At 32.9% G+C, this 129,949-nt stretch overlaps 13 protein-coding genes across 15 annotated transcripts; 7 read left to right on the forward strand and 6 right to left on the reverse strand.

Moving 5' to 3' along the window:
- Nucleotides 1–1,122: 1,122 nt before the first annotated feature.
- Nucleotides 1,123–16,073, forward strand: Kcmf1 (Potassium channel modulatory factor 1). 2 transcript variants are annotated; one of them, XM_089708194.1, is made up of 9 exons: nt 1,123–1,318; nt 1,481–1,648; nt 2,646–2,782; nt 5,617–5,735; nt 6,296–6,394; nt 7,982–8,153; nt 10,073–10,223; nt 13,406–13,680; nt 15,985–16,073. In XM_089708194.1, the coding sequence occupies exons 1-9, from the start codon at nt 1,303–1,305 to the stop codon at nt 16,036–16,038; spliced, it is 1,191 nt and encodes a 396-aa protein (XP_089564320.1). In that variant the 5' UTR covers nt 1,123–1,302; the 3' UTR covers nt 16,039–16,073. The 2 variants fall into 2 exon arrangements, with proteins under 2 accessions (XP_089564320.1, XP_089564321.1); XM_089708195.1 differs by having other exon boundaries at nt 6,296–6,391.
- A 5,816-nt stretch (nt 16,074–21,889) lies between these two features.
- On the forward strand, nt 21,890–22,995 carry LOC149479450 (SAP domain-containing ribonucleoprotein-like). Its single transcript, XM_089708199.1, has one exon. The coding sequence runs from the start codon at nt 22,015–22,017 to the stop codon at nt 22,822–22,824; it is 810 nt and encodes a 269-aa protein (XP_089564325.1). The 5' UTR covers nt 21,890–22,014; the 3' UTR covers nt 22,825–22,995.
- Nucleotides 22,996–26,074: 3,079 nt separating this feature from the next.
- Nucleotides 26,075–27,192, reverse strand: Samtor (S-adenosylmethionine sensor upstream of TORC1). Its single transcript, XM_089708198.1, has one exon. It carries the CDS (start codon nt 27,042–27,044, stop codon nt 26,094–26,096), a length of 951 nt encoding a protein of 316 aa, XP_089564324.1. The 5' UTR covers nt 27,045–27,192; the 3' UTR covers nt 26,075–26,093.
- A 582-nt stretch (nt 27,193–27,774) lies between these two features.
- On the forward strand, nt 27,775–30,391 carry LOC149479452 (uncharacterized). Its single transcript, XM_089707767.1, has 5 exons — nt 27,775–28,010; nt 28,081–28,266; nt 28,353–29,075; nt 29,341–29,572; nt 29,651–30,391. Exons 1-5 carry the CDS (start codon nt 27,900–27,902, stop codon nt 29,749–29,751), a joined length of 1,353 nt encoding a protein of 450 aa, XP_089563893.1. The 5' UTR covers nt 27,775–27,899; the 3' UTR covers nt 29,752–30,391.
- LOC149479453 (abasic site processing protein HMCES) lies at nt 30,375–32,496 on the reverse strand. The gene is made up of 5 exons (XM_089707768.1): nt 32,144–32,496; nt 31,522–31,762; nt 31,212–31,412; nt 30,738–30,950; nt 30,375–30,659 (listed from the first exon to the last, which is right to left on the reverse strand). Exons 1-5 carry the CDS (start codon nt 32,161–32,163, stop codon nt 30,405–30,407), a joined length of 930 nt encoding a protein of 309 aa, XP_089563894.1. The 5' UTR covers nt 32,164–32,496; the 3' UTR covers nt 30,375–30,404.
- Nucleotides 32,497–32,838: 342 nt separating this feature from the next.
- On the reverse strand, nt 32,839–34,431 carry LOC149479454 (uncharacterized). Its single transcript, XM_089708207.1, has 2 exons — nt 33,982–34,431; nt 32,839–33,572 (listed from the first exon to the last, which is right to left on the reverse strand). Exons 1-2 carry the CDS (start codon nt 34,321–34,323, stop codon nt 33,219–33,221), a joined length of 696 nt encoding a protein of 231 aa, XP_089564333.1. The 5' UTR covers nt 34,324–34,431; the 3' UTR covers nt 32,839–33,218.
- A 391-nt stretch (nt 34,432–34,822) lies between these two features.
- LOC149479455 (uncharacterized) lies at nt 34,823–37,640 on the forward strand. The gene is made up of 4 exons (XM_089707766.1): nt 34,823–35,292; nt 35,611–35,969; nt 36,314–36,404; nt 36,792–37,640. Exons 1-4 carry the CDS (start codon nt 35,038–35,040, stop codon nt 37,134–37,136), a joined length of 1,050 nt encoding a protein of 349 aa, XP_089563892.1. The 5' UTR covers nt 34,823–35,037; the 3' UTR covers nt 37,137–37,640.
- Nucleotides 37,641–40,991: 3,351 nt separating this feature from the next.
- On the reverse strand, nt 40,992–53,898 carry LOC149479456 (uncharacterized). Its single transcript, XM_089708181.1, has 18 exons — nt 53,647–53,898; nt 53,133–53,573; nt 52,773–52,800; nt 51,924–52,050; nt 51,392–51,429; nt 51,167–51,312; nt 50,806–50,923; nt 50,507–50,640; nt 50,167–50,289; nt 49,999–50,079; nt 49,295–49,455; nt 48,334–48,447; nt 47,771–47,888; nt 46,064–46,190; nt 45,153–45,240; nt 42,307–42,422; nt 41,913–42,072; nt 40,992–41,298 (listed from the first exon to the last, which is right to left on the reverse strand). The coding sequence occupies exons 1-17, from the start codon at nt 53,764–53,766 to the stop codon at nt 41,918–41,920; spliced, it is 2,235 nt and encodes a 744-aa protein (XP_089564307.1). The 5' UTR covers nt 53,767–53,898; the 3' UTR covers nt 40,992–41,298; nt 41,913–41,917.
- A 485-nt stretch (nt 53,899–54,383) lies between these two features.
- On the forward strand, nt 54,384–75,573 carry LOC149479457 (vacuolar ATPase assembly protein VMA22-like). 2 transcript variants are annotated; one of them, XR_016317249.1, is made up of 4 exons: nt 54,384–54,566; nt 54,646–55,118; nt 55,226–55,330; nt 74,983–75,573. XR_016317249.1 is itself a non-coding variant. In XM_089708156.1 (3 exons), exons 1-2 carry the CDS (start codon nt 54,557–54,559, stop codon nt 55,116–55,118), a joined length of 483 nt encoding a protein of 160 aa, XP_089564282.1. In that variant the 5' UTR covers nt 54,384–54,556; the 3' UTR covers nt 55,226–55,344. The 2 variants fall into 2 exon arrangements, 1 of the variants encoding a protein (XP_089564282.1); XM_089708156.1 differs by lacking the exon at nt 74,983–75,573 and having other exon boundaries at nt 55,226–55,344.
- LOC149479458 (core alpha-(1,3)-fucosyltransferase-like) lies at nt 56,458–74,984 on the reverse strand. The gene is made up of 8 exons (XM_089708155.1): nt 74,847–74,984; nt 65,175–65,403; nt 62,131–62,279; nt 61,575–61,815; nt 60,878–61,075; nt 58,978–59,210; nt 58,596–58,767; nt 56,458–58,346 (listed from the first exon to the last, which is right to left on the reverse strand). The coding sequence occupies exons 2-8, from the start codon at nt 65,337–65,339 to the stop codon at nt 58,170–58,172; spliced, it is 1,335 nt and encodes a 444-aa protein (XP_089564281.1). The 5' UTR covers nt 65,340–65,403; nt 74,847–74,984; the 3' UTR covers nt 56,458–58,169.
- A 2,068-nt stretch (nt 75,574–77,641) lies between the features above and the next one.
- Nucleotides 77,642–79,721, reverse strand: Pex3 (peroxisomal biogenesis factor 3). The gene is made up of 2 exons (XM_089708157.1): nt 79,515–79,721; nt 77,642–79,272 (listed from the first exon to the last, which is right to left on the reverse strand). The coding sequence occupies exon 2, from the start codon at nt 79,041–79,043 to the stop codon at nt 77,922–77,924; it is 1,122 nt and encodes a 373-aa protein (XP_089564283.1). The 5' UTR covers nt 79,044–79,272; nt 79,515–79,721; the 3' UTR covers nt 77,642–77,921.
- A 608-nt stretch (nt 79,722–80,329) lies between these two features.
- LOC149479460 (proteasome assembly chaperone 2) lies at nt 80,330–81,583 on the forward strand. Its single transcript, XM_089708176.1, has one exon. The coding sequence runs from the start codon at nt 80,460–80,462 to the stop codon at nt 81,216–81,218; it is 759 nt and encodes a 252-aa protein (XP_089564302.1). The 5' UTR covers nt 80,330–80,459; the 3' UTR covers nt 81,219–81,583.
- Nucleotides 81,584–90,048: 8,465 nt separating this feature from the next.
- Nucleotides 90,049–95,963, forward strand: LOC149479461 (uncharacterized). Its single transcript, XM_089707905.1, has 4 exons — nt 90,049–90,253; nt 90,418–90,581; nt 93,831–93,941; nt 94,265–95,963. Exons 2-4 carry the CDS (start codon nt 90,479–90,481, stop codon nt 94,873–94,875), a joined length of 825 nt encoding a protein of 274 aa, XP_089564031.1. The 5' UTR covers nt 90,049–90,253; nt 90,418–90,478; the 3' UTR covers nt 94,876–95,963.
- The last annotated feature ends 33,986 nt before the right edge of the window (nt 95,964–129,949 follow it).

A 129,949-nucleotide genomic window follows, 5' to 3' on the forward strand; every position in this document is an offset into this window, starting at 1 on the left:
GCAAGTTTTCTTGCAGATGGACAGGTGGCCTTAGAGATCTAGAGGATAATAGGAATCAATCATAACCAGTGGTCTATACTACTTTTTGGTAGTCGGTCTGAATTTGTAAATGTCTTTCTTTCCATGGTTCGTCCCATTTCCTACTCTCTATTCTAATTCAAGTTATATCTGGCCGTGGCGCCACCCTAAACTAACACAAGCACTATTTAAATCACCCTCACTATACCTATTTTAAGTATGTAGATCTATGTAGATACTATTTTTATTTAGACATACCAAAACATTTTAAATTGTTTGTCGTGGATATATAAGAATATTAAATTTTTTTTTTATAACAAGGTGCAAAGTATTCAGTACATTTCATACTCTAGAGCATCTCTAGAGTCTAGAAAAAGAATGAAGAAAACAGAAAAGCCATGAGAAAAGCTATAATAAATACAGTTTTCTACAGAGTATAGGTAGAGATAAACTACGATAACATGGCGCGCCCCTCCAAATTACTGTTTCAATGTGTGTAGTGACATCCTAACGAAGGAGTTTGTATGTAGTTGTACGTATTCGTCTTTAGTACTTTACGTCCAGATTTGTTGGTCAACTAATCATAAGTTGCCGAGCGCCCAAGACATCGCACGTGTCGTTTTCATAGAATGCGTCAGTGCAGCGCCATTACTAATATTAATGAGCGATTAGAGCGTGACTAGTCGAGCAACAAATCCGTGGATTTGTTTTTGTTTGACGGCCGTCTCATTACGCACACATGCGTTGTGAATCTTGGTGGTGCATTGTAAATACTTTCACAAATACTTTCAAACGTTTTGAATTTTGGAGGGGCGCGCCATGTTATCGTAGTTTATCTCTACTGTCTAAGTTATTAATGGCAATAAAAATTTATTCTGAATCATCATTATTGAAAAGATTTTATTATGTATTGGACGCGTGATTGGACGTAACATCATAGGTCGATCGTGGATCGAACCGTCGAAGGTACAAAAAAAATCAAATTTTAATACACAAACTTATAAACTAGTCTATGTAAAATTGAATATAATCTATAACTAATTAAATAGTCTGTGATAATGATGATGGAAATTTTAAAAGTTGGTAACACTTGTCATGGTCATTATGTGACGTCATTATGGCCTGGTTGGGTTAGGTTTGCTTGGAAATTTTTGTTTTAAATCTTGTATTTTAGTATAATAGATGTTGTGCTACTTATTTTAGATTAGTAATATAAATACCTCATATAGTAGCGATAATTCTAGTGCCAAGATTTGTTTGTCTCGGCGACGTTTTCTGGCGAAAATGAATCGCCATGAAGGTAGGTAATGATAATCAAAATTGTGCTATGCTTTTGTCACAATAAATTTCTTTGCGAAAAATTGTAAACAGAAGGAATTAACTACTTCGATAAAATGTATACATCATTTGGATTAATTTTATACTGTACTGATTCTTTTTTTATTTGATCTCGTAATTTTAGGAGTCAGCTGTGATTCTTGTTTGAAAAATAACTTTAGAGGACGACGATACAAATGTTTGATTTGCATCGATTATGACTTGTGTGCTGCCTGCTATGAGTCCGGCGCCACCACAAATCAACATACAACAGAACATCCAATGCAATGCATACTTTCTAGGAGCGATTTTGGTAAGAATTCATTTATTATTGATGAATAATGGACTTGGCCTACATTCGCCAAAAAGAAACGTTATATTTTATTACTACATATTTTTAGTAACAAGTTAAATTGATTTGGTATATATTTCATGCAAAATTCGCTTTTTTACATAATAAATATTTTTATAAATTGAGAAGCATGTCAAATTCTTGTTGAAATCTATTAGGATTTATATTTGTATAAATATGTACGAAGCAAAGCAGAATTATAATGAAATGGCATAAAAATTTATTAGAAATGTACCAATAATAGTGTACAACCTAATATTATATGATGCTTTTTTGTAGTTTTTAATCGATTCTTTAGATTGATCAAGTTTATTAATATATTTACAATTTAGGCATAGTCTGATACAATATGTAAATGCTATATAAGTGAAACCATAGGTTTTAAAGAAGGTATTATAATGTAGTCACATAATTGAATTACTTGACAGTTTAGAGTGGAAACAATAAAGTATAATAATCTAACTTTAACTTTATACCAATAAGAATTAATCTAAAATTTCCTTATTTTATCTGTAAAAAGATTACTCATAATAATAAAAATTATTATCTTGAACTGGTTCTAAGGTTTGTATAAATATGTATCAACGTCTGGTCATTTTCAATGAGAATATTAACAATTTATTTCTAAATATTACCCATCCTACTACTATTATAAAGGCGAAAGTTTGTAAGTATGGATGTATGGATGTTTGTTACTCTTTCAAGTAAAAACTACTGAACCGATTACAATTAAATTTAGCACACACATAGAGGGTAACTTGGATTAACACATAGGATAGGTTTTATCCCGGAAATCCCACGGGAATGGGAACTATGCGGGTTTTCCTTTGAAAACGCGGGCGAAGCGGCGGGCGGAAATCTAGTACTACTCTATATACCTGTATTCCACTAAACAACTTATAAGAATCTAATACATAAGGACACAATTAAACTGCATGTAAACATTGTTAAACTTCAGATCTCTACTATGGCGGAGAGACATTAGCATTGGAGCAACCTCAAGCTTACACATGTCCGTTTTGCAATCGTATGGGATTCACAGACACAGGGCTCATGGAACATGTCACCGCGGACCACTCAGACACAAGTTTGGCAGTATGTACATAAGATTAATGTGATAGTTTATCACAACTATTTTAGATTTAATTAATTGTGTGCTTTATTTAAAAATCTTAACTATAAAATGCAGTTCAATAAAAAAAAAAGTATAAATTATATATCACTAGCGACCCGCCCTGGCTTCGCACGGGTGCAATGCTGATACTAAATACACTACAGAAAAACTGTGAACGTTGTACATATATAAAAATATAGCGGCCTGCTCTGGCTTCGTACGGATATAAAATATATATCCAGACGGCCGGCCAGTATCGCCGCAAACGCTACGTCCCGCAATTTTTAAATCTGTAATATCTTCGAAAATATTCACTAAAAATCATACGGTGTAAAGGGCCATCTATATTAAATGAACAATGTATTCAAGGTATTTAATTGGTTAAGGATTAATGCTGTATTGGTTAAAATCGCTTCGAAAATAAGCCATTATTTGTTGTAAAAAGTAAATGACAAAAAAAAGTTATTGTGGGTTATCCATAAGAGATAGACATATACCACCGCGGACTTTTCTGTAGACCTTTTCAATGTGTATAATACTTAGTACATTATTTTGATAAAACTCGTAGGGTTCAGCCAGCGTTTGCAATGTAAGCGGAAACAATGTAATTTTTTACGACATCACATTAGAAACCTCAAAAATAAAGGTACTTCTCCACTATTTGATGGATGTTATCTATACTTATAATAAATCTGTAGAGAGGCCAATTCTGTACATGAAATATATTTAAAAAAAAACTATGAAGGGGTGATAAGGGATCGCTACTGATGCCAAAAATGCAATCAGTAAAATTTTTGTCTGTCTGTCTGTCTGTATATTCGTTATAGAAACAAAAACTACACGACGGATTTTAACGAAATTTGGCACAATTATTCTTCATACTCCTGGGCAGGTTATAGTAAAAGAATCATGTAAATCGGTGTAGAAACACCAAAGTTATACATGAAATACGCTTTAAGTCATCGCGCGTGAATTACAGAATCATGCCATAAGGATTATTTTTGTGTATCAGTTGCCGCGTTCGACGCGCTTCGCGGCGGGAGCTATAAAAAGGCGGCGGGTCCGCACCCGTTTCGCGTTGTCACGGCATCACGTGTGAACGGCTGAACCGATTTCGATAATTCTTTTCTATTATATTCCTTGAAGTACGAGGATGGTTCTTATGTAGAGAAAACGTAAATATGTACCACGGGCGAAGCCGGGGCGGACCGCTAGTTATACATATAAACCTTCCTCTTGAATCACTCTATCTATAAAAAAAAATCGCATCAAAATCCGTTGCGTAGTTTCAAAGATTTAAGCGTACAAAGGGACATAGGGAAATAGGAACAGAGAAAGCGACTTTGTTTTATACTATGTAGTGATAACCAGTGCTATATGACCTTTAAAGAAATATCAAAGCATAAAATACATTTAGTTTGAAATATCAAGTACAATATTTTTTTGAGATCTAGATTTTTATTTAGATAAGGGGGCGTCCATAAATTACGTGAGTTGTTTTAGGGGGGGAGGGGGTCGAGTAAAATCTCATCTAACCTTACGTTGGGGAGAGGGGGGGGTGTCGGCAAATATCACGCAATTTTTTTTTAATTGAAACAAAACAAATTATACTCTTTTGGTCCATTTAATCCATTTAAATATTCTATTGTTACCTTGTTATAACACTAAGGGCCGATTTTTCAATGCTTGAATAAAACTTATTCGTCGAATAATGTATAAAACTACCATTTTAAAAACGTATTCTAATTGCCCGTATTTGACAGCTTACGTGACATTTTAATATTATCGTGTAATACTTTATTGGACGGATAAGTTTTATCCAAGCATTGAAAAATCGGCCCTTATTATAACTTTCAGCAATATTAATTACTATTTTTAACTAGTCGTAAACAAAAGCACGAAGCGATTTTTTTTCTTTTTACAATGACAAATAAACATAAGAAACCCACATTTTGAAAAATCTCACGTGAGATGGGGGGATGGGGGAGGGGGTTCAATCAAATCTCATGATATCTCACCAGAGGGGGAGGGAGGGTCAAAAAATGGGCAAAAACACCTCACGTAATTTATGGATGCTCCCTAACTGATGCCGACTGAAATAGTTCATATAAATGTGTGTTTTATCTCTATAATATCTTATTGATATGTATTTGTTTGATGTAAAATATCCATCTGTCATTATGGAGAGATTTCATTATATATTGTATTTTGTGATGTTGATCTCTACTATAAAATATAAAAAATACACTTTTGTTGCAACATTTATTGAGCAAAACATTTAAATATCAATGATTCTCTTATTGAAGTGGCAAAAACAAAGATCATTTACAATAATATAAAAGGGACAAAACTTTCCAAAATGAGAAACTTTCTTTTCATCACCCAATTAGATTTTTTTTTAATTGCTGCTAAAGGCTGGCAAATTTTATTAATTTTGTACTAACTATACTGTTATATCTGTCCTTTTCCCTGCTGTGGGAACACAATGGACTGATGATGGTAATGACTGTAAATTGTAATTGTACAAAATGATTTTCCTTTATTAATAATTTAATTGAATGATGTAATAAATATAGAAAATTATTATAATTTTGTTTTCAACTAAAAAAATCGTGAGTAATTGCATATGTAGGGTTAGTTGAAAAATTAGTAAAATCCACTTCAGAGGATTTAATTTCTCTTCAAAAATTATAAGAATTGTTTGTAATATTATCAGCTTCATGTCAGCATTATTGAAATTCACCCATAATTATATCAGAGCACCTTATTTTTAAAATGAAAATTCCAAATAATAATTATTATTCGATATTTTTAGGTGGTGTGTCCAGTATGTGCGTCAATGCCAGGTGGAGAGCCCAACTTTGTAACAGATGACTTTGCAGGACATCTCACACTCGAGCATCGCAGTGGACCTAGGGATCTTATATCTTTTCTCATATCCTTTTTAAATAGAACATTAATTTCATGAATAATCTCATGCATACAATATTGTATAATATAATTTATATAAATTTATAAAGAAGACCCTCCTCATCAAAGGGTCACGAGTGGCTGAGTTGATCAGGCATCCGCCCCGGATTGGCGCGAAAGGATGGGGTTCGAATCCCGCCTCGTGATCGAATTTTTTCTATTCATTATAAATTTATATTTATAAAGCATTTGAATGCCATAAAACCAAAAATATCAAATTAATAAAATTTATAAATACAACTAAATTGTTGTAACTATTTAAAAGTAAATTAAAAAAGGTATTGTTTTTTCAGAGAGATATTTAGCTTTAAAATATTTATACATAGGGGATATACTTATGTATTTTACTAAGATTAAGAGGTGTGTACTTTTATTTTAGACAATATGTTGTGCAAAGTTTCATCCAAATCAGTCCAGCAATTTTTTAGGCCAATTCATTACAATCTTGTAAATCTTTGCTCTTTGTAATATTTGAATAGATTTAAGATAATCGATATGAAATAATACTCCTTAACGCATAAACACGACGAGCCGAGCGGCATCAGGCACGGTGGCGTGCGCCGCATACCGCCCTCGGGCCGCGGCGTGAGCCGTCCGCGACGCACCAACATGCAATTTAGGTAGTAAGTCACATGGGTTTTATTTACTATGTAGATAAATAAGTTGTTAGGTTTCATGCATTTCCGTCTTATTACAAAACTTAAATAAACATGATTTATACCCGTCTGGGTATATTGGTTATGGTATATATATATATCTATTGTCGTGGTTTAACTTCTATGATTTGACAATAAGACATGTTTTTGAAGAGAAAACTTCTTTAGCGGCGTTGAGCACTTTTTCTGTAATGGATATAAAATCTTAAACTCGCGTCAGGACACGTGACCTGATCGAAAAATCGTAAGACGGATACCATTCCAAAATATCAAACATGCTCAACGTTAATAATCAAGTTTTCACTTCTGCCGGCACTCCCGGAATGCAACCCGTCTTTTTTAATAAGACTTTTATTTAGACCATGGTTCTACCTCCCTTTAGACCTGGTTTGTAGTTAGTCTGTGTTTTGTAATAAGACGGTATGTGTAATAAGTTTTTCGTTTATGGTCTTTTTATGTATTGTAATTTTTGTGTGAATTGAATTTTTAAAGATGAAGGCTATTTTATTTACATTGGTTGTTGGTACTGTAGTCAGCTAATGAATATTTAGTTGAATAGATTATGTTTGTTGATCTTCATGTAAAATCTATCCAATAATTTTGTTTGAAATATCACACAAATATAAAAGTTCAGTTAGGTGACCTGCAATATCTGCATCTTTTTATGTCATGATGTCCTATTAAGATTGTAAAAACCGTTATTGTAATCTAATTATCGAAATTCCTAATGATCGAAAAATTGTGATCGTGACATTTGCTATTATTTTTCGCTGTGTTCGATGTGAAATTTATCGATGTTTACAATTTTACGGTAACAAATATCTCTTCTGTGTGTGTTTTCACAAAACCTAGTTTAATTTTTTTTTGTATTAATGTGGTTTGTAAATGGTTTAGATTAACAATACGAACGCGAGCGGAACCAAGAGGTCAAAGCTAGTACTTTAGTGTAAATCTCTGTGATTACAGTACATTGCCAATATAGCTTAAGACTAGCGTGGTTTCTATATTGGCTCTTGAGACACAGTATTTAACTAATTCAGGAGCCTATGGATTCATATATAAGCTGTACCTATTTCTTTATGTCAATAAAGTTATTATTATGTTTCTCGGTTCCATAATACTCGGGTACCACCAGAAGGACGGTACTCGGACCTTTGGAAGGCTTACGTGGGGACACGGATCCAACACGCAGAGGCCCTTTCGAGAATTTTACTGTGTTGTGATTATTATTATTATCATAGAGATCTAGAGAGATGCCAATCGCTTGCGCTGAGTACGAAACCGTGTCTCATTACAAATTTACGCACACAACTGCAGTAAACAAAATCAAAACAATACTTCGCGTTGTGTGCGTGTCATCACATAAAAATATGAGAGCGACTATTCGTTCGCACACTAGATTGTAAGTGACGTACGTATACAGCACCACTACAGCTTGTTCTTTTTTTGGGCATATTGCTGCGACACCGGCCCCGCCCCCTAACCATATCTCCCTTTAGCTTCTGTGATCTGTGATTATTATATAATGTTCTCACAAATAAGTGCACATTCCAGTAGCGGCGGCATATCGTCCCTGTCGCCGTCGTCGCGCGACGCGGTGGTGGACCCGATAGCGGAGCTGCTGTCGCAGCTGTCGGGCGTGCGGCGCGGCGCCGGCCAGCCCAACACGCCCAGCCAGCTGCAGCAGTTGCAGATGCAGCTGCAGCTCGAGCGCCAGCAGGCCACTGTGAGTGTATAGTACTATGCAATAAGGGTTGCCATATTTTTTTACAAGAAATAAAGTATATTCATGTCTATGAAGATTATTAAACAGTATTTTAGCAAAACAAACAGTATTTATTGTAGTGTGCGCCCTCTGACTAAATAAAAAAAAATTGTGAGCGTCTAAATGTAAAGGCTTTGTCAGATAGGACGCGTATTTTAGCGCTGCGTAGTAGCGCTACAGCGTCCTGTTTTAAGTCAAACAGAACGCTTTAGCGCGCGTTAGGACACAGCAATTGATATTATTAAAGCTGCATGTTGTTTACATAATTATTACTTACGAACAAACCAAGGTACAGCGATATTAACTCCGGAGTCGAAAGAATTTTTTACTTACCAGTTTTATTAATTTCTTCTCCGATTTGTGCCCACAATTTTGCCTTCATTGATCTATCTTTATAGTTTATATGAACTATCCTTCGTATTATATAAGCATGGATATTTTCTAACCAATTCTATCAAATTTTCGGTCATTATGCAGTATTTTATTATTATTTTACGCCTATTAACTCCGACGCTAAAATAAAATTTGTAAAAAAATACAACACCCGACGTTAAAGCGTCCTAACGCCGCGACAGAGCGTTGCGTACTGCTAGCGCCGGCGCTCTGTTTGACGGTATTCTACGATGGTAGTAGAACACATCTTAGCGTCATATCGCGGCGTCAACTTAACGCTCTGACGCGCGCTAAGTACGCGTCCTGTCTGACAAAGCCATAACACATAATAATGTGTCTGCACTTTGATGCTGAAAACAGTATATTGTATACTTTTTTTTTGTTAAACAGTAAAAAGTATATTTTAGTGAAAAACAGTAGAATACTGTTTAAAACAGTATAGTTGGCAACCCTTATGCGATACAAGAATAGGATCGATTCGGCGCCATGTTGTGACGTCATGGTTGTTAATTGAATGAATTTGTGATCTTGTTTGTATTTTAAATTTGATGCGTCAGGCAAGATAAAGTAGTGATTTATCAGTAAATTTAAACAGTATAAATGTCATTTGCATTCAAAAAAGTCATTTTTTTTTTCGTTTTCAAATACTCTTGTGTATATGACAAACTCAAACATTTATTTATTCAATTAGACTTCTTTTAGAAGTAGTTTCGAAGCACTTTCAACGAATAGTTTGTTTGGCCAGATACCGGATGTTCGGCCTGACCACAAGCCGAATGTTCGGTATCCGGCCGCCGAATATTCGGCCGGTGGCATTTTGAGTTTCGTAGGTGCGTGTCGCGCACCGGCACGCCGCCCGCGCCGTGCAGGTTTTGACTTGTTTCGTAGTGAACGTTCGCGCGGTCACAGTTCTTGGTAGAGACAGACACTTTTATCGTGTCAGTCAGCACGAAACAATTTCGTTAAAAATAATAAAAATAAAATCTACCAAGTTTACTATCCGGTATCCGGCCTGATAGTACATTACCATCCGGTATCCGGCCGGATAGTAAAAAGGAGCCGGATAAGCCGGATACCGGATAGGAATCTAATATTCGGTGCATCTCTCTTTCTCTATTTTTAACATTTACCACCGATTCGGAAAGCAGTATCTATGGAGAAGAACCAACCAGAAACTCCATAGTTGCTCTTTTAAAATCATATCAACATTACAATTCAATTTTACATAATATGTAACTTATATTTAACTAAATAATATTATATATATAGTGTCCTATGGTGGACTAAGTTTTTAGTTTTTTAGATGTAATTACTAACATATACAACAATTACTTACATACTAACAATACTTAGGTTTTTTTATTTTTTACTAACAAATGGATCTGCGATATCCGAATTTTTCTGCTAAAATAACTAAATAAATATCATACACAAACATGCATAGTTATATTCGCTTCCACATAACTAATGGCCGCATTCCCGTGCAGGCGGCCCGGCAGCAGCTCGAGCGGCTGCCGCGGCGGCCCACAGCCGCGTCGAGCGCGAGCAGCGCCGCGCCGCCCGCCGCGCAGCCCGCCGCAGCGCAGCCGCACGCAAACGACGCGACCGACTCGCAGTTCCTGCTCGCTGGCTTCCTTGGTATGTGTACTGAACTAGTGATACTTTTATAGTCGAACCTATCAATTTTATCTTTAAAGAGAGGAAAACTGCGTAGAAAAAAGACTTGTTTGCACTCCGGGAGTGCCGGCAGAAGTGAAAACTTGATTATTGACGTTGAGCATGTTTTGATATTTTGGAATGGTATCCGTCTTACGCTTTTTCGATCAGGTCACGTGACGCGAGTTTAAGATTTTATACCCATTACAGAAAAAGTGCTCAACGCCGCTAAAGAAGTTTTCACTTCAACATCGATTAAAGTGAATTAACCGATACGGACTTGAAACATTTGTCAATCGAACTTGAAACACATGTCAATTTTAAATTCATCAGGCGAATCCCTGTCCCAGTAATATACTTTCTTTCGTAAATTTAAGGAGCAAAATAAGACAAGTATAATACATAATTAAAAAAACACAACGCATTTATTAATTTATGTTAATTTTTATTCACAAGTTATCAATGCATTGTGACGTCAGTTGTTTAAATCAGAAATTGTTTATTATGTTTAGAATGGTTAACCAGTAAAATCAAATCAAATCTTAAAATAACTTGTATCGGTCATTATTATTATGTAATCGTAATTGAAATAAGTTAAGCAAATGTGCAGTTCTAACAAAACGAAATATCATGTTATTCTATGTCGTCGTTACTAGGTTATGTTGTTGAATTTTGTTGAACTGTCAAATGTTGCCTATTAAAATGACTCTACTATACACAGAACATTAAAAACAAATAGAAGTGCTATAATGTCATAATTACTATGAAAACCAGTGTCGCCAAACCCACACATTTAAACCGATAGTTATACTATCTATGCCTTTGATTGGACGGCTTAATTTGAGTAAAAACTGTCTTATACTCTGTCCATTATATTATTTGCTTTTTGACAGCTTCACGCCTATTGTATTGTCTATGTTAAAATGTCATACAAATAATTATCGTACTTCATGGACAGGTCCCGCCCACTTAGTGATGTCTACACAGAATTATTCAATGATGGGTCGATAGATTATAATAATCGATAGAAATACTCTGTAAAATATATCCAATACAGAAAAACTCTTCTATTATGTTATATAATTTTAACGTAAAGACAACCAAATTGTAACAGAGAAACCAATAAATAATAAAATATTAGTTTAGTTTAGTTTTAACATACAATGCATAGATATGTGGTCTTATTATTACATATCTTATTAGTACGTTTACGTTGTAATTATTATTCACGTACCTGATTCGATTTATGATAATATTTTGAATTTATAATTGAAATGGTATCACAATCGATGATCTTTTGAACATCACTTCTGGTATCACCCGTCGAGCTGTCAAAAAGCAATTCTTCTAGTGGACAGACTATAGGTTATAAATTCAGCATTTCAATATGTACCCTAACGCACCATGTTACGGTTTATTTTAGTATAACAACCCTAGGTATATTAGCTGTTTTGTTTCTCATTGCACAGAAATTCCAAATTCGAAAACATCCAGCTACTCCACAACAGAGGGCGTTAGTTTTCGATAGATATAACTTTGAACCTCAACACATAGAGATAAGGTTGAAATTTGTGTCACTCAACATTAATGACATTAACTTGATATTTATCTGATGCTATGCCCTGAGGGATGTCAGCCTTGTTATCGATAATTCACAAATAAATATTTTTTGTGTATTTTTTTTCTTTCTATTATATGAGTATAGTATAATGTGTCACATTTTGGAGTATGTTTTGGTACTAAGTACGTCTTTTTATATATTATTATTATTAAATAAAAAACGGAATAGAATAGTATTACTTAATCTATATTTACAAAATATAAACAGAAAATATGCATTATTTTAAATCTTGGAACTGCCGTAGGTTTGCTGTATCGGTGGCCTTTGTTAGACCGCTTTGTGCTGTTCGGCATCCAGTTAACTCGTTGTTAACGTTGCATTTATCCATTTTTCTTTTAAATTAGCCTCTTTGGGAAATCTATAAAAAAAATTGGACAAATGAAAGCTAAGGAAAAATAAAATAAAATTTTATATTTATAATGTTTGTCTTTTCTAAAGTATCGATACTGTCGATATGCGCCACAAGCAACACTAACGCTACATTCGTTTGTTTATTGCAATAATATTCCAGAAAGTCTTGTTTGCTGTTCAATCTATAATAGTACTAATTTCTTACGGATTAAGGTTCATTTTGACTAGATATTTGTATACAATTTTGACAAATTACAAGCGAAGTTACAACATAAAATAATATATGTAAAATAAATAAAAATAAGACTTACCGATGGTATGAAATGCCTCCATTGCTGATATTATTTCGTCTGCTATCATTTTTGCACTCTAATACCGAACAACACGTCCTAATTAATTAATAAATATGGATAAAAGGTTTGACAGCTGACAACCGACTCGAATATTTTTCTGCGCACAACTGAGAGCAAGTTAGGTGATCTTACCTTACAAGTGACACGTGGGCCACGCCCACATCACACTTCTATCTACTTTACTGTTCTGTGCTACTATAATATGCTGAAATTGTTTATTTGTGAATTATACTTTGATCGCGGTTGTCAGGTGGAGGATATTTATATTATGTGTTACGTAATAGAATTATTTTATTTTGGTTATAGCAAAGTGTTACATATATTGAAGTTCTAATTGGACAAAATAGAAGTAGATGTAATCCATATCAATGCTGCTATGTAAAGTTAGTGGTTATATGCACGTAGTGACACATCATCAAGATAACTCACAAGTTATCTTTCATCACGATATAATCAATTTATATTTTATACCATTAGATGAAATCATATAATCACACACATATAGTGTAGCCTGTTTATTTTTTTATTTATTTTTATTGCATACAGAAAACTTATAAATATTCTACAATTATATTTTGCTACTGTACTATTATACAGTATTTGCCAGAGTTTGATGTTATGGCAATAAAACAACGAAATATAATGTCTACATGACGACTCTATAATACCTGTATTTACAACATTGACTTATATACTATATTGTATGTGCATATTTAAATCTTAACTTATTTGTGTAATGTTTGCTAATTTATTACATGTTGATACTTGCAAATATGTATGTGTATGTGTATCACTACACAGTACAATGCTATAGTGCTATTCTATCCGAATGTGTGCAGGAGCGACGGAGGGCGCGGAGACGGCGGAGACGGAGTGCCGCGCGGCGCTGCTCCGCGGGCTGCTGCTCGCGTCGCTGGGCCGCGCGCCGCCCGCGCCGCTGCCCCCCGCGCCCGCGCCGCCGCCGCCCCACAGCGCGCCCGCCCCCGCGCCGCCGCGCCCGCACCCCGCGCAGCCGCACCCCGCGCAACCCGCCCCCGCGCAGCCGCAACCCGCGCAGCCCGCGCCCGCGCCCGCCCCGCCCCTGCCGCGCGCCAAGCCCGCGCCACGCACCAAGGTATAACTGTGGCGAAACGACAGAATACAAACAGTAGCCAAACCCACTACTCCTAATTGAATGACCGCATAGGAATCTCATTGTTGCGCAAGTATGCGTGGGTGTATCGTTTCGAATGTTTTGAAGAGGGTTTTGCTTCTGTTCGTATCTGTTGACCGTGCCTATTCAAATCCAAATCCAGCTTCGTGATCGAAGTTTTCTATTCTTTAAAAACTTTATAAGACTTAAAATTCAAAACAAAGTATTTTTTATTTTTTTTAACTAATATTTGGCACCTTTATGTTACGCTTGTTGAGCTAAAATGATGGATGGTTAATCCAATCACTATCATTATCGATCAAAATCAATATTGATTTACTAAAATAAAAACTAAATATAATTCATTGATTGTATTCTGTCCTGTATATCATCCATTCTAAGGATCATCCACACCAAGTCACCAAATATACATATAATACAAAAATTGGCTGTTATATATTAGTTTTAAATATTAATATACAAAAACAAATGGTCTTACCACAAAACAATTTAAACACAGTCTAACTTTAAACACTTTAATAGGTGTCTTTGTTAAATATGACAAAACCAGATTAAAGAGAACCCGCGTTTAAAATTTAATCCTGTTTAAAGTTTTTTGTGGTAAGACAAATAGTATTTAATATATTGATCATACTTATTTATAGATTATACATGCATTTGAATTATACAAATAAATAAGAATACATGAACATTATGTTCACGTCACTTATCACTGAATTATTAACCGACTTCCAAAAAAACGAGGAGGTTATCAATAGGCATGACGACAGTATCCATAAATGTTCGAATTAGTGTTTTTAAGGGAAAATGTATAATATATAAATTAAAAATAGTGACTTAGAAATATTAAAAACGTTAAGATTAATGAGATTATCAATAAAATAAAACATTAAAATTCTGCAGTCGGCCATTTTGACTGAAACACGCGTGACGTCACGTCTACGTAAACAACTCACAACAACTTCGCGGCAGGTGTATTTTGTTGTTATGAATATGCTGAGAATACGCATTTTTATTTATTTTCTATTTTTTCACGTATGCTTTATCGACTCAGAACAGAAATATAATTGCGAATTCACGAATATGTGGTTCGGGTTTCTCTGCGTCATACAATCATTTCATATTATTTTCTCACTTTAAACAATTACTAACACTTTTTTTGGGTATTATTTTTATGTAGATTCACATTGCAATACTGCACACCACTTATAAACTTTGAAATAAGATTCTTTAACACTTTATAATTAAATATTTGTTTAATTTTACTTCGCTATGCATACAGATAATTACGTATTTACGTAAGAGTGACGTCACGCCTACGCCATGACACCTGTGAGCTGTTTTAGCACAGTTAATAAATATTTTTTGAAAAATGGCTTTTATATTCGTTAAATTTAAGTATATTAGCGAAATATAGGGTTTTTCTTGTTTAATAAACGTATACACACATTATGGAAGAGGGTTTGAAAATCTTTCGTCATGCCTATTCGGCCGGTATAATTTTTTTTTGTATGTATGTACACCGATTACTCCTAGGTTTCTTAACCGATTTACGTGATTCTTTTTTTATTCGATGCGGGATGGTGTCGAATTGGTCCCATAAAAATTTTATTCGGATAAACCCAGTAGATTTTATTTTATGAGCATTTTTGTCTGTACTCGATGACTTCATTGAAATGTAGCAAGTAACTTTGATTCACTTCCCGGTAACCGATTGAGCTGAAATTTTGTATATGTACTTATGTAAATTGGATAGCGATGAAACATTATCATGACATAGAGCTGATTTGATGATGGAATCGGAAGGTGGCCTTAGGAACTCAGTAATATAGTGACTCAATTATATCGAGATTGGGCTCGTTTGATTCGTGTTGAAAAATACACTAAAAAGTACTAAATAAAAATAACTGCGTTAAAAACAACCGACTTCATAAACAGAAAAGTAAAAAATAAAAAAGATTTGATATTATTAATTACTACTTACATATTATTTAGATGTGCTATTTATTAAATAGGTTTGAAGTCGGTGCCAAACACTAAGCACTTAGTATGTATTAAGCCCGTACACCGACATCAAACCTTTTAGGTAAATAGCACATCTAAATAATATGTAAGTAGTAATTAATAATATGAAATCTTTTTTATTTTTCACCTTTCTGTTTGTGAAGTCGGTTGTTTTTAACGCAGTTATTTTTATTGTATAAAGCAGCATGTATATTTTTAACTGCAAGTTGTTGTGTAACTAATGAGTGCGGTGTGTGTCAGGAGGCAGCGGCGCGCGCGCACGGCGCGGCGCGGCAGATGCCCGAGGGCAGGTAGGAGCGCGAGCGGCCGCCGCGCGCCCCCAGCGCCGCCGCCCCGCCCCGCGCCCGCCCCGCGCCCGCCCCGCGCCCGCCGCGCCGAGCGGGCCGACCGCCGACAGTGTCCAATGTAAATATGGAGTCGCAACGAGTCACGGGTCAGACCGGTGACGCGTCTACCGGATTCTACTTCGTTGTTTTTCGCTAACACTTATTAGTGGACGCTTCGTTATGTTCGTTTTGTTGGCTTTCGAAATATCAGTGTGATTTCCTTTATCATAGAGTAAATAGTTATGGAATGTTTTAATCGATTTATAAATAAGATGACGAACGCTAGGTACGGTCACGATATTTATAACGAGCGGGAGGAGTCTTTTACACGATTATCGATTTACGGAACGCTTTTGTATATAACACCGTTGGAAACCGACTGCAGTATTTTTCTTTCTGTTATGGGTTATAAATATTATTCATATAATTGTAATTAGAAGTAATAATAGATGTATTTTTATAACAGCAAGGTTAAAGCATCGCTAATTTACACTGACTCCTCTCTTAATTAATATATTATAATTAAACAGAATGAGAACTACTTACACTCAAATTGTCACTAGCTACGAAAGTGCTTATTAGTTTGATCATTATACTCCAACATTACAAAATGTTTGTATGTACCCTAATTAAATTCTATAATATTATTAAATGTCTTTTTATTTCATCCTTGCCTTTTATTTCCACTAACATTATTTATTAAACAAAATAAAATTATCTATTTTAAAAAGATTTATTTATCTCTGTGATTTACACAGTCTGTAAAATTATCTTAGAGTATACTTATATTATATTATACTCTAACTAAGGTAATAACTATAATCCTTTTTTGCCCCAATGAACTATGGCCTATGCAATGACGACCACTAACATTCGCAATATAATACGTAAACCCACGAAATACTGCGGCATTTGCAAATGTCTTGAAGAACATTTTTATTAAAGTGAAACTTTTATTACATCGTCTCAAACTTTTTGGTCTGTGTAGCGCATGTCGCGTGACGGTCGGTTGTCGAGTAGGTATAAAGCAGTGTTCGGAAAGTTTCACTTTTACCCTATGATATATAAAAAGGTAGATACGTTACCCGCTCTCTATTTTGGCAAGAAAAAACTCAGCTAAGTGCCCGAGTTTCACTTAGTCACGCACCATTCAGCGTCGTGGCTGGACGTTCTTTTTTATATTTTAATCGGCAGTTGTTATTACGAAGTAACTACATGAGTGAGACATGTATTATGTCTCGTGCGTGAGAGTGAAAGAGAGAACAACTGTATTGGTGATAATGCGTTAGTAAGTAGGTATGTATTAATTACGCTGTTTTTTAGTGCAATGATGTTGGCGTATGCCGCGTCTACTAGTATAATAGAGTTATTGCTTTTACCGTGGTTTCATAAAACCACACAACATTTTTTTTATAATGAAGGGACAAAACAACATAATTCCAAAAGTTTCCTTAAATCATATATAATATAGTCGAAGTGATACTTTTGAACAAACAAATATCAAACTGGACACCCCAATAAAGCAAATTGTTGATTGCGAATGTATGATATAATCATGGACGTATAAATAAAGACGGACACCGTATTACGAACAAACAACGTGAAGCCACCATAGTAAGCTAGCGATCGTGTAAAGACAATAAACACGCACACACTCTCACCATAGTAAGCTAGTCGGCCGCCATTACGCCGTGAACCACCGACTGATTAACTGCGTCACTGTTTCACAAAAAATATTTAAAATGCCGTCTTGTGTGGTTAAATGGTGCCGCAACAGTACAATTTTAAATAACAAAACACAAGGGATTACATTCCACAGGGAAGCAAGTTATTTCTTTTATGTTTTAATGACAAAATTATTACGGCAAAATTTATAGAAAAAAAATACAGCCGCCATTGTCATCAGGACAGCTGTTGCCATGGCAACATGGCACACACACATGGATGTTTCGCCGCCATTACTAGGCTTCACTCAATGTTTAGGCGATATACCGTTCGTCTTTTTTTATACGTCCATGGATATAATATATCCTTCTATATATTATTTATGTTTGTAGTATTTAAGTAACGAAGTATTTACATAGCAATATCCTTAGATAACAAAATAAAAGACAGATGGAGCGTTGCCGAACTAAACCGAATAATTTATCGTCATTTCCATAAAGCTATGTGTGCTGTCATTTCGCCGTTGCACTGTACGTACACGATGCTTCTGTGTGGGTGTTATGTTACCAGATATTGAAAATTTTCCCAAAATTTTCCCCGACTACGGAAGAAAGAGGGTTATGTTTTTCGAGTGTAGGTATGTATGTATAATATTTCTTTGACACGCCCTGCAGTATAAACTGTAGGATCGATTTTGAGTTGTGACTTATGAGGTGTCATTGCAATCATCTGAATTATGAAGGTAGCTGTGGTGGTAGTGACGTAGGCTACATAAATTATTAGCAGTCATGTTTTAATTTTTATTTTAATATAAATTCGGGTTTTTGATATTATTTTATAATATTGTAAAAATTATTTTATCACCTATCTACTAAAGTTATACATGGACAAAATAATTTTATTCAATTTTTATTAAATAAATTACATTAAATTTATTAAATTAAATTACATTAAAAAAAGTTTTTATTTTTCAAAACATATGAATGCGAATAGCGGTAGTTTTTAGTCGAGAATGCGGGACATTTTATTTTCATCATATCCATCATGTGTTCACATGAATTAAATCGCAAGCAAAAACGACGCTTTTTATAAAAGTAACAAAAAAATGTATAATGCTTTTTAAAATAATCTAATAATGACCATGAACTTTTATTGCACTATACAAATAATCACATTCACGATCGAAAAATCCAACAGCACTACCCCGAATATCTTTTAACCATTTTACCCCTAAAAATGGCAAATTCATTTTCAAAATACTGGCAGCATACGTTGAAGTTTTGAATTCCTTCGTATTTGTAAAATTATTATATGTATACAAAATTAAATAAGCCAAATAATCTACAGAAAATCTGTAAAACGATGTTTTATCTTTTTGTTTGTTTTCGGGTACAAGTTTTACAGCGTTTTGATATCACAAGACAGCATTTTTTTACTAAAATATCAAACCCCTTTTGACGTATTGCATGACACTAGAATCGCTATAGCACTAGCGGGGAGGAACCACGTATTCGTTTTTGATTTCGTATTTTCTTTGACAAGGGCGATGAATGATTGACATGCTCCATCTGTATTTTATTTTGTAATCTAAGGCAATATCTGTTTATTTTATTTAATATAATCATAATATGTGCCTAATTATGTATAAATCTGTTATATCTATATATTATAATATATATTATTTGTAATTAATTATCAATAATAACAAGGTAAATGATTTTTGGAACTGTAAATAAAGTTTTTTGGTTGGTATTTGTATTTACTTATAGACTTAGTGAGCCTCGGAAATAAAAACTTACGGGCAGACTGAAAATCAGCGCTGTTTTCAGGTGTTAAAGGCCGACAGCATGGATGAGTCTCACCCTTAGGTCTCACCCGATTGCCATGTAAACTATTGTGTATTTTTTTTTGTAATATAAGTAGTTATGTGTGTGTAACATGTGGCAATAAATATTTTTTCTTTCTTTATTTCTCTTTCAAATAGTAGTGATACTTCGGTTACAGAACTTCCGGATATCCGTGGAAGAAGAAAGATCCGTATCTTCTATTTTTTAGTTACTTTTTTGACGGATCTTTAACCATACGTTAACTAAAAATCTATTAAATTCCATACCTTTAGATGTGATTTTTCCTTAAGCTAAATTTTGGTATGATATTGCAAATATTAATAAACTAAATATTATATAGAAAGTTGTAACATCCCTCTATGAAATAATGTTATATATAATATAGTCATATACAGGGTGTAATCGTTAAGTGTGCACAGGCGATTATTCCGTAACTATTACAGATATCAAAAATCTTTAAACTGATATCGAAAGTACTTAACCTAATGAGTAAAATGGCCATAATAAATTTTTAAAAATAATACGAGAAATATCTAAAAAATTAACTTTAAACCCTCCCATACATTTAGTATGAGATATGAATATCCCATGTACATGGGTTGATCCAAAAGTAATGATAATCAATATTAAACAAGGTCATTACAGTTAAAATAATTATGTATTTCTCTAGATAGTCTTCTAACTAGATAATATACTTCGATATTTTTTTTCCTTAACTTAGAAAAAAAAAACTTTGACTTCATCTACAAAAACCCCTCAAAATCGGCCATCACTTCGCTGTCGTCTTAAAATTTCTTGTATCGACGGTGTTTCTTGTGCCGAGGTAAGAGATAGAATTAACTAGGAGCTAGATCTTACAAACAGGGTGGGTGTTCAAGCATTTTCAATGCCGATTTTTGATTGGCAGCCATCGCAACTGACGCTTTGTGATCTGGTGCGTTGTCTTGGTGAACCAACATTCAAGACTGAAGTTTGCCATGTCTATTTTTCTTACTAACCTACCCGCAATCTTTTAATTTGGTCTGTGTAGTAAGAGCCCTGTGTAGTAGTGGCTACCTTCTTAAAATATTCCACATTTCTTCAGCGTCCCAAAAAACTACGGCTTTAATCTATCCCACTAATTTTCACTTTGAAAATCTTCACCGTCACTTTGGAAGCTCGCATCCAGGCCATTGATTGTTTCTTGGTTTCAGCATAAACATGGTGAACCCAGGTAACGCCCATGGTCACAAATCGTGACAAAAAATTATCCTGATCTCATTAAAAATTTAGAAATTCACCCTCTAAATGTCGAATCGTTGTTTCTTCTTTTCGTCGGGAAACATTCTGGCTCGCACTGTTCACATTAAAATTAATGTTAATACTTGGAAACGTGGCCTGTAGGTATAATTTTTTTGTGATAACTTAGTGATTACATGAGCAAGCATAAAACATTTATTTTATATTTTTATGTGCACAGGAAATACCCAATTATCATTACTTTTGGATCAACCTATACATTTAATATGAAAGATTTTAGCTTTTTTTTTGTTTTTTTTTGGTTTTCTGCTTTAATTACTTCGCAAATTTGGAGGGAAGTTCATTTAGAAACTGTAAATAGACCTCCTCATTGTATTGCACAATAAGGACGTCACTTCGAAAATCTACTATGAATACAAAATGTATGGGAAATAAATTGTATGGGAGCGTTTAATGTAACATTTTTGGTTATTTCTCGTTTTATTTTTAAAAATTTATTATGGCCATTTTACTCATTAGGTTAAGTACTTTCGATATCAGTTTAAAGTTTTTTGATATCTGCAATAGTTACGGAATAATCGCTTGTGCACACTTAACGATTACACCCTGTATAGTGATGGAAAGGAAAAAATGGAAGTAGATTAAATATGTATACTGATACTGTCAGTCGTTATGATGGTAAAATTTTCTATCACGGATTACGACCTGTCGTTCTTTGAAAACAAATACTTCTGCGTAGGATGAAAATGGTAATTAACGACGTCACAAGATCTAATAAGCCTAATAATATGTAAAACGATCTCGCCTGCATTCGTAGATAATTTCTGGACTCATTCGTTGTATAACAATCAATCTCTGATAAATAACTAATTCAGATACTAAATTAAGGACAGTGTCATCAGTTTCTAATTTTTAAAGTTACTTCCGAATTTAGTAACTTAATTAATTACTGACTAAATTCAGTGAAGCACATTACATTTTTAACTTATTTTTATACGTTGTCTGTGGCACAATCTACAATTTAACCTGTCATAATGACATAATATTATAGCTTGACATTTACGATTCTGGTTTTGCCGGGTTTTGCGTTTGTCGTTTTGTCATTTGTGTTGATTTGTTAGCTGTTTAACTGTTGTCCTTGAGTAAACTAAGTTGTAAAATTGAATCGAGTATAAAAATCATACTATACCGCAATGGCCGATTCAACGAATACGGAAATTTCCAAAATGAAGGTTGTGGATTTACGTAAAGAGTTGAAGGCACGTGGATTGTCATATACCGGCGACAAGAAAGAGCTTGTAGCAAGACTCCAAGCGGCAACTGTTCAAGAGGATCACGGTGATATCAATTTAGATTCTGACGAAATTGACTCTGACGGTGTACTGGATGACGATGACGATAAGACTCACGCGGATATTTTGGATGACACTGCTGCCGATACACTAAATGAAGATTTAGTGCTTGAAGAAAATTCACCAGAAAAACAAACCCCTGAGACTAAACCTCAGAGGATTCTTAAACGAAAAATTACCTCAGAGACACAAAAAGAACAGCCATCAACGGAGAGTAAAGATGTAGCCTCAAAGAAAATTGTTTTAAACAGAACAATTTCCATGTCATCTAATTCTTCTAAAACAACTGAGAAAAAAGATGAGGATGCAAGTAATGCTACAACAGAAACTTCATCTGATAGTAATTCTATTAAGATAACTTCAGATCTTGACTTGAAAACACGGTTAGAACTGAGAGCAAAGCGCTTTGGTCTTCCTGTTAAAATTTCTGACGAAGCAAGGAAGGAGGCAAGAAAACAAAGATTTGGGCAAAGTACAAACACTACAACTGAAACATCTAAAGTGACTATACCTGGAACACTATCAGACACTTTAGACAAACTTAAAAAACGATCTGAAAGATTTGGACAATCTGTCTCCACACTCATGATAGACATTGAGAATAAAGAGAAATTAGAAAAAAGAAAAGCTAAATTCGGTACTGTACAGTAAACATTATAATATTGTAAAATCATAGTTTAAGATTACTTAACTTTTCATTTTAATTTCTAACTTTATAATTTAGTGTTAATAAAGTATAATAAGGTTTTCAATAAAGTATATTGAAACTTATTCAATATTTAATTATAGTGTTTCCTAGAATGAAGGATAGTAATCAACTAAGGGTGCACTCACACACATCAGTCACCGTCACGGCACGTCACCGGACAGGATTAAAAAAAAATATGTATCAATAGTTCTGTGGTGTTTGGTATATACCTCGTAAGTGCAAAAATGGCCATTTTTTGTTTTTTGGCCATCTATACTGATAAAAACGTCCTCTTTCGTTTGGTCTATGTCACATAAGCCTATTGATAGTAGAAATACCTTAAATAGGTTGTATCAAAACCACTTAAGTACAAAAAAATATATTTTTATTTGATACAAATATATTAATATAACTTAACATAGACTTGTAAAACGAATACTCAATCAACGAACGGCCATTTACGATGTAAGAGCACTTAACATAATTAGACCAAACTTGAATAATTATTATCATCACTTAACTTATTTGTACCAAATCAAATAAAATTATTTGTTACTTAACTTACTTAACAGGTCTTCTCTGAGTTCTCCCTTACTTAAATATAACGTTATTTGGCACATAATTTAAATCTTCAGACATTAGGTCTCAAGCCTATTATCTATAAAGAAATATGCATGTGATGCAAGATCTCTTAGACTTAGTGTGTTCAGAAACGTTTACCAATCTTTAAATCGATTTAAAGATTGGTAAACGTTTAAAAAGCCAAATAACGATACCTACATGCACTAGGTTTGATTCTTTGTCTCTTCAAATTCATTCTTTCATGTCAGATTAGAATAGATTTTGAAAAATCGGAGCATAAGGCAACATTTCACTATGAAACTAAAAGATAAAAGCTGTTTGTTTACAGATTCCAAATTTAACTGCATCTGTAGCCTTTTATAAAAGAAACTTTGGACTTTTAATTTAAAAATCCGCAAAGTTACTACTAAACGAACATTCCATTATGTTATGTATGAAGGAATAGCTCAAAGAGGTGCGGATGAAATCGCATCACGCTTATGGCATTTTATTAACCGTTTGGCAGAAGAAGTACTTAGAGTAGCTTATTTTATATTCAGTGTTTTCCAGGTCAAAAACGGTATAATATCTTGCCTGTTAAGCAGATATTGAAAGATTCATTCAAAAAAGAAACAGCACCATCTCCGTACCCCGAGATAAATGAAAATGACCAGCAATCGCCATGATGTAAAATTAATTAATGAATCTGACTTCTTTTCATTTTCGAAACTATTGACTACCTACTCATTTTATTAAAAGAAATACTGCAACAGACAAAACTACATTTGGTTAGAACTGTATTTTCTGGTTGATGTATGAAAAGTCTAATGACGTAGATTTTAAATACTCTTTGAGTGAAAATGAAGAGTTTCCGTATTTCTGGTTTAAGAGAACTGAGAAAAGATTTGCCATTGGCCTCTAATGAGCCTATCAATATCGATGCTCTGAAATTCAAAGATATTTTAGATCTCCTGCCAATAAGTGATCCAATTTATGATGGTTATTTCAAATCATTGTCTCATGGTCCGACTAGAAACAATCTTATGACTTTCAGTGACAGTGATGACGATTGACGACTATGAATGAATGTTGTAGTGGTACGTTTTACAAGCAAATTTTATTTGACTGGATCCAGCTCGTAACTATTTGCAGGGTAAAGACATCTTCTCACAAGGAGAAGACATGAGCAGTAATCACCACGCTTGCGCACTGCTGGTTGGTGATTTCAGACCAAAATCCCGATTGCCATCACGATGTTTTCCTGTTATTAGAAATGATGTTTTCTTGTTATAGAAGATGTATCTCTGGTTATTAGAGAATCTACTTATGCATCCGAAAAAGACACATTGGTACATGTCGGTTGATGGGATCGATCCCGCAGCATCTAGCACGGCAGGCAAGCGAACTACCGTGACTTCTGAACCACACACACACACTACTTTTAGGATTTTACTTTGTAGAGAGAGTATCAGAGAATTGCATATTGCACGAAAATCACAATATTTCCTGGCTTTTTTATGAGTACTTATTTGTGGCAAATCACACTCCTATTCGTTTTTGTTTTTATATATGGTTAAATCTATTTGTATGGAAGACGTTTCCCCATAATATTTGTTTTTTAATGTCTGTTTATGTCTCCGTCGAAAAAAAAAAAGAAAATTCCTTTCCATTAATGTAAAAATAGGAATAAATACTAATTAAGAGTACAAATAAATATGCTCTAATCCACTTAAGTACACACGTTTTAGACATTTTCACATCATTTTCACATTTTTTCTTTTGGTACAAACATGTTAAGTAACAATTACTCTTGAACTAGAACATTTTTTTTATTTTTTTTATAAGTGTTCAAAACTTGAACATAATAGACATTTAAATATCATAAATTTGTTTTACTCAAGTGTTTATTCCGATCTGTAGCAACAGGGTAGCAACCGTGAAAACTTTCAAACGCTCATACCCAAAAATCACCATTTTGCACTTAAGTGGTACGTACCAAATACCACAGAGTTCTAGTATGACTCTGTTCCCACACGACAGTCGCCGGCACGAAATCTATCAGTGACGTCACCGGTCAGGCACGTCAAATAATCTTTCCATACATGTATCATACTTTTATCTCCACTCACCCGGTGCCGTCACGTCTCAGTTCAGTCAGCGTCGTGCTACCGTCAATAATTGCTACATGTTCTCTAGCGTGACACACGTCTAATCACTGACTAACCTGATGTATGTGTTCAATGATTCAGTCAAACCGGCGACGTGACTGACGGACAACATGACGGTGACTGGTGTTTGTGGATACGTACACAAACCGTCACCGATCAGTCATCGGTGCCGTGACGGTGACTGATGTGTGTGAGTGCACCCTAATAAAAAATAAATCTTATTGACTGATGGACAATTTTTTTATATAAAATAAAAACTTTTAACTTAATAAACCTGGTTATTTAGAATTATCATTAGACATTGACAGGGATAAAATGTCTTTATTATATAATTTCTATCTCTCTCATCTCATATGGGATCAGTAATCAATATGCATACAGGTATTAAAACTATGTACATAATAAAAATGCTTACATAGGCCAGATGGTAATAAAAATAAACTGGATAAGATATTGCATTATAAAATAAAACAAAAACAATTAAACTGTTCCATTTTTTATTGCTATAAATCTGAAAAAGGAAGCTCCTTAAAATCATCTGGAGATATATGTATGTTTGGGATTACATTATTTTGCTCTAATTTGGAAAAATCTTGGGGTATATGTATTGAATAATCCATGTATGGTTTTTTATGAATTGTTGCCCACCTTAAAGCCACATCTTTACAAAGTGCTTTTCTAAATCCTATACAATGCATATGTTTTAACTTTTCATACTTAATTCTTGTGTAACCTAAGCAAGCTAATGTATATTGCCAACATTTCATTAATTTACAATTTGCTCCAACATGTTTTGAATCAGGAGTTGAAATGATAAGCAAACCACCCGGCTTTAATAATTTATATGCATTTTCACATGCTGTTATTCTTAGATCAGAACTAGGTATATACTCCAAGAGAAAGCAGAATGTTATTATATCAAATGCTTCTTGTTTCAATTCTTTAACAATATTTTCTTGCACTATTGTTTCTTTTCCTATGTGTACATTTAGAAAATCACATTCTCTAACATACTGATTTGCAGGGCACAAATCAATGGCTAGAACATTGAATAAATTGTAACTTCTGAAGGGGTTGTAGCAGCTACCTACATCTAGTAATTCTAATGTTTCTTCAAATGACTCTTTATTAGAGAGCTGAATATTAAGTTTTTTGCTAATTTCCAACTCTTTTGCACTAAATTTAACATATTCTTTCTTTATAAAGTAGTCTTTGCATAATTCGACTGACCATTGAATACGAGACGTTGCTAAACTTTCTTCATTACCGTAATTTTCTTCCCAGAAAACAGTGGCTAACTTTTCCATATATTCAGCATAAGTCAATAATGTATCTTTATTTTTACAGTGCCTGGTCCATGCTTCTTTTGCTCCTAAAGTTACGGCATTCATACGAAGGTTGGAGTGAACATCTTTTAGATATTGGGCTAATTGCTTATGTTCGTCACTAGCCATGGTTTTCCTAAGATATACCTAATTTAGATTAGATTTCTAATAAGATTTCTGATGTATTGATAATGTGTATTGTTTACATATTTTTACGTATTAATTTTGACAGAATTTTGACCTGTGATTTTGACAGTTTAAAGTACATTCAGATACGGACACCATAGACTATATACTTACACAGAGCAAGTAATATTAAACTTATTACAGAGAACGGACTGGGACACTAGCACTACGGATGTGTCCAAGACACTTGGCGACACTGGTTTTCATACTAATTATGACATTATAGCACTTCTATTGTGTTCTTACTGTTCTGTGTGTCCAACAGTCCAAGACCAAAGAGGCAAGAAGTGTCACAGTCCAGTGTCCACAGAATGCCTACCTACCTTGTACCTAAAACGAAGAGAGTATATTATAATTAAAAAAATAAAACTTTTTTAAGATCATAATAACATTCTTCCTTGCTTCATTCGTCACAAAAAATATAAACAATCTCTATAAAAGAATACGGCAACAATACGATTTTAAATGTTGTCTGTAAAACTGTACTTTAGAGGGCGTCGAGTTGAGAGTCGTAATTTTTTTTGTAGTTAGCTATTGTCGTGGAACCTAAATCTGAAATTTCATTTTTTGTCAAATATCAAAGACGACCGACCGTTATTTGTTGTGCCCAAGTTGTGCCCACAGGCCACAGAGCCAGAACAGATAATTGCTCATAATATTTTGGCAGTTGGCAACAAATTGGATGACAGTTGACACTGGCAGAGGTGTGGGTTGATACAAAATTGTAATGTCTAAACTCTAAACAAAAACCAAAATAGTGGTATTATTATAATTTTGCGAAATTAATAATAACTTATCATGGATAATGCTGATCCCGATAAAATTATTGAACATTGGCTTCAAGACAATGATATTTCGGGAATGTCGCTTCCTGATATTGAATACGAACCACATCTTCTTATATCTAAAGTAAGTACCGGTACAAAATTATGTGAAGTTATTAATTGATGATTCTGTTTAACTAATAAACATTTCTTAGGTTCGGAAGCATTACATGGAAGAAATAATAAAATTACTATCATTGAATTACGAAAAGAATCAAAGATTGGTGAATAAAAATATATATCTACCTAGCGCAATTTGGCGGTGCGCGAAAATATTAGAAATGAGCGCAGCAAAAAATTCTATGTTGGTCGAATTGTACAGAAAAAACATTGTCACTGTGGTATGTTTAATCAATTAATGTTTTATCAATTTTATTCATGATGCATATTATACATTTTCTTATGATTAATTATCTCATTTATTCAGATTAAGGATTTAAAAAGTGATACAAATAATGGTAAACTGTACAAGAAATTATCAGAATGTCTTCATAAACCTCCAGAGAATGATAAAAAATTACAAACTTCCTTAACAATGCCCAAAGATTGTACTTGCACTTGTACATGTTACCAAAGAAAAAAAGTTCGCAAATTTTCTGAACCCTTTTCCATGGATCATAATAGAGGGATATTAATGGATCCAAACCAACAGAACATACATAATTTGTTGAAAGAATCAGAAATTACAAAGGGACCAGATACCAGTTTTCAGAATTGTGAGATAGGTGTCAAGTGTAATGCACCAATGCCCGAATCTAATGATGCAGAAGATGTAATGCAGCAGTTAGAAAAGCTATTTGAAGGTGGATCAAATGAGGAGGATATTTTTGATGGAATTCTATGCAATTCAATAGATTTTTCATTTAATGAGGGTACAAAAATGTCTCATAATTATGTGCAAGACGAATCTTGTAATACAGGCAGAGCCTCTCTAATTGAAGAACAAGCAGCCCAAATAAAATCTCTGGATGAAAGGCTGACAACCTTGACAGGCGTTTTGGAAAATGCAATAGACAATAGTAAAACTGAGGCTATCAAACATAAAAAGCCATCTTCAAATAAATGGATCTGTGAAGAATATTTTTTAAAAGTTAAACTTTTTGAACTGCTTGATCAACTCAGAGATTGTAATAGAGCAAAGCTTAATAGGGTAATATATATTGAAATTTTAAGTGTAGTTAGACACATTCTTTTCCCTGTTATAACATAATATTTTTAACTTGTGATATATTATGTAAGTATATGTTGAGAAAAAAAGTTATGAACTCATTTTAAAACATGCTTCAGTGTAGTCTATTATACTAGTGGTGCATCATATTATACTTGGCCCATGGTGCATAGATAAATAAATAAACTCTTCAGCTTTATATTTAGAAATAGATAGAAATGTCAGTTCATATCTTTTTTTGTTTTAGATAAAAGTACTATTAGCAGACCTCTTTGGAGAAGACAGTGATGATGAAGGTGTAGTCTCACCTCTTGATGAGACACCAGAATTTGTGGCAAGTTGCAAGGAACGCATAACTCCATGGGTTGTCAAGTTGCTAACACCATACTATGTAAAAGGAAGAATTAAGGGAAAGGCACTATTCAAAGCTTTGGCAAGGCATTTGATAAGATTAATTTACCAATGCAGTAGATATCCTGGTAAGATTTGATAATATTTAGATTTTAGATACTATTAACCGTTATATTTTTTATATTTATTGAGTTATTTTTTTACAGAGGAATATGAAGTACAAAACTTTATAAAAGACTTCTTACACAATCATAAAACAATTAGATGTGAAGCTGATTTTAAACAATTTCGCATTGAAAACATTTAAGGATTGCAATAACAATCCTATAGGTAAAGCAGAGTTTATGTTAAAGATGTAATTTCAAATCACCTGTTATAGTATTAATGAATGGATGAGGATCATCCATTATATGATGCCATATTTTAGAACCACAGAACAGTTCTCTGGCAAGATGGCATCCTTTACGATTGTAAATGTTTGTACATTGGTATGATTTAAAAAGAAAAAAAGAAACTACAGAGTTTCTATGTATATATAATTTCTGATGATTCCAAGGTGTTTCTAAATGAAATATTGATTATAGATGTTGGAGATTGAATAAAAAGTTCCTGTCAACAAAATTGCATTAGTGTTATAGTGCATCACCATTATCATTAAATATATTTTTAACTGCTGCCTTTGATCATTGTAAAGACTGCAAGTAAAAAATAACAATGCTATATAGAGCCAGTAAAAAGGCATTGAAAATAAATTTTAATGTGTTTTTATCAACTCTTCATATACATTGTCATAGTATAAAACTATGATATCTTTTAAAGGTGTACCACAGTTATACACACTATAGAATGAAGTGTGTGAGAGATGATTGATACAGTAGCACCTTTCTATACTTTTGATACATCAATGGTATAGAAAACTGATATAATTAAACAAGTTTCAGGTAAAATTTATCGTTTTATTTATACTTTGGGTTTCTTACAGTTTTGTGGGATTTCTTCTGTTGATTTTCTTTTAGTTGATTTAGAAAACCAAGCTGTTAATGATTTTTGTGTAGTTTTTGGTTTATCTTCTATAGAGATTTTCTTATTGCATTCTAAAGATTTATTCTTTGAATTATTAACCAGTGTTGATACAGGATGCCATTCTAGCATCTTAGTTTGTGTCAGATACTTCAAAGCCATGTTTACATTAACATTGTCTATATCAAGCCAGGCCTAAAATAAAAATAATAAAATTTAAAAGAAACTTTATGGACAAAATTTACAATCAGTATCAATTTTTTCAAGACTTACTTCAACTTGTTCATTATTATCTAAAATGGCTGGCATTCTGTGATGTAGCCAACTAAAGGTTTCATTAGATTCCATTGTTATTACAGAATAGGAGTAAATTATAACATCATTGTCTTGCCAGGCATGATACAATCCAGCCATGTACAAAAGTTTCATTTCTTTCCAACCTTCATCCTCATTAAATTCTTTCTTCCAGGATTTTGGATCATTGATCTTAAAATTAAAAAAAAATATAAGGATGTTTACCAATTAGTTACTATGAGTATTTTGCACAAGCAAATTTGTTTAATAAAAAGCAAGGTGGAAAAAATTGATACACAGGCAAAACCTTGTTTTCTTATTCAATAAACAAATATGTATTCCCCTTCTTTAAATTAAGGAACAATATAAAATTATATTATAGAAATAATGATAATATTTTGATATCTATTTTTGAAAAGTAAATAAGTAGGTACATCTTATCTGGTATCTTACATTAATATCTGATTCTTGTTTCATATAAATATAGTATGGTTGTTTAACTTTGTTTTTTAATGTAGTTTGCCATTCATAAAATCCTTCTGCTACAATAATGCATCTACCTCCATTATTTAATATTGGACTGTAAAGTTTTGAATGCAGTATATTTTCGAAACGGCAATTATTTGTACTTAGATTATGATTTTTATAGTCACCCTGTGAAAAAATATAAATTAATAATTTGATTTTCAATAATTATACACCTCATAAAATATTACTTCTGCTTTAGAAACATAATTTAAAGTTAAAAGATATTTTGTTTTACCTTGTGCCAAGGTGGTATTATTCCCCACATCATTGGTTTCAACACTCTATGTGTATTGGCAGCATTTTTAAATTTACTAGAAGAAATTAACACTGGTGTAACATCTGTAGGAGCTATGTTACTTGATGGTGTGTATTCTTTGCCATTGTTATGTTCCTGAAGATAATCTGGCTTAATAACGCTTTTGGAATGTTTATCCAAAAAACTGCAAGCACAGCGAAGTTGTTCCTTATCTAGTGCCCTATAAAAAATATGATTGATAGAAATATAATAATTATTACACATAGTGCCTTCACATTGCATTATATACCTACCACAGGTATATACTTCTCTTTGATAATAGTTTAACCATTCTTTATAAATGTATTATGTACTAGATTTCCGCCCCCGGCTTCGCCCGCGTTTTCAAAGGAAAACCCGCATAGTTCCCTTTCCCGTGGGATTTCCGGGATGAAACCTATCCTATGTGTTAATCCAAGTTACCCTCTATATGTGTGCTAAATTTCATTGTAATCGGTTCAGTAGTTTTTACGTGAAAGAGTAACAAACATCCATACATCCATACATCCTTACAAACTTTCGCCTTTATAATATATATTAGATTAAGAAAGATAGTACTTACAATCTAGTGCGGCCACACATTTTGGTTCGAATAAAAGTAAATGATAACTAATTAGGAAATGATTATAAATTTTATTAAATTACTACAAGGAAAAATCAAATTGTGAAAAGTGTAAGTAATTTTGTTTACAACGAGGGTAGGTCATTGCTTAATTCTTATTTGGGTGTTCGTTTCCAAAATTCTACGTAACGTAGAACAATACGGAAGTTCCTACTCCAGTGACGACTATTTTTAAAATAAACCAAATAATATTTAAAAAGTTGTGAAGTTGACAGAATGTTTAGTGTGACCACAGAAAAATATACTACGCAAGTGTGACCATATTAAAATTTCCAGTCCTGCCACTTGCACTGGTTCTTTAAAATTAATTATTGTAACATATATACATTATGTGATGGAAATGTAGTGGACTTCCCCCCTACTTCTTCCAAGTTTAGAAGGACCTAAAGCCCAAGTATCGTAGTTAAATTCGTAAGTTTTCAAACGATCAATTCAATCGATTTCATTAAATATTTGATGAAATTCTCCATTATAATACTTATTTAAATCGCTTGAATTATATAAAATAACGTAAAATATTGTTAACATTCTCTATTGTGACTGAAGTTAAAGTAATAAGCTATCGAGTCTAAAAGTGAAGTATACTTTATAGGTAAAAGCAAATAAAATAAATTTTCTTTTCCAACTTATATATTTTCGAAAATGAATCAATATAAATCATCATATTATTATATCCTATATATTTTTTTATTGCCCAATGATATGGTTGGGTACATATGTTGTATATGCAACTGTTTCATAAACATATATTAGAGTGTAAAGATTGTAGATTTAGGGTGGATATACACTTGTACCTTTTCTCAATCATTCATTTGATGAATGTTCATACAAATGCACTCTTCTCAACTAAATGCTTACATGGAGTGAGCATTTACCTGGAGGCTGTAACATTTCTTTGCATTAAATTTTCATTTGAATCCTTTGCAATAGAAGCATCATGTTGTCCGCCTTCATGCTTTGCTTGGTAAAATGTAACAGCAATACACACAATAAAGAACAAATGCTCAATGTTCTGTTATGAGTCCAGGCTTAACTGAGAGACCATTCTTAATTTGGATCTTGCTTTCATTTCATACTTGAAAATTAAGTTATGTATATCATGAGTTAACATGAGCCTGTCATCTTCATTCATTTTTTTTAATTTTTGCGACACAAGTTGGCCAAACAAATCATTTTCATCTGTCTGTTTTTCTAAATTTCTCTCTTCTATAAGAGAGAATGCTTCATCTATTTGCTTCTTTATTTGTGATAATTCCTCAGATTTCATAGTTTTTTTTCTTTTTTTGCACCGTTCATATTGTGTTGATTCATTTCCACTGCCTTCATCCGATTCTCTTGAGAGAGTTCTTTCATATTTTAATGTGTGTTCCTGAAACATTATTATCACATTAAAAATTGAAATTTTTCTATACCTAAATACATTTTTTTCAGCTACCGAGCACTGAAACTGATGAAACCCAATTCCTCATTGTTGTGGAACATTGGATAGCAAACATGTGGTGACAGAATCACCTATTCATACCTCTGACTACATTAATTACAAGAAAACATTCTTGCCTAACTGCCCTTAACAACATATCCTTCCTATTTGCTGATGGAATACCAAGGGAGATTGTGTTTAGCATTTTATGGAAAACAATTATGTATTAATAATAATACAACCAACATGACAAAGCTATACTATCTTCCAGGAAACATATGTATGTACCATACATTTGACCACAATTTATAGAATAGTCATTTACATTCTGATACAACTTAACTGCTGTGCTACTTACCTCAGTATATTTGGGGTTGTTGTATTCATACACTGACCACAAGAAACTGTGCATTGCTTCAAATGCAAACCATGTTGGCTGGTACACATCATCCGTACTTGAACAGGTGGTATAGGAGTCTTTAAGCTTTTTTAAGTGATCCCTATAAGCAGCCATTAGAGAATTCCTCTTCCTTTTTAATTCTTCAATAGAACATTGAAGCGAAAATGAATTTTTAATTCTTTCCCAAGCGTCAATAACGGCCGTTCTGTTTTTATTGGATTTCGTATTAGGATTCCATATGGTCGGTTCATTCTCCAGAAGTTCAATAAACTCTATCACCTTGGCATTGGTCCAATCCATAATAATATTTAAATTTTAATTATTATATTATTTATAATTTTCATTAATTTCCGTAAACTAATAATATTTAGATTTATGCCAAGAGAGGTGAGATGTCGATGTCAGTGTCAACTGTCACGATTCACGTACCACAGATAAACTATAAAGGTTAGACCGCACTAAGTGAAACTAGGCGACGCGACGTATCACGGGCCACGGCGCGACATGTTAAATTGCCGATTGATCAAATTTCCCCGTGACGCGGGCGCACGTAATTCTCATTGATTATAGGTACCTCATACAGTTTCATAATCTAAAGAATATAACTAAGCTGCGTCGCGTCACTTCGCTACAGCTGCCGTGTAGTTACGCCTATTGAAGTCGGACCTTTATAATATATTTAATGACACATGCCGTATCTCTATGGCCGCATCTCACTCAAAAATATGTCAAAATGACATTATTTTCTCACAAAAATATAATCTAAGACAAAAATAGTTTTTTGTAATCTGTGGCCCGTGGTTGACGGTTGTAACTTGTCATAATCATACGCCAAATTTACCAAAATAATTTATAATAATCGTCTCCACTCTCCACTATTCGTTAAGTGATTACACTGTCGGCCTCCGATTTTCCATTCATATATTTGTTTGATACCTCTCTCAAAATAGTTTTATGATGTATCCAAATAAAATGGCTAAACTTTAAACTGAATAGTTTTTACACGTTATCACAATGTGGAAATATGTAACGCGGCGACTGAGGGACTCATTAGAGAGGAGTGCTAATCATTTTGATAAACGCAGTTGTGGTGGTGTAGTCAATTCATCAAATGGATTATCTGACGACGTTAACAAGAGGTCCAATACTCCTTGTTGTTGGTTCACATCACGTAAACCCTGGAACTCGTATCAAAATGATAATGATACCAACAGTAAAAGATGGAATTTTGATAATTTGAATTGTACTTGGATCGGTGCCATTACATGGGTAAGCATTACGTTTTTATCAGTCCTCTCAAATTTAAGTCTACGACGATAGCACGATTTGTATTTATAATAATAAACATATTGATTTTGGGCGCAATATGTCACTTGCTATCCTTACTTTTACTTGTTGATAAACCTGATTTTTAATGGTCACTGATGGCGTTGGTCATTAATACCAAAATGTAAATTTGGAATTTAGCAATTCATAGTCTGATTTCAATTGTTCCTTTTTGTTAAAATTGTATCAATCTTAAGATAAAGAAATGGGTTATAAATTAAAATAAATTAATTTAAGAAAGCTTGTTTCACTCCTTTACAGAGTAGTGCATTAGTTTTTGGATGGTACTCCGGGCAACTTATCCACTGGAAGCTTAAGGATCATTTCAAACAGACTAAATGCACACCAACTAACACATTGCTAGAATCCTTTCAACCCATTAAAAACCGGAATATCAAGAGTTTAGAAGCAGGCTATGAGGTACATACTGCAAAAGCCTCTACTGTACATTTGATTTCAAATGATCACAGTGGAGATAAGCAAGAGAATGCAAGTGCCAGTAAGAATAGCTCGGAAAGTTCAGATGGTGACTTGGGAGAGGTGCTCAATTCAATTGAAAATAAATTGGGCTTAGCAGCAATTGAAAGTGGTCATCATCAGGATGGCTTGAACTTGTTGAGGTATGTTTTGTATTTTTATACAATGCTACATAATAATATATAGTAAATACTACTTAATTGAAGATATTAAAAGTGACTATGTATTCTTTAAACATTTAATTATATTAAATGAGTAATTCAAGAGTTATTATTATTGGGCCCTTGCTTTATCTAGATTATATTTCAAGTTTCATCTGAGATTTTAGATAATTGTAAACCAAATAAAGAGAGCATGTCACATTCAAATAGTACTAAATTTATAAGCTAAAAGACCATATCCTTGGTATTGTTTAAATGATAAAATAATACACATCATAGTGTTTCTTTGTGAATAAAATTTTAAATATAAAACAAATCTTCACCAGGTCAGCAGCCAATAGAAATCACCCTCCTGCCCTTTACAATTTGGGCCTTTGCTATGAATTGGGTCTTGGAGTAGAAGCAGATGAGAAAGCAGTAAGTATATTATAGTTTCTATCTTGTCACACAACCTCACCAACAGAAGTCGAAGGAAATGCCTATGTATTAAAATCATATCATAAAATCTCTCATTGCAACATGAACAAAGGACAAACAAACATATAAACACAAACAACTTGTTCAATATAGAGTTCAATGATCAACCCAACTACCCTCAATTTGTAAATAGACTTTATGATTGACTGCTTCTGTTGACTGTGAGGCAGTTGTATTCATTGAAAACTTAAATTATATTGTAGAATATAATATTTACCCCAACCCCCTTTTGATATCTAAAAATATAATACATACTGTATGATTGCTTACAGAAACATTGTTTTGCTTTTAATATAAAAAATAAATTTAAATTTTATAAATCTTCAGGCAATGGAGCTATATCGGTCAGCGGCAGCCTTGCAACACCCAGGGGCACTTTATAACCTCGGCATTTACTATGCACAAGCTCGAGGTGGTCTAAATAGGGACACCACAACCGCAACCCGCCTTCTACGACTAGCTGCTGTTCAGGGTCAGGAAGATGCTATTACAGCGTTGAAGAATCTTGACGTAGATATTAACGAACCAGCGCCGCAAAGAGATAACGATTTATGGTCGAAACAGTTCAGTCAATTTTCACATAATGAAAATATCATACCAACTCTTTCTTCATTGTTTATCGAAAATCTTAATAATAATCTTGGTTTCAATTACGAACCCGTAGTTTATTAAATTTTATACCCAAATAATATGGTGGTAGTGCGTTTGATTTTTATTCTTTCTTATACCTAGTTTTACCTGCATTTACATATTAGGCAAGTTTAATTGGTTGTAAAATAATATGTTATGTATCTTAACATATTAAAACTAAATGTTTTGACGAAAATATGTACGAAAGATCAATTCCTTAATTGCGTTTAAATTATATAGTGTGACGTAACGGTCGTAGGTATACTTAACCAAAATGCTTTGTGACATGCAAATCTTATTTTTATTCAAAGCCATATTGATCTAAGAACATAATATAGGTATACATTTAAAATGTCTAACGAAATTAAATTTCGTAGAAATTGTGAGACTTTTAAGTACATTAGATAGTAATATAATAATTTTAAAATAATCATGCTTATTAAAATGAATGAACCTTTGATTTTTGGTTGTTTTATCTAACTGCTAACATGTAATTGCTTCATTATACAATTTTTCCCATCTATAATAATATTGCTGATTTGAATAATGAATGAATGAATGAATGAAAAATACTTTATTGTACACCAGATATGATACATTTTATAAACTTAACAATAAATTGATCAATGTACAGTAGGCGGCCTTATCGCTGGCAGCGATCTCTACCAGGCAACCCAAAAAAGTCGAGGAAAATAGTTAACTTAATCATGGTGGTGCATAATAAATAAAAGTGCATGAATCAGAATAATATTTATATACTATAACTACATAGTAAATACATACATATATACCTGTATTATAAATATTATATACTTACACAGATAATATAATGTATATAATATATATATATATATATATATATATATATATATAAGGACACATACATATATAAATACATACATAAATATACATACATACATATAAGCATATACAATAAACAAGAGGGTTAACAATTGGCCTGCGACAGTTTACTATAATAGTTTTTAACTTTATTTTTGAAAGTAAAAATCGATTCAGCACGTCTTATTTCTTCGGGTAACGAATTCCAGAGGTTAATGACGGAGACAGTGAAGGAGGAGTGAAAGAAATTAAAACGGTGGGAAGGAATACTTAAGGTTAAAAGGTTAGAGGAACGGAGAGTTAAGGAATGTTCGTTGAGAAACTTGAAATTTTCTTTAAGATAGGAGGGGGTCTTAGGATCGAATAAGATACCGTATAATAAATGCAGCATATGAGTATACCGGCGAAAACGTATAGGAAGCCATTCAAGTTTTTTGCGGAAATTGGATACGTGATCGTATTTGCGGAGACCAAATACGAATCGGATGCACAGATTTTGAAGGCGCTCTAGATAATCGAGTTGTTTCTCGGTTAAATCGGGATAACAGGAGTCGGCGTAATCAAGGATGGGGAAGAGTAAGGACTCTGCAAGGGAAATCCTAGTTGGTATGGGCAGGAAATTGCGCAGCCTGCGTATTGAGCCTGCAGCGCCAAACAACTTTTTGCGAACGACTTCGAGGTGAACCTTCCAAGTCATATTTGCGTCAAAGTGAATGCCAAGGTTCTTAACAGAGTCACTGAAAGGTATTGACGTTCCATCCAAAGTTAAATTATTCGGAATAGTGTTCCAGTCAATCTTAGCAGTCAATTTAGAGCTCCCTATGATAATACATTGAATAATGTATCATGAGATCTGATTTTATTGAAAGCATGACTTGGGATGGTCATAACATGGTACATGATGAAACGAGAGGTCATCATACTTCCTACATCCGCCTTGACAACGTTCTATGACAAAAATATTTGCGAAACATTTGAAAAACTATGTTGTTAACAATAAACGATATATCAAATAAATTTGGTGTTTTATTTTGGTCTGTTTCCTATCCTAAACTGTATAATTTATTTTATTTGGAATGTGTGATTTATTAGAAATACTAGATTTTCACCCGCGTTTTCAAAGAAAACCCCGCATAGTTACCGCTGCTGTGGGCTTTCCGAGATAAATAGTACCTAGACTGTCTTGTTCTGGGTCTTCAGCTACCTACCAACATACCAAATTTCATTGTATTATCGGTTTCAGTAGTATTTACGTAAAAGAGTAAAACTTGATTACCAACTAAAACATCTATCCTCACAAACTTTTGCAGATAAAAAATGGGTAGTATTTAAACGAGTGACTGTAAATTAAAGTTTTAATTATCAAAAATAATTAATTGGGGTAACAGAATTACTAAGTGAGCGACTGACTGCGAGCGATGAAAAATTAATAGATCAGCAACTAACAAACATTAATTTGCGTTACATAAAATACAAAATGAGCAGCTTCATAATATTTGAGCGACCTAATATTAATTGTTTGAGTGACAAAATTACGTCTTGTATTATATTCATTATTTGGCATATGGTTTATTTATACTGAGTGGCATTTTATCTTAATCGAGGTAAGTATTTCGAATAGAAAAATCACTTTGAAAAATACTTTATACTATAATGGACAGAGTAGGTACTATCAGTTCAATTTGTTTTTGAAACTTTTATCAAATAACTATTTGAACAATTTATTCTAGTGTTTTTAGTCGCTCTAGATGAGCGTAATTTAGTCGCTCACTTAATAATCTATTCGCTCAACTAGTAATTTAGTCGCTCATATAGTAATATTATCACACAGTTAGAATTCTAATATATCAAATGGATTAATCACAATCCTCCTTTAGTACGCTCAATCTGTATTTTATTATCAACTAATATTCGTTGCTTGTTTAGTTTATTTGTCGATTAAGTTACTCAAATTCATACCGCTCAAGTTATTAAATCAGTACCTCATAATCAGTCGCTCACTTTATTTTCAGTCGCTCGTTTTATTATTCCCCATAAAAAATTAGTAGGATTTGTACCTATTCTAAATCAAAATTACCTATTTTGCATTTAAATTATACCCTTTTCAAAAAGGATTTACCTACCTAGTATTTTATTTGAAATATTTTATAATATGTAATTTCTAATTAGGTAGTTAGTGAAGATCTAGTTGAAACATATTATTAAAATGTTAACAACTCTAGTCGTTTATGCAGATTTAAACTATATCTGCCTGCCACAATATTTCCAACTGACGATGATTTGGCACAGATCTTTGTTCCGACAGACGAGGGTTTAAAACAAAAACAAAGTAAATCCAATTACAAGGTGTTTAATTACAAGAAATTTTTAAATTGACGCCCCCTGTTACTCAATGCAAGTGCGACATCACCGGAAAAAGTTGTCTTTCAAACGTCTGACCGCACTTTTATTTTTAATGGTTTCTTCTGCTACTCTCAATTTTCAGATTAATTCGTCCAAATTGTGGCATTCTCTCGTGAAGACGAGGACTTTGTAGGTCCTCTACCTCCCAGGTTCAGGCTGTTTTCCAATTACAGAGCATAATGCGACTCAGTGGCGCACAATGCCGAATTATGCTGATGCTTAATTGGAACGTGAAATGCACCAGCAGGTTGCGCTAAGTTCAGTGTTGAACAAAAAAATATTCATAGAGTTTGTACCTTCATCCATACTTATATTAATTTGGTTGGAACATTCAACGTTAAGCATTTTGCCGCATAATGCGCTCTAGTGCTGTAATTGGAAAACACGGATTGTATCACTACTTCTTGGGCCACCCTGTATATTATTGACCTCGAAAACTTTTTTATTTATAAGTACATACTGGTATGACGGGGAATTTTAATACATACATAGGTATTTTACTTTGAACAAATTTCGGCTGAATGGAAATTTTGGTCGTGGTCGTCGTCGTCGTTGGTAGTGATCGAATCCTTAAACGCTAAAATTAGTTTTATATAAATACAGGGTCAGACTAGACACTGTACCATTTATAATGGGAGATAAATAAAACAACTGTTAGTTTTATGCTTTCTTTTATTCACCCTTTTAAGTGCGCATAATCCAATATATTACAAGTTTTATCCTAATTTTACTGTCATAACAGTAGTCATAATAGTAATTATGAATTATAACAAATTAATGGTAAAGAATATTTATATCTTAACTAGATAATCACACACATTTTTGTATATCAAATTTTACTTATCAACAACTACACATTCCAAGTATAATTCTTGTTGTACTTTCAGGAATGCACCAAGATGAGTTTTGAAAAATGTCCAATGCGATCCCGTGTGTGGTGTGCCGGCTCTTGGAACTAATCCTATAAAATAAAAAATAGGTTAAAAATATGAAAATTGTTCTCGAAAAAATAATAGATGAAAAACAACAGTTAACTAGTCGACATTTTTTTTTAATTTCTTATCTAGGATATAATATATAGTACATTTCTAACAAAATAGCTCTGATCCAAAAAATACAAATTTTTCATTGAAATGAATGTAACCTATCTAATTGGTTTTTAAATCCATTTTAAGGCTCACCTACACTATAAAAGCATGGGCAAAATTTTGCGTATCCCATAGTAGGGTCGGGTCGTACATTGTCAGTCAGTCTATCAATAAAACAATTTCTGTTCCAATACATTTCATCGAATCATATACCTACATTTGTAGAACAACAATTCACCAACAATTTTGATATGTGGCGAGAAAGTTGCTGTATTTCTTTCAATTAATATAGGTAGTCTACGACGGCAGAGATGCAGACTACAGTACACAGGCGACGCGTACGGTAGGCGGGCGCGCGTCCGCGTTAAAATGTAGAAGCCCTTCTGGCTAACATTGAGAAACACCACAAAAAAAAAGAAAAAAGGTAAGCGGGCGGGTAGCGAGCTTCGTACGAGCCGTAGACACGGGGTACAGGGACCGTACTCACGTGCGCTAGTACTTGCGCGCGTAGTCCCTCGGCTGCGGGTAGCGGTCGGGGTAAGCGGCGCCGGGTGGTGGCGGCTGGTAGGCGGGCGGGTAGCGAGCTTCGTACGAGCCGTAGCGCGCCTCACCGCTGCCCGACCACGCCTGATCGCTGCTCGCACTCCCTGTTGACACGTGTGTTGGTTACATTGACATACAATTAACTAGGCTCACAATCACGCTTGTTACATATAGTAATGACTACTCTTTCCGACTCTGCGCTCCTGCTTTGGGAAGTGCTAACGAAAGATTTTTGCATACTTGATCTGTTCCCACAAACTCTAATATATATTATAAAAATAACACAATCTCGAACTAACATTAAACATGGCATGTAGTCTTGTTTATATTTTTTGTACCTTTAGCGGGCGCGGCCGCATCTGGATACCTGGTGGAGGCGTTCCAATTGCGTGCCTCCGGCTTGCTCGGCGGCGACGGTCGGTACTGGCGCGCGTCGCGAGACTCGTATGTGCGGCTGCAACATTAGCATTTAGATATTTGTTGATTGTAATAAAAAAAAGACGAGTTGCACTCCGGGAGTGCCGACAGAAGTGAAAACTTGATTATTAACGTTGAGCATGTTTGATATTTGGAATGGTATCCGTCTTACGCTTTTTCGATCAGGTCACGTGTCCTGACGCGAGTTTAAGATTTTATACCCATTACAGAAAAAGTGCTCAACGCCGCTAAAGAAGTTTTCACTTCAAAAAATTGGTTGTTTGTAAAGTACGTTCACGATCGAGATGTTTACGTGATAACGTCTTATTGGTGGCAGCGCTCGAGATGAGACGGGAGATCGGTCCGTCTCTCTCTCGTTATACCTGCGATCGCGCTCGTGAGGTTTTGGTGTGACACAAGTTTTTGAACATGTCACCCGACTAAAACGATTTTAAAAACGTTATCACGTCAAAATTTAAAAATTGGATAATTTTCGTGCAATACATAGATATGTTACGTTTGAAGCGAGAGGGACAATTTTTTAAATGTACCTGTAAAATTTTATAACTTTTGGAGTACTTTAATAAAGTTTTATAAAAAGATTTGTTACTGTGTTTCAATTACTCGTTCGATTATCGTATGAAAGCAAATTAAAACTAGAATCGAATCAAGGGCGGATCCAGCCTTAGTGCCAGGGGGGGGTCACATAGACGTGGGCAATTTTCAAAAGCTATATTTTGGTAATTTAATTGATACGTAGATTTAAAAAAAATTGGTCAAGTGCGAGTCGGATTCGCGAACCAAGAGTTCCGTACAAACATTTTTATATGTTTTAATATTAAATTTATGCTTTTTGCAATTTTTCTTTTATCTGTGCTATAAGACGTAAGTTTCTATTAAATAAAGATTAAATATCAAGATTCTGTGTTCACGGGAAGTACCCTGTAGGTTTTGATTCCTGGCAACTGTGCTGGCAACACTTGCGAATGTTGATAAGCATGAAATGTATGTTTTAGAAATTTTTCCTCCATCTGTGCTGACACAAGTAGCACAATACCTATAGATTTTGATTCCCTTGCGATAATGTCGAAATTTGCGAAATTTTTCGGCATTTACGGCTGTATCGTCTGATTCGTTGACATAGAAGTTTAATTATTTTATTATAGCGTAAAGGTATTATAGACTTGAGTTTTTGGTATGAATATCAAGTTAATACATATTGTCAGTTAATACAGCGTTCATGAGTAACAGGGTTGTACCTAAGTTAAAAAATTTTAAAAATATTTTTTTTATATTATAATCTAAGAAAAAATTGATGCTTTTCGCAATTAGTAAACAAAGTTGTTGTCTCTGTGCCTATGTCCCTATGTATGATTAAATCTTTAAAACTACGCAACGAATTTCGATGCAGTTTTTTTTAAAGATAGAGTGATTCAAGGGGAATAGTAATATTTATAAGGTTATAGAGAAAGCGGGCGAAGCCACGGGTGGTAAGCTAGTCTGCGTTATTATACGTTTGATTGTACTAAATTTTATGACTCTGTGTACTCGGGAACTACCCTGTAGGTTTTGATTTCTTAGGGAGTGTCGAATTTTGCGAAAAATTTCAGCATTTACAGCTGCATCTTTTGATTGCGTTGGCTAAAACGTTTGAATTTTTCACAGCATCAAGGGACCGTAGACCGTAGGATTTCGACATTAGCAAGGGAATCAATACCTGCAGGAAGCACCCTGTCCCGTAAACACAGTCTTGAAATTGAGTAAAAAGTATTGTGTTATAGCACAGATGTAGTAATAACTGCGAAAACCCTAATTATTTAATTAAATTAAATAAAAATATATTTTTTAAATCATTTTAAACTAACAATCCCATTACTCATGAACGTCTACATGTATTTAATTGATATTCACATCAGAACTCAGGTCTATAATAACTTAAATCTGTTATTTAATTCAAATTCTATGTCAACGCAATCTGAAGAAAAAGCAATTAGAGCCGCATATTCTGTAATTCGCAACTATAATTGCAAGGGAATCATCAATCAAAACCTACAAGGTTCTTCCCGTGAACACAGTTTTGAAATTTGGTTAAAAGCAACGACTTAAGCACTTACAAGCACAGATAAAGAAAAAAATCCTTTAAACAAAATTGTATTTGTAAGATACAAGTTACAACATAATGAAAAAATATGTTTGCTCGGAGTCCTCGGTGCGCGAGTCCGACGCGCATTTGGCCGATTTTTTGTTGTAATTTGACTGTATTTTCTATTGTTCATTTAAAAAAAAATTGCTATTTTATGTCTTATCCACGAACTGGGATATTTCGATATTTGAGGTTTTGTGTGAAAAGTGTAACAGCAAAAGTTGTAGAAAAAAAAAAAATTACATACAACTTTACCATTACACTTTATTCCGCAGTTATAGATTTTTTCAAAAATCGAAAAACCTGTTTTTTGGCCTTAAATTACGACCACAGGTCGACCCTAATAAACTTTTTCTATAATTTTTGTTATATTCTCTTCCGTTACCGTTTGTAATTGATTTCATTGTTCTGTATTACTTTTATGTCTCAAAATTCAATAAAAACATCATGTTGAACAGTATTAATTTGTTAATTTAAAAAAGTTAATATTAAATTAGTGGTCCACTTAGTTCGTAGACCTAGCCCAGGGGGGGGTCATGACCCCGTGACCCCCCCCCTGGATCCGCGCTTGAATCGAATATACAATAATGTAATTTTCTTAAGAAAGTTGATTTGTTTCCTTACCTTGGCTCTTTCGGCCTTGTGCCTGGTGGCATCGGTTGCCTTGTGTCGTCATTGGTTGTGCCATTGCTGGGGTATTTCATGTTACCAGCTAAAATTTATAACAAAAAAATTAATAACGTACTTAAAACTTGCGTAATAAATAATAATACATCTTAAATTTACTTCTTCAGTAGAATATAAGAATATTAATTGTCTTAATATCGTACATAATTTTGTCACTGTTAAATTATAATCTTTTGTGTGAAAAAAAAATCGAAATTAGCAAATACACTGTCAGTCAATTTTCAAATTATTGTAGGTTATAATTATAAATACTAACTTATATTCGACTACAGGCCCACGTTGAAAAAATTATGGGTCATTTGAACCACCAGGTGACCTATCTAGAACGATATAAGAGCATAAAATAATAAGATTCAGCACTATGCCGTCACTTGTAAGCTGTCCACCTGAGTGCAGATGAGAATTCGAAAGTACAGGTAGAGATTTTTTTCCCCTTGTCTCCATGAGTTTTGTACGGCGTTGCGGAACAATGGATTAAAAGCAGTATTGAAATAGTATGACACAGATGCCGTACAAAATTAAATGATGAAATTTACCCCGGCAATTGTCGGAAAATTAAAATAAATTCCGACTTTGTGGACCACTATTTTTGTACGCCATCTGTGCTCTTATATCGTTCTAGATAGGTCACCTGGTGGTTCAAATGACCCATAACTTTTTCAACATGGGCCTGTAGCCTATATGGTATAAGTATGTATTTATAACTACTTACATTAATAAAATATTAATCCATCAGTTAAAATTGGCTTGAGATTCATAGTTCAATAAATTAATACATTCATTATTTCATTATTTGGTATAACATGTAGTAAATGAGTAAGTAAATGTGTACATGTTCATTCACTCACAGGACACGTGTCTCGGATAGTCCCGCTTGTAGTCGCGGTCGCGGTCCCGCTTGTCGGCGCTGCGCTCGTAGCTCGCCATGTCGAAGCGCGGCGGTGGGGGCGCCTCGAACTGACTGCCGCGGGACGCCTATTACATTATTATTAGTCAAATTATAATTGAAAATTGAAACGAAAATATTTTATCAAATTTCAATTGTAAAATTTTTATAATTCAATATTTATTCAAATGAGCTTATGTTAATAATTAGCGATAGCAGTTTCTATTCCATAGCGTTATTCTATTCTCTGACATTTGTCTCGGCCTGCTGTGCAGTTTAACCCGTGACATGTTCTACGCACAATATTTGTGTCGTAACGCAAATTGTACTGTAGTGTACTGCGCACAAACTCTGTGCCTAACGCGGCCCGTGACATTGAAGGCCATCTGTAGTGAATTACAAGTGAATGTTTCCAGTATAAAAAATATTTCTCTATGCCTTAAACATTTATAATTCGAATCGACACGACTCCGAGACAGGCAATAGAGACCAAAACCACAAAATAAAAAAATAAAGTGAATCATTGATTGAGTTGCGTCATCGGCCATAGTTTGTGACATTTGTCTTGTTCAACGAATATTTGGATTGTGAATTATGCCGAGAGGAATAATTAGATGAGTGATAATTGAGACGTATATTACTGGAAATTTTACGTAGAATACGTTTATGATATTGGTTTTAGGGATATTTGAAGAATACTCAGTGAAAAAGTGTCTCAACTTTTCAGTGCGGAAGACGCAAAATGGCGCTTTTTTTCTTGTTTGTGAATAATGGAGATTTGTTATTATTCATAGTGAAATACGTTGTGTTAAATGTGTGAAAATATAAGTGAATGTATTTGGCAATCGTGTAGTGATATGAAAACGTGAATATGATCATTTGATGACTCAGCATTATCATGTAAGTGTTAGTATGTAAGCAATTAAAATTAAAACAAAAGAAAATCATTTTTTTATAATTTTATAGAAAAAATATATCGTCATGATTACATTTTTATGCTATAACTAGTTTCTTCCTCTTTCCAAAAATATATAATACATGGCATATAATTATAGAACAATAGGGTAAATAAAATTTTCAAACTCGGTAGTCATAAAAAAGCTAGATTTCGTGAACTCCCTTGACACTATCGGGATCGGTGCCGGCTGTGCGCCAGACGCGTGATAGGTTAATTGAACCGCGAACAGAAGCATATATTTCTAATGGTGCACATGTTGTGGCCATATCGTAGATTTGCTCATTTCATGAAATGATTGATCATTTCGTGATCCTACTATATTATTATAAGTATTTATTTTCTAAAAAGCGATTCGCTTCTGGCAGTCGCCGGCCGCTGCCGCGGCACGCTCGCTAATTATTTACAATTTACACTAAGAATTTGGCATAGGTTTTAGAATTATCATTCGCTTGTTTGATGTAAATGCACCGTAAACACAAACACATACACAGATGATAATCTGTTTGTCTGGCAGCCATTTTATCGATCCCTATTTATTTAGTTGATAAATTCCACATTAGTTTTTATCAACCAGTTATCACCCAGTACTATTTGTTGTTACTTACCTGGTAACAATTATGCGGTTTTCATAAAAAAATTATATTAAAAAAAAGAGACTGTGTGCCGAGCACACGTGTCTGAAGTGAAACTTAAAAACAAATAAAAACTGACCAATGGCGGCGGTGGAGCCCGTTTGTGTCGTGCGTCCCGCTCGTACGCGGGCTCGGGCGGGGAGCCCGCCTTGCGGTAGCTGCCTTCGTAGCCGCGCTTACGACGCTCTTCCTCTAACCTGACATATACAAACATTTAAATGTTATCATTTATCCATACTAATATTATAAATGCGAAAGTAACTCTGTCTGTCTGTCTGTTACTCAATCACGCCTTAAGTACTGAACCAATTTGCATGAAATTTGGTATAGAGATATTTTGATATCCGAGAAAGGACATAGGATAGGTTTTATCCCGGAAATCCTAGGGGAACGGGTTTTTCTTTGAAAACGCGGGCGAAGCCGCGGGCGGAAAGCTAGTTTAAATATGTTTTCATTATCTTTTAATGCTTTTCAAACCAATTACTTGAGCAATTTATTCTATACGAAGTCATTATGCAGACAGTGGAAACAGATACAGGCGTTAGAAATTTTTCTATAATATTAGAAATAAAAAAATCATTTTTTAATATTTTTAAGTAAATAAAATTTTCTCAAAAATAAATTTAATTAAACGCTACAAACCTTAATTGTTCCCTCTTGAGTTCCAATCTCTCCAGCTCCAATTTCTCCCTCTCAAGCCTGTGACGCTCCCGTTCTAGCCGCAACAATTCATTCTTCTCACGTTCAATTTTTTCCCTTAAACAAAAATAAATATATTATGTCAAATAGGATAAGCGAAACATAATTAAATAACATTTTTAATTGAATACTATATTATGTGAAGTTTGCAGATAAGTCTACAGCTGTTGCGTCGTTTACACTACAATTCTGACAAACTTAATACAATATCAAGTCTTTCTGTCGGACTATCCCTATGACTATACCTTTGAGCACGCGGTCGAACCTACAGGTAAATAATAACAAACCTAGCGCTGACATAGCACCAGCTCTTCCATATATAGATAATATATATCTTCTTATATAGATAATTAGCACCCAGACACAGAGCAAATATCTATGTTCATCACACAAATATTTGCCCTGGGTGGGAATCGAACCCACAACCTCTAAGCCAACCGGTCAGTCAGATATCTATACTACTATAAACTATTATATAGCTGAAGAGTTTGTTTGTTTGTTTTAACGCGATAATCTCAAAAAATACTATTTGAAAAATTATTGCGGTGTTGGATAGCCCATTTATTGAGGAAGGCTATAGGTTATATATCATCACGCTAAGACTAACAGGAGCGGAGCAACGCGGGTAAAACCGCGGGGCACAGCTAGTACATAATACATACTATTATAAAGGCGAAAGTTTGTAAGGATGTATGGATGTATGGATGTTTGTTACTCTTTCACGTAAAAACTACTGAACCGATTACAATGAAATTTAGCACACATACAGAGGGTAACTTGGATTAACACATAGGATAGGTTTTATCACGGAAATCCCAGGGTAACGGGAACTATGCGTGTTTTCCTTTGAAAACGCGGGCGAAGCCGCAGGTGGAAATCTAGTACATAATACGTAAGCCTGTACCTCTCAGCGCGCAGCTTCTCCCGCTCGATAGCGAGGCGGCGCTTCTCCTCGCGCTGCCGCCTCTCGCGCTCCCGCAGCGCGTCCTCCGCGGCGCGGCGCCGGCGCTCCTCCTCGCGCGCCGCACGCGACCGCTCGCGAGCGCGCGCCACGTCGCGCTCCTTCTGTTATCACCATTAACGTACCGTACACAACTGGACTCACAATCACGCTATAATATTGTGCTATTAAGGCCATTCTCCCATTGCGATACGTACAGGCGATTCAAGTATCCTGTAAGTCTCGGAGACTAGTCGCCGCGGAATATCTCACATACAGTGTACCGGTAGCGTAGTGTGCGAGCTTACATACAAATGTATGTGTGATACTCCGCGGCGACTAGTCTCCGAGACTTGCAGGATACTTGAATCGCCTGTGCGTATCGAAATGGGAGAATGGCCTCAAACTCTGCCACGCGTGTGTAATAGGCAATTTCTTAATGAGCAATGCAATAGAATGAAACATGTTGCCACAAAATAAAATGCTAATTTCCATGATATATAGTGCCGTTTAATATTGCGAGACTGTCGATACATACACAAGATATACTAATAATATTAGGCAAACTTTTGTGCATAAAGGTAATCCTATATTTACGTCATAAAGTAATTTTAAGCATCAAAGTTTATTAAAAGAAACATTCATTATGTTATTTTGTTTAAGCTTACCCATATTTTGGAAAACGACAGAACTTCTTTAGGCGAGCGTCTTCGTTCTCGACTTCTTGTACTGCGCCTAGCTTTTCCATCCTGAACAAAATGTTTAAATTGAAACACGTGTTACCAACTGTTAAAATTTGAAAAGAAAAAATTGCAAAGAAGTACTAGAAGTATTACCTTTTCGGACCGATGCGATTTTTCCCTAGTGCGTGATGTTGATCGTGTGCTCTCGGCGCCGGACACATCACCATCCTTCTTCTGTTTCGGTTCACCTGGTTTATCAACACTTTCTTGGTTTTCCTGCAAGTGCCAAATAAAAAAATTTTGAGTACTTTTTATAGAAAAATGCGATATGGCTGTCGTAACGTCTTAAAATAAACAACAATTTATTTTATTAAAGTACAGAAAAATAGTAAACAAACAAATTTCTCAATCTCAACAAACTGAATACATAATATGTATTATGACTAATGATATAAAGATGTATTATGGCAATGGTTCAATAAAATAAACTTACATCATTTTCTTTAGGCTCCTCTTTACGTTCTTTACTGGGCCGTCGCTCCTGTCGCACGGCAGACGCTTGACGACGCGACGACGACTCCGACTCGGACTTAGCTTTCTCCACAGATATCATGCGCCCATGTAGCTCTGTGGAAAAATTTTTTCGTTTTTATACTTACAAATACCTTAGCATATGTTAAAGTAAATATATTGCTTAAGATTAATTCTTCAATAAATCAAAAATTCTTTATTCAGCTCTAGAAAAAAATGTAAATAAATAAAATTTAGTTACATTTTAATCTATTTACATACCTGTTCTATGTAAATTTTTGATGCAATTCTCAGCATCTTGAGGACTGGCCATGGTCACATAGCCATAGCACCGTGATCCTGGAGTTCTGGCGTTAGTCACTACTTTTGCTCCAATTACCTAAAAATTCACAAATTTTTGTTTTTTCATAATCTATATCTATATAAAACATGAAATTCTAAGTCACTTTAGACACAAACAATCCACATTTCTGTTGCTTGTTTTAATTTATTTATTTACTGTTTATGTTTATAACACTTCATGAAAAATAAATATTAAAATATTATGTTTGGCTAAAATTTATATGAATACAAAGCTAAAGCAGTTAATTTTAAGTGTAATAAATTTCATTTTTTCATTTACCTTTCCATGTTTACTGCACAATTGCTTCAAGTCTTTAGCACGAGTGTCCCCTGACAAACCACTGACCCATAGATTCCGAGCACCACCCTCTTTTGTTTCATCTTTCTTTTCTTTTTTATCAGTTTCCCCATCTTTGTCTTTATCATCTACAATATAAAAAAATCTCATATAATTCTATTTATTGTCTATAATACTTTTTTACATGACGTAATTAGCAGAATTTACCTTTTTGATCTTTTTCGTTTTTGTCACCATCATCATTGCTGAAAGGAAAATATTTGATTATTTAATGGTAAGACAATATGAACTATGCTATTTAGTTACAGACAGATAAGATAACATTGTCTAGTTATTAAAGTTATGAAGGCTATTTTAGAATTTTTAGACACTCAAGTCATCTACAAAGTTTTGCACCGTTACTCCACCGTAATATTTTGTTGTTCATCTTCATGATGCCATGATCCCACGAAGCCGCAGTTGAAGTCCCCGAGTAGATTAAAGCTTCATCTTGCTGTCAAATAACTGGCTTTCTTCCCACGCTGAACAGGTTCTTTCTTCATGTGATGTTCAATCTGATCTCGAAGACCATACAGATGAGGCGACAACGATGCATTGCAGTGTAGGCAGCAAACAGCAAAATTCTTCTTAGTTGGTGCAAAACTTTGTAGTGATAACGAAAATATTTTTACAATATTGAGTATCGAAGTATAAAGGTGCGCAAAGACGGCGTCGCGACGGTCTGTCGGCGTTCACCAACCTAGTGGCTGCTGCTTCGGATGTTACTTGTTGATTTTCAGTTGAAGGTGCATCGTCAGGAACGGCATCTTCATTTGCTGTAGTCTCGGTGTCTCCAGCCGCTGTAGAGTCGTCCAGAACCGCGTCATCTAAGTCAGTGACAATAGTGAGATTGGCCAGCACAGGTCGCTTGAAAAAGCAGCCTGCCCTGCATTTCTTCTAATAGTGGTTTCAGCAAAATACACTTGCTCTTGTAACACTTTACACACTGAAATAGTCTTCACCTGAAAACTCGATTTGAGATTAACACCATTGCCTTGTATGACATGGATCAATAATGGCCTGATTTGTTATGTCCAGAATAAAGCAAGTGGACATTTGATGAGCTCTCGGAGATGGAGTAAAGAATTTCTCATAAGGAAACAGAAGTGCCAGCAAGGCTTTTATTGAGAAAGCTTTTGTATTTTCATTAACAAGTCTATGATAAAAGCTTTCAGAGCTCTTTGCACTGTCCTTCCTTCTCTGGTACAAGAAATTTACACATTTTATTTGTTCACATCCAATGTGTTGCATCTGGGGATATCAATAAGCACCATAGCTATCAATTGTGATCTTCCATTAAGAAATTCTCCTTTATATAACAGCAACACTTCACAACAAAATATATTTTTATTACATACACAGTATTCAAGCAATTTTAAATGTTTAAGTTTAAAAATGTAAATGATGATGTAATGCATTCTGGTTAGTGGAAGTAAAGTAAAATAATAATATGGTTTTTGGTAAATATGTGATGATAATGGAAATATACTGTCAATGGAATATTTTAAATATTAAATGATTAAGCTTTTGTAATGTTATACACACTTACCTTTCTTAATTTTAGAAGTGTTATCAGTCTGAAAATAAAAAAGAAAATAAATGAATTTTTATTTCTACAATGAAGTATGCACAGTAGTTAATATATTAGAAGCAATAGTTCAAAACAACATTTGTTAGATTCCAGCGACTATTAAAAGAATAAATAATGTCACCTCCATTAAAAAATATATTTAATTTATTAAATACAAAAGGTATAATGTGAACTATTGTAATTTTTAATAGTACATCCATCCACCATCTATTGATACAAATTTTAATCTACTTCCATCTCCATTGTACTATAACCATTGGATATCTTTGATTTACTGGATGGTAGAACAAAATCTACCTTGAAGACATAGAAACATACCTCTTCATTAAGGAGTTCATCTTCACCTAGGTCTAAATTAATGCTGTCTTCTGCATCTGTATTATTTTCACCTTTGTGATCTTCTTCCTGCTTATCAGTTTCATCCTCTATACTTGGGTCCAAGCACGGTTTCTTAGCCTGTGTTGTCTCAGGCTCGTCCTTACTTTCCCGTTTTCGATTTATCTTCTCACTTTCTTCTACCTCCATAATTTCTTCCTTTACTTGTGGGCCGTCGTCATTTTGAGAAACTTCAGATTGTTCTGGTTCCTCATCTTCCCCGGCTGTGTCTTGAACTATCATGTCTTCCATTGCCGGAGAGTCCTCGTTCTCAGGTTCTATAGAACTTTCGGTACGTCTAGTCCTTTTGGTTGGAGTTTTTGTATCACTGCCACTCAAATCAAACTTGTAAGTAGCAGGATCATGCCCTTGTTCTTGTAAATGCTGAAACATTATTTAATTTAACTTTATATAGAGCTAAAGCAAGAATTGAGTTTTATTAATTATTTTTTATTACCTTGGATAGCCGCTGGATTAACACGCTGCGTATGCCGCTTTTATCTAGGTTACGCTTCTCTAACTCCGCGCGTAAATCTATAACTCTTAGTTCTTCCAATGATTTTTTTCGGTCTGACATCGTATGATGTTATTTTTGTATATCTATTATTATCTAGGATGTAATATGAAAGGGTTCTTTATTTACAACCACTGAAAATATTTCACCACCATTCAGTAAATGTAGCCAAAATGGCGGCTTTGCGTAATTAAAAAATTCGAAACAGATAACATAGAACAATATAGAAATATAAATGACAGATATAGTAGAATATAAATTTGATTTAAAAAAATAGGCTACGATCGCATAACACGATTTTATCCCGCAAGTGGTATATTAAGCGGTTTTTTCACATAAAATAGCGATATTTTGGGATTTTTAAGCTATTGCATAGCTTCTATCGCGGGCCTTGAGCGCGGGGACCGAATCCAGAAATTTAGTAACGAAAAACCTCACGCTCCCCACTACGACGTGCGCGGAGGTGTGGCTTGAAGGCAAAGCATGCAATAGCTTTACCGCGCCAGTCCCCGAGTGCCACACATCTTTTTACTATTTAAATAACGTCTTTAAAGTGTACATTTTTTACAAAACGATCTGTATGTCTGTGGTGTTGCTGGTGTTGCTAGTGAGCTTATGTACCTAATATAACCTATTAACTTAACTCTGTGATATTATCTACTCTGTGGCTGTCACATGACTGATGACATTATTTCAAAACAATTTTTGGGCTTTGGCCACAGCATTTTGTTTTTCTATATAACAATAATTACATTAGTCGTTAATATTCATAATTATCAAGTTATTTAACAGTACAGTACAATCTTAGAAAGATACGTAGTAAAATAATAATTTAATACATAATTATTTTAAAATGGTTATTGGTAAGTATCAGGTTTACCCTAGTGCCAAAATTTATCCAGTAAATATTTTAGATGAATAAAAATTGTGTATCTATTTCAGATTCAGAATCTATATGTGATATGGAATCAACAAATGACTTGTTAGATAAAATGACTTTGCGTCAGTTACATTTAATGGAAGAGAAGATGAGTAGGGAAGTGAATATTGAAACGAGTTTAAATAATGGCTGTTTTCATTTAGCAAAATCACGATATATTATGGGTCAGACGTCTGTAAGCAAGGAGAGACTTCCTACTGAAGCGAGTATAGAATTTTCAGCATCAACACAGTGTGAAACTGTTGAGGAAGATAATTCAAAACAATTTAAAATTATTGAAAATCATTCCAATACTGTGAATCCAATGCATTGGTTTGGTGTTTTAGTTCCTCAGAATTTACATAAAGCAAAAAGCATTTTTCAAAATACCCTTAACTTTGTTGTGGAATGTGCCAACATTCAAATACAGTTATTAGAGAATTCAAACAATATAACACTCTTGAAGAGTTATAAGGAAGCTGTTAAATCAACTTAGGTAAGATTATATTAGTTACACCTAAAATGAGGTACCTAATTCACAATTTTGTAAAAGTAATATAAACATTTTCAAGGTGATTCAAATGATAATTATATTTATTGCAGATTCAAATATTCAGCAAAGAAGAAGAGGCATGGCATATTTATTTAATTTAATTATTCATATTATAGTAAAGTGTATTCAGTGTATGGATGAAATTAAACCAGTCTGTAAGTTAATTTAATTTCATGTTTTATTTTTTCTTTCAAAAGGCAAATTAGGGAGCGTCCATAAATTACGTGAGGTGTTTTTGTCCATTTTTTGACCCTCCCTCCCCCTCTAGTGAGATATCATGAGATTTTATTGAACCCCCTCCCCCATCCCCCCATCTCACGTGAGATTTTTCAAAATGTGGGTTTCTTATGTTTATTTGTCATTGTAAAATGAAAAAAAAATTGCTTCGTGCTTTTCTTTACGACTAGTTAAAAATAGTAATTAATATGTATTGCTGATAAGTTATAATAAGGGCCGATTTTTCAATGCTTGGATAAAACTTATCCGTCCAATAAAGTATTACACGATAATATTAAAATGTCACGTAAACTGTCAAATACGGGCAATTAGAATACGTTTTTAAAATGGTAGTTTTATACATTATTCGACGAATAAGTTTTATCCAAGCATTGAAAAATCGGCCCTTAGTGTTATATAACAAGGTAACAATTTTAAACCGTAACATTAAAATCTTAAGCATGTTATTTGGATTAAACGGACCAAAAGAGTATAATTTGTTTTGTTTCAATTAAAAAAAATTGCGTGATATTTGCCGACACCCCCCCTCTCCCCAACGTAAGGTTAGATGAGGTTTTTCTCGACCCCCCCCCCCCCCTATAACAACTCACGTAATTTATGGACGCCCCCTTATGTTTTCATTAATTTATTTTAAAGTATCCTAAACATCCACATTGTTTAGGTATGCTTAGAATCTTTTTTGATTTAATTATTTAAACCAACAATTTTGATATGATATGAGTTATGAACCCACTTCAAAATTCTTATGAATACAGTAACAGCTCCTTATTCGTGCTTCCTTCATTCGCGTTTTCACTATTTGTGGATTGAAAAATTGTGGCCTATTTCTTTATGAATTTTATTTTTATTTTGTCACCTAGGAATGTATCCCCAAACAAATTACCATTCCATATTCACAGTTTCTCTATTCGTGGCTCATTTACGAAACCTATCACCCACAAATAAAGAGCTTTTACTGTTCTTAATTATATGATTTCATGAATACAGAGAATTGCTTCTGTTCAATCTTATTAATCTTTCATAAAGTCAGGAATCGGGATTATGAAATAAAACATGTTTGATTAATTAAAATTGGTTTAATGATTTATTTTACATCTAATAATAATTTACACTTAAATATAATAAAACAAGGAACATTATGAATACTCTTATTGTAAAGTACATACAAATTATAAATATAAATTAATAAAAAAAATACAAAAGTATATTTAATATAATTCAAATTGTGCTAAATTTCATTGGAAACATAATTGTTATAGAAATATATTTGTGCTCAATTAAAAGTAGTCATGACTAGACACAATGAGCTATTTTTTTGGAAACAGAGTTCATAACAATTTGATTCATAATCCTTATTAAAAATAAACAAATCATAAATTTATTTACCAATCAATGTCAACATCTAAGTTTGCAAATGCAAATCTTATTCCTAAACATTCAAATGGTAACTCAATAAGGGTGAAAATGCTTTACATAAAATAAATAGTGAAAAATTAAATTGTAAATATAACATGGAATGTGTCTTATGTTTCAGTACAATTAACATATGTGCATTTAATTTGCATCCAACAATAATACTTAATTCAAACATACAATATAACAAACAACAATAAATAAAAATAATGTATTTTAAAAATACTGTAGAAAATAAGTACAAAATACTTTATAATAAAACTAACAAATGCAAAAACCTTGTATAATGTGTATTAAGTACAATGTTTATCATCCAATGTTCTTTGGATAAAATAAATTCTAATTCACTTACATCCCTTATTTGATTCATAATTTCTCATATTGGATGTTAACATTTAATGTAACAATTAAATATATTTTGTGATGTTTGTGGTACATATTAATATTAAATGAAGATTAAGATTATAGTACAGTTATCTTATTATTAAACAGTAAATCATACTATCCAGTTATTCATTATTATGAGTAAAACAACTATAAAAATACAGATTTTTTCGATGAATAAATAATTTTGAAGAGAAACTATGTTAACAAAACTGAACAAATCATAGTTTAATTGAATGACAGATTTCTCCTATAAGATTATTTTCTTGTTTTAATGTGTAAAGAATATCAAATGATATTCTCATGTTAAAATAGTTACATCAAGTATAATATAGTTTTGTGATGACAACTTATCTCTTTCCTCATTTACCTTTTTTAAATTCTAATAACATTCCTCTAAATTCATATTTCATACACACAAGCGTATATTAACATCATTCACTAATTCATTTAAAATTGCACTTCAAAATAATTTTGAATAGATTTAATACATATAAATGTATATCTAATTATAATGGACGTGAATACTACACCATTTTAATAATAATGGGCTATCATGGCTCTGTTATTTTTGGTTTGTGCTTGAATAATAATTATATTCTTCTTCAGATGAAAAAAATCATTTATTCAGAGCCATGAGTGCGTCATGTTACGTATGACATAAGCGAAGCACACATCAGAGACGCCGCTGTCTCCTCCCTAGGTTTTTCAACATTCAATTCTAGTGCTAGAAGGTTTTTAAAAATACACAGTTGCCCCCGCCTTAAACATTTTTTGCACGACTGCACTACACGGAATATATAAATCATTGCGTAATTACCGAAGATACACAAATTCTTAATAAGACTACCATGTCAGTCGAAAAAATTTCATAATGTGTATTTTGTCCGTTATTTTGTGCTATCATTTAATCACCTTTGGTAATTACTCAAGCTGCATTCGCATGAGGGTAGTTCGACATTAGCGGTTGTCCCTTGGGTCGCGTACAGTCGAGCGCCATTCGCCGCGCGTGCACGTCGCGTCGCGCCACCACGCTTGCACGTCCGTGTAGTGCGCGTTTCGCTGTCTGCGCCCGTTCGCGTGCACCATTGCACAGACGCGACAGAAGAAGTATGTGTTTATAAATTCGCCAGTACCCTGCAAATTATATTTAATTATATTAATTTATTGGCATTAAAAAACAAACTACATATTTTGATACCGATAAAATTGTTCATACACAATTTTCAATATTTTTAAATCTTAATACACGAAGTTTATACATATTAGGAAAGGATTAGGAAAGGAACATTGCAATATCGCAATTTTATATCAGTAATAATGCTTGCAATAAAAACGTTTTCAAATGCCGAGCAATAAATTTACGTAGATATGAATTTTTATTACCTTCCACTTGAAATACGAATTGTAAAGACTGTCATCCTCATCCAGTCGACGTAGATACGAAGCCAACTCTTCTGGATTAGCGAATTCCTCGACATGCACATACGAGTTGTGCGGCGCGACCGCTGCGTAATCTGAAGGCCGCGCTCCCATTACTATTGGCAGCACATCGTGTCTAAAGGAGAAATATATAGTAACGCTATCAATAACTACGATAGCTATACTTAGTGAAACAATTGAACTTCTATGAGTCATGTTATTCTGTGATCGAATTGTATAGGGAAAACCTACTACATACTTTATTGAATCGGAATAAAGGACGTATTGATGTATGATTTAGCGTACGTCGTAAATAAATAATAATAATTTTCTAATTCACACTTACTGCAATCCGTTGACAAAGAACTTTTCCGTTATATAATCCCGGCAGTTAGAATTCTCAAAGGCGAGGTAGAATTTGTACTCTTTGTCGAGCATTTCCAAGCAGTTGGGATCAGTGCGGGGGCAGTGGTGCGAGCCGCAAGCGCCGTAGATATCCACCGGGATGTGCTTGGCCAGCTGGCGGGCGTACTGCAGGCGGCGGTTGCGGGCGTGGCAGTTGGACACGAACCAAGCGACCTGAAGTGTTCATGTTTGGTTTCATTGCTTGTTTGCACCGACGCGCGACGTACAATGAACAAATTGATTCACAAACGCGCTCAACAATTGTCCGAGGCAAAACTCTGCCAATATATGTACTAGGCAACTAGGCAGATTTTCTAATGAGCGAGACTGATCATTAACGCCATGGAATAAGATATTAATTCCAATGAATGTTTTATACAACTGCTGCGAGGTAATTTTTGACGTTCTAATAGATATCTTGGCGATTGTGGGTAGTTGTTTATTTATTTATAGGAAGTCAATATTTATCGGTCTAAATTGAAAGAAAAAGAAGTGGAAATACATAATGTGAGATAGCTGTTTGTCGAATGGTTCACTAACCATGTCCGCGACCTGCGTATAGAGAATTACAAAGTCATAGGTACAGGTCAAAAGGAGCTGTCAGCTGGCCTAAAATACAATAAACCAATGAACATATCGATGGAATTTTAGGATGGAATGGAGAACATTTTTTACATTTAAATTTAATTTGTTTTTTTATTGGTATTTAATTTACTGCGCAACCGCGAATTCAAGCTGTAGCTGTGCAATGAATTTTATCGAATTCAATTAAAACACTTGTAAGTGGAAATTGAGAGTCGAGTTACAGTGTCCTGTTTTATCGAAATGTTCAGAATGCGTCACAAATGAGCGATCAATACATGTGCATGGCTTTGCGATATTACACGTTGAAGTGTCAAAAATATTTATCACAGTAGGATGAATAAACGTAAAAAATATTAGGTAAAAACTAAAAACATTATATTATTATTACGCTACAGCGATTAAAACAGAGTTGATTTTTTTATTTATAGTGAACTATGAATCAAGAGGTGTAAATAAATTAATAAGCACCTCTGTCAACGACCAAGATAATACTACAAACATTCATGCTAATTTGATACATTCTGAGAGGTATTTCAACGATAAAATATAATAAAAATTGGAATTATTTAGCTGGTTTTCCATATATCTCTAAAACGTGACGTTTTACACCCATATATTATTCACCATTTTTTGCTCGTCTGTATGTCAGCAATCGAAAAAAAATTAAAATGGCGGATAGTAGGTGTGCCAGGCTCCATACAAAAAATTTTTAAACCCCTTTATATTTTAAGTGAGATCGTCTTCTATTTTGGATGGATAAAATATGTAGTTAGAATCTAGGTACTCGGTATTAGATATATTAAATATCAAATAAATAATTGAAATCGTTATCGATTCTTTAGGAAGTGATAATAGTGTCGGCGTGTGTCTTTATCATAGATGCTCAATTGACCGATTCAAGATTCAAATCACTTAATTATAAAATACGTAGTTGTACGTACCTACATATTTATAAAAACGTAAATCTTGTTTTTATTTCAATTACAAAGTTATCGATTAATTTATTTTGAATGATATAGGTATAGTCTATAGAGTACTCATAATAATTAGTATTTTAATTTTATGCTTATTATCAACATATACTTACATGATTTTAAATGAAATGTTTGAGGTTAAATAAAACATTTTGAAAATCAATTACCTGAAGGAAGGTACCTTTAGTTAAAAGCGTATTCATGTTCAAGTTAATTTACGGCAATTATCAAGCAAAAAAAGCGACAGCGATAACGATAGCAAAATATATTATGTCTTCTTACTTTCTTCGTCTTGTTAGCTGCGTAATTTCTTTCAAGCTCTTTTTCGGTGACAATGGGATCGTGATAGACCCACTTCTCGTAAGGGGCGACGATATCGGAGTCGTGTCGGTAGGTTGCCGTCCAGTTGAAAACGTCCACGGTAGTCGGTCGCAGAGATGCGGTATGGTACGGGCATTCCAAGTAGTAGAGTATCCATATCTGAAAGATATTTCGAGATTGAATGGTATTTTATTAAAAAACAATATTCTCAGTCTTGTTCTGCACGTTCAGTGCTATAAACACATTTTTCTTTCGAAATTCAAATCTAGTGTCGAGCAAAATATAATAAATCTATAAATATTAAATTAAAATGTTTCGCATACCAGCTATACAGCTGTTCTGTGCTCATTCGTAATTTATAAAAATAATATTATTTTTGGTAACACCAACCCGGTTCTGTCATTCATAAAGACGTTGTTTATATTTTACGAGTAAGCTAATCAGTCACATGCTGTAATTTTATTTATAACATAGTATATTTATCAATTTGTGATAATCGCAGCTCTTGCCAACTTATCTAATTGTATTATTATCAATAACTAAATGACATTAAAACCTTTTGTTTAAATCTCTAATTATTATCATTATACCTGTTTGCCATTAAAATCGTGCTATAGCGCACAGACTAAATGTAAATAACTATTTCCAATCAAATTACCTGGTTCGGTGGTCGCTTGATGTTAAACGGGGTGTGATGGTCCTTGAACAAGATGGCGTCTGCCGTTCCCGCCTCTCTGGAATCTCCCGTCAGCGTGCACCTGTCCACTGGACATTTGTTTCTGATGAATTCAGTTCGACCACCAGACACACCCCAAGTGCCTAGACCATTAGCCAACAGTATCTTCTTTACTGGTACATCCTCGTCTTTTGGTAGAGTGTACATGAGCTGCTCGACAATTCTGTTGATACAAGTAATATGGTATTTCAGTTAGCACTGTAATTTACCATCGATTGAGATCTAAAGTTAACTTTGTTTAGATATATGTATATAATATTTTCTCATTATTTTGTGGTATAATGCCGTTTTATTCGCAATTAAACAATGAAAAATATTATAGTGTTCATTTAATTTTGCTGCATGTCTTCCAATAATAGATCTTGCATAAAACTGTGCAGTGTGTACCAAGACGGCACAAAGGAATCGATTGGGCTTCCATTTCTCAAATATATTAAGTCACCTGTATACTTGGATACATTTAAGGTATGCTAATTACCTGTCTTCACTAGGCAAGTCCTCTGGAAATAGCCTTGCTAGTGGATCATGGTTCTTGGGTTTCCTTTCACCTCCGCTCATGTACCAAGGTCGTTTAGAAAATTCATCTTCAATATTATTCAACTCATCCTCACTTTCGGTGATCGCATTCTGAAAGGATAATGTCGTCACGCTTTTTAATTAAAAGGGCCTGGTCACGTTGCGTAAAATACACAATGCAGTGGTGACATCAGTCGTACATATTGTTCATATCATTTTCGGTGTGAAATTTTATGACCACGTCGTATGCATGTTTTGAGGTAACATAGGAAGTTTTTAAAAGTGAGACGGTATACTTAGCATAAACGATTATCATTAGAAACAATGTACTTTTAAGTTTTAGGAATTAATACCCCACAAAAAGTTAATATTATTTTTTACATGTTAACTACTAACTAATTAAATAAAAATATCATTTTACGTTAATCTCGTGAAACTTAAATCCGAAATCCGAATCTTTGTTACGTATTTAGTGCAGGGAAAATATAAAATGTTACCCATATTTGTAAAGAGGTGTATATCCCGTTCCTTATCAATGTTTAATTCAAATTTGAAGCCCTATCTAATCGACACGTTTTATCGTTTGTATTTAGGTTGCTGTGTCATATGGATTAGTAATATAGCCGCCATAATTTTAATATTGCTGGTTTTACTAGACGGTATGTTGTAAAATGTACAGATAGAGCAAGTACCTTTACAATTCACTGAGTATCGTTTGGTTCAAAAGAAATGTGGGAAATTGATTAAGAATGAAGAGCGTGTATAGTTCCGATGCCGTTAGTGTGAATGACTTGTCATTCCAGAAATACGGCTATTTCTTATCCCACCTTCATTGTTCATCGTTGATCTCCCCTCATTCCCAAGCTGTTATTATCGTGAAATATGGGCATGAGTAATACTGGCATAGTTGTATGTGGGCATATGACACGATTGATTACTAATTTCATTTTAAATTCAAATTCAAATTCAAATTATATTTATTTGCAAGAATGTAGTTACAAATTATAGATGTTTTTAATTACAATATTATGTGGCTAATACATTCTACCCATTGATTGGGTGTGCAAATATTGAAAAAGAAAGTTGATTAGTCTAATTATTTATATGTACACACAATTCAATTTTCACAATTACGGGAACGCACTACGATTAACACGATTATATCACACACTTATCACACACAATTCAGTTTACACTACTTAAAAGTCATAAATTCTTCAATGTCATAAAATTGTTTCACCATCAACCAGTTCGTCAGTTTATTTTTGAAAAAGTTTACTGGTAGTTCCTTGAAATTGTCCGGTATTTTATTATATATTTTAATAGCCATAAATATTACACTGTTTTTAGCTTTGTTAATTCTACACGTTGGGAAATGTAATTTGTTTTGGTATCTTGTCAACATATGCGAATTTACATCTCCTTTCTTCTTAAAGTATTCCGGGTGATATTTTACAAATAAACATACTTCTCTTATGTACATGCAAGTTAAAGTAAGGATCCGTAATTTACTAAACAGAGGTCTACAACTGTCTCTTTGGTTCAAACCGCACAGAGCTCTGATACATTTTTTTTGTGAGACAAATACCTTCCGCACATCACAAGATTGTCCCCAAAGAATGATTCCATACGAAAGTACAGAGGAAACGTAGGCATGATAAGCATTTATTGCTGCATTCATAGAAACAGTATCTCTTAAACGCCGTAATACGTAAACGAAACGATTAATTCTGTCACAAACGTAATCAATATGTTTGTTCCATTTTAGACCTTCATCCAACAAAACACCCAAGAATTTATGATGATCTACTTTTTCTATTACTTGGTTATCACACTTTATATTTAGGTTTATTTTGGAGCAATTTTTTGTATAAAATTGAATTATTTTTGTTTTTAATAAGTTAATTTTAAGATTGTTGTCTTCTAACCATTTTACAATATTTTTAACTGCTTCATTTATATCTCTCTCGTACGTTTCCTTTTCAGTACATTTAACAATTAGGGTAGTGTCGTCTGCGAATAAAACTGATTTGTGTTTCACTGATTTCGGTAGGTCATTAATATACAAGAGAAATAAAAACGGGCCGAGCACACTTCCTTGTGGTACACCTGATCTATTAGTTTTTTTTACTGATCTATATACGTTTCTTGATTGATTTACTATTTTTTGTATTTCCACAAACTGATCTCTATCCTTTAAATAACTAGCAATCCATTCTTTGGCAATTCCTCTTATACCATATTTATCTAACTTAAGCAAGAGTAATTCATGGTCTACAAAATCAAATGCCTTGCTCATATCTAGAAATATAGCGCTTACGGGTTTTTTTTCGATGAAGGCTTGAATTATTTCTTTCACCATATCAAAGCATGCTAATGAAGTGGAACTATTTTTCCTAAATCCAAACTGTTCTTTACATAAGATCTTGTTTCTATCAATATAATTTCTAATTCTTTCTAAGATTACTTTTTCAAATATTTTAGATATCACTGGTATTAACGCTATAGGTCTGTAATTCTTAATATCTTTCGGATCGTCTTTTTTAAATAATGGTTTTATCGATTTTCAAGGAAATAAAAAAGGTATTTGAATAAAACAATTAACTATGCTATTACTAAGTGGCTGATATACGAATACACACGTTCTAAATTGGCTGATAAGTATTTTTCACATTTGCCATACCAAACAGTTTTAAATTTGTCCCTTAGGTACTTACTTACATAGTTTATAAATATGTTTGATCACATCAAACGAATAAGATGGTAATTTGAATCGTTTATAGAAAGAAAATTTCAATAGTATGTTTTTGTTTATTCTCTGCTTATATAATGACCGGATCATTAGAGCCCGCCCGCCTTGAGTCATTATAGTAGCTTGCAATTATTACACAGTAACTCAATTTCTTCAATTAACTATTTAAATTTATATGCAACATACAAATTTGAATGATTAATCCAAGAGGGAAAATAAAGAGCAATAAAGTACAAGATACAAAAGTTACAAACATGCAAGTGCGGTTCGTCGCGCGGTAGTTGCGGCGGCGGGGTCGGGAGCCGCGCGGGCGTGCTGTAGGGCGGCGGGCGCGGCAGCAGCAGCAGCGCCAGCGCCGTCAGAACGAACGGCACCAGCAGCGCCACGCGCCGCAGCACACGCGCCGCGCGCGCCCACATGCCCGCTCAGCGGTTCTGCTCACGGTGCCCGACATTTGTGCCCATTTTGTGGTTTTGATATCATCTGGAAAAAAAAATCGGGAACTATCAATCGTGTTAATTAGCCGTTTTATTATTTTTCGAGCAATTTATTTAAATTTTCTTCTATAAGATACAACAAGAAAAGGTGCGAAATTAGTCCAATTTTTCATGCGTGATGGGCACGTCGCGTCGCCCAAGGGAAATGGGGATTTATTTTTTAATGATAGAGACGTTGATAATATAAAATCTTCCTCTCTAAGGTTCGATGAAAAAGGGCTGCACAGTGCACACTGCACATGTTGCAATTTAAACATAGGTTTATATTTATTATCCAGTTATAGATAATTTAGGCATTTGAATCTTAAGATAAATTAAGGTACGATGAGAGATGAAAGGAACATGTAAAAAAATTCACAATATTAAATTTACCTTATCATTATTACTTTATGATTTTGATGAAACCTTAGATGAAACATTCAAATAAATTTTAGCATCACAAATTACACAATTTAAACATTATCAATACTAAACTTTAGAATAAATTTAAAATTTATTTATATTAATTAAGCTATAAAAAAAAAATTAAACTTAAAAATGTCAAAAGTTGGTCACAAACTCCAAAAATATTAATTATGACAGATGTTGCAAGAAGTTAGTATATAATATCAAAGGTATCCCTAAATAAAATAAGCTCGTTGACTGTTGCTTAAAATAATTTATTGATGGTGAGATAGATTTCTTTTTTAAAATAAAAAGTTATCGCGACCGACGGTAGAGTGAATCACTACATAGTATAAAACAAAGTCGCTTTCTCTGTCCCTATGTCCCTATGTATGCTTAAACCTTTAAAACTACGCAACGGATTTTGATGCGGTTTTTTTTAATAGATAGAGTTATTCAAGTGGAAGGTTTTAGTATATAATTTATTATGTTTTAGACAAAGCGGGCGAAGCCGCGGGCGGAACTCTAGTTAATTAATAAAAACAATTCGTATCTCATAATCAACAATTGAAGAATTTTTCCATGTATAGATTAAGAATGAAGTTTTCAATCATTGAATTGAAAGTTAATTACCTATTTTATGTATAGGTAAACTTCAATGTCTTTTCCAAATTAAATTATGAAACATTCAATTTTATTATCTGTTTATTTAGTTACATGCACAGCGCCTACTCCAAGAGCTCGGTTTAAATAGTTTTCTACGTAATGGTTTACGACACGTTTACGACCATTTGGTTATTATTTCAGTAAACATCGGAACTGTCACATATTAATCAAGGTCTTTGAACTTTGTTATATTTGTGAGATAAGTTTGTGAGCTACCGCTAAAGGTGGCTAAAGGCTCTAATTAGATACCGTTTTGTCGTCAAACACAATCATGACGTGACCTACAGAATTACGCTAATATCTACCTTCAAGAGTATATTTTACCATCGACAGTTTTTGACCAAGTTTCGTTTTATTTTATTCGTAGATAAATGCTTTTTAAATTCCTTGTTGAAAAAAGAAATTAAGTTTAATTGAACACTCGTAAAATCTTAAAATAAATTACAAAACGAAGACTAAGAAAGCCTAACAGAATTGGTATCTGCGGCATTCTGATTGTCGCCTAAATTAGACACAACGAATTTTCTATAAATATAAACATCTAAATGTACCTATGAGTGCAATGATGTGCAGGGAAGCTCGAAGTATAATTAACTAATTAAGATATATCTGTAATTTTTCTCAGATATAATGTCATACAGTCAACATTAGGCGTTCTACTTCCTCACTTATATGAGTTTTTTAATTCTAAAACCTATTTATCGCTGACTATCCTTACAACAGAGCTCGTAATTTTATTCTGGGTTGTTCCTATGATTTCAATAAGAAAGCCAAAGATATTCTCTCTACGACAATATGATGATAAATACCTATTGTTCATGCGTATAAACTACGCAAGCCCTCCCGATCGTTATGCAGCAACAATTGACTTCATGGTAATTCTACGAACTATTTCAGACACAATAGCTTCTAAATTATAATATCTAAAGATAAATTGTTATTATGTTGGTGTGGAATGTCCTGATTCACTTAGTGTGTAGATGCTAGACGAATTGATATGACACTTGGTGTTAAAAAACCAGCGCTGACACGTGCAATGATTTGTCGCGGTTAATAATTAGCTCTAAGGAAAATATAAAATTTCAGCCTAGTATATAGTTAGAATATATAGTTAGGTAAAGTGTATAGAATTTAGTCTAACGAATAAATGTGTGGTCTTAAAATGTCCCGAAAACCTCATCCATCCTAAAAACATCACTATCACTATCACTACATAGTATAAAACAAAGTCGCTTTCCCTGTCCCTATGTCCCTTTGTACGCTTAAATATTTGAAACTACGCAACGGATTTTGATGTGGTTTTTTTTAATAGATAGAGTGATTCAAGAGGAAGGTTTATATGTATAATAAGATCCATTAAGTAGTGGAGAAGTACTGTTATTTTTGAGGTTTCTAATGTGATGTCGTAAAAAATTACATTTATTCCGCTTACATTGCAAACGCAGGCTGAACCCTACGAGTTTTATCAAAATAATGTACTAAGTATTATACACATTGAAAAGGTCTACAGAAAAGTCCGCGATGGTATATGTCTATCTCTTATGGATAACCCACAATAACTTTTTTTTGTCATTTACTTTTTACGACAAATAATGGCTAATTTTCGAAGCGATTTTAACCAATACAGCATTAATCCTTAACCGATTAAATACCATGGATACATTGTTCATTTAATATAGATCTATATGGCCCTTTACACCGTATGATTTAAGTGAATATTTTCGAAGATATTACAGATTTAATAAAACCGGCCAAGTGCGAGTCGGGCTCGCGCACAAAGGGTTCCGTAGCAGCAAATATAATAAATTACAGTTAAATCAACCTATCTCAAAAACTATAAGAGATACTTTGATCAAACCAAAAATCGTTGAAAGAGTTAATTAGCATGCATCACCTCTATTTTTTTTAGAATTTTATACCCCGTAGTTATAAAAATAGAGGGGGGGGGACATACTTTTTACGACTTTGAGAGCTGATATCTCAAAAACCGTTCACTTTAAGAAAAATGTTTTTTAGAAAACTTTATATCATTTTAAAAGACCTTTCCATTGATACCCCACACGGGTATGTACATCGAAAAAAAAAATTTCATCCCTCAGTTACATGTATGGGGGGCCCCACCCCCAATTCTTTTTTTTACTATTTAGTGTCATATTTTTGTAGCGGTTCATACAACACATATTCCCATCAAATTTCATCACTGTAGTACTTATAGTTTCCGAGTAAATCGGCTGTGACAGACGGACAGACGGACAGACGGACAGACGGACATGACGAAACTATAAGGGTTCCGTTTTTGCCATTTTGGCTACGGAACCCTAAAAATTGCGGGACGTAGCGTTTGCGGCCGCCCGGCTATGTATTTTATACCCGTGCTATGCCGGAGCGGGCCGCTATATTTTTATACCTATACAACGTTCACAATTTTTAGGGTTCCGTAGCCAAAATGGCAAAAACGGAACCCTTATAGTTTCGTCATGTCCGTCTGTCCGTCTGTCCGTCTGTCCGTCTGTCACAGCCGATTTACTCGGAAACTATAAGTACTACAGTGATGAAATTTGATGGGAATATGTGTTGTATGAACCGCTACAAAAATATGACACTAAATAGTAAAAAAAAGAATTGGGGGTGGGGCCCCCCATACATGTAACTGAGGGATGAAATTTTTTTTTTCGATGTACATACCCGTGTGGGGTATCAATGGAAAGGTCTTTTAAAATGATATAAAGTTTTCTAATAAACATTTTTCTTAAAGTGAACGGTTTTTGAGATATCAGCTCTCAAAGTCGTAAAAAGTATGTCCCCCCCCCTCTATTTTTATAACTACGGGGTATAAAATTCTAAAAAAAATAGAGGTGATGCATGCTAATTAACTCTTTCAACGATTTTTGGTTTGATCAAAGTATCTCTTATAGTTTTTGAGATAGGTTGATTTAACTGTAATTTATTATATTTGCTGCTACGGAACCCTTTGTGCGCGAGCCCGACTCGCACTTGGCCGGTTTTTGTTCTGTAGTGTATTTAGTATCAGCATTGCACCCGTGCGAAGCCGGGGCGGGTCGCTAGTAACTACATAAACTATAAAGTATAAAGGATACACAAAATACTGAATTTCGTAATTGCGACACTGTTTAATTATTTCTGTTTGTATGAATTTATAATTACATAGACAATAGGTGCAATTATGGTGTAGAATTGTCTTTAATCAATATTGTTTGCCATATATAAAATTATACATAATTTCTACAGAACATACGTGTACAATTTGATTTTTGATTTTATATATTTATTTATTCTCCTATCTAATTTGAGTAAAAAAATCAATGTCGTCGGAACGGAATTTAACGCTGTTTAAACCAAAAGTACTGCTTTCACAAAATCTTCATTGCAAATCAAAATTAATTAAACACAGAAAAAACTGATCATTGAGTTTTTCGTTTTATTTTTGTTTGTCCGGTCATCATACTTTCACTGGCTTTTGAGATTTTTTAAAAGATTTAATCATCGAGAGATAAGAAATGAAACTATAGAGTTCATAAAAACGTCACCAAAAACCCACCCAATATGCCAATTGCCAAATGGAGCCTTTATTTTAAGTTAGACCATATAAACACTATATTGTACGATTCGGGTACACTTAGGTAGTTGTAAAAACTAAGGCTCTTGTTACACCAATCAGACCCCCGTGGTTGTTTTATTTCATTAATTAGATTTAGTATTTATTAAACTATAGAAACACGGAGCTTTTGTTACATATTAATTTTGGAAACAACGTCCAATGCACTATTTATTGATTATTTACCATATAGGTTGAACGTACTATCCTTTACGTGGTTCCGTGTTATTGACTACCCGCATGGGAGTTATAAAACTTTTCAATTAACAAATGATACCGTTATATATGAGTCATAGTACACCTGTACACGGAAGCAGGGCTTCACTTTTTTAAGGCGTTTAAGTTAACAACACGTCATATTCATACTTCCTTAGGCTTTGGTACATAAGGTAAAGTTGCAATTGCTCTAAATTTATACTATATAGAGCAAATTATTTTAAATGTTGCGTACATATGTTTATTGTTTAGTTCATTAATATTATGTAATCAATGATCTAGTATTTCATCACATAAATAAACCAAAGATTTTTGAAATAGGTCAGATGGCAGTTTAAAACAAACGTTGTATATCGCAAGCCGTAAAAGAAATCGTTAATTAAGCGTGTCTTGTTTCTGTTCAAGTATGAACGCAAATATGTATGAGGAACAATGTGAACACCATAAAATTTTCATATTTCTGAATTGCATAGCCAATTTAGCATGAAGGTCCTTATTTTCGGATAAATTTATCTACTAGATATAACAGTATGTACGTATTACATTTGTCGTCATCCACATAGGCCTATTAGGCCATTTTATCTTGTCTACCTATTGAATATTTATCTTAATGGAAATGCCATTGGAAAAGTTTATCCTTTCTCCTGATATGAATGTAAAAAAATTAATGAGTAACTAGGTATATAAAAATAGAAAATGGTTGTAGCTCTATTTTCGAAAAATCTTCCAAGTGAGGGTGTATTTAGAACATTGCGATTGCATTTATTTTGCACTCCAATTATCATTCATACTAAACGACAATTTGTTTGCGCGTTAGCCCGTTTATAACATCCTTAATTGCGGAATTTTATAACACCTTTTACACATACATTTTATTGCCAGTCGTGTTTTATGTTATGGTTATTAAGTGATTGCAATTTAGATTACTTTCAATTGTGTGGTTCATTTCAAAAACCTATTAAATTTTTCAAAAGCCTATTTGTTGTTGATAGGAATGAATGCATTTACATGACAAAACTAATTTCTATAATTATTATGAAGCTTTCTAAGTGTAAAAAAAGTGTTTTACCTATGTGTTGCACGGTGCACCATGTATTGGTTAAATAGTAAATGTGTACCTTGTTTATATAATATCTAAACGTCAATGGTACAATGTTTAATAAAAACAATAATGGAATTAAAAAACAATATATCATGAAAATTCTTTTGCGCTTTATACATATATAAATGACTCCTTTGTATACCTTAAGTAGATACGGAACAATTTAGAAAACTTTACTTTAATATTATTGATAGATCAAGTTTAAACTGAAGCTTATTTTTTATGTAGATAAGAAATAAAATATTTATTTCAACATATGTAGGTAACTAAGTAATTGTATTCTTTTCAGAAAACTCACTGCATACAAATCGCTTTTGTATTCACAATAATAACAGTCTATAACAATGTTTTTGCTCAAACGAATTTTAGCAGAGACCAAGGAAGTTACAACACTGCTTTTATAAACCGTATATTTGGAAAACTCGGTCTATATAAAAATATATCAGCGGCCTATTTCCTAGTTGAATACGAGAGGGACACTTCTCTACCGCACATGTCAGGGTCGATTTTTTGTTCCACTTACGAAAAAAGGTTAAACACTTTCTTTTGTTCTTTTAATAATGTTATATGTATATTACGAGAATTGTAAATTAAGTAAGACGTTATGGACCTGAGAGAATTAAGTTTAATGTTGATTTAATTAAAAATGAAAATTTTTAATCAATTGTTAATTACAATTTATATTCATATATTAATGTAGTTTTAAAAGTAATTTTAAATTTTCCACTTTTTTAAATTGCCAAGAACATTCCAGGAAAATATAATATGTGGAATATGACGAGATTAGTGAAATATCAAATAATTGATTAATTTTTCAATATTTACTATTAATTGCTTTTTGTTGCTTAAAAAAATTAACAATAGTATCTATTGATTAATTAATTATTTAACCAATAGGGTAATGGTTTGAAGTAAGTTACATATTAAAATGTTATCTGATCTGAACAGACAGACGTGTACCATATGGTGAGAGAGCAATGATAACAGTTGAAAGTATTAAATGTTTTATTAAGCTTTAAAGAGTTCACCTAAATAGTGACTCTTAAATAAGTAATAAGGACGACATCCGAATTTACCATTGAAAGTGAATGTTTAAGTTTATTTAAAATTATTCTTTCTTAACAAAAACTTAATGTAAAATGTAGAGCTAAAGGAAAGTTTTGCCTTTCATTTAATTAAAGATACCTTGGATAAAAAAAAATGTTGATAAAGAAAATGAATATGTAGGTACTAGGTAGTAGTTATTTCCATTAATTGCTTTGTATAAATGGTAGTTTATTTTTCTATCATTTATTTGATATTAATTAAAAACGTAAACAGTTCGAAATCGCATTTTTAAGCAATAGCTGATAAAACCTACTCATAGCTATCTATAGATATGAGTTTTGAGGTGATTGTGGAAGTTTAAAAAGTGTTAAATTGCGAATATTATACTCAAGTAGGTATTCATTAACCCAAAAAGTAATTAAACTTTTATCAAACTTTATTTTTGGGAAACTAAGTTTCGTAAGTAATTTATGTACGTAATGACTCTACATGATTGGATGTTAAAATGTAACAAACTATATCAGGCCATTTGGATTATTTTGGCACACAATATAAGTATACAATACAAAAATATGTCTTATATGGTATGTACTTCTGGTCGTGTGGAGCCAGAACCAACGGCTAGCTAGTAGCTGTAGAAGCTCATAAATTTTCAGAAAACTATTAATGTTAACTGCAAATAACCATGAAATGGTCGCTCACTATTATTATGAATTTTCATAGAAAATATGAAAATTATTAATAGGAGACTCTACTTTAAGTTGTGTCTATAAAATAGGATATTTTAAATATAAATAAAAGTTCGAGGGTTGAAAAAAAACGCTCTATAATATTTATATATGGAATAAGTACTTAGAGTCAATGCATGAGCGTTATAATTAAATTCAAATTATTTTAATACTATGTTTGGTATTATGTTAATTAAGTAATAAGCTTGATTACTAATAAAATGAGCCTTTACTCTCTGATGTATAAGGAAAGCTTGGTTCGACTTGTTCTTCCATTGGATAGATAATAATATGTATGTATAAACTATAATATGTGATCACAGTTCAACCCTAGCTGTACACTTGTATCGTAAGTACTTGCTTACGTTGTTACAAGAAGTTATATGTGATCAATAGTGTCCCAAATGTTTTTATAAACATGACACAAAAAATGAAACCATTTAAGTACGTAACAACGTATTTATTGCAATGAATAGCTTCCTAAATTGCTCTATTTTTTGTTCAATTAAATTTTAATCAATTATTTAATTAATAATTACGTACACGGTACATGTAGGTATGTAGGTAATATGAAGTTTTGACGCGTTACACCTGTAACAATTAATAAAGAAAATCGTGTTCCTATCCTTTTACCTTTAAACTCAAATGTGAGGTTTCCAATTTTCAATATTTTGTTGTTTAATTTATTTCCAAAACCATTATCATCATTATCGAAATCAATTGTGAAACTGACTTTTATGTGACACAGTTAGATTGCATTATTTATTGTTAATAATATTTGTTCCGTTCATAAATTGATTTTATGCAGTGAAGTAATCGCATACATATTATCGCTATATTGAAAAGTTCAGCTAAGACGCAGGCTATGCTATAGGTTAAAGTTGCACAACCAACATCGCCATGAGATTGCTAGCTCCAAAAATTGTTAATACCTATTTATTTGATAACAAAACAAGCATTGCAGGTTTACATAATATGTATTTTCTTTCATATAAATGAGTATATTTTAGGTGTATTGATTTAAATCAGTGAATAGTAGTTAGTACAATCACATACTTAGTTACCTACAGGCTACAATCAGAGAATATTAGTAACGTATCGGAGCTAGTGAAATATTATTGTTATATATTTATAGTCATAACATCGGTAGTCAAAGTATTAAATTTTGTAACACAATGTTATACTATGAGAGAACATAATATAATAATAAACATAAGTGAATGGTTCATTCATTAATATTTAACTATCATTATAGTCGACATTCATATAGCTATATTTACAGTTTTAAATAATGAGTAGGTACGTACGTACTTCTGCATAACCATTCATTTTTGTTTAATAAAATATGTACCTAGACTTAACAGTAAGTTGTTGATAATGGAATCAATGATATTAGTTGATTATAAATATGGATCGATCGAAGAGTTTTTTTCAATGGTAAAGGTTCTTAAGTGTGCGAATTTTCAACTACAGATATATGTACTTAGCTTTCCGAAATATATGCAGCTCAAATACCTATTGCCGTGTTTATACATTCATATAAACAAGAAACTATTTCGAATCATTAGCCCATTGGATAGAGTACGAAAATAGCATAAATTAAATGCAAATAGAAAAACGTTTAAGGGGAAATTACTGAAATATTTATGAAATATAATACCTGTACTTACATAAAATATGTTTGTTTCACGATGGAATGATTGGTTCGTATCCTGGATGTTATGTTTTTCAGACACTGTTTTTAAGCACAATATTTGCTATTATAATTTTCAGTATTTTCCTATTTGTATATCGGGTGTGTTACAGATTAGATGTCCGCGTCGATACCACCGAGGCGCGCGCTCTCTGCGTTTCACGAAGAAGTATTGGCAGCGTGAACCGGCATGCGCGCGCACAACCTGCCCGCTGCCGCCCTGTCGCATGCCACACTGCATTGACGCTGTGACGTACGCCGGTGGTGATGCCTTCCAACCAAACCGTGCAAACGCCTATGTACACAGCTCAATACACTACAGTTTACCGTATCGAGAAGCTATTATGACACACCTCCGGTTCCATCGTTTCAGGTGTCATGAATAACAACACGCTTTATAAACTCGGAGAAGAAGTGTTATAATAACACGACGTCAGAATTTCTTATACATTCTTTGGTCGTTCATTTTGATTCAGTCGTCACTTTTATAGTCGACTAGAGGTCCGCCCCGGCTTCGCCCGTGGTACATATTTCGCAATAAAAGGTAGCCTTCCTTTCTCGGGTATCAAAATATCTCCATACCAAATTTCATGCAAATTGGTTCAGTAGTTTAGGCGTGATTGAGTAACAGACAGACAGAGTTACTTTCGCATTTATAATATTAGTATGGATTAAGCATGTATAAAGCTTAGTCAATTTTCCGTGAAATACCTTAAATTGACGATGTTATAAAAATTACCTACTATTGTCGCTTTTCTGATCTAATGTGAAAATATTTTAGTTATGTACATAACTACATTATTTATTCAAAAAAATTAAAAAAAAAAAAACATATTATGTCCTACAAAAGATAAATATATGGTTATGCTATGAAGAGTAAAGTGAAGGAAGAGGCCTTTCAATATAAAATATATATATATCCAAGCGAGGTATGTCAATATTATGGGGTTGGTAAATGATAATACAATGCCACGTAGTGATAGTTTTAAATATATATGTAAGTGAAGTCCTATGTTTCCTAGTGGGGTAAGGGGCAGATGTATTATACATCTGTTTCACTGATTGATTTTCTTTAGGAACAAGTAAGTGATCAGCCTTGTGTTCTGCCAGATAATATTTTTTTCTTCGTCTCCCCCGGCAATCGAACACAGGAACCTCGTCAACCACTGTTGTACCAAGGAGGCGGTCTTTATAAAATATGAATGATTAAAATTTTACAGAAACTATTTTATCTAAACCATTATTTTTTCGATCGATATCTGCACTGTGTCTTCACGATACTTACAAGAAATGATACTTTGAAGTAGTATTTACAGTTACATATTTCTGTAATCGCCAACATTATACATATTATAATATCTAGGAAACGAATGGTGGTGAAAATTGTTTAGAATTTTCTAAATGAATTTTGCCTGCCTATTGCTAATTAATAACAATACCTAAAATAACTTTTAGTTAGTCGTTACATTAAATCAAAGATAAAAAAAAACCTCGCCTGCGAATTTAATGTGGTATTAGTCGCGTAATGTCATGAATATGGAAAAAACTTGAATGGTCATACTTAGAGCCAGCGCGCACGAGCAACTTTGTCTCCGCAACTATTTTGTCTCTCCACCCATGGGCTAGTATGAAAGTGCGCGCACGTAGTGACGCAACTCCCCATACAAATTGATGGGAGAGACAAAATAGTTGCGGAGACAAAGTTGCTCGTGCGCGCTAGCTCTTACTTCCTATGAGTTCCTACCAATAGAGAAATATCTATGATGATATGAGATAATAATTCATCGCTAAATAACTTTATACTTATCACTTGATAGCTAAATTACTTTTAGAACATGACATTAAAATATATTATGTTAGTAGTATAGTAGTGCAACTTCAAAATTATAAAAGCGAAAAGCTATGTAATCGTATTACACTATCTCAAAATTTTTAACTTTTAATAAAATTATAAAAATGCGTGCATGAAATAGTTAAATTAAATTTCAGGTAAGTAAGTACATACATGTTATATACATTCACGCTTTTGTCGGATTTAAAATATATAACTAAACCTTTTCCTGTCCTGTATAACAGGGAAGTTATAAAGGCATCAGGAAGGTCTATAATCTATATACACGACATAGAGTTAATTCTTAATGTTGCCTTTGAATTTTAATTAAAAGTATTAATAACACGGTAATAAAATTAATAACAACACTTTCTATAATTTAAAAGGATGGCGGTTATAGTGACCGTTGTTCGATACATCGCGATTATTATTTATTTGTTACCTAGGTAAAAAGGTACTTTCTTTTAAACATTTCTAATTTTATACAGAAAAATCGCAGTCAGAATTATTTTTTTAATTAATTTAAGAACTTTTTTTCAACATATAATTAGTAGTTACTAATATGTATAATGTACCTACTCATAAAATTCTTCAAGGTCACCTATCCAGAGACCTCAACAAAAAAATTGATTACAAGATAATATACATATTAACACTACAATGATAAGTTATCACTATTTTGCATATGGCCTCCTGACACAGATAGTCATTTTGGTTTTTTATTTTTTTCCGAAAACATGCAAAGGTTAAGATACAAGCGTCATATTTTGTGTAATTACTAATTACAATATTACATGAACAACAAAAACTTAATTTCATTTATTATTGAATGTATTTGTAGTTATTATTGTAAGTTTTGCTAATCTTGAGGATAATGCACACTACAAATACTTGAAACTGTTTGTTTAAAATAAATGTTTGTTGAAAACCATTAACAACAATTATAAATAACAAGTTTTTATTATGTACCCAGTCACATATTATAGAAAACAAGTAAATTACAATAATTCAAGTACTTCCAACCATATTTTACATAATATTAATAATTTTACGAAAAGCAAGCACAGCACAAATCCTCTTACAAAATCAAAATAGAATAATCTAAACTAAAATGTCACTAATTACCTTATTGCTCATATCTATTAGGACATTTAAAGTAATCTTTTATGCAGTTTTCATGGAAAACCATGGAAAAAGAGATTAATGCTAAATACACCATAATTATGTATTGCTAAAAACATCATAAACATTAGCACCTAACAATTTCAATTTATCATTTAAAGTAAGTTGCTGTGTTAACAAGTCTGGAATGTTGGTATTGCCCTTGCATGTATTTTTTGTGATCAACTCATTCACAACTGGCAGTAGTTTTACAAAATGCATGTCAACTTTATTCACATCAATAAAAGGTTCCCCTTGAGTCCCAAGTTTCATGGCTCCATTTGTGACAACATGCCCGTCACTGACTTCTAAATGGTTTTTGGACGTTGGCACCCATTTTGTGACAAATAAATTTGCAATTTCATCAATAACTGATGAAAAACTCCTACTAACAGAGGACATTGTGATAGAGGTCACCTCATCACTCTCCAATACATCCATAGTTTCCTTTACAATGGTGTCAAATTTAGCTTCATTTATTTCTGTATGATCAACCAGATAGTGAACCATCTTTTTAATAGGATCTCCTTCAGTTGTATCAGTACATAGTATAGTTTGAATAGACCAAAACACTTGCTCTACTTCCTGCAAAGTGATCTTCTTTTTTAAGGATATTGGATCTACCACTCGTTTAACAGCCTTTTCAATTTGCTTCACTAAGTCTTCTACACCAGGTCCAACAAAGTGATGGCATAAAGATAAGTATTTCGCTTGTAAATTACCATCTATGAGAGGCTCAACTTCCAGCACTGAGTCTCTATAGAGATACCCACCAATGATGTTAAGCTGTACTCGTAAAGTTACTTGTAGAATAGAAAGAGCATAAACTAACACACAAATACGCGTAAATATCATAACTTTCATTTGTTCCCATAGTGCTAGTTTATTTTCTGGATTGTCATGTAATTTTTGTACAATTTCTTCTGTATTTAATATGCTTAAAATATTTTCCGATACAATCTTTGAAAGTGAAAGAATTGTTTGGTTGCAGGTACGTTCGGTGCTTTCAAAATGTTGTTTCTTTCTTGTCATTTCAAAGAACTTCTTTGCCTCTTTTTCTTGCCATTCTCTTAACTTCTTCTGTGCATAACTCAAAAGGAAATAAATAGATCCAAATACTGCCCCAGTTACAATAAACTTCCTTCTATGACGATGTAAAAAATTTTTGATGCTTGAAAACATTTTAACAAATTCTCTACAACCAGTTATTAATTATATGTTACTGAAATTCTAAAGGGGAATCAGATCGGTATTTTGTTGTGTTCATAAGACGTTTAGTTATGAAAGTAGTAGCATCAATGAATCTTTCAACACAGTTCATAATGCATACTTCTGTTTTCGAGTCCAATCGGTTTGAGGGCTTTCCCATGCAAGTGTCCCAGCATGTATCAGTGAGACCGTGGACTAATACCTGAAATTACGTATGCGATATTTTAAAGTTTCGAATAAAAATATTTCATTCTAAAAAATCGAAACAACAAGGTACATTACGAGAAGATTTACATAAAGTGCAAAGGTCAAGTATTGTAGAGTCAATACATATAATATTATATTATGTACGATTGTTTGTAGTTTATCAAACGAGGAAAAGATTGCATTCTAAACTATTATGTATCTATAAAGTGAACAAACATCAATTTTTCGAAAATTTACCTGGAATCGTTGCTTTTGCGTTTCGGTCAATATAAACCTTTCTAATTGAGGATCACCTACTTCAATATCGTTCATAATCAAGATATATTACCAGGTTAATTTCCTTTGTAGTGTACGACAATAAATTAAGAGGACAAAAAATTATTTTTTGGACATTTACGATTCGACCGTTTTGACTTGACGTTTATAATAATTGATCGCCGTTTAGCCACAGACTGTTGAAATTTATTCAATTGACTACAGATTATAAACAATAAACATATTGTATGTTCATGGGGTCACAGCTTAATGATCTAAGGGTCACCAGGTCAGGATTGTTTTTGAAAGAATGAATCATTTATATAAGCACTAAGCATAGATAGACCAGTTTTTAACGCATAATATACTAACGATTAATCACAATCTATAATATAAAAATGAATCGCAAAATGTGTTGGTAAGCGCATAACTCGAGAACGGGTGGACCGATTTCGATAATTCTTTTTTTATTATATTCCTTGAAGTACCAGGATGGTTCTTATGTAGAGAAAACATAAATATGTACCACGGGCGAAGCCGGGGCGGACCGCTAGTTAGTCAATAAACTTGACTCATTTGATTTTTGAATACTTATAAGAATAGTCCTATATTTTAAAGGATGATTTTTGTCAGCAGGGGCTGAGTACTGCACCTCCTAAAACACTCATAATCTTCATTATCTGATTACTTACTAAGTAAAGAAGGTAAATTTTTCGTTAAATTTGCTTTATGCTCTCTGTCCTGACGATCCTGACACTTGACAGTGACACCGACTCTGTGACACATTGTATGCTCAATTCAATTCTGCTAATCATTACAGATATTTTGACTTTTATTCGGCAAAATTTTAAACATTATTTGATCTAAGATCTAAGTGAATTGTGTTTATTTTTTAATTGAACCTGAACACCAGATACTTGAATCACGATGATTGGAGAGAGAGCAGAGAGAGATCACTGGATGTGGCTAAAAAAAGTCGACTTAAATGGTTATACTCTTATAGTTCCAAGTGTTGCTGTTGGAAATGTGGGACAACTCGCGTGCGATATATTAATTTCTTCCTTGGGAATGGACAAAATTGTAAGAATATATACACCGGCACAGTTTCCAGTTATTGGGTGCAATCCTTACGATATCAATTCTACTGTCTTATCGACTTCATGTGAAGTGTATAGAGCATCATCACCCAAATTAATTGTTTTACAAATGAAGGCGCCTCTGGTATTCAAATATGCACAAGGGTTTCTGGAAAATATAGTAAAACAGTTCCTTAGAAAAAATATAAAAGATATGATAATATTGACAAGCAGCTACGCTCATGAAAGAAGGTATATAATGACATCGCCTTTTAGATACATCGTTTATCCTTACACACACTATAAAACACAAATTGTGAAGAATAATATGATTGACCATGACCATCAAATAGAAAATGAAATAAGAATATTTGGTGGAGGATTTGCACCAATGCTTTTCAGTATTTGCAAAGAAAAGTCTCTGCCTTGTTTTTTGTTATATAAATATTGTTCAGAAGGAGACAACATTCCTGATGCTATAGAAATGGTCAAAAAACTTCATGAGCTCATTGAAATTTTTGATAAAGATAAAGATATTTCCGAACAGATGATTCAACCAGAATCTTGGAAGCATTTATTCGGCAGGCCACCTCCACAAGATATCTATTAATTTCAAGTTAAATATAAGAAATAGTTTAGATCTTCTCTGATGATAGAATACAAAATTAAAATGGCATTTCCTTGTTACATTTAATCAGTTCTATAACTGTAAGGAACAAAAAAATGTTGTGTGGTTTTATGAAACCACGGTAAAAGTGAAACTGTTCGAACGGTTCCGAACACTGCTTTGTGTAGCGCATGTCGCGTGACGGTCGGCTGCCGAGTAGGTATACCTACTCGGCAGCCGCGATACACGCGACATGCGCTACGCAGACCAAAATGTTTGAGACGATGTAATACAAGTTTCACTTTAAAAATTACAATTTAAGTGTATTATGTATATAATGATATCTATTCAATAAATTATTCAGATGGTTTGTTTGTTTTAATTGATGTTTAAAAGGATCTTTTTTATTGACAATTTTCCGAGTTTATATTAATTTGAGTTAATAAAAATACAAAATAAGCAGCTTCATCATATTAGAGTGATCTCATATTAATTATGTGTGAGTGTCAACATTCTGCATTTTTTTCATTATTTAGCATGACTCGAATAGAAATATGTACATTATAATGGGCAGAGTATTGCCATCAATTAATAGTAATTAAATGAAACAATGTGTTCTAATATTCCCTGTCACTCACCTATTAATTAAGTCGCTGCCGTAATTTAGTTGCTCAGTTAGAATTTTAATATTTCAAATAGGTTAATCATAACTCACTTTTAGTATGCTCGATCTATATTTTATTATGCACAATATTAGTTGCTTGTCTGTTATTTGTCGCTTACTCAAATTTATACCGCTCAAGTTATTAAAAGAGTAGATAGGTATCTCATCTTCAGTCGCTCACTTTTTTTTGCACTCGTTTTATTTTTCCCTTAATTTATAAATCACACACACACACACACATAGGTATTTACCAAGATTTTTTATTACTTAGGTATGTGTTGTGTCTGACGCTGTATATCACGTTGATTATAGAAAAGATTTATTTATTTCGATTAGGTATTCTGATTATTTATATTGAATCTCGAATCTATATTACGCCATCGATTAACAAAACGACAAGACAAATATAACAAGGATAACTAAACACTAGCTCTGAGGGCGCCAATAAATTGCCTCTTATCGCTCAAAGGCAATAACATCTTTATGGCATGACAGTATAAAAGTGTAATTTATAAAAAAGACCGTTAACAAGTTAAGGGTGACTCTAAATCTTAAGCACGTCTAAAGTAGATATGAGACGATTATGTAGGCTTTTATTTTACTGGATGTTTACTGGAGCTAACTGTGTAACTTTTAAACACTTTACTTTTTTCGTAGACTGTTATTTTATATTATTTTGGTTGGTAATTACGGTCTTTATAATATAGAAAAACTAGATTTCCGCCCGCGGCTTCGCCCGCGTTTGCAAAGGAAAACCCGCATAGTTCCCGTTCCCGTGGGATTTCCGGGATAAAAACTATCCTATGTGTTAATCCAAGTTACACTTTATATGTGTGCTAAATTTCATTGTAATCGGTTCAGTAGTTTTTACGTGAAAGAGTAACAAACATCCATACATCCATACATCCTTACAAATTTTCGACATTATAATATACTAGATTTCCGCCCGCGGCTTCGCCCGCATTTTCAAAGGAAAACCCGCATAGTTCCCGTTCCCGTGGGATTTCCGGGATAAAAACTATCCTATGTGTTAATCCAAGTTACACTTTATATGTGTGCTAAATTTCATTGTAATCGGTTCAGTAGTTTTTACGTGAAAGAGTAACAAACATCCATACATCCATACATCCTTACAAATTTTCGACATTATAATATACTAGATTTCCGCCCGCGGCTTCGCCCGCATTTTCAAAGGAAAACCCGCATAGTTCCCGTTCCCGTGGGATTTCCGGGATAAAAGCTATCCTATGTGTTAATCCAAGTTACCCTCTATATGTGTGCTAAATTTCATTGTAATCGGTTCAGTAGTTTTTACTTTTTACGTGAAAGAGTAAACAAACATCCATATGTACATCCATACATCCATACATCCATACAAACTTTCGCCTTTATAATAGTACTAGCGGTCCGCCCCGGCTTCGCCCGTGGTACATATTTACGTTTTCTCTACATAAAAACCATCCTCGTACTTCAAGGAATATAATAAAAAAAGAATTATCGAAATCGGTTCAGCCGTTCTCGAGTTATGCGCTTACCAACACATTTTGCGATTCATTTTTATATATAAGAAGAAGATTAAGATAAGATAGGTATTAGAATATTAGATATAATATTTTCTTTGTGCGTCCCTTTATTCGGATAACTATTTAAGTCCCTTAATTTTACATTTCCGAAGTGAAAACTAGTTTTAATAGGTATGTACTATGTATATTGTACAGGTTAAAGGGAATTATTCGGGTTTTCCTTTGATTATGCGAGCATGTATGCGATAATGCGAGTGAAACCGTGGGCGTACCTATAGTAATTTGTCAACAAAATCATTTTTATGTTCTAGATATATATTATGTACTTATAAGGAATTTATTTTTTATATTACCTAATTGATAAATCATACCTTATTCATTGATACATTTTTTTGTGTAGGTATTTCGTTGTTGTTCTGAAATCTGAAGTAAAAGTTGGTTAATTATAACTTGAGGTGGGAGTCTGGAGGAGGTGTAGGTTGATTTTAATCAATTGCAATTATTTTAATATAAAACATACCTACCCACTTAAATATGATTGTGGCTCTAAGTTGTGGCTCGATGCTGAAAATAGTTTATAAGCATTTACCTACATTGATGACATTATTATTATGCGCAACGTGGGAATTGTGAATGTGTAATAAATTGGCTCTGATTCATAATTTATTAAAGCCGCTTTTTGTATATTGTAGGTACATCCGTGATCCGATTGCTATCAAATCGTATAAATGTCAATCATTGACTCTTATATTACTCTCTACTCTTTTTAAACGTATTATGTACATATTTGCAAATTAATGCGCTTCCTAATAGTCATTTATTATTCTTACAGACATTAGCTAACGTAACAATCAGTAACAATAAAAGATCTAATAAAACTTAGACAATTAAACGAACAATAATAACGAGCTAAAATACCTAAACTGACTTCCAGCACATTAGTCTGGTTTAGGTACCGTCATATCCTCCAACATTGCCCGCTTTTCACAGTGTTTTGATCATATACAAGAAAAAATAAAATATGGACAGAATTGATGCTGTTATTTGAGTAGGGAATTGAATTTAGAATGAATAGATATACTTGAAATAATCATATTCTTAATAGTTTCTCTAAAAATAAGGAAGAAAGAGGTTGGCGAAGTAAGGTGGAAAAGTATACAACTTTGCCCACCTTTAATATTTCAGTCATTTTAAGACTTACGTAGCTGTTTTTAAGAGACAAAGTACAAGACAAGGCAAAGATGCCGAATCTCTTACAAAAAATGATCCAAAATAAGTAGATCTTCATTAAATTGTATGGGCAAAGTTAGGTGTAATTTTCTCACAATCTTCATACAAAAATCTTTAGGGTTTAGGGTTGTCACAAAAAAATCAACTAGGTAAAGGATGAAAAAATTAAGTTTAATAAAATATGTAGGTGGGTAACAACTAACAAGTAGGTAGGTACACATGCAATAATATTGCGTTCGTACTGTTTCTAGGTATATCTTTAAAATGAAACTGAAATTATGAATATTTATGTACCTATACGTAACTTCTACTAAACATTTAAAAAGTACCTAGGTAGGCATACATACTCGTACAATCCTACCTAGGTACCTAAAAGAAATAACATGCTGTGTACTTAATTTATACCTAAAAAAATTACCTTGCTACCTATTTGAGAAGTCTGTTAAAAATGTGTCAGCCCTAGCACCTCAAAACGATTGGGCAATGTTGGGATAGGTCACACTACGTTTATTAACCTAACATTGCCCAGCGACAAAACTCCTATAATACTACGTATTTTTGCTTGGAAATAACAAATAACCTCCTTTTTTATATTCTAGTTTAATAAATAATAAGAAATATTCACGTATTCTAATTGATTCCCAGTGATCAGAGACAAGTTTTTTTAGAAAAATTTGGCACCACCAAAACACCCTCTTCTTTGTCGACATGTAGCAGCAGACTGATTGACGTTATACATGTGCTATCTAATGAGTGTTGCGAGAAAAGACTTTAATTTTCTACCAAAAAATAAAACAAGTCTTAAATGTCATGCTACTCCACATAAACACTCGGGAAAGTTAAAATTTCTATTTGGGCAAAGTTAGGCTGGAAAGGCAATGTTGGAGGATATGACGGTACACTATGGTTTTGTTAACCCTATAATTTGTATTTAGATCTAATATTACGCGTCTATTTTATGATTATATAACTCGGAACATATGTGTGGTGGTTAAAAGATATATATGATATTTCATAACCATTATAGGCTGTACAACACAAATCCGATCACGCTGAATGAATATTAATGCGAGGGGAAGTGGACCAGGCGGATTACGCGCCCTGCCTCCCAATTGATTTGTATAATATTATCTTTATGCTGGAGTATGTGTGAAAGTATTTTATGTGTTTCATCTTTGCTGGAACTCTGCTTATAGGCCTATCGATTAGTGTAGTAACTAGTAAGTATATTATGTATTAGTATAGGTACGTATATGCAAAGAAAATAAAAAAGTTACCTATTACAGGTTAATTATGTTGATCAATGACTTTTTTATGGACATTGCATTGGTATCGTAACTGCAAAAAGTATGATGTTTTAAAATTCATTTACTAAAAGGTACGCTGCATGTAGATATAATTGGGTATACGCCGTCGTATGTTCGAACTATATAGGCCCATATATCTGAATTACATGTTACAAAGTGCCATCATCAATTATTTTGTCGAAGGATTTATGCATCGCTAGTGACAAATATGAAAGGCAGGAGTGATGTAAGTAGCGAGGGGGTTCGACAAACACATTTTTATGCCCATATAAGTATAGGTAGTTACGAACGAAAACGTTTAAATAGATAATACGATTCATTCCATAATCTATACCTATATTTTCTTCAGTAAACTTCACATAAAACATTCGCTTTAAATATATACTCCTCTAGTGATTTATAGATACTCATACTGTCTAATGATGTTCAAACAGTAGAAATCTTAATATATATAAATCTCGTGTCACAATGTTTGTCCGCAATGGACTCCTAAACCACTTAAGCGATTATAATAAAATTCGCACACCATGTGCAGTTCGCACCAACTTGAGAGATAGGATAGTTTAAACATGTAGGTACCACGGGCGAAGCCGGGGCGGACCACTAGTAATTAGTATAAAAAACTTACTTCCACAAATCATCTTAAATGTATAGGCTTTATGGGACGTAAATTAAATAAATTCTTATCAGGTAGAAACAATTATTATGACTTAGCATTTTATCTTTTTTTTAGTGTAGATATCGTATTCACTAAATGGATGTTTATATATGGACTAAAATCGTACATTTGTAGGTAAGCTAAGTTGTCATTTATCAGACAGATAAGAGTATAAATTTTTCATGATAAGCATAGTTTTGTTTTGTTTTGTTTTGTTTTGCTTTGTACCTAATATTGCATTAACAAAATTTCCCATATCGCATCCTTATCAGCACGAAACGTACATTTCAGAAGAAAGGTAAGGTTTCGTTAGTACAGCATCTGTGAAGCCTATTCTGTTAATTGCATTAGGTTGGAGCTCTGAGCCAACTCCGTCGCTTGATTAAACCGTTTTCACATTGATTACGACTCCATTACGTTTTAAACCCATCCTCACTTCTATTTCGTGGAATTACTTTTTTAACGAAGCTGCTTTGTATCCAAATCGGCGTAATTTAAATATGATCGTCTGCTTGTAATAGCTACAAACGATATTGTGTTATCAGATGTAATTTTTATACGAAATTAAACATAAGCAATAAGCATCCCCGAGGTTCAACGTTGGAAGTGAAAGCTAACAATGGTTTTCAAGTTTTTATTTCTCATAATTGAAATGATGCCAGTACCTACAGCTGCTGTTTGAATGTTGAATGCCGTTGTTTGTTATGAAAACTCGCAGATGTTTACAAATAAACAGACAAGTGTTTCTTCGTTTTCTACACAAAATAATACAGATGAATTGAATTATTTATTTTATCAACTGTACATTTTTATATGGCTTTTCCGTTTTTGTAATGTGCTTTTATATAACTTTACTAAATTGATAGTGATTTAGGCATCTAATGTTACGGAATTACATAGGTACTATAAAGATAAATATGCAGTAGATACATTTTCCCTCAAATGCTAGATACTTATTGGAACAGCATTTATTATAAAGAACGAAATTTAACAATTATGTACACCGTAATAACTTTTTTAATTTTGGTAAACAAGGACCAATTCCCAAGTTGAATACTATAATTAATGATTATCCTTATATCAATTTGATGATATGAAGAGCAAAACATATTGATAGAATTTGTAGGACAATGCATATTTTTCGGAATAATTCTTTTATAAAATTATGGGTATGTTGCAACGCGCCTTGTCACATTCTAAAAGGCTATATGAATAATCATATTTTTACATAAAATATGACGGTGCATTTAAATCAAACGAACATAGAGCTAGAGCTAGAGCAAGAGCATTCTTTTGTGATCTTTTTGTGTAAACGAAAACTCGTATTCAGTGTTATTCTGCAGTATTAGAACATTGCATAGAATCTTTTCGAACGCACTAAGAACAAAGTACCTAAAATCTCATCTTGTTGTGAAACGTAACAAACAGATAAAAGCGCATATACCTATAGTTTACTTTAGAATTTATAATGTTATTACGACAAGACAGACTCGAGGATAATAAGGATTAAGCGCCGTATTCAAAAATCGGTTCATAACACAAACATTGCCATATTTTATGTCTTGTTAAAGATGTTTTTGATCTTTGATATACCTACTGTTGTTGCCCATGTTTATGCTTGACTTGTACTATTTACTTATTCGTTTACGTTTACTGAATACCTTTAAGATCCTGACAGTAAAAATATACCTACATAGCAAGTGATGAATTATATATATTACGAAATCAAATGTTCATTTGATTTTAAATATAAAAACTATAATTTAGTCCTATTTCTGTTATGTTATTAGCAACAACAAACACATTTTGAAATAAGTATATAAGTACATATTTAAATTTAAATATCCTCAGTTTCAGTTGTATAATTCCATTCTTCATTAATCTAACGAATAAAATTTTAACATTATGTAACTCGAGTAAACTTGTCTCCGAGTTTCACCCCCTGGGGCGAATATTTTCGTTCTTGCAACTTAGTTTGCTCACCAAAAACTGTAATGGATTCCATACACGCTGTTCCTACGTCGTGAGCCATACAATTTAGAGTTACAAAAGTTAAAAGCGTTTATTTTAAAATATTAGGATAAAGTCATTAAACATTAAACGTAAATTATTATTTAACTTGAAGTGATTTTAGTTTACTAGTTGTAACATACTAAGACTTAAAAGTAAAATTCAACATTATTATTCGAAATCCTTGCTAGAGAAGCCAACTTGGATTCAATGTTATATCGAAAATGAAGTTTTGTTTCCGTAATAATACGATTTCTGAGAAAATCAATTTTCATTCAATACGATTCCCATCCCGCTGAATCCTTAAATATACGCTTATTATTCATGTTAAAATTATTAAGGCACAAATGATGTTACCTACATAAGTCATAACACCATAGGATGTTAATGAACGCCATCAACTAATACATTTGTGGATGAATAACATACGAATAGCGGGGGCATTTGGATACGGAGATTGCCAATTAATGTTACGTGCCTCCCTCTCCCCCTCCTCTAATTCCGATATCCCAGATACCTTTCCTGAGATTTATTTGCCCTCTGAATGTATTGCACCTATTTGTAAATAATTACTTCTTTTCATTCGATGAGCGTCTTTCCGCAATGCGGAGTTTTATCTTGGTGAAAGATTCCTTTTGAAATAGTCATGGATATTGCCGAGATTTATCTAGTGCTATTATTAAGCATCACTTTGTTAGAAGAAAAACGATTTTCTGTAAAAGCATGCGATAGAACTGCGGGGAGATGTTGTTAAGGTTGTTGGGTTATTTCCCACATTCATACATAAGGCTATAGATATACAATATCGTGGCTGAATATATCTTAAAAATTAAATATTGATAAAGTCAATTTTACCTTCATTTTATGGATTATATTTAAAGTGTAAATCAAATTTTTTTCTTAATCATACACTGACACTGTATTTATTATACAAAAATTAATTTTAAACAAAAATATGACTTCCAAAAGATTGTAATATTATATAATTATATATGATATCACATCATATTTAATACTATTTATATAACATGTAAATGGATTATCCAAATAACAACACCACATTATTATTAAGCCACATTAATCGCTTTCGGATAATGATTATCAATTACATACCTCAAACGTATTCATGGACTGGACACGTTTAACAACCACAATTTGAATATTGGACTTGTAAAATTGACACAAGGCTACATGATTATCATATATTTTTTTTTTAATTGAGTATGCAATAATTAAACAAAAAGAAGAAACGTGTGAAAATATTAATTAAATATTAATAATTTGATAACATTTTTACTATCAAATGTTTGTGGTTTGATATTTTTATCAGCAAACCACAATTATTTTGATTTTAAAATTTAAATAGTAATGAATAGAATTACCAAAAGCTCTTGCTGTCATTCGATGCTGGCTTACATACAGTACATACCGCCTCTCGGGGCTACGGCAGTCGTCTACGCGACGTAGCCGCAAGCGCTACGCTGCTTCGTAGCAGAATTGCCAACACGTGGACAAATTCAGCGAGTTTATTAATTATTAACTTCAAGACTGTAGTTAAGTGAGATTGTTGCTAAATTATTAATGTGTCAAATTTCAATCTACACACATAGATTAATTATTTAAGTTAATTATAAAGTGTATCGTATGTAAGTCTATGCATCAAAATTAATTTGATAAAAATTTAATCGGTTTTATTTTTATTGCAAAAATGTAAACATACATTGCCTGTAAAATCATATAAGGATATTAATTTATAAGACGTTATTTTATACATTCAATTTATATTAATAAAACTTCGTATTTGTTTCAGTCCTTCATCTTAATGAAAATATATTGATACTATTGATCGTTAAACATAGTTTGATGAATTGATGATATTGAACGATATAATGACAATGTATTCATCGATGTGGTTCTTGAGTATTCTGATTCTTCTAATTGTTGACACGAGGACTGGAGCTTTGCCACATGCAGGTAATTATTATTATAGTTAAATTAAATATCTGTCCACAATAAGGTTTTTAACCTTAGCAGAGATGTCTGTATTGTTTAAAGTTCATGAATTGATATTCAAACTTCAAGTTTGTTGAGATTCAAGATATTCTTATTTATTAATAGAGAATTTAATTAGTATATTAGCGACAATTATGACGATTTTCTCCGTTTTGACCTTACTTATAATAAACTCTCTGTAGAGGATACTTTTTATTAAATACTTATCTTGATAATAATTATAGAAGTTTTAAAATACATATTTATATCAGCGTATAGCTAAATAACAAGACAAAGGACAGAAAATCTAATACTGGCGTAGCAAAAACGAAAAAGTATTTACTAATAATTAATATATAGATACTCTAGTTTCACACCGCACTTGGTCATTTTCAAACCCGTTTTTAAACAGCACAAAAATTATATCCTTATTTTCGATTTAGGAAATTGTGGAAGAGATATATAATCTGCATCTGTACCTACCTAATATATATGCATTATTCTATTATAATTCGCCGTGTCTAGCATCATAAATTTTTTATGCTACAGCTTTATGTGCATTAAGTATTAAAAAGCTATATTACAGTTAACCTCATAAGGTAAAAAGATATAGGTCAATAAATTTTATAAGTCATATTTTTTCCATAAAGTTTTGCTGATTTTACCTTTTGTAATGGATACGGTCGCCTCAACTTAAGTCCATAGTTTGACACTCGAGAATCGGTAGTAGGATCTTGTAATTCAAGAGGTTTTGATTTTGTATTAATTATTACATTTATTTGATGTTGAATGCGTGTTTTTTTCGATTTATTACAATATTAGTTCATATCGCTTTCTTTTTTACACCATAATTACCATTTATGGTGTAAATTTTCACGATCTTTATTACAAAAAAATCACCGAATTAAAATTCGGATGATTTTTTGTTTATTTTTTTTATTTCATGCATTTAATGCCTGATATAAAATAAAATTTAATAGGCTTTTTTTTGAAATGATAAATAAAAATTACGCAAATTAAATTCATTGGAAGGCATTCCCCTTTATAAGTCTTTGCAACATAATCATGTCCTTTCCTTTGTACTATTACTGTTCTCAATATCTGGATAATGGTAGATCTACAAGTTACGTTACGAGGTTCGAAACTACGTTTCAGGTAACTTATACAACCCCTCTGTGGGTTAGGATCGTCCTAAATTGATGTTAAGGCATTAGAACTCTTAATTAGTTAACTTACTTTAAGTGGCTATATTATTTTAATGCAACCACAACGCCGTAACTACTAACTGTAAAGTAGAAGATATTTATTTTACGTTTATGAGACTTAAATTTGTGTAGGTATATAATTTCAGTGTTCTATTTTATCTTTTAAATACTATAATTGCTTAAAACAAAGTAGGTATAGGTGTAACGATGATAATATAAGTTGTTGACTATCCATTTAAAAAAAAAACAACTTGCAAATAACACAATGTCGTCATAACTTTTTTCCAAAAGTACATTTACTATGGAATTAATTCTGAAAATTGCTAACGACTATTAGTCGTAAGCTTAAAAAATATTCAATAAAAATTCCCCAATTATTCAAAGCGTTGGAGTAAAGATTGAAGAGACGGAATAATTTATTTCGGTTTAATAATTCAAAGGTTCCAGACAACAAACGAGATTGTTATGTTGATTTTAAGATATAAAAAGTTTAGGTCTAAATTCAAATGTAAGGGTACGCATCGGGGTATATATAAATGATGATTGAATTTTTTATGGCTTGTTGAGAAGATGAAAATAGATATAAAATAAATTAATTTTATCAAAAGCATCTATAACCACTATCTTACATAGGAAATAAAATAAAAATATTTTTAACATAATTAAATGTCGATAACGGTTGCCTGATAACGGTTGCCTGTTATAATAACTTAAGTATACTTATTTTTCTAATCAAAACTTGAAAATACAAATATGTAATGCAAATAAACGACGAAATTCAATCAAATCAAAAGATTCTGAATTAATAACTTTTCTGTATTTCTGGGTATAATTTTATAAAATCCCATTGGATATACATTATACATATTGTGTAACATGTAACATCGTGTTTCAAAGTCAATATGAGAAATTGTTTGTTCATTCTTTAACGTAACTATGCGTGAATACTCCGAGCTTTTGTAATCTTCCTCCCAAGAGACTCGTTTGCTTTCCTGTCTGTTTCATATTCCACATTTATGTTTATTTATTTTATTTATTCAAAGTAGAATGTTTAGAATGTACTGTGTATATTTAAAAACATGTATATGTAAACCTTAAACGTCTTTAAAGTGTAACTTGTCTATTCTCGTAATATTTGGAAGATTTACATTTTAATAAAACGTTTTCCGCAAACAGTGTCTAAATATGAGTCGAAAATAGCTTGACTGTAGTCCAAACACGTTCCTCCAGTTTAGGGTCGAGCTCGAAGAAAATAAAAATAGGTGGTACGTGCAGATTAAACAACTAAAAAGTCCGCTTAACGGCGCAATATGTAATTTATATCCTATACTTGCTTGCTTGTGTAATTGTTTGTTGTTCTTTTACTGAAATTATTGTTGAGTTCTTGCTTTATAATTTTAAATTTAATTAATAAGATCATTCAAGGTATTGCTATAATTATTACGGTAATAATGTTATCAGGAAGGTTAATTATTGTTTTCTTTAAAAACTTAGTTTTCGTAATAAACATCGTTTCAAGAGCTTATCATTCGTATTGACTAAATTAATCTATGAATAATGTAATAAACCTGAGCCCAACGAACCATTCTTAATTATTATTCTAAATTATTAAAAAGGACACCATAAATAATTCATAGACCTTAAAATTTCTTCGTATTTCCGCGAAATACTTGACTAATATCCATTTTATAAATAATGATCGTCTAAGGAAATAAATCATGATCGTAGAAATATAACGCTTTAGCAAATTTAAATAGAATATTAATTTCAAATACATACATATCTTTGTTAAAAATACCAAGAGAATATATTTGGGACTCGGATGTACCTATGTATTCTCTTTTTTTATAGAAAAAACAAACAAAATTACATTTTCCTTAATAAAATTAGCATTTTTAATCGGATTAGAGTACACCAACCATTGAGAGGGTGCGGTCCATTCGAATGGAAACATCGCTTTTGCTTCGATCCTATTAATGACTACTACATTCAGATAACTAATACTATTTGTTAACTATATATTCAGATGTTGAGAGCCGTCACTGTCATCAATGCAACTCTACAAATTGCGACCAGCTGCAAACTGTCCAATGTTTGCCGGATCAGCCACACTGTGTCACTATTGCTACAGCACCTTGTGAGTATTATTATAATTTATAATACTTATTAAACTATAATTCAAATATAATATTCAGAACATTTTATGGTACGAGTCAAATTGTCGTTTCTGTTAATTGATTCACGTTCTTCCTATACAAAGCGTGTACGTTTAAAAATTCAGTTAGATAATTTAAATTTTCATTTTGAATAATATGATGGGTTGATTTGAAATTGCTTTTCAAGTACGTTAGGTCATAATATAAGCATAGTTCCATTAAAACTTAGTGTTAAATAAGTAATCAATTCAAACTTATACTAATAATTGGTACAATGTTAATTAATCGTATATTTTTGTTACAGACTTCACGATATCTCTCTCTTGTGGGAGCGCACAAGAGTCCACCTGTATATTAGAACACAAAGCTGAACAATTTCAGCTGACCTGCATATGCGATGACAATCTCTGCAATGCGCCCTACAATCAACGGCTACGGAACGAACTACTCAATTTTTCAACGAACTTTCCGGCAAACAGCAGTGCCAAATTGACAGAAACATTTTTAAAACTCTCAACTTTCTCCAACGTTAGTAACGAAGCACTTTATGAAAAGCTTACTGCAAACACTACTTTAACAACACCGATCCCTACAACGATTTCTACACCCGTAGTAGTTGCAAAATTGGCATCCAATAAAAACTCTTCAGTAGGCGCTGAAATATTGAAAGGCAATATTTCGGTGGAATTACTTCCCAGAGCTGAGGCTTTAAAGCACGAAGCCACAGTTCCACCGGATGATGATGAAGATGAAAGTGAAGGAAGCGGAACGTCAGTCGATGAGTCCAAGGCTAACGAGCACGCCGCACCGGCTGCACCCAGCTCCTATCTCCCAGCTAATGGTAACAGTGCACAAACTCTCATATTCAATAGCTTCCTCTTTATAACCTCACTTTGTCTGCACTCCAAATTGTAATTTAATACTCTAAGAGTAAAGCATCCAGAGAATTTATCGGTATTGTTGACCTGCGTAAGGGAACAAATAAATTATATTCGTGTATTTTCATTATTTACTTTAGAATTATTTAAAATGTCCAATGAACGCAAGTTATACACGTATGCAGAGAAAAATGTTTATTGCAATAAGTTAAAAGCATTTTACAAAGGTAGGTAATACGAATTTTACGAGCCAAGTTATTCACTGTAGACCTTCGCGAAAATTTAACTTTTCTCCTGAGAGCTATGAGCGTGACACTTAAACCGCTCCACACTTTTGCGAGGCATTTAAATATAAAATGAAACATTGGTATATTATTTATAATATTATAATATGATTATAAAAATAAATAACTGAATGATTGAATAGTTATTCGTTTATATACTTAAAAAAATGTAGACTATTCACTCATATTATATTAGTGCCAAACACTTTATAAAATAGTTTTAGGAGTAAAATATATATAAGTATAATTAATAAATTAGATATACGGTTAATATAGAATAATCATGGTTCTTAATATTCAAAGAATAATTTGTATATAAGTTCAATTTAATCGCTCTATTGTCATGTTAGGTTTATGGTTTTTTTTGCATAAGTATTTGTAATAACAAATAATAAGTTCATTGATATTTAGTAAAATTACGGATTTTAAAAATTTACCCACCAGACTTCACGATAAGTGATTAAAGTTCAATAGATCTTAACTCCCAATACAATAAAACAACCTGATTGATTTCTACTACCTATGTTGTTGTAAAAAATAATCAAAAACTTAGATATTGTACCGATCTAACATCAAAGATGATGTGTAATTTATAGTTTATTATACTTACTTAAAAAATCGCTCAATACGTGTCGTTTCGCAAATGAAAGAAAATTTCAAATGAGTAGTAGAACAGCTCATTTACCTATTTGTATAAAAATTGTACATTTATAAAAATAAATATAATTACTTCGGAATGCACTGAACTCAAGCTGTTATTATACTCCGTTGTAGAGTTTGTCAATTATACTGTCCTTTTCTCAACAGTCATAATTATACCTAAAAGTCCTAAAACCCATAATGTAATTTATACAAATATAAATATTAAAATTATATGAGTTTTTTATTAATGCTGTCCTTTTTGTACTATTTAATTATTTATAATACTTATGCATTTCAATGATCACAAAATAAAACAAAATTATAAATATGTATTATAAAAGTTGGATTGGATGTTATTTTTCATTTATCTTTATGCAGATATTTCAGTTTGTGTTATAAATAATGTCTTTATTTCTTTCCGCAACGTATTCGTTAAATTTATTTTATTTTTGTTCAGTTCTCAATGTAGACTCTTCTCTAATTAAAGATATTGGTATCAAATATACTAAATAAATAAGCAATATACAGTCGTGAGAAGCGATCAAAGCCCGTTCAAGTGGCTGAGCTATCTCAGTAAGCCGGGAGTGCCCTCGACTGCTTTTTTAATACTCAAAGCGCTCCATACCTATTGTTTCTTCATAGTGTGTGACTCGACAATCTATAAAATTCCAACTCAATAAATATTTCAAAGATCTTCAACTTACTTGTTTTGCCTTTTATATTGAATGGAATAGTCATATTTCATACTAAATATAAGGGAGTGTTTGATGTTATTTTTTTTGATATTTCTTGTTTTATTTTTAAAAAGTTATTATTGTCATTTTAGTACTTTCAATGCCAGTTTAAAGTTCTTTTTATATCTGTTATAGTTACGGAATAATCACCTGTGCACACTTAACGATTACACCCTGTATAATTATTTAGATACGATTTAGTGTTAAGAAATAAAGCACTTTTTATTTCAATAAACAATTTATGCTAAAATAACGTAAAAGTTAAGGATTTGCTCATTTTTAGCAAGTTGTTTAATTATACTTTTACACAACAATGCACACCGAAATTTTTAATTATTAAAGTTTGCTTTAATTGTTTACTTGAGAGAAATGGTGACAATTTTTCCGACCTTCCTCTTTGACAATCACCCTGGCGCGTATATCAAAGAGAAGTAATTTTAAACTCCATGATTAAAAACGATGTTCATTTTGTATGAAGGGACTCGAATCGGTATTCCAGCTTCATTCAAATTTAATCAAAATAGGCTCAATCTCTTAACCTGAAAATTTAATGCGTTAGTTAAATATTCATACTGATACAAAATGAGACGTTGACATCAAACTAAACCTTCATATTTTTATTGGGTTATTATAAAATATTCTGCAGCTTTATGATAATAGAACATAAAAATAATTATTCCATTTACAAAACGAGGCGAGATACCTAAGATCTCATATAACTTAAAGCTCTTTAAAATATAAATTAATTTATCTTAGTTGTGATAAATTACTAAGTTCTCATTTCATATACTTTTGCAGGTATTAAATCTGTAGCGTTGTATCATATAACTGCCTCAATGTGGATTGTATTATGAGAGGTATTTAATTATATAAAGAGGGAAGGAGATTTTGTCTGAATACCGCTATCGCAAGATTTTATAGAGTAAGTGAACGCGGGAAATGTTGAGGGTTTTAACAGATTCACTCACATACATTTTCGACGAACATTTATGCCAAAAGTAGAATTTAATTTAGTCCGTGGATTGAAATTCCAAGTTACTCTCGTAAATGAAGGTATAGTTTCGAAAACGGTATTTTGTTTAGTAGGTACTATGTTAATAGATACATATAAATAGCATACCTGTTGAAGTGAAAACTTCTTTAGCGGCGTTGAGCACTTTTTCTGTAATGGGTATAAAATCTTAAACTCGCGTCAGGACACGTGACCTGATCGAAAAAGCGTAAGACGGATACCATTCCAAAATATTAAACATGCTCAACGTTAATAATCAAGTTTTCACTTCTGCCGGCACTCCCGGAGTGCAACCCGTCTTTTTTTATTGCGATTAGTACCTAATGTTCAATATCGTTAAAAATAACATAAGAGCTTCTTTATATTATATAACGATGTAGTAATGGCAAACGATAAGAAAAACCATAATAATAACGAGGAGGAAAAAATGTAGGAGGTAAAATATGAAGACCCTGGATATCGAAAGTTTTTGGTGATTTGCAATTATTCATAATATTTTTAGGTGAAAAGTAACAGCTGGGTTATAAAAAAGCAACACTTATCACAAAGACATTTGTACGGTTTCCCTTTGCTATAAAATTGATATGATTATATATAAAAAAATGTTTATCCAACAGTGCTTTTGGAAAATCTAATCGTTACAACAAATATATTCAAAAGCTGTTATTTACAACTCTTTCCTTATAGGAATGGGTTAAGTGTGCCTCAATTATTGATTGTTGAAGCCTATACGAGCTTTTTGTTTTTCACTATAGATACGGAGACCAAAATGTTATGTTGTTATAATTGATAAAATTAAGTTTTATAATATATGTGTGCTTTTTCATTTTCAAACAAAAAAGACACTATACATATTATTAAAAACTAATAACGTTTTAGTATCATCTTTGTAGAAGTAACACAAACGAATATAGGTTCATAATAAAATGCTATCTTATACATCAAAGGAAATTCAAATAACCTTTTATTAAAAGTCAATTACTTTTAGTAAAAGCTTTAGTAAATTAATTTATTTTGGCGATAATTTATAACATAACAAGTTTTATTCAATTTTCAAATCTTCATTTTAAAGGTTAAAATGAAGGTTATATATATAGGTTTGGTTTATATATAAATATACGCAGTAAGATACATACTTAGTAAATATAAATATTTGTAAAATTTAAAAGTCTAGGGATTGTTCATGACTGTTTTATTAGCTGGTTGCTGAGAAAACTCAAAAGTAATTAACAAAAACAAATTTCAGAATGTAATATTTGTTAGTCAACTGTTTCCAATTAGTTTTATTCTTATTGTGTGCTATGTGCATGTTAATTATAAGAAAGGCAAGTAAGTATTTAAAATCATATGTATAGTACAGATTGAAAATACTCATTTTTTTTGCTCTCTTTTAAATACATAAGTATAATCGTAAAGTTTTTAAGTAAAGTAAATGTATTAAAAAAATAGTATGTAACTAATTATAGGGTCAATAAATGTGTAACTTACCCTTAAATAAACAAATGGACTCGAAAGAAATGTGTACCAACATTTTATCCTTTGTAGTATATTATGATATAGTTTGTACATTATTGTATTAAGAAAGCGACGTTTGTAACGTAAAATGTATTTTTAGGCTGCGGCGAAGCGGGTGTTTGTTCACATCAACCCTACAATAAAACCGCTACAAGTTGTAGACAGGGTTTTGTGCCCCTCGGCGTCTGCAGATGAAACTGACTGATGTAATAATACCCTCGTAAACGAACTGATGCTGTGCGGTAATGGAATAGTCGTAAAAGAGCAAAAACTATGCTTAGACACTAGTGTACGAAGTGCTGTTGGGATTTATTTTTTATTCCAGTAGGGTTAATCTTATTCGATATCGTTTGATCCCTCTATTTGAATTAATGTACCTTGTCTCTATTCTTATATAAAGTTAAAATTTTAGTACAGTTTAGTATTTACAGTAGGTAATGTAAGGTACAAGACATTATTTTTAACTTAGTTAAATATTTATAACCCTACAAATATGTTATTTATGCGGGTTTTACCAACCCTTAAACGGAAGGTCCTAAAACTAAGTACTGAAAGGGGTTTATTATCTTACAAATGAGCTCTCATCTCATACATCCGGACATTAACTATCCGCAGTTTTACATTTTCTTTCTGTCCTTTATTACTACGTAATGGACAACGGGTTGGTTAATGTTTACTGAAATATATGTTTTCATATAGTGATACTTTTTAATGAAAATGGATAGGTGCGTCATGCATTTTTAATCTTATTTAAGTATGAATTTATTTACGCTGGAAAATCGACTAGATGAGCTTGCAAAAATCTAAATAGAGTTTTCACTTTTCAGTTTATTTCCACATTGAACACATCACCACTGTTTCAATTGGTGAGGAAAACACCGCAACGAAAGCGGTTTCTCTCTTGTGTTTATCGGAATTGGAATTTTTTTATAGCAATCTAGAATTTTTCAATTGTATCAGGGTCAGTCAGCTGGAATACACCTTGTATTCCAGCTGACTTAGTATAAAATTATAATTAGCAGATTGTTTGTGTTTTAATAAGCTGCATCTCTGTCTACGCCTGCAGGCACACTTGACGGAAATAATATTGTTGTTTAATTGAGCATTTAACGGTAATAACGGGCCAATTAGTAAAACAGCTTCCTTATATTTCAGCTCTTTAGAAGTAAGAGATACGTAAAGGAGCCATAATGCCCATCAAAGAGCAATATTGTATTATTATTTTTGTTTGGTGTTATCTATATAGGCTATCATTAATCTATTAAGAACAGGCAAATAAAATAGATGTTTTTCTTTGAAATGGCGTTTTAAATACTGCACCCTTAATAATTTTGATGCTGTTGACCTACAAATCGGTGTCCACTCGCCATTCGCTGCCAACAACGTTTATATAAGTATATTAAGTATTTATACATTATGTTCTTTCTTTTCTCTTGGAATTTACTACGAAGACATAAGTAGAGAATTTACGATAATTTTAATTTCCTTCAGATTCAGATCTATCGAAATTTTATTATGAATCCTCTTTAATCAGTGAAAGTTGCATATTGGATTTCTTCGATTGTCATTGGTCATTCCTAATTAATGTATTTTTTTTCTCACTATCCTTCGACCACGGTTAAACTTTTTTTTCGTGAGCATTAAGTATTCAATAACAAGGTTGGTAAGTAGCTCTGTGTGTCCTGGAAATGGTATAACGGCGGATCAAGTGAACTAATAAGGTTGAAAATTGTATAATGAAATTTCTTTCTTCACGTTTTCTTAATTTACCTACTTTATAAAGTTACAGGAATGAACATCGGTGGTGTTCATGACGTTGATGCATTTTTATAATATGCTTTATTATTCTCGTTGCATTTAATACATTCTTATCATGGAAAAATAAATTAAACTCTTGCATTTTATTTATTTCATTTACATTTGAAAATATTAGTTCCTTTATATCCATTTTAATGTCAAAAATCATCCCATTTCATTTTTATATTTTACTCCATGCCTATTTTAAAACATCACTTATACCTAACTACCTTACAATACACATAATAAACTAGAATTTAGTTATCACGCTATTTTCATAAATATAAGGTAAGTAGTTTAAAAAACCCGAATAAACCTTTAAATACAGTTTTATGAAATTGAGATATACATATTATGACGACGTCTCTCAAACGGTCCCTTTTACGCGCCTTTCAAACCGTTATATTCATCGCTTCAAAAACACGAAATTAAATTCGCCTCTCTTTGAAAAGAGGCTATATCTTTCTATCATTAAAATTTAAAACATTTTAAACCGAACGGTTAAAAATGTAAGCGCACAAAGGCTTTAAAATGGGTCAAGTTAACTTTCATAACCGAGACAAATGTTTCATAAAGAACTCGGAGAATTCTCTGCTCAAGGGACGGTTCGCCAGATTGTGGGGTTGGTAGCGGTCAACTGCGCTAAAACTTTAGCTCGCATACCGACGGTTTTCGATCGAAAATAAGTGTTCCTATCGTGACATGCACGAACTTTGTTTTATTCAAAAATAGCAAACATATTTTTAAATCGGTACTGGTTAATAAAAGGGCCAAATAGATATCATGGAATTTATCTGTTGTGAAATATATAGTTTACGATTTATTTCTAGAGATCTTCGTTTTATAAGTTATTGCTATTCTAAGTTCTAAAGGCGATTTATCAAAGTATTTCTATAAAATTACATAGTTATTCTGCAGGGAACGGATGTCTGGCCATTTATCCATCATAATACCCTAATGTCTTCACAAAAGAGGCCAAGGCTCTAACATAAAGGAATTGTATTTAAGAGGGTTATTTATTGTCTTGTGTAGGTATAATTTAATTCGAAATAGTATTGTTGTTGTTTTGTATCTTTTGGAATTTATCGTACTGTAATATTAAGTAGGTACCTACTATTATTGTAATATGTATCTTATTTCCAATCCAAAATTATAGTAGAGCAAAAACAACTTTATGGTATACATAATATTAATATTATGGCGTACGTTTATAATATGAATAAACATTTTAAAATTACGATTACTGTGTGATAAAAAAAGAAATGAAATGAAATAATACTTTTATATTAATAAATATCTATTAAGATACTTTATTATTATTATTATAAAAAGTAGAAGCCACTGAACGTACAAATATTATTATTAGTCTGTGTTACAAGACATATTCCATATTCCATTCCATCTATACTAGGTATATATTATATACTACCTAATATTATAAAGCTGAAGAGTTTGTTTGTTTGAATGCGCTAATCTCAGGAACTACTGACAGGTCCGATTTGAAAAACTCTTTCGATTATAGATATCCCATTTATCAAGGAAGGCTAATAATAATTAATTATAATCTATATCATCACGCCAAGACCAACAGGAGCGGCGTAAAACCGCGGGGCACAGCTAGTTACTATAAATCTCCAGAAATCAGGTTTTCTACACGACATTCGGCTGTTAGGCATTTGGTCGATTGATTTTCTTGTTATTATTTTTGCCGAGAGCTCATCAAGATAAGAACTAATAAAAGAGAGAATTCAAGTAGATAAAAATTACTTAACACAATTTAGTATAAAAACAAATACCATTTAAAGAGTGCAATTACGATGCCAACTGAATGTTTGATTATCGTCTTCAAGTTGACAATATTTACATGGGCACTGGGGTGGCTAATGCGATTCCGACACCGCGTCAACCAATCAACAGCTTAGGGTTACGTAAATACGCGTGCTCTCTTCACCACAAAAATCTGCCTCCAGGCTGCCACTCGAGACAAACTGATTGCCTTTTTTATCGCCTTGCTGAACACTGAATACCGTTTTATTTTATTATACTATTTGTATCTATCTATCTTATTTTACGATTCCAATAGCTATGAATGATGTGAATAGTGATAACATTATTTTTATTAGAACGTTATCCATCTTTTAATAGACTTACGCTACAAAACAATTATAGTTTGTACAGATATTGCACGCCTCATAAGCGAAGCGTTGAGGTGGGTACTACTGTCACTTCGCGCAAAACATCTGATTTTTCAAACTTAAAATGTCTTTATGTATCATACATTGCACTTGTAAGATAATACATACACACACATATTAAGAAAAAACACTATTTTTTACGTTCATGATATTTTTGATGTCATTTTTGTTATTTAAACTAGTTAAAAAACAGTTTAAAAAAGTTCTGTCTTGGACGTCCGTGTGTCTGTATGTGCGGATCCTTTTTCTTGTTAACACGATAGCGACCGAAATACTTTACTAATCGAGTCTTTTTTTTTCTCTTACGCTTGAGTATGCTCAGGAATAGAACCCTTTCATTTTTCAGGGTCTGATTCGATGTGGTTTAATTGTTATTAAATAAACAAAAATAATAATTAATAAATATTTATTAAAAAAAATTATGAGGCGTGCACTTTTGGATTTTCCAAATTATTATAAATTACTATCGCGTTATTGGAAAAATTATTTTCTTTAAAGTTGCAGAAATAGCCATAATCTGTATATCCGTTGAAAAGTGTTAAATTTCTAAATAGTATAACCTATTTAAATTTTATATAATTTCCTATGATCTTTACTTTTATTATCAAAAAGCATATTTTAGCTCTTCCAAGATCAGGTGGTAGGTATATCGTTTATTTCATATTTCCATACCTATTCAAGCATAGCAGTTTAGGACGCAATAAATCAATATTATTTCAATTACCTACCTTCGCAAAAGTACAATCAAGGGTAGGTGGTGCTTAATGCTATAAGATATTCGAATTATACTAAAAATAATTTACAAGCACTTATTACATCTGGCAAAATTTTCCTTCGATACGTCCCACGGTGTGACCACTTGACTAGCTTTGAGCTATTACGGCCTACGCTCTAAGACTAAGTGAGTCTTATATGTATTTTAGAAAAATACATCATAGGGTCTTTCATAGGGATTATACTAATAAAATATATTTAATGGAATTTACAATAGATGAAACGTTAACAACGTAGGTATACCATTGGGTATACCTATATGTTTTCGATTTTATTTGAAAGGTTTATGAAAGGTTCCTCTGATATTTAAAAACATATTTAACGTCTTCAGACAATCATGCAATGTGGAATGAAGGACAAATCAAAATCACATGGAAAGCTAAATTTAATAAAAATATTAAACCCATGGAGAAAATAATCTAACAAAAAGCTCAAGTCACATTGAAACCTAAATTCATCAAAAAGCTTCACATCCATACTAATATTATAAATGCGAAAGTAACTCTGTCTCTCTGTCTGTCTGTTACTCAATCACGCCTAAACTACTGAACCTATTTTCATGAAATTTGGTATGGAGATATTTTGATACCCGAGAAAGGACATAGGCTACTTTTTATCCCGGGAAAATGATGCAGTCCCGGAAATCCCACGGGAACGGGAACTATGCGGGTTTTGTTTGACTGCGCGGGCGGAGCCGCGGGCGGAAACCTAGTACTATTATAAAGGCGAAAGTTTGTACGGATGTATGGATGTTTGTTACTCTTTCACGTAAAAACTACTCAACCGATTACAATGAAATTTAGCACACATATAGAGGGTAACTTGGATTAACACATAGGATAGGTTTTATCTCGGAAATCCCACGGGAACGGGAACTATGCGGGTTTTCCTTTGAAAATGCGGGCGAAGCCGCGGGCGGAAATCTAGTTACACATAAATCTAAATTTAACGAAAAGCTTTAAATAACTCTACTAATATTAAATAATGAAAGTTTGATAGAATGAATGTTTTTTTGTTATTAATTTACGCGTAAACCACTGAACGGATTTTGATGACACTTTACAGTGATCTAGCTTAATATTTAGAATATTGTATATAACATGAGATATAGAAATACTTGATTTAAATGTGGGTTTTTCGTGGGTGACGCGGTGCAGCTAGCTTTCTTAAAGTTTACTTGCTGCTTGCGGTCTAGCCCGCGTAATCAAATTTAATACAATCTACATATATACAGATACTAGATTTCCGCCCGCGGCTTCGCCCGCATTTTCAAAGGAAAACCCGCATAGTTCCCGTTCCCGTGGGATTTCCGAGATAAAACCTATCCTATGTGTTAATCCAAGTTACCCTCTATATGTGTGCTAAATTTCATTGTAATCGGTTGAGTAGTTTTTACGTGAAAGAGTAACAAACATCCATACATCCGTACAAACTTTCGCCTTTATAATAGTACTAGGTTTCCGCCCGCGGCTTCGCCCGCGCAGTCAAACAAAAACCCGCATAGTTCCCGTTCCCGTGGGATTTCCGGGACTGCATCATTTTCCCGGGATAAAAAGTAGCCTATGTCCTTTCTCGGGTATCAAAATATCTCCATACCAAATTTCATGAAAATAGGTTCAGTAGTTTAGGCGTGATTGAGTAACAGACAGACAGACAGACAGAGTTACTTTCGCATTTATAATATTAGTATGGATTAAGAAAGATGATACAGATACAAAAATCATATCATAAAATCATAACTTTGTGAATATGACAAAGAAAGTAAAAAAATAACAAAAAGCTCACTCTCGAATTTATAATATTACCTATAAGTACGAATGGATCACGATCAGTTATTATTTAGATCATATTTATTGCAGAGGCCTCGATGGAGTATTTACTTCTGCAAGGGATCTTAGTTTATGTACTCGTAATAATAAATATTGAAGTTTAAACTGAAGTAGGTACGACCCTGTGAACATCGTTCATCGCTTCGCTGTCTGGTCTCGTGAACTTGACGGCTTGTTACTCTCTCGACTCTATACTTATAAAGAAAATTCGTTTACATAAAACGTTCAACGTTCCCATTATTAGAAGCTTGTTGTTCCACTCTGAAACATGAACATTGGTGCTTCAATTAAACTAAATTATAGGCTCCATTGCTTTTGAATAAATTGTTATTTTTTTACAGTATTGTTCGAAAAATGTTTCATTATTTTTCTGTATAATTCAACTGTAGAAGGATATTGTTGAAACCCAGTAGGGTTAATATAATATTTTTCATATAAAAAAAATATTATCTACTTAACTATGTAGAAGATCTACTAAACTTGAAATATCTAAAAATGTTTCTTCTTTGTCTTGTTTCTTTCGTTTTTAAAACAAACGTATGAAAATGTAATGAAATGATCATCAAAATTCGGTATGAATTGATTAGAATACAAGTCTATCCGTAACTAGAGATGAAACTTGAAAGTAATTCAAAGAAATGTACCTCTCCAATTACTTACAGTGGGGATGAAACATATATAAGTACAAGAATATATGTCTCCTAGTTTCTTGGTAAAATTAGATTTAATGTTTTCTTGTGTAGCTGAATACTTCGAATAATTATTAATTTGGATAACACATTCTCGTTCCCAGACAAATTCTATCTATGTATTAAATAGAATTTTCTGTTACCTGCCAAACTTAATCAATCTTGTTATCTGGCTTCACGATTCAATTATGCGCCTGAATGGAAAATCGCTTGAAAATAATATAAATCAACATCAAAGTAAAGATTTAATAAGCATGAAACCATCAATCATCCCCTTCCTGTTGCAGACGTTAGATTCGCACGAACCATTAAGATAAAATTTACATTAACGTCCTATTAAATATAATTTGACACATTAAAATCTTTATCAGTATATTTTATCATATAATATATATTCTCAATTGTATGATTTCCATACATAAAATTAGTCGAGATGAAACGGTAGCGTCTATATAAGTACGTGAAAAATATTGTAATTTTGGGGAATTTGAATCGATAATATAATTACAAAGAAGCATATTAAATCGTTAACGTGATATACAATTTTGAAATTTTTAAGGTAATGTTGTAAAAATCTATCTACCAATAATTTTTTTTCCTTGACATGCGCTACGTATGGGTAAGCTTATCGTAGATAAAGGTACCAGCTATTCTTGTGCACTTAAAGTACAAAAAATGTATGCCATTCTGTTATCTAACATCATGAACCAATATCTTGAGTATATTGGTCCATGCTAACATTATAAAACTAGCTCTGATAAAAAAAACATTGAATGAATTTACTTATGATACACCCTTCATTTGTATATGATACAACACGCAAAGTACAATAATTAGACTCAAAGTCAAAGGGTACAATTAATTTTACGCACATATGTATTTACCGAAGTGCGAAATATGAACTCGTCGGCACCACACAAACGAGTCGGGGTGTCCGCTTCCTGCACTCGATTAATCCGTCAGTAAACAATAACCCGACGGATCGATTAACATTCACTAACGTTGTTAGATTTGTATTTTTTTAGGTATTGTTTTGATTTTTAATTCGCGGCAACAAACAGCTTTCAAACAAGCTCGATATGAAGTGTTTTATATAATGGTTATCCAACTTTACGTTGATTATTCTTACATTATAAAAGATTATCGAGCAGAGATGCATTGATTCATGATTTGGCTATATTAAATGGATTATTTCATTTGGTAGAGCCAATTAGTACATAATATTAACGTTTTGATTACTTAATTCTTAACTTTAATAATGTTCCATCGACTTCTCAAGACTGTTTCAATTTTCCATTTTTTTGTATTCATGCAGCCATAGTACGTAATAATAGACGAGGAATATAGTTTTATATTTAATATTATGTAGGGCAAAGACATAAATATACTTAATAGTCTGCAACGCATGCCGCTTACATAAGCGACAGGTTGTCAGTGTACATTATCATTTCCTTAAGTAATGGCACTATTCCAAATAATTGCTAATGGTATTTATGTTAGATATACGCGACAGGCTTATTAAATTCTAGAGTGTATGTGTTAGACGTTTAAGCTAATTCAATGGAAGAGACCAAAAAATGTAAGAGTCTAGTAAGACCGAATAAAGCTATCGAGCTTCTCCATAAAGATAAATCTGTGGGCCACTACAATATTATGTTTTCACCGCTTCATAAATCGTACTTGACCAACTCATACTTTATGAGTGAGGATTATTATTGAACGGATATTTCGGTTTAGTTAGAAAGGAGGTAAACATTATAAATATAATCGTGCGATAACATTTTAACCAAGAAATCTGGAATGCGGTTTCCAGAGAGTTTAGTAGATTGACAGGTAAAAGGCTGTTTACCGTAATTTTGAAGAAAAATTATTAATGAGACGTGACGGATCAATTTTTGTCATAATTTGATTAATTTTCAGTGTGGCCATTGTTCTGGTCAAGCCTAATTATTAAACCAACCACATAATAGCTAACAAATACCTGTACATATTTCATACTCTATTCAAATTTCGTATAACAAAGTAATTTTAAGCGATGACCTCGTTCGCAAGGTTTGAATAATAATAATTGCATCAGCACGTGTGGGTAGCTTTCCCGCATCATTTAATCAAAACTTCATGAAACTAATATTGTATAAATGAAATATGACTAACTTTTCACCAAGCTATTGCTTTAATATTGGTTAAAACTAAACACGTAAAATATAAAATATATTTATACAAAAAAGATTACAATACGATTACATTATTTATCACATTGATAAATCTTACTGCTATCCACTTCAATTACTCCCGAAGGGATGATTTCGAAGTATGTTTATTTAATTAATATTTATAGGTAGGTATTGACTTCCATGTATGTATATTGTGCTTATAACCCTACGGTTAAGTAAATATCAGCTCCAACCGTCTGAAACATGAGCCAAAGTCTGTGATTTTGAATAGGTTCATCTCGTTGAAATATCAGCGTATAAACGGAGGGATATTGCGAAGGAAAGTGGTGTAAGTGTAGCCAGAAACCCCGGGAAACTCAATTCAAGTTCGTTGCTATCCACAGACAGATAGGTTTGTTGATATATGCTTCAATATGAAACGGTTTGGGTTATACTTTTACCGAATCTTTCTCAATATTAAATGTTTTGGGAATCAAATGTACTGTCTAGCAGTTGATATTAGGGCGAATATTTGTGACGATCATATGCAATAATTTATTATATTATATTTGATAAGTAAGCCCCGCAAATATCCTCTTGCAGATTCTAGGTAGTAATAATTATATCTACGTCTCTATTTGATTCATTAGTTTGCTCCGTTTGGGACTCGATGAATGATATGGTCATTTCAATATACTTTTCCGCTTTCAAGATACTTTATTAATATTATTTATCTTACTAGGTTTCGTTCGCCCGATGCCTGTAAAGGTATTATTCCATACGATGTCTTAATGAATACGCCTTTCGTCCGTCCGACCGTTTAGCGGCGCAATATTAAAATATTTTGAAAGATGTAAATCTAAAAAATTTGGAAAATCCAAAAGTGCACGCCTCATAATTTTTTTTAAATAAATATTAATTAATTATTATTTTTGTTTATTTAATAACAATTAAACCACATTGAATCAGACCCTGAAAAATGAAAGGGTTCTATTCCTGAGCATACTCAAGCGTAAGAGAAAAAAAAAGACTCGATTAGTAAAGTATTTCGGTCGCTATCGTGTTAACAAGAAAAAGGATCCGCACATACAGACACACGGACGTCCAAGACAGAACTTTTTTAAACTGTTTTTTAACTAGTTTAAATAACAAAAATGACATAAAAAATATCATGAACGTTAAAAATAGTGTTTTTTCTTAATATGTGTGTGTATGTATTATCTTACAAGTGCAATGTATATTGTATGATACATAAAGACATTTTAAGTTTGAAAAATCAGATGTTTTGCGCGAAGTGACAGTAGTACCCACCTCAACGCTTCGCTTATGAGGCGTGCAATTAAGTAGATAAATCAGCACAAACCGTTTGTAATAACATTTATTGACAACTAGCGGTCCGCCCCGGCTTCGCCCGTGGTACACATTTCGCAATAAAAAGTAGCCTATGTCCTTTCTCGGGTATCAAAATATCTCCATACCAAATTTCATGCAAATTGGTTCAGTAGTTTAGGCGTGATTGAGTAACAGACAGACAGACAGAGTTACTTTCGCATTTATAATATTAGTATGGATTTATGTTGACATATTTATAGTACCTGTATATTTTCTGTTTCCTCTAAAAGTGTCTCGTTATTCCTTTTTTGTTATACTGGTATTTCTTTGTTTGAGAAAATGTGATCTATTTTGTTTTAATAATAAGAAAGTAATTTTCCGTCGATTCCATTTCACTTTATGTGAAGCACATAAAACATATTAAATGTGGAACAGATGTAGGTTACATTGTAGGTTGCCGTTATATCACGTGTTCGTACGTGTAATACCGAGGAATTAGTCCAGGTACACAATAATTGAAACCAGCCAGTGCTTGCAGCTTGCTACGCTATAACGATGCAAACTGCTTCTCGGATACAATGCAATAAGCTTTGGTAAATTACCCAACAATTTGAAGCACTAATATTGAACTTACTTGGAAAGTATGCCAATAAATGTTTAGTCTAATCAAATGTACCAAATAAGTGAAATACAATATGAAGGTTTGATTTATATACTTAGGTATTTGATTCGCTATATTCTAGGAATATAGATTTGGTGAAATAGCCGTCTAGACACTCTTGTACTTCAAATTAGTCGTATTGAATTATCTCTATCCTTAAAACAATATCATCAAGTTATTTATCAATTAAATTGTTGTTATCTAAAATATGTAAAATCATAGACCAATTTTCATTAATCAAACCCGTTAGATTAGTTTATCCCTTAAAACTTGGGTAAAATAAAGGATTAAATAATTAAAACTTTTAGTTTAATCTCTGTAATGATACCTTCATACATCGTATTGTACAAAAACATTTCATGCGCACACTCTACCTTATTAGTTATTACAGTTCAATTAAATGTAGAAAAACTTTTAAATGAGATTCGTTTAATGCTGGATAACTGCCATTTCAACGAAATACAACGATTCAGAAGTAGGTCAGGTTAACGTTCTCGCCAGAGCATATTATTGTTTCATAAAGAAATCTTAGTATTCAGCAGAGGTCAACAGAAGCAAGCGTTGGTTTAAGTTTTAACGTGGCAACTTGTCTAAAACATGCAAGCGGCTTTCAGACAACTTGGTCTGCTTAATGCACTCCACTAACTTCACAGTCTGTAAAACTCGAACTATTTATCACCTAGCTTTTTCTTGTTACGGAATTATTGAACCGGCAGATATGAATGTTGACTTCACAATTCGTGCAGTATTTCAGTGAATTTATTTATTGTGATTTAGTTCGGTGTCTACGATACTCACGGTACTCTTATAATAAAGAGGTAAAAATAACATTTATAAAAATAAATCAAGCCGTTTTCTAGAAAATTTTGTTAGAAAATAATAAACATATTACTTATACAATACCTATGTTCAGGTATGCCCTATGAAATATAATAAGTTTTAGGCTCATCTTCATGAAACGAGGTTACTTATACAATTATTTCTCAGAAAACAGAACACATATAGAGAATATTCATGCACGAAGGTTATTACGTAACACGAGATGCTCACATCAGGCAAAAAATACGTTTATCGATGAATGCTGTAAATGAAAATAAACATCATATATATTTACGCCCACAAACCAAAATGCCCACAAACATGGTATGACATATACTTTAACACACCACTGCATGCATAATGTTTTTTATTAAAGAAATAAACTGAAAAAGAACGTATTTCTGTATGTTATGTGTTTCTGTATATTATGTGTACATAAGAAACAAAGAATGAACTAATAATGGATGGAATCAGAATATAAAATATCAACAAAGGCGTGTTTTCGTCTTCATATGAAAACCAGTGATCCTCTAAACGTAGGAATAACAAACAATGTCTTTATAACCTTCTTAGTAATGAAAAAATAAAACAGAACTTAGAATTGTATGTATTGTAATAGATATTAATCCACCTCGAATCAAATTGTATTATACTTACTGTACCTAAAAACTTTGGTCGTATCCAATTACTTGGAGACAAATTCAAATCAATTCGATACCTCCTAAGTATAATGAGTCAACTGACATTTTAGTAATTTTACAGGAGAGTGATTTGAAGGCAAATCGTTTATATTTTAATGAAATCAAATTAATTCGAAACAAAGTAAATGTTTTTTTAATAAAAATTGTAAGCCCTTCCTTTGGTATAAAATGATTTTGCTGATTTTTGTTTTTAAATGGCTTTTTTTGTAGATGGCTGGGTATACGCCGGCGGGACTCAATAGTGAAATGGTTTAACTACCAGTTATATTTATGTACGTTGTTCATCAAAATCTATCGTTAACACCAAAATCACATGAAATAATGATTGTCATTTTATTAATTTAATTTTACTTTTGTTTGTTTTCGGGTTTGTTTATCTCAATAAATAATAAAATGCTGAAATTATGTCACTTGACTCATTATACTAGGAAAGTAATTAGCAAAGTTAACATTTGAAACCTCAACGTATACTGGACCAATGTAATTTACTGAGGTATATTTTTAGGAATCTTTTTTTGTAATACCTTTTGATGTGTGGGATTAATAAAAGCTAGGAAGAAGAACATGAATAAGAAACCAATAACAACTCATTTTGAAGAATCACAATGTATTTTTAGCCATAATTAAGTAGGAATATCTTTTTAACATAATAGCTTTACTAATCGCTACAACGTGAACAAATCGCTATTAAAAAATATCAATTGGTAACTTACGTTTAACAATAATGAAAATTATAGAAATTAATAACGTAGTAATCCAGACATTTCTAGTGCTTAACAAATTAAAAATCAGTCGTTAGATCCATTAGAATCTATTCTAAAAGCTACAAGTAAAAACAAATCAACATTTAACAAATTAACAATGTTCCATCATCAAAGAGAAATAAATTAATAACGTAACAGTCTAAGGCATTTCTAATACACAAAAATATAAATTTTAACAAATTATAGTCATATATCTATAATCATAAGTCAGAATCGCTGTCGTTAGCTGCATTAGAGTTCGTTGAAATCAAATTATTATAAAATAAATGATACTCTTTAGGAATTACCAGTGTCTTACAAAAATCCATCAAATCTTTGTGCTTATTTTGGTCAACAGGAATGGGTATCTGATAAGCTAAAGAAATATTATTATCTACGTCAATATTTAACTCTTTTCTATTTCGTGTAGCTTTTGATATCTTTACACAATCTATCTACTTGTAACAACATCTTGGTATCTCGTTTTACAAAACAGCCTATATGGATAATCCGCTTAAACTAGTTCTTCTGTTACTTTATTCCAAGGCATTTTTGATCCATCATTGGTAGTTGTCCAGTTGTTTATAAGTTATAGCTTTGATTTAAAGTGAGTGAGACACTTTAGTAACTTTGTATGGCTTTTCATCGGATTTGGCAAAACTAAAAGCTGTAGCTGTCTTTCGTCTGTCTTTCAATTATAGCGTGCATACTGTCGCCTTCATTTGGACCCACTAATAGAAAGCTATGACTAATATATAACAAACTTTGAACTAGCTAGTTCAAAGTTTGTTATAGATATATTATACATATTATAATACATTAAGAATATAATTCTGTTTCTATTTTGGCCTCCACAGTTGTCTGACCTGAACCGGTAATCTTTGACACCATTACCCACCGTGTCTTCTATAAACTTGAAAACACAGCTGGAAATTTCATTAGCGCCTCTCTTTGCTGTCTGTTGTCATAAAAAACAATAACCATATTATCATTCATTCATGTCATCAATCATCATAATATCATCGATTCCTGTGTAAATTTTTAAAATTTTCGCGCCCTGTTTGACTGCATTCTGTTAATATTATTAATTTAACATGTTAAAGAACAATTATTATCTAAAATGGCGTGCTTACTTGCCGCCATTCATAGTCTACTGAGCCGATATAAACTTGTATATCGATACAAGTTTATTGTGTACCCCCTCACGCCCCGCGTACACTGGTACAATGTCATTTAGATCAGTTTACGATGTACGATTTTAACTGATGTTGAAATTGATTTAGTATACGTGAAATTATCTCGGTAATTATTGTACTTTTTTTATTTTTTTTAACACGAACGTTTAGATCACGATTTATCATGTTCGTTTTTATAAAAATATGAAAATACCTAAATTTGTTAGTTGACTCAGTATACTTAGGAGGCATCGAATTGATTAAGATGTCGAATTTACACTGCTCTCTTGGCTTGGTCAATTACATTTGGATGGTGTGTTTATTCAATAAACTGGAAAATGAAAGGCATTGCTTAAATAACTACTGATTTTTATTATTAAGAAAACTTTTGTTATTTCTTTGTAATTCAGCCTGATATATTTGGATTACTTTATTTTATTCAGTATTAACTCTGATCCCACACAAAACTGCTCTTATTATTTTTTGGTTAATATTCATGAATCCGCAGCTGCAGGTCCTGTAGAATATTCCAAGTATATACTTATCAAAATTCCTATTATGTCATATGTGAGTTATGACCATTCATTGGAAGCTTGGTAAAAGATTACCGTAAACAACCCTTTAATAACCGAACCCTAAGTATTAACAGGGGGCAAAGTGTAATATTATGTCCTCGCTGTCATAGTCCATAATGTCTCTCCTAGGTTATTATTATTTACATATATGATTCTTACTTATAAGTACAAATATTAACATCCATTACTGGTTATTCAATGTGTTTATCAAGTGAACATTCCATGATATTTAAAATTGTGAATTACAATGTACCAGGAAGTAATTGTTACCGACTCTACATTGTATTTTATTAAAAACTTTTCCTGAAAGAAACCTTATTTGACAAAGCGTTACGCCTCTATGTTTCCGGAATTTGTAAAAGAGAATTTTACGTTTGTTGTTTACCTTTTTAAGAAGGACAAAACAAACATATTACCTGTTATATAACTGTGTAATAAATTTCGCGGGCTCAACAGTATGCGAGTCATGTCAAAATAGAGGCTTTAATATATTATTTTCTCATTACCGTAGCATCAAGCATCCCGTTGAAACAAAATATGTTTGACATGTGACATGCGACCGGCGTAATAGATTATAGAGCATCAATGAGGGCTGAGTGATGAGTCCCAGCGGCGGGTGCCTTTATAGGAAATGATAATTAATTATTGATCATCGTAATATATTTTTGCATCGCATACAGTTATTTCCTTTAAACCCATTGAGCCCCGAACGGTCCGATCGGTCCACGACACAATAGATTTCCTATTATGTCTGTGATTCCGCTGCCTGAGTTATTAATACATTCCAAATTTGATTCCAATAAAGTATATACATACATATCTTCACTCTTTATATTATTTTTCGTATCTTAACGGAAGTTTAGTTTTTTTAAATGATTATTTTTAGCTATACGGTCTACCTTATAAGCAAAAGATAATCATCCCAAAAGTTCGTAACAATTAGTATCTGGTATTGTAAATAAATCAGGATCTCAAAAGTTTTAAGACAAATATTTGAACTTTCTTATTGGTTGCGGGATTTCGGTTCCACTTTTCCGAAGTTAATCGAACTTGAATTTGGCTTTGAAATTCAATTATTTCCCTGAAAGGAATCTCGGTTTAAATATAAATCAAGGTATAGAATTTATAATCTTTGAAGTCACGTAGAGACTTGGTAGAGACACTGTTATATTGAATGTCTAATTCTCCATTTTTATTATTTTATTACTTACGTATCTTCATCTGTTCATAATTAAATGCTACATAATAATAATAAGTTTTGCACGTGTGTAGGATTAGAAAGCAGACATGCGTGACTAAGCTTCCTAGTGCTTACAACTAAAGGCTAGATGGTCCATTGAAAAGTTACATTTGGGGTCGCAGTTTTTAGAGGACGCAATTTTATTTTTTTGATGTGTAGGGGGGGTCAGTGTGAAGCTATCACCAAGTTTGTGGGGTCGCCACCCTTGTCCCACGGCCGCCATCTTGAAAATAGCGGTTGAAATGGTTTTTACGATATATCTCTTAAACTATTTATCTGATAATAAAACAATGTTAACATTATTCGTTGCAAATTAAATTCTCTACAACTTAGGTTCAGTAACTTTTTGTCGTAGAACTATAAACAAAAAAGTTATAAGCGAAAATGTTCAGAAATTAGAGATGTTTATATTTTTCAATAAAACTTTTTTTTATAAGTTTACGAAGAAATTATATCAGACCATTTTTGTAGATTGTTTTTCGTAGAACAACTTTTATTTACAACATTTTTTCATTAAGTAAATAGCTAAGGTTTTACAGCCATCCGAAGTGAGTACTATTTTAAGTACTCTTTACTATACAGAATACGATATATTATGTGTGTACTAATAATAATTTGTCACCAGTGATTATTTAATTTTTGTTATAATAATATTTTTAATAATTAATTTTACAATATTATTAATAATTAATTATTGAATCTTTTCCCCACAACCCAGGAGGTAGAGTCTGGAAGTGCGTTTTTTTTTACGTCGAAAAGCAGGGCTGAAATGTTCTGCAGTGTGCTTCCATTGTTGTGGAGTCTGGGAAAAGAGCCAATAGCCAATTTATTATGTATAGTTACTACTGAAAAATAGTACTCACTTCTGAGCGCTGTAAAACCTTAGCTATTGACGTAATGAAAAAATGTTGTATATAAAAGTTGTTCCTCGAAAAACAATCTACAAAAATAGTCTTATATCATTTATTCGTAAAATGATAAAAAAAAGTTTTATTGAAAAATTTTAATAGCTCTAATTTCTGAACATTTTCGCTTATAACTTTTTTATTTATAGTTCTACGACAAAAAGTTATTGAATCAAAGTTGTAGAGAATTTAATTTGCAACAAATAATGTTACAATTGTTTTATTATCAGATAAATAGTTTAAGAGATATATCGTTAAAACCATTTCAACCGCTATTTTCAAGATGGCGGCCATGGGACAAGGGTGGCGACCCCACAAACTTGGTTTTAGCTTCATACTGACCCCCCCTACACATCAAAAAAATAAAATTGCGTCCTCTAAAAAACTCAAGGTCAGGCCTAAAAAATGTAACATTTCAATGGATCAAGATAAGTATAGGTAAATTCTCGCCATAAACGAAAAAGAAGGAGTATATATTCTCTTTATCTCTGATTAGAATGAATACCAACATCGTTGCTATCATTTAAAGAAAAGGAGATTCAAATTCATGGACCATATTTTACAAACTCCAAATGAATCAATACATATTCGCAATATCGAACCGTAAAACGTTAAAATCGCTATATCTGTAGGGAGTTAGAACAATAACGACCGACATAACTCACATTCGATTCGACATGGAAACGTATCGTAAATTTGCCTAGATGAATGACATCTGTTTTCGATAATGTTACCCTTTTTATCAGTCCCCTGTCCCTACATCAATGTGACAGAATCCTGAAATACCAAGTTCTTATTGCGACCGAACAAGGGGTTATATGGGTTTGTTATCAAATGAATTGCTACAAATTCTGTGAACAGGATACGGCTTACATAGTTTTTGTACAACTATTTGATGTTCACTTGGAATTAATTTAATAAATTAATAAAAGTTCAATAGCAATGTTTTCTGCCTCTGACAGCAAATATATTTAAATTTAGGAGAAATGTCGTAGGTGTCATACCACATTATACGCATGTTATACGTGATAATTTTATTCGAGCATACATTTTTGTGTGTAACAAATGATAATTCACTCTAAAGTGTACTTATTAATTAAATATGCACTTTGTAGATGCTCCATTTCTTTAACAACGTAAAAATAGCCTAACACAGAAACATCCCTATTAAGAAATACAAATTGTTTGACTTTTCTTAGTAGGTAAGTATATAGGCAAAACCGCAATATATTTTTATAAAGGTATTTCATAAAATCTTTTTTCCTGTTACATTGAATTGTTCTTGTAATATTTTTTCTTCGGCCTTCAAACTTTGTGGGCCTCCCAACGGCGATATTCAAGTTATCGTTGCTCAGAGGGAACGCAATTCGCTTGGAAAATAACCATTTAAAGTCTTTTGTTTACTCCAAATAAGTTACTAATACTAATGATCGAGATTCTATTTTACTTTCTAAAGTTTGTTCTAAGAAAGGATATTGCTTAATTATTCTAACGTAAAGTTTTATAGTATTAAATAACACCATATCGATTTCAATTATTTTAGTAGGATTTGAACAGTATTTAAATAATCTGTATCTTGTTTACGCTTTAAAAAATAATAGCAAATTAAAAAGGATGCAAACTTAATATAAATTCCCGTTAATACATAATTATAATGTGAAGTAAATATAATTCTAAAACCTGAGTGGCGCCGATAGTCCTCTAAATAAAACAAATTAGTGTTTGCAGAGGATAGTCAACATTCAACGAACCTAAATACACTCAATTTCACTAGCTTTCCTTTGCATCGTTTGCTATCCCCCATTTAAATGAACAGAGTTTTACTTCTAACGGTTGCTTTTCTTTGGTCTATTAAAAGTACCTACCAGGTAATTAACAGTGATTAAACTTTTAATTCATTTCGTACTAATGGTCTTTATAAATTTGCAGATAAAAGAAGAGACCCAGAACCTTTGAGATCTGCAATAGAAATGTTCAATTAGCTATATAGCTATTTAATATTTTTTTAAGAAAGAACATTTTTATAAGTCTCTTTCCACACGTGTCTCTCTCTAAGTGTATTATAACATTCTATTCAATATTCTTTACAATCTTTCAAATATAAAAAAAAATTTCCACCTTTAACAATCTGGAAAGATCCGACCAAAAGACCCATTATGTTATTTACAACTTACAACATGCTTTTCTTACAGTATCTATTCAATTCTATACAACGTTTATAACTATTGAAGATCTACTTCATAGTAGATAACATAAATACACTGCAATGGAACCATACAAGCAATTCAACAAATTGCTGCAAGCGCTCTCGTCTCGAACTGTATCATGAAATATGAGCTCGTCTGCGCACAAACGAGTCAGGTGTCCAGTTCCTGCACTCGATTAATCTGTCAGTAAACAATAACCCGACGGATCGATCAACATCCACTCAGACGATGTCCGAACGTAGGTACTATAAGTTAAGCGAGGATAACCAATCAGCCAACTGAAATACCGTAAACGACCCTCAGCTGTTATCTTATGCATTGTGACTGTGAGCTACCTACCTACCGAGTACCTACTATTGTACACATGTATTTTCGAGCTGTACTTTGTTTGCTTTATTAACATGTGGTTGATATCTTCGACTTTAAGGGGTCATGAATGTTTTGGATGTTTATCTTAAAGTAGCTACGAAATTCGTAGCTGTTTTAAGTTCGTAGTACCTACGAGCTTCATTTATATACAAGTGAAAATCCCACTTGTCGGTTCCGATTGCAAAATACGATAAATAAACATGCGTAGAAACTAGAAATAGATATACAATAATATACTATTTAAGAAATCTAATAACATTATTGTTAAAGTTTCCTTCATATCAATTAAAAAAGTGTATCTTGGTAAACATGTTCACCTTATAAATTTTCTACTATTTCATAGTTTTGCGTTTCATGTGCAAACAAAAAAAATCATTGTTTTATGTGTTGTGTTCCAGCCAACCGTACTAAATAACTGACCGCCACACAATATAGAGAAAACATAATTGAGTGCAAAACAAGTTATTGTCAGCCATGTCATATTCAGACAGTTTGCATTGAATATTTGAAACATTGTATGAAAATTTAAACACAAATAGAAAAGAAAAGAAACATAAAATCAGGATCGCTGCGTCGGGTCTAGATTATATGCAAGCTGGTGGAAAGATATCAAGTCAGCTATAGAAAGCTCTCGTAACTTAAGATTTGTTCTTTTAGCTGAGGTGATTTTTACGTAAACAAATATTATATAAAAAAATCTATATGTATGATATTAAACCTAGTTTAGTTTTATATAATATGTAGGCTCTATGAATAGAGGTCATGCTCGGTCCGCCTGACAAGGAAGGCGCCATAGTGTTGCATTATATTAATATCTTATAGAGAAGGCTGAAACATTCTTACCCCTTATCCTTTCGTATTCAAAAATACGTTTTGGTTGACAGCACATTCGATACAAATGGTCCTGTTATTATGTAGAAAATGTAATAAATTGAGAATTTGCTTGCTTTGAGTTTGAGCTTGTGAGTTTAGTCAGTGATAGTGGTGATTATTACATTTTTGACCACATTTATAATGTTACTCAATGAAGATGCAGCTTTCTAATGCTAATATATCTTATAATATAAATATATCTTACATCTTATATCTTTAAAATAATTCCACTTGGTTTTTATTTAAGTCCTACCAAGTACTTATATATGAAGAAATAAAATCTTTCTTCTTTATAATATTAGTTGAAAAAAAACACTCGTAATAATAATAATTTGACTCTAATACAATAAAACTTACATTATTCCTGTAGATTATATTCAAGAAACAAATCTATTGATTAATTGCAGTCAATTACCTATTCATGTGCAAAAATTAACTACGCATAAGACGCAGACTATGAATGTTCCATTTCAAACATTAGAATGAGATTTGTAGATATTATAGATATTATATTTCCGAATTATTTACACACATAATTTCTTATCATACACTAGCTGTGCCCCGCGGCTTTACCCGCATGGCTCATGTATTAGCGTGATCAGTGATGATATATAGCCGATAGCCTTCCTCGATAAATGGACTACCTAACATCTAAAGAATTTTTCAAATCAGACCAGTATAGTTCCTGAGATTAGCGCGTTAAAAAAAAACAAATAAACAAATTCTTCAGACTTCAGCTTTATAATATTCAGTATAAATATGTTTATATAAGTTTTATTTTCATAAAAGACTCACAAATCATAGCAAATTAAAAAAAAGCTCAACTTATAATAACGTCATTTAGAACTTTATCATGTTTGAAATTCAGATACCATATAATATACTGAATATTGTATGTAACCCTTTTCCATATATGCAAAGGGTACAGTCCACTAATGGCTAACATCAAGTGTAATGGCCGTAGCAACGTGTGACCCTATAAATGACACCTAATTAATTGTCGATGTTCATACTCCCCCAGCTCCATGGAGGAATTATGAGGTATATTAATCTCAAAACGAAAATTTGAATTTGAGTTCTCTTTAGATAAAGATATACCTAATATAACTAAATTGCGTATTTAGTCATTCATTCATGATTAAGGATAGAAAAACAATTTATTAGAAATACGCTACCTATTTGTAAAACTATTTCAATATTTTCCTATTATTTGTTCAATAAAATTAGAATACTATTCAATACTTTAGCGAATTATTATTAAATCATGTCATTGATTTAAGATGAATAGAGTCAATGAAGTAAGTGTCTAGAATAGGATAATAAATTAAGCCTCCCACCCTCCGTTATCAGGTTGTAAATCCATGTAACACAGAGGCCGAACTCTAAACTCTGATCTGGAACTTATGAAATATTAATATGATGAAATAATGAAATATTTGAAATAATAATTTAGGAACATATTTATGAAATAATAAGCTAGTAAACAAAATAAATAAACAGAATTTATTCTCATTAGAACTTAAGCGAATAATTAGAGGCTTCCAGTAAATCTGCGATTAACTTAGTATTTCAGAAAATATAAACAATGATTTTCTATAAATTAAGCGAATTGCGTACTTAATTAAAGAAAAAATACGTGAAATAGGTGAAAATAATTGTTAATATTCTTAGAAACAAGACTTTTTAAATATTAAACAATGTCAACAAAAAGAAAGCCTTATTTGGAGCTAAATAAAAAATAAACATCTTGTATCCATCACTAGGACAACGAGGCGAATAAGTGAAACAAAGACTATTTATATTTAGTCTCGCCATCGATCTTCACATTTTATTTGTTGCCGGGAGACCTTTTTGAATATGTAATGTGGCGTATAAATTTCTCTCGTCCCTGGAGAGTCGGCTCTAGTGCCTCTCAGTTAAAAGGTGCTACGAATTAATTTTACCTGACATCAAGGACGCCACGACGGAATATTTTACTTCTTAATGAGATCGCTATATGTGAAACAAAAATAATAATTCGCATGAAAACCCCTTTTAATAAATAACACACCCAGGTTAACCTTTTCCCGAGAAAGGAAAATATACGGCTATTTCTTTTCAGTTCTTCAATTTCCTTTATTATACGCGCCATAGAAAAATAAATTTGATGTTTTACACTTATTGTGCGACGTTAAAACTTACAACGTCGAATTCAGCTTTCTGCGAGCACATGAGTGAATTACTTGCTGAATTATATAATACTAGAGGTCCGCCCCGGCTTCGCCCGTGGTACATATTTCGCAACAAAAGGTAGCCTATGTCCTTTCTCGGGTATCAAAATATCTCAATACCAAATTTCTTGCAAATTGGTTCAGTAGTTTAGGCGTGATTGAGTAACAGACAGACAGAGTTACTTTCGCATTTATAATATTATAGTATGGATTATGAATTTATAAAAGTTCCTTTGATGAAATATTTGATCGAATACATATACAGAGTTGAACTCTATCCAGTAGAAAACTCTATCTCTAAATAGAGTTGAGCACACAGATTTTATAACAAACAAAATATTCTGTCACATATTTCAGAATTCTAATCATTCGTAAGGACTTCCTGTCACACCTACATATCTGTCTTGCTAAACGTATGTGAGGTTGTTGGAAATTTAAATGACAAAGACAAACGACTACGAACATACAATATTGCTGCGAGGTCAGACACTTTTAGCACGTTTTATATCGATTGAACAAACAGCTTTAATGAATAACGGGCGTGAATAAAAGTGCATACGAAAGTAAGGATATACATATGTACAGTAGAATATTGCCAGTTACAAAATGCTGTATTTTATAGGTACATATAACTTACTATGTAGGTACGTGATTATTTTAAACAAGACTGTACTTATAATAATATAAATAGCAGTAATAGCATTACTGCACACATGATTAGTAATTATCCGAATAAATAAACAACTTATGAATAATGTAATCATGTATATAGAATAAAATAATAATAGTGAAAAAAAACTAAAAAACACGCTTTTTATAGAAAACCGAACTAAAAAATAGAAAATTTTATCAAATTAGTGTATTGTCATCGGTCCTCAATAAATCTACAAAGAACGAAATCTGGCCGTTTAAGTGGGTCAAAATCGCGCCCAAAGAAGTCCGTTACAAACATACAGGTGAAGCTAATATAAAGCGTGTAAAAATGCTTTTATTTTCAAATTAGAAATATAAAATGTTCAAGTCTTAAATAAAATACAAGAGTAATAATGCTTTCTGTACTTTCGTAACTTTATGTACATACATTATAATGTTAAACATACTTCAAAGGGATCGTACAGCTCAGTTAAAAGTTAAATATTAATATCTACAATTTAAATTAAGAAATATATTCTAAGTACTTTACGTAACATTTACAAAGTTTCTTTTATTTTTAGACAGTTATTGGCACATGAGTAAATATGTACGTATGGTGCCTATATGGTTATTGGTTCGGAATAAAAACTTGAAATGTAACTTTATTACTATATTGTATACTTATTAATATTTACATATTTACAAATATTGAACCTGAAGAGAAAATTCCTTCTATTTTTGGTCTATCTTCCATCGCATTCGGCAATATATGATGGGTATTCACATTCTTATCCTTTTGGGACGCTATCAGCTATGTAACAGGAAATCTTAAGAATTATTTAGGCCATAAACTAGAACGAACTAATAAGAAACTGTAGAGATTAAAAGTGTTAATCTTCCAAACCAATAAACTGCAAAGCCAACTCACGCCAGCACCGAAGTACACTTTTTTTTTTTTTTTTTTTTTTTTTTTTTTTTTAAGTGGGGAAATCTTACCTAAGATACCCACGGCTCCCGGGGAAGGAGCCGTGGGTTATGTCGGATTCCTACCGACTAAAACCCCACTGTGTACCAACGCGCTGCTTTAGACGGGATGCGGGGACACTATCGCAATCTTCCGCATGTCCCGCCCAGCAGTTGCCCGTTTCCAGGCCCTCCGCGAATTGCCTCTTTCCAGGCCCTCCACCAAATTACCCACCACGAGGCGGCGCAAGCTGGAACACGAGCTCACGCCACCCACTCGCCGACGATGGATTGTTCCCCGTTCCATCATCGGCGTTCCCTAAACCCCCGACCCCAGCACCGACCGGCCGGAGGGCGCGCGCCGAAAGGCCCCACGAAACGTGTTTCACGCGTCGAAGGACCCTCCGGCGCACTTTTATAGAGGTTTCCCTCGCAGCCCCCACCTCACACCAGAGATGGCGGCCCTCGGTCCGGCCCCACGGACCGGATTACGAGTTGGCAGACGGCTGTCGCAGGACAGCCGCCGCCCCACACCCACCTACAGGAGTCACCGCATGTCACCAAAGTGACGTGTCGGGATCCCGCCCCTTGCTTTGTTGGTAGTCAACACAACACGCGCGGCCTCTGGCCGCCATCCGCCGCCGCAAAAGCGCGGCCCCCTGCCAGTCAGTCGGAACGAGTCCCAAACGAGCCCCGATCGACCTTCCAACCTCATTTTTTCCCAGCGAAATCGCCAGGCCGCGACCGCTGGCCGCCATCCATCGCCGTACCGCAACGGCACCTGAGCCAAACCTGGCCCCCCGGAGGACCCTAGCTAGCTAGCCGGCCATCCAGCCAGCCAGCCAGCCAGCCAGCCGGACAACCAGCCGGTGACAGCAAGCCAGCCAGCCGCCGCCCAAGGCAGCCGGCCAGCCAACCGGTGGAGCAGCCGGTTTCAGCCAGCCTGCGAGGCAGCCGGTGTGACCAGCCGGTTCCAGCCAGCCCGGCCAGCCGGCCTTCAAGCCAGCCAGCCAGCTATATGGATCCCTGGCCGTCGAGCCAATCGAGTCGTCAGACGACAGACCGGCCGTTCAGCCCCTCCGCGTCCAATTAGCTTCACCCAGAGTACACAGTGTACTCCGAGCTACTGAGCCCCCCCGGCCACGACAAGGCTTGGAACTGATGGGGGGGACCGAAGTACACTTAATTCAGGTCTCAGGGCAAACTCATTAAAACTCCTACACCTCTATTATGTAAGTGTGCAGTTTCAAACTGTATTGGGGTCATTGTTCACGATATTGATTATGAATGTGTGTTGAGCTCGAACCGCTTTATAAATACCTTAGCACATTTCAAACTCTGGCCAAACTTAGTTTAACGTCACAATTTAAAATGACGTGAGCCTCATTCACAAGCTTGAATAATTGAATCATCGTGTGTCGCTTTCGTGACAACCAAATTTAATCAACCCTTCATCAAAATTACTTTAACGACTCACTATGATTATAGATTCACATATTTTAGAATAATATGTACAAATTATACACTCTTAAAGGGGATAATAGAATTATGTTGTTGAAATAATTATAGATACAGTTAGTTGTTATTTGTTAATGTTTTAATTATAAAGGCAATTGTAATACATATATCTATATAAAAAATATGTAATAAAAATATTACGCCAGATTATTCATAGAAACACATATCATAACGTAAATAAGCAACACAAATAGTTCTATAAATGAAACAAACAGTGATTTAACAGTTCAATGCACACCTATAGTATGCACATTATAATATTAACGTAAAATTGAGTCGGTCATGCGAATTCGCAGCTAGAACCAGTCACTGGAATAACATCGGACTCCATTTTCCACTCATCGAGCTCACTGATATCACATAGCTCGATGCAGATGCTTCGATCTTGCATTTACTGAGGGTAAAGTTACTTTGTATATACCTGCTCAATATGCTTTAATTAAATCACAAACATCATGGAATAGATGGGTTCTATTTAAATTGAGTTTGTGAGTAAATATAATAAACTTAAAAATAAAAGTATCGCTAAGTGGATAATTGTGTATCGCTGTCGCATTGGGCATGTCTTGTATGGCATGGTATTGATGTTTTAATTTTTTTTTACTTTGCGCCTTCAAAATATTGTTAAATTTCTAGAAAACGTTTTAAAATTAATGGATAAACTCATAACAATATAAAAAATAGCACATTAACTGCTTCAAATTACTACTGATATCTTAGGTTATGTATATGATAGCACAGACTAATAATAATATACTACGTATACAAATGATAGGTAGGATACGTTAATAAAATATTCTAGTGGATCAATTTTCATTCGTTTCAAAGGAATTCGTTTGCTTAGAAATTCCGATGTTTTTTACCTTCACAATACATATCCGTCTGCCGGGTTTAATTAAGAAATACTGCGAACCACGCGAAATTAGTTTTAAATCACAAATATCTTCAAGCTAACGGGAGAATATTGTACAAATTGCTTGAATCTGGCTTCATTCCAAGTGTTATAAGCGATCTGTAACGCTGCCCGGACAAACTTGCTACTAATTGCCGGATAAGTTCACCAATATGTCACCTTGTCATCCTCGCAAACTGTGCGGCTAAATTACATGTTTGTCATATTCCTACATAAGCTTATGGATTTGTGAAAACTGAGTTTAACTGCGGTTTAATTGATCTGTTCAACCACACTTTAATATGTACATTTTGTAGAAAGGATATAGGATATAACATTATGTTTTATAGATATTTTTTTAAGCTTACACGAAGATGTACTATTATTGTCTAATCTTATATCATAAAATTTTGTCTTAAAGATATTCTACTATAGCTTACGTATCTTCACTAAAAAATTATGGATGGAAATTTTATTTATATTTTTATATCTGTAAGAAAAACATCTTACACAGAAATTCACTAGCGATTTTGAAATAAATGGTAAGCTACAGTACACACACGAGAGAAAAAGCAAAAATTCTTATACTTATTACTTAACTTAGGCGCGGGACATATACAAGCGGCGCGGCGCGCATCGGGCGCACCGCGGGCGCGCCAGCCGGCGCGCCTCGGGCGCGCTGCCGGCGCGCCTCGGGCGCGCTGCCGGCGCGAATCGGGCGCGCTGTTGGCGTCCGAAAATGATATTTATATAGAGTGGTTAAATGCATTTTCTTCATGCATAATTTAGTAAAATTATGTTTTTTGTGCTAAAAGAGATTTGAAAGTAACGTTAATTTGAAAGTAACGATTTTGTTTTGATAATTCCTTGTAAGTAAATAGCGAGGATAACCCCACGATTGCAAATATATCTTTGTTGGAAATGTTGGAATTTACTTGGAAAATTTTATAGTACTTTTAAAGTAATTTTAAAGTAGTACTGGTGTAATGATGGAAGAAAAGAAGGTTAAAATAACACAAAATTTATATTGTACTAGCGGTCATTTAATTTAAAGAATTTTTTAAATAGGTCCAGTAGTTTATGCGTGAAAACCATACATACATACATACATACATACATACATACAAACCTTTCCTCTTTATAATATTAGTATAGATAAAATATGGTTTTCAAACACAGGTTTACATTTAAACCATATAAATCTTATCATTAAAATCTCAGTTCAAAAGTATTTACAGTACTGATCATTCCACAATATTAATTACAACAATTATAATTACAAATAAATAAAAAACACAATCAAAATCAGGATTATCTTTATTTCTGACATTGTAAATACATGGGAACTTTCATTATGCTCTTCTTCATTTTCACTTTCCCTACTGCCATCACCTGTGTAAATCATTTCATCGATTAATTCAATTCACCTTTAAAAACAAAACGAAGAAGGGTATGTAATAGCAGCTCTATATAATTCCACACAGAGAGAACACATTTTTGACTGACAGTCTACCGTCTCCTACCACCCGATTTGTTTTTGATTGTGTATGACCGTGAATTGACCTCTATTTGGATGCGATGGGGGAAGCGCGCCTGCGGTACGCCTGCGGTACGCCCGCGGCGCAACCGTGGCGTGCCGCCTCGTCGCCTTTCCAAAATTCTTTCATACAAAATGTATAAGAAGGACGTGGTGCAAAACAGATTCAAGAGGTGCGCTTATGGCACGCCCGCGCCCGCGCCGCTTGTGTTTGACCCGCGCCTTAAGTCTAATTCAATCTAGACGGAGCCAGGGCTGATGGCTTGTGTTGTTGAAAAATAATTAATTCCAAAATCAAAAGCATTCGAATCGCGCCGTAATTACGAATGTAGAGTCCTCATTATTTTGACCCCGTATTGCGATCACATTTCATATTTACCTATATAGGTGTATATTTCATTTGGAATTTTAATGGTCTGTACGTTTCCGATTTCGTTAACCAATTATTGTTTATTGTACGTAATAAAATATTCATTCGTTCATTTATTGAATCATTTATTTATAGCCCGTGTTTAAATGATTTTGGTTTGCCAAAAAGTGAATGTTACAAAATATAATATGGATGGTAGAGCGTTAAATATTTTTCACTAAAAACGTAGCTTTTACAGCAAATTAATGTTATTAACTCTGATAGATGAACTTATGGAATACTAGGTTTCCGCCCGCGGCTTCGCCTGCGCAGTCAAAGAAAAACCCGCATAGTTCCCGTTCCCGTGGGATTTCCGGGATTGCGTTATTTTCCCGGGATAAAAAGTAGCCTATGTCCTTTCTCGGGTATCAAAATATCTCCATACCAAATTTCATGAAAATTGGCTCAGTAGTTTAGGCGTGATTGAGTAACAGACAGACAGACAGAGTTACTTTCGCATTTATAATATTATATTAGTAGGGATAATATGAAATCTGAATTCATGACACATCATTCAATGCATTTATACGTGGTTTAATTTATTGGGAATAGCCCCGGGCTACTGACGAGTCTCGCTCATTGCAGACTTGATTAAATTTATGTTCCGCTGCCTATATTACTATTATTGTATGTGACATTTAATCATCGTAACATCGAAAGGTCTCAACGAATAAACCTTAATTATACGTCGTTTTAATATGAAAACACGGTAAATGTGCGTAAATAATTTCACCGGATATTGACCATTCCAGAAATTATTTATACAACACCTTTTATACATACAGAACAAATATGTACGATTGAAATTCTTTATAGTCTAGAGGCGAGTACGAAAATGGGACATGAATATTTGTTGGTATTTTATGTACCTACGTAGCTTTTGCAGTTGCAAAACTTTTGGGTAAAATAAACTTTTAAATTTAAACCGAATACCAAAGCGAATAAGAAATAAAAATATAATTTATTTTCATTTCATTATGCATTTTAATTGAAAATATCTACGATACGATAGCGTAAATAAAGCATCTGTCATATACGTTAGTTTTGAAAATCTTTTTCTTGCATTAGTCAAATTTACAATTCTATGAGTATGTTATGGAGTGAGTAGTAGTCATACTTTCTCTATAATTCACAAAAAAAAACTATTAAATAGATCCGGATCGATAATCCCAAAAATAATAAGTTCAAACGTATGTTTCAAATAAATATTGGTGTTCCTTTTATTTTAAAAAGCAAAGCAAATATTATCATATGTAATAAAAGTATTAATATAATACAGTTGTATGAAAATAGAACAAGTTGACAAGGTCGAATGGCCTGTCGCACGTCCGGACGTCCTGCACTTACGTTGCATATTGCATCCTGCACTTATTGCATTGCATTGCAATATTCTATGCGGATACGTATATTTTTATATTTTCATACTGCTACAACAAACATTTAGTTTGCAGGTTTTAGAATTTGTCACGTATGAATGCTATTGTATAGGTACCTAAACTGTATTTAAATTATTATTAGAGCCAGACTTTTCAGTAATGAAACTTTGGTGAACACCCGCCTCTTATATTCCCACAATAATAAAACTGCCTGTTATTGCTATAAGCTAAAAGTATATATGTTCGAAATGCAGTTTTGAAAGCATGCAATAACTTAAGTGAAACTTTAAAATTTCTAGTTATGTAAATTAAGTAAAGCAAAAAGCCATTAAGGTCCGGAAGCTTAGAG

This window comes from Colias philodice, chromosome 20 (genome assembly GCF_061535455.1).
Source record: "Colias philodice isolate Cphi_HAF_F1 chromosome 20, ilColPhil1 Martin Lab GWU primary, whole genome shotgun sequence".
In the NCBI taxonomy this organism is placed as follows: domain Eukaryota; kingdom Metazoa; phylum Arthropoda; class Insecta; order Lepidoptera; family Pieridae; genus Colias; species Colias philodice.

Bases quoted from the DNA above. Each gene is read 5' to 3' on its own strand.
- Kcmf1 (XM_089708194.1), top strand. The intron at 2,783-5,616 runs GTATGTACATAA...CGATATTTTTAG, and splicing joins ACTCAGACACAAGTTTGGCA to GTGGTGTGTCCAGTATGTGC. The intron at 5,736-6,295 runs CATATCCTTTTT...AACGCATAAACA, and splicing joins AGGGATCTTATATCTTTTCT to CGACGAGCCGAGCGGCATCA.
- LOC149479450 (XM_089708199.1), top strand. From the start codon at position 22,015: ATGGCCGATTCAACGAATACGGAAATTTCCAAAATGAAGGTTGTGGAT.
- Samtor (XM_089708198.1), bottom strand. From the start codon at position 27,044: ATGGCTAGTGACGAACATAAGCAATTAGCCCAATATCTAAAAGATGTT.
- LOC149479452 (XM_089707767.1), top strand. From the start codon at position 27,900: ATGGATAATGCTGATCCCGATAAAATTATTGAACATTGGCTTCAAGAC. The intron at 28,267-28,352 runs GTATGTTTAATC...TCATTTATTCAG, and splicing joins GAAAAAACATTGTCACTGTG to ATTAAGGATTTAAAAAGTGA. The intron at 29,076-29,340 runs GTAATATATATT...TTTTTGTTTTAG, and splicing joins ATAGAGCAAAGCTTAATAGG to ATAAAAGTACTATTAGCAGA.
- LOC149479453 (XM_089707768.1), bottom strand. From the start codon at position 32,163: ATGTGTGGCCGCACTAGATT. The intron at 31,763-32,143 runs GTAAGTACTATC...TATTTTTTATAG, and splicing joins ATGTGTGGCCGCACTAGATT to GGCACTAGATAAGGAACAAC. The intron at 30,660-30,737 runs GTAAGTCTTGAA...TTTTTATTTTAG, and splicing joins ATAATAATGAACAAGTTGAA to GCCTGGCTTGATATAGACAA.
- LOC149479454 (XM_089708207.1), bottom strand. From the start codon at position 34,323: ATGGATTGGACCAATGCCAAGGTGATAGAGTTTATTGAACTTCTGGAG. The intron at 33,573-33,981 runs GTAAGTAGCACA...ATAATGTTTCAG, and splicing joins ACAACCCCAAATATACTGAG to GAACACACATTAAAATATGA.
- LOC149479455 (XM_089707766.1), top strand. From the start codon at position 35,038: ATGTGGAAATATGTAACGCGGCGACTGAGGGACTCATTAGAGAGGAGT. The intron at 35,293-35,610 runs GTAAGCATTACG...ACTCCTTTACAG, and splicing joins GGATCGGTGCCATTACATGG to AGTAGTGCATTAGTTTTTGG. The intron at 36,405-36,791 runs GTAAGTATATTA...ATAAATCTTCAG, and splicing joins TAGAAGCAGATGAGAAAGCA to GCAATGGAGCTATATCGGTC.
- LOC149479456 (XM_089708181.1), bottom strand. From the start codon at position 53,766: ATGTCAGACCGAAAAAAATCATTGGAAGAACTAAGAGTTATAGATTTA. The intron at 51,313-51,391 runs GTAAATTCTGCT...TTTATATTGTAG, and splicing joins AAACGAAAAAGATCAAAAAG to ATGATAAAGACAAAGATGGG. The intron at 45,241-46,063 runs GTGAGTGAATGA...TATAAATTTTAG, and splicing joins CTATCCGAGACACGTGTCCT to CTGGTAACATGAAATACCCC.
- LOC149479458 (XM_089708155.1), bottom strand. From the start codon at position 65,339: ATGTGGGCGCGCGCGGCGCGTGTGCTGCGGCGCGTGGCGCTGCTGGTG. The intron at 62,280-65,174 runs GTTTGTAACTTT...TTATCCTTTCAG, and splicing joins GCGACGAACCGCACTTGCAT to AATGCGATCACCGAAAGTGA. The intron at 61,076-61,574 runs GTAATTTGATTG...AATATCTTTCAG, and splicing joins TCAAGCGACCACCGAACCAG to ATATGGATACTCTACTACTT.
- Pex3 (XM_089708157.1), bottom strand. From the start codon at position 79,043: ATGTTTTCAAGCATCAAAAATTTTTTACATCGTCATAGAAGGAAGTTT.
- LOC149479460 (XM_089708176.1), top strand. From the start codon at position 80,460: ATGATTGGAGAGAGAGCAGAGAGAGATCACTGGATGTGGCTAAAAAAA.
- LOC149479461 (XM_089707905.1), top strand. From the start codon at position 90,479: ATGATATTGAACGATATAATGACAATGTATTCATCGATGTGGTTCTTG. The intron at 90,582-93,830 runs GTAATTATTATT...CTATATATTCAG, and splicing joins TGGAGCTTTGCCACATGCAG to ATGTTGAGAGCCGTCACTGT. The intron at 93,942-94,264 runs GTGAGTATTATT...TTTTTGTTACAG, and splicing joins CACTATTGCTACAGCACCTT to ACTTCACGATATCTCTCTCT.